General features: G+C 49.6%; 1 protein-coding gene across 2 annotated transcripts; it reads left to right on the top strand.

Moving 5' to 3' along the window:
- Positions 1-47,589: 47,589 nt before the first annotated feature.
- On the top strand, positions 47,590-140,673 carry FBXL16 (F-box and leucine rich repeat protein 16). 2 transcript variants are annotated; one of them, XM_030545663.1, is made up of 6 exons: positions 47,590-47,935; positions 113,969-114,687; positions 120,157-120,665; positions 131,143-131,227; positions 131,836-131,899; positions 135,255-140,673. In XM_030545663.1, exons 2-6 carry the CDS (start codon positions 113,983-113,985, stop codon positions 135,401-135,403), a joined length of 1,512 nt encoding a protein of 503 aa, XP_030401523.1. In that variant the 5' UTR covers positions 47,590-47,935; positions 113,969-113,982; the 3' UTR covers positions 135,404-140,673. The 2 variants fall into 2 exon arrangements, with proteins under 2 accessions (XP_030401523.1, XP_030401524.1); XM_030545664.1 differs by having other exon boundaries at positions 113,908-114,687.
- Positions 140,674-143,732: the final 3,059 nt, after the last annotated feature.

Here is a 143,732-nt window from a genome sequence, read left to right as displayed (position 1 = left end):
AAGCAAGTACAATGTGACAAGCAATTACAGCAACACCAACAGCAAATACATACAAAGGTAACTGTACCAATGGCAAAAAGAAGCCATACATACCAAGGGTGTTTTTGGGGCGACTGAAAACTTTTTGTGAGCTGACACAGAACATCACCTTTAATACAAAGGGTGGAGACCAAATGAACCGTTTGAAGAGCGTTTAAAGCTTCTTGGTAAACAGTTTCTAAGTAGTGAATTTGGGTTTGCAAATGTGAAATAGATTGAATGTCTGGTAGGAGGGATAACAATGAATGGAATCGGTCAGGAACAACAGAGGTCCAATCAAAAGGAACCTGAAATTCCAAATAAACCTGATAATCCTTTTCTGCGGGCCAGTAAATGTTGTGAGTGCCTGAGCTGGTGTGGAGGTTAAAAGCCACATCGTGTATGATTGAGGAATTAACATGAACGCAACTGCTGTTAGCAGATAATAGATCATGGGAGGTTAGGTCTTGTAAAGTACCAAGACCTTCCCAACATACTCGGTGATGAACAGTCACTACCTCTCCTGGGCGTAATTTTCTAAAACATTGCAGTTGTGGGGGTTGCAAAGGCCAATAGGTCCAAAGATCACCTAGACCTATCCAAAGGTCAGGGGTTATAGCTGGGGCACCGATTAAGAAGCGGTTAGGACCGCCAGGGGGTTTAATTTCCCAAACATCTCGATGAATTACCCAGTCCCATAAGCAACCCCCCCAAGGGCCTGGAAGGATACGGTAAGTGGGGGCCCAAAATCCTTTCACGGGTCCATAAGCCCGGAAGGAACACTGTGAGCGCCAACACCTCCATTTAGAGAATTTCCACGTAAGTCTCCAAGGCCACAAATCGAGGGGTATACCCGATGTATTAGTAAGGGCAGTGGGCCAGCGCTGCTGTTCAAGGTCCTTACATAAGGAAAAAAGGATAGTGTTAAGATAATCCTGTACTTCTGAACACGCTTGGTCCCACTGCAATGCCTTTCCTGATGTGGCAACCTGGTGAACCATTTGCTTAAGTAGGTCCTGGGTAACAATACTTAGTGCCGAAATAGTATGGAGTGCGCCTATACCGGCCTTCTCCTCAGTTATTTGAGCCCCGGAAATAAACCCCTGAGCTTGGTCTAGTTGTCCCAGATGACTGTCATGTTCCTGCGTTTTATATAGAGTCCAGGCTGACGCTGCAGTGTTGGCACCATGCAGTAGAGTGTCAACAATATCTCTCTTTTTTCTCGTTTCTGCAAGTCTAGCCTGCTGCTCTAGTAGGCGTATAGCCGCACCCTTAGAGCAATTGGAATAAGTACTAGTAATTTGGAAGTGAGTGAGAGGTATGGAGAAATGGACAGTTCCCAAGGTAGCATTTAGTATTGTCCATCTGAATCCTGATAAATGGGGGTTTTCAGTGGGCTCATACCAGAATTGTTGGCTTTGCACCTGAATGCCCTCTTTGGCCAGTGTGATGTTGATTGAGTGTGAAGGGGTGTATTGAAGTAATGTGCAAGTCAGGTTTTCAGTGATGGGAATGTCCTGAGCACAAACAAACCCTACAGCCGCTAAACATATTCTGTTAACAGTAACATTAGTTCTTGTGGCATGAGTGGCTACAAAACATTCGGGACCCTCATCCGTGAGGGGCCAACATGTGCCTGGGATTAACATAAGGTCTATATCATGGTCAGTGTCCCACGTGTCTATAAAATTTTCGGCTTGGTCAGATTCTCCTGTGTATGTTAAATATGAGGTTATATTACGATAACTAAGGTATACCATACCAAACGCATTCCATTTAACATACCGTTGGTATACTTGACCCTGCAAGGAGAAAATTAACTTAGTTAGACAGTAGGAAAACAAATTAGTGGAAGAGGGCCTAGGCCATTGCCTAATGGTTGAGGTTTTGGGTAAGTATGGATTTGCATGGGGCTCAAGGTGGGTACTAATAGATGGGGTTATTATGGGAGGATTACTTAGAGGAGGGACCGTGGGGGGAACAGTGGAAGTGTGGTCTAGTAATTCTGGAATGACGTAGCATGGCCAGGGGACCTGTGGTGGGTTGCAATCAGCTGTACCGGGGAGAAATCCCAAATACCAATGTACCCCACATGACCAAGCCTGTCGGCCACAAGAGCCTCCCTGATACCACATCACGTAACGTCTTTTATACCATGGCCAATTTTTCACGTCCTCTATAGTAAGAGTTTTGGGTTTAGCAGTGGAGGCTTCTCGAGACCTTCTTACTTTCTTCCTTTGTTCGGCAGCAAGGTTTTGTTCGTCACACGGAGTGGAACGGGGAGTGATTTTTCCCTTTTCTTTAACTGCTATCCCGCACATTGGGTAGGGTGGGGTGGTTGTTTTGGCTTTTGGTTTTCCTGTTGACAGGAGACGTAGCGAAGTAGTCTTTCGGGCAGCAACTGAGAGTAAGTAAGAGTCATAAATGTTTAAAAGAAACATAAAAAACATTAGAATGGTAATAATCCAGATAGAGGGCATTAGCCACTTTCGCACTCGAGCAGTCTGTTTGATCTTAGTCTGTGGATCGGTCATGATGCCTTATATAACCTGCCGACCTCGAAGGTGATACTTGGGTTTTTGTTCAGGTTCACCTGCTGACGTTGTCAGCCGAGGTTGTAGAACAGCCGGGGTACTGATGGGATCCAAAGGAGGCGTTACCTTCTTGCAGTGAGATGCGTGTACCCAATTTGGGAGTCCGTGGCACAGTAAGACCTGGAACGGACCTTTCCACCTGGGCTCCAAGGCAGACTTTCGTTGGAACACCTTACAGCAAACCCAGTCACCAGGCTCCAAGGGATGGCATGCGGTCTCAGCTGGATCTGGTAGGGCACTTTGGACCTGTGAATGAATAAATTTGACATGTCTAGTTAGCGTCTTGCAATATTCTAGTACATTTTCATCACTGAGTTGCAAATGCTGGGAGTTTGGGGATAGGGGCGGAGACACTGGCATTCTCATTGGTCTAGCCATGAGAACTTCATGGGGAGACAACCCATGTTTACGCATGGGGGTGTTCCTCATTTGCATTAGTGCCAGAGGGAGTGCGTCCGGCCATTTAAGGCCTGTCTCTGCACACAGCTTTGCTAGCTTATTTTTTTAGATCCCCATTTTTGCGTTCCACTGCTCCTGCGCTTTGAGGATGGTGAGCACAGTGCAAGCGTTGGTCCACATGAAGGGCCTTATAGATTTGTTAAGTGATTTGACCTGTAAAATGGGTTCCTCTGTCACTGTTAATTGAGACAGGGATACCAAAGCGAGGAATAAATTCCTTGAGCAACTTCTTTGCTACAGTGGTTGAGTCTGCCTTGGCGCATGGGTAAGCTTCCACCCATCCAGAATACATGCACACACACACAAGTACATACTCATGTGAACAACACTTAGGCATACTTATAAAGTCTATTTGGATGTTTACAAACGGTCCCCAGGGCGGTGAGTGTGCTGCCTGGGTGGTTCGAACCGGTCGCCCAGGCACGTCCTGGATGGGCTAAGGGGAGTCTCGTTTATTAAAGAGGGATGGGGTTCTTTTTTGAATTTTTTTCGTGCAGTAAGCTGAGTTTTTAACTTTTCTTGGGTACTTTTTTGATTCCTTGCTTGGGATTCATCACACCATTCAAAATAAGCATTAAACTGCCCTCGTCCCACAGAATTGGCAAGAAGGGCACCCCTGAGGTGCACGATCCTGTCAAGATCAAAACTGCCCTCTACAGGGAATTGCAGCTTTGGGCTATCTCTGGTATACCAGCTCCACTTTTGCAAATATTTACATGTCGACGGGCCACGGTGCACATACATATAAGCAGCAGGAGTGCCTGTTGGACCAGACTCCATCTTCACTTCAGCCCTTTTTTCATACAAGCCTTTCACACCAGGGAAGCGCTAATCAGGATTACCACGGTTCTAACACCAGTGGTGTCTTTACCTGCCCTGGGCAGGGGAACTAGGTGGAGTAGGCTTTCTCTGACCCGCCAAACAGCAGGTACCTACAAGGAAGGAGGTAAAGGATAGGACGGGCTCCTTTCCGGAGAACCCGCGGTCCCCGCACGCTTGTCGTCAGCCCAGAGCACCAGCCTTAAGCCAACGATGCTTCTGAAGCTACGGACCCAGCGGTACGGTTTTCCTGGGGGCTTCCCTCCTCTCCGAGAAGGGAAGGGAGCTTATGGCTCTAGTGGGCAAAATAGGGACTCTGCGGTCCTGTAAGGACAGTGCTCGAGGAGCGGTCACAGGGTCATAGGTCGTGGAAGGGAAGGGAAGAGGGACGGGGAAACACACAAGCACCCAACAGGCTAGCCACTTACCAAGGCCTGCCAGCTGGGAAGCTTCACAATCTCTGCACATACAGAAGCTCAGCTGTGGGGCTTGCTTTCGAGACACTCCCGGTCACGAGCGTTCGCTTCGCAGGAGGCTCGGGGCGTCTTCCCACAGCTGCATTCACTCTAGCCGCTTGGCCCTCACACACACAGACACAGGCACTTTGTTGACACAGACGTCAAGGCGAAACCACGGAACACTGGAACATTAAACCCGGATCCCCATCAGACCTGGTAGGAAGGGGACCCCTGATCCACACCTGGATCAGGACTCTCCGGACCAAAAGGAGCGTGGTCCGTGGGTTGTTAGCGGTACCTTTGAAACCACGGGAGCCTCTGGAAAGGCTAAAACCTTGGAATCTTAGAAACCTTAGAGAAAGGGCATCTGGTCTGTCTGATAGCTAAAAGTTCGAACCCAGCTTGTGACTTACCCAAACCGGAGCCTACAGACTAGTCCTCTGCCAAACCCCATAGAGATTTCAAAAGGTCTCTTACCTTTTAATTGGGCCCGGGGGTTGGAAGGAGACTGCCTGCGGTCCTCCGATCCAGGAGAAGCCCTCTTGTGGGTTCCCGGCCAATGCACCAAATTGTCGTGGAAATTGACCACCAGTCAGTTGAGTTGATCAGACAGCCTGAGGCTCCTTTATTGATTAATCATAGATTACAAGCATATATGCAGGGAGAGACGACAGGACCTCTAGCAAGAGAGCCTCAGGAGGGTTAGTATGAAATCAATGTTTTTACTTTGCTATGTATGTTAGTGTGATTGAGGCCTAAGGCCTTGATATGATTATTAACTTGATTAAGACCCGGTCTTTGGGCCTGGGGTCGGCTTTCTTTATCATGGGTTATAGTCCTGTCTCTGCCACATGCTCACTATGTGTCCTTGGAAGTGGCACCCCATCCTTCTGTGCTTCAATTTCCTATCTATACAATGGGGATACTGTAATAATCTTTCCTTTGTCTATTTAAATTGAAACCTTCAGGGTAGGGACTGTCTCTTACTATACGTATATACAGTGCCCAGAACAGAGGGCACCTGATCTTGGTTGGAGCATTTAGATACTATCACAATAATTACAATTCTGCCTACTAGATGACCTACTTCCATTCCTCCTGGAGTGGCTCCCTCAACCCCCCATCAAAGCTCTGCTGCAGTATGGAACTACACCTAGCCAGCATGGATTGAACATTGGTGAGGGGTTGTTCCAGAGAGCTGTGGGGTGCTGTGGACTCTGCTGCTACAGGGACACTGTAGTGGAACGGATTGGCCACACACAGACCCAGAGTGAGAGGAGCCCCTCATTGAACCCTGGTAGGTGGAGCCACGGCATACTGAACCCTCCCATCGGAAGTTAGTTGGCGGGACTGAAAGTACAAAAGGCAGACTGGAGAACTCAGCTGGAAGGCAGCCGCTGGAGGAGCCAGATGCCTTCCGTGAGTTCCTGAGCTGGGAGATTGCTGCAGACCCCGAGGGAGCCAAGGACTGGCCAGTACCGCCAGGGCCATTTATAGACCCAAGCACGGGGGAGCTGCAAGCACTGACAGAGGCCTTCTTCCCAGATGACCAGGACGACCCTCTGCAGAGACAGGTACACCCTGAGGAGGAGTTAGGAAGTGGCCCCGGGGTAGCCGACCCCTGTCTGGCTGCAGCGCTGACAGCGAGTGACTCAGCGTGTTGCAGTCAGGATCCCAGCTGACCTAGTGACTTACCACTCTGCCACTACTAGGGCCCTGGGCTGGGACGCAGTGGAGTGGATGAGCCTGCATTCCCCCTTGCAACCCCAAAGCATGGGTGGCAGTCTCACATTCTCTTAGGCAAGGAGCCTGCACTTGTCGGCTCTCCGCCAGAGCTAGGAGGCCCAACTGTTAGCTACTCAGCCTGAATACAGGCCTTAGCCAGAGACTCCTTGCTGCCCCGCCCCAACCAGGGATCTCCGTAAGTGTTTGTGGTGTTCAGCCCTTAATGCAGGCCCAAGCTCATGTCTCCCGTCACCCTGCTGATTCCCCATGTCAAGCAACATACAGGGGCGGATTAGCAGCCCACAGACCCGGAGGAAGAGGAGGAGCTTCTCTCCCTCTCCCCGCCTCCCCCCACGGACTACACTTGGTGGAGAATGCAGGCATTGACCTGACCCTGCTGCCCTGATCCCATCCAACCCCGTCTGAGGCTGTGGAGAATCCCCCTCAATCCTTCAGTGCTCATAAGGCTCTCCAAGATGGGACCCGAGGATGACCCGGAGGCATTCCTTGTCACCTTTGAGCAGGCCGCCGTAGTGGCAAGGTGTCCCCAGGAGCAGTGGGCCACTCTCCTGGCCCCCTACTTGACCAGGATGGTGCAGATTGCCTATCAGGGGCTACCTCTGGAAAAGGCACAAGACTATGGGCAGGTGAAGTCAGCCATCTTTTATGCCCTCAACAGCATGCCAGAGACCTTCTGTCAGCAGTTCCGGATGATGACCTACCCACCCGGCGCCCAGCCCCAGGTCATAGCCCAGGAAATTAAAGACCTGTCTGGTGATGGCATCTTCCAGAGCGCCGCTCAATGAGCAAACTCGCCGAACAGGTCTCCCTAGAGCAGTTCATCCAGGTGCTTCCAACCCACGGTAGGGCTTGGGTACTCTGCCACTGCCTGATAACCTTGAGTGCGGTGGTCACCTTGATGGAAGACTTCCTGGCCGCAGAGACCCCCATCGGTACAGGAACTTTGGCCATGGGCCCAGCACCTGGCTGACAGGTCTCCGGGTCGGCACGGGGCCCGAACCCAAGACCAGATGCCGACTGAGCATCTGCAACCCCAACGGCCAGCCCCGGGACATTAGTCAGCAATCCAGACCTATGTTTCACAGTCACCTAGCGCACCCCAGCAAGGCAGGCTGGGACTCTCACCAAATCCCTCCCCTAGAGATGCCACCTCGGCCAGGACGTCCAGAAGTGGGACCCTGCTTCTCCTGCAGCCATTTGGGGCATTTACAATGGGAATGTCCTGAGATGGACTGCAGCTTTGGCCAGGTATGTACTGAAGAGTCCCTTGCCCGCAAGCAGTCCGCCCCGAAGCTGACAACGCCTGTGGGAGTGGGGCCGAGATGAGTCGTGGCCCTCCTGGACTTGGGGTGTGGGCAAACCCTCATCCATCAGGGGATCATCCCCAACCCTAGAGTGTTGGAGGGGGAGATCAGACGCCTGTGTCCATGGGGATGAGAGAGCATACCCACGCATCAAGGTATTCCTGATGATAAATGGTGTCACAGAGGAAATGACAGTGGGGTTGGCCCCCACTCCCGTCTATCCCATCATCCTTGGTTGAGACTGGCCAGGCTTTAATGACTTGTTGCTGGAGGCCAGCCTTGGGGTACCTCCTACCTGGCTGGTCCTAGAGGGAGACCCCATTGAAGATGGGGACACAGAGGCCGAAGAAGGGGGATCCCTTGAAAATGCAGAGGGGAGGCTGGGAGGAGAGGACCCCAATGAGTCTGGGATCCCAACTCTGCTTCCAGATCCCCCGGGGAAAGGCCCCTCGACAACTCCCCTATCTGACTTCCCTCAAGACCAACAGGATGACCCTACACTCTGTCATGCTTATGACCAGGTGGCACACATTAACGGGGCCGTGATGAACACCCAAAGAGCAGTACAATGGCCCCTATTTGAACTCATAGCAGATTGCCTCTATTGGGTGGAGCGGGACCCACAAACCCAGGAGGTTCGGACCCAGCTGGTCGTTCCCCAGTGTCATCGGAAAGGCATTTTGAAGCTTGCACACGACATCCCTGCAGCTGGCCATTTGGGACAAGAAAAGACCATGGCCCAAGTCCTATCCCACTTCTACTGGCCGGGAGTCAATCAGGAGATAAGAGACTATTGCTGCTCATGCCCCAAATGCCAGTGGGCCACTGGCCCGGGGTGCCAAAGTGCCCTTGGTCCCCTTGGTAGGTGTTCCCTTTGAGCGAATCGCAATGGACCTGGTGGGATCCCTCCCAAAAAGCAAGGCTGGGTCCAGAATATCCTCACCCTAATGTATCAGAGGGGTAGCTGTGTTAGTCTGGATCTTTTAAAAGCAGCAAAGAATCCTGTGGCACCTTATAGACTAACAGACATTTTGGAGCATGAGCTTTCATGGGTGAATACCCACTTCATCAGATGAATGACTACATGACTTTCTGATTGAAAACCGGACACCTGGCAACCCTAGCAGCACTGAGGAAGGGCAGGTAAATGTCGTCACTCATTCCTTCCTCCCTTTTTCCCTGGATTGCCCTGGCAGACGCTATAGCATGGCAACCATGGAACCCATTTTGCCTTTTGTCACTGTCACTGTATGTGTACTGGATACTGTTGACAAAGGTGGTACTGCAGTGCTACACAGCAGCATTCATTTGCCTTTGCAAGGTGGCAGAGACAGTTATCATCCCTATTGTACCGTCTGCCATGCCATTGTAAATTGGTCATGAGATGATGGTTATCAGTTATTCTGTACCGTCTGCTGCTGTCATGGGTGCTCCTGGCTGACCTTCACTGAGGTCAGCCGGGGGTGCAAAGACAAAAATGGGAATGACTCCCTGGATCATTCCCTCCTTTATGTTTTATCTAAAAATAGAGTCAGTCCTGCCTAGAATATGGGGCAAATGTACTAGAGAACCAGTGTACCAGAGAACCAGAGAGCACAGCCGCTCCGTGTCAGATACCGCAGAAATGCAACAACAACACCTGTTGCTTCCCTCTTCCCCCAAACCTCCTGGGTTACCATTGCAGTGTCCCCCCATTTGTGTGATAAAGTAATAAAGAATGCAGGAATAAGAAACACTGACTTTTTAGTAAGATTAAATGAGGGGGAGGCAGCCTCCAGCTGCTATGATAGTCCAGGCAGGTCATTAAACTGTGGCGAGGGAGAGGAGCCCAGCCTCCCACTGCTATGATAGTCCAGGCAGTACAGAATCTTTTCTTTAGACATAAAAGTGGGGGGGGGGCTGATGGAGCTCAGCCCCCAGTTGCTATGATGAAGACAGTTACCAGCCGTTCTGTATCATCTTCCGGGAATGACCGGGAGTCATTCCTATTTTTACCCAGGGGCCCCTGGCCGACCTCAGCCAGCCAGGAGCACTCACAGGATGATGAGGACGGCTATCAGTCATTTTGTACTGTACCGTCTGCCACCAGGGACAGGAGGGGAGAGGATGCTGCTGTTCAGTGCCACAGCACCGCATCTACCAGCAGCATGCAGTAGACATATGGCAACATTGAAAAAAGTCAATAAACTATTTTTTTCCCTTTTCTTTCATGGGGGGGAGGGAGGGTAAATTGATGAGATATACCCTGAATCACCCTGGACAGTGTGTTTGACCCTACAGGCACTGGGAGCTCAGCCAAGAATGCAAATGCTTTTCGGAGACTGCGGGGACTGTGGGATAGCTGGAGTCTCAGTACCCCCTCCCTCCCTCGCTCCATGAGTGTCCATTTGATTCTTTGGCTTTCCGTTACGCTTGTCACGCAGCACTGTGTTGAGTCCCTGCTGTGGCCTCTGTCTATCATAGCCTGGAGATTTTTTCAAATGCTTTGTCATTTCATCTTCTGTAATGGAGCTGTGATAGAACAGATTTGTCTCCTCATGCAGCGATCAGATTCAGTATCTACCGTATGGTCCATGCTGGAGCTCTTTTTGGATTTGGGACTGCATCCCCACCTGTGCTGATCAGAGCTCCACACTGGGCAAACAGGAAATGAAATTCAAAAGTTCGCGGGGCTTTTCCTGTCTACCTGGCCACTGCATCCAAGTTCAGATTGCTTTCCAGAGCGGTCACAATGGTGCACTGTGGGATACTGCCCGGAGGCCAATACCGTCGATTTGCGGCCACACTAACCCTAATCCGACATAGCAATATCGATTTCAGCGCTACTCTCATCGGGGAGGAGTACAGAAACCGGTTTAAAGAGCCCTTTATATCGATATAAAGGGCCTCATTGTGTGGACGGGTGCAGGGTTAAATCGATTTAATGCTGCTAAATTCGGTTGAAACGCATAGTGTAGACCAGGCCTTTTGTCACCATAGCTACAGCATTCGACCCAAGATTTAAGAATCTGAAGTGCCTCCCAAAATCTGAGAGGGATGGGGTGTGGAGCATGCTTTCAGAAGTCTTAAAAGAGCAACAGTCTGATACAACTACAGAACCCAAACCACCAGAAAAGAAAATCAATCTTCTGCTGGTGGCATCTGACTCAGATGATGAAAGTGAACATGCATTGGTCTGCACTGCTTTGGAGTGTTATTGAGCAGAACCCATCGTCAGCATGGACACATATCCTCTGGAATGGTGGTTGAAGCATCAAGGGACATATGAATCTTTAGGACATCTGGCATGTAAATATCTTGCGACACAGGCTACAACAGTGCCATGCAAATGTCTGTTCTCACTTTCAGGTGAAGTAAACAAGAAGCAGGTAGCACCATCTTCAGCAAATGTAAACAAACTTGTTTGTCTGAGCGATTGGCTGAACAAGAAGCAGGAGTGATTGGACTTGTAGGCTCCAAAGTTTTATATTGTTTTATTTTTGAATGCAGGTTTTTTTGTACATAATTCTACGTTTGTAAGTTCAACTTTGATGACAAAGAGATTGCACTTCAGTACTTGTATTAGGTGAATTGAAAAATACTATTTATTGTTTTTTACAGTGCAAATATTTGTAATAAAAAATAAATATAAAGTGAGCACTGTACACTTTGTATTCTGTGTTGTAATTGAAATCAATATATTTGAAAATGTAGAAAACATCCAAAAATATTTAAATAAATGGTATTCTATTATTGTTTAACAGTGTGATTAAGCACAATAATTTTTTTAATTGCTTGACAGTCCTAATTGCTGCAGATTTTTGCCAAAAACATCAGGGAATATGTTCTTTCTCCAGTAAGATTTGCCCATAACAGTCCAAATGTTAAGGGTGGTGTTTAAGTTAGAGATGGAGCTGAGATGCTTCCTGAATGAATTGCTGTACAGTGACACCATCGAGTGCATTCATCTCTCTGTATTAGCATTTCAACTGCTGGCCCAGATCAGCCCCCTCCCAACAACAAGAACATATGGGAGGACCAAGGTTAAACAGGGAATTCCACTGCCTTGAAATTGCATTCATACAATGTGAGTGGGTGGTGGCTCCATGTGATCCCTGGGGAAATCGTATGGCTCTAGAGGCAGCCACAGAATACCAGGGCTTCACCCACCAGGCATTGGCCTCTGTTCTTGTGGGCCTCCCCTCCTGCATGCCAACATATCAGGTAATTATATGCCCCCCCCAGTGCTGTAGTATCTGAGCACCCAATAATCCTTACTGCATTTAGCTTCCAGACACTCTAGAACTAAGGCAGTGCTGTTATCCCCATTAGAGATGAGTGTGACGGGGTCCCAGCGTGCAACCTGGACTGTAGGACCACTGACCCCTTTGTCCCACCAACCTGGGGTATCCCTCTCTAAGTGTGATGCTGTTATTAAGCCACAGACCTCTGGCAGGTACTGCACTTACACACCCAACTGAGTTACATGAATGCTTTGCACTCATGAACCAACAATAGAGAGGCTCCAGACAATTCTCCCCCAGCTTCCCAGCCTCATACCCCAGGACTGTACTGACTTGCTCTGGTCAGAAGCTTGACCACTGTAAGTTGATTACCCAGTCTGCCCCTCCCCTAGAGTGGAAAGGATACACACTATCTTTTGAGCTAAGATTTCCCAAGCACTTCAACCAAAACACACTGTTTTAGGTAAAATATAAAACAGATTTATTAACTACAGAAAGATAGATTTTAAGTGATTATAAATAACAGGCATGGAAATCAGAGTTGGTTAATTAAGAAACAAAAATTAATTCTCAGTCTGAGTTCTATAAACTAAATAGGATCTGAATCAAGTAGTATCTCACCCTGAGAGATGGTACAAATGGGTCACAGATCCTCAATCCACAGTTTAGGACTCTTCCAGCCTGGAACCACCCTCCTCAGTTCAAAGTCTTTGTCCTCAGACGTGTTTCCAGATGTTGAGTTGGGGAGAGGGGAAGAATGGGAGAGGCCAAGTGATGTTGTCATTTCCCCTCTTTTATACTTTCTTCCAGCTTGTTTGAAAGTTTGTGATATGGAAGCCTGCTCCCATCGATCAAGCAGTGTCCATTGTCTATTTGCCCTCTCTGAGAAGTCTTCTGGAATGGCTGCTGGGAGAGTGGATTTGTTTTAATGGACCATCAGCATGTCTAGATACTCCATTATTGTACCTGAAAGGCTGGTTGTGAGTGGTCCCAACTTCACAACATATTTCAGTACCATATACAGCAATGTTTCATAGCTTCATGTACAATGATAGCACATACAATATACTAGGATACCAATGTTTAACAAATTAAGATTTTTAAAATGATACCTCACAAGGCATGCATTGTAAAACACATATAATTATATGACAGTGGGGAATATGGGGGTTGTAGGCTGTTCCTTTGAGGTACAGAGTACCACAATGGGGAGCTTAGGCACAGCCCCAGAATGACTTGGCCAGAATCATCCAAGAAGTCTGTGGTAGAACAGGGGCTTGTGTCATGGTATAATTCCCCACTCTGAACCTTAGCGTCCAAAAGATAGGGTACTAGCATGAATTCCTCTAAGCTCAATTACCAGCTTAGAACCTGTAGCGCTGCCACCAACCAGGAATTCCAGTGCCTGGTACACTCTGGTCCCCCCAAAACCTTGCCCGGGGACCCCCAAGACCCAGTCCCTCTGGATCTTAACACAAGGAAAGTAAACCCTTTCCCTCACCATTGCCTCTCCCAGGCTTCCCCTCTCTGGGTTACCCTGGAAGATCACTGTGATTCAAACTCCTTGAATCCTGAAACAGAGAGGAAAATGCACCTTCCCCCGTCCTTCTCTCTCCCCCTCCCAGACTCTCCCTGAGAGAGACAGTAATCCTAACACAGAGAGAAATTAGCCTCTCTCTCCCCCTTCCCTCCTTTCTCCCCACCAATTCCCTGGTGAATCCAGACCCCCGCCCCCTGGGGTCTCACCAGAATAAAAAAAAAAATCAGGTTCTTAAACAAGAAACTTTTAATTAAAGAAAGAAAACAGTAAAAATTATATTTGTAAATTTAAAATGGAATATGTTACAGGGTCTTTCAGCGATAGACACTGGGAATACCCTCCCAGCCTAAGTATACAGGTACAAATTAAAATCCTTTCAGCAAAATACAAATTTGAACTCCTTCCAGCCAAATACACATTTGCAAATAAAGAAAACAAACATAAGCCTAACTCACTTTATCTACCTAGTACTCACTATTCTGACCTTATAAGAGCCTGTATTGGAGAGATTGGAGAGAAACCTGGTTGCACGTCTGGTCCCTCTGAGCCCCCAAAGTGAACAACAACCAAATTGTAACAGCACACACATAAACTTCCCTCCCTCAAGATTTGAAAGTATCCTGTCCTCTGATTGGTCCTCTGTTCAGGTGACAGCCAGGCTCACTGTTCTTGTTAACCCTTTCCAGGCAAAAGAGCTATGAAGCACTTTTGTTCTATTAACTCTTACTTATCTGTTTATGACAACTTGAACCTAGGTTTTATGAGCACTGGGTTTGCAGCCTACCCAGTGGGTCATGCTTCCTGGCTGGAAGTATAGCTCCATCGGGAACCTCACCCCGGCACAAAGCACCGAACTCAAGGAGATGGTGGAGAGAATGGGCCAGGATCTAAGAATGGGTGTGGATGGATTAATAGATTCTGGGCCATTGTGATCATCTAGCCTCATCTTCTGGATACAGAGGTCATTCTTACATCTAGCCCAATGCCTCGTGGTGGATCTAAAACGTATCTATTAGAGATAAATGGATGATGGAGGATTTACCACAACCCTTGGGAATCTGACCCACAGGGCCGGCTCTAGGCATCAGCCCTCCAAGCATGTGCTTGGGGCTGCACTTTCTAAGGGGCGGCACTCCGTCCCCCCTTTTTTTATTTTTATTTTTTTTTCCTGGGGCAGCATTGCCAGGAGCCAGCCCTGGCGCAGCCACTTGCCCTCTCAGCGCGCGAGCCGTGATCCACTCCCCCTGCCCAGCCCAGCGGTGCCCTGCACAGCCCACTCGGGGAAACATCGCACTGCCCTGGGGAGACTCGGAGCAGCAGCGGCAGCAGGACCCCTCCTCTCTCCCTACATCCTGGGCCCAGCCTCCCTCCCTCCCTGGCTCCTCACACATTCCAGGAGCCCCTCTTGCTGCCACTGCTGGAGGGCTCCCAGAGTATGTGAGGTGCCAGGGAGGGAGGGAGGGAGGCGGGGTCCCCTGGAGCCGAGCCCGGGCTGCAGCAGCAGCGAGAAGGGCTCCCAGAGTCAGGGCCGCCCGGTGGGAGGGAAGCAAGTGGGGCAATTTTCCCCAGGCCCCGGGCCTCGCAGGGGCCCCCACGAGTGTTTCGGAAGCTCCCCCCGCCTCCGTCTTCCCCCATCCCCCAGTGTCTCAGCTGGTAAGGGAGTGGGGCTGCGAGCTGCAGCTGAGCAGCGGGAACTCAGGCCCCGCTGGAGACACTATGCTGCTGCAGCGCTGTCTGGGAGAGGGGGTAAGTGGCATGGTAAGGGGCCAGAACTGGGCACCCCCCGACTCCATCCCCCCCAGCCCTGACCCCCAGCTCTGAGCCCAGCCCCTCTGAGCCAAGCACCCCCCAACCCCATCCCCCCTCAGCCCTGACCCCCAGCTCTGAGCTCAGTCCCTCTGAGCCGGGCCCCCCCTGACCCCAGCCCCCCCAGCCCTGACCCCCAGCTCCGAGCCCAGCCCCTCTGAGCCAGGCACCGCCCAACCCCATCCCCATCCCCCCCAGCCCTGACCCCCAGCTCCGAGCCCAGCCCCTCTGAGCTGGGCACCCCCCGACCCCATCCCCCCCAGCCCTGACACCAAGCTCCAAGCCCAGCTTCTCTGAGCTGGGCACCCCCCTGACCCCATCCCCCCCACAGCCCTGACCCCCAGTTCTGAGACCAGCCGCTCTCAGCTGGGCACCCCTCCGACCCCATCCCTAGCCCCAGCCCCAGCCCTGACCTCCAGCCCCTCTGAGCCGGACACCCCCCGACCTCATCTCCCCACAGCCCTGAGCCCAGCCCTGTGAGCCGGGCACTCCCCAACCCAGAGTCCAGCTCCCCACTCAGCCCTGGGCAGCAGCAGCACCACCCCCAGGCAGCGACACCCTATTGGCACCAACCATCACCATCACCCAGCAACAGCCCATTATGTAACTGCAAATGTATACATACCAGTAAAGCATTTAATGTTTTTAAATAATGTATTTAGTGTATTTTCAAATTATTACAAATTAATTTTTGAATGTATTTCACTAGTTATTTTTTACATTTCCAAATACATGTTACTATAGTATTGCAACTTTTTTTTTATGAAATTGCTTTGCCCCAGGCCTCCTGAATCCTCTGGGCGACCCTGCTCAGAGTGTGTGAGGAGCCTGGGAGGGAGAGAAGCGTGGTCCCCTGGAGCCAAGCCCAGGCTGCGGCGGCGGCGAGAGGGGCTCCCAGAGTGTGTGAGGAGGTGAGCGGCCAGCTGAGCTCATCGGTGCTGAGCAGGTAGCCCCACAGCCGGAGATCCTTGCCCTCCCACCAGCCGGGGCTAGGCCAGGGCACCGTGAGGCTGAAGAGCAGCAGGTCCAGGGAGCTCTCTAGGTCCTCGGCAGCCAGCATGTCAGGGGTGAGGGTGGTGAGCACAAACTGATCTGCCTCGGCCACCAGCAGCGCCGTGAAGCCCATGGAGGGGGCCATGTTCTCCACGCCGCCCCGCAGCCGCACTGCCACCTGGAAGTACTCCCACTCCGTGCTGCCTAGCAGCTCCACCCGCATGGGGACAGAGTCGCAGTTGGGCCAGGGCTCGGCTGCCATGTGCTGGTAGTGGGAGCCCAGTGCTGGGGCGGCAGGGGGGCGGGAAGAGAGAGCCCAGTGCTGGGGTGGCAGGGGTTGTGGGTGGGGGGGCACTGGTAGGCGGAAGGGGAGCTCAGGGCTGGGGGGCAGGGGGTAACCTAAATTTTTTTGGCTTGGGGCGGCAAAAAAACCTAGAGCCAGCCCTGCTGACCCAATGATCAATTACCCTCCTTGTTAACAATACAGTCTTATCTCCAGTTTGAGCTGGATGATGCTTTGTTGCCTCAGGCTCTCCTCCCTTGGACATATCATGGACTGAAGAAACATGTTTTCCACTGCTTTCATGGCCCCTGTGTCAGAGAGTGGAGGGGCCACATCACCACCCCACTGGTATTGTTTCGCCCCATCTCATGACTAACACATTCATATTCATAGCACACATCAGTATGTATTTTAGTAAGAAAGCACTCTGAATGAAACTGCATCCTTTAAAACCAGAGATAATGTATTTCCAAGTTAGCATTTCTTATAACAATCATCTCCTTCAGAGAGATGTGCCATCTAATAGCTGCTGTGCCACATGCATTTTTATTTTAATCATGAAATCAATTTATGAGCAAAATTGCAACAAACACTACAAAATTTTACCCATTATGATGCCACAGAGTCTTCTGATTGTTTGTCTTCCGTATCGAGGAAAGCTTATGAGCTGCTTCTTGGATTTGACACAGCTCTACTTACTTCACTCTTCAGCAGCTCATGCTGATACATAAAATGTCTCAAGAAAGTCCTGATTCTTAGGGCCCAATTCTCCTCTTTCATCAAATCTTGAACTTGGTGTAGAGCTGCACGGTATTGCCCAGGCTGGGTTCCAGGAAGGCAGAAACGACCTGGGATCACTGTCCCATGGGAAGATGCAGTGTGATCACCCCATTCTGGAATGGATTGTACCCCCGGGGGGCACTAGCAGGGACTGTAATTGCACCTGGTCCCTGAACTGGGATGTAGGTGAAGGAGGTTCCTGGTGCCATCTCCTCTCATGGGGCCTCACCATGATCTAGCCCTCAGGTTTCACTCCAGCAAACTCCCATTGACTGACTCCTGGACATGGTCTGTTTATACAATGGCCCAAATCAATGCCAGCCCAATATGCTGAGGTATTTGAAATTGGTCCTGTCTCTCCATGGCTGTGCTGGTGTGCATGACATGGTACATAGGAGAGGTAGAGAGTCATTGCCCCATGGCAGTTACTATGAAAATGAAATCTGTCTTTGTAGCCTGGTTCCAGCCCCTGCTGTCCTCAAGGTGCACAGCCCCCTGCTCTCTCCATTCAAATTCTGTTTGGCAGCAGACCACTGAATGCAGCTGAATAACATAGTGAGGATGGACCACAGGTCCTGAGGAGAGACAGCATATACAGTGTGGGCTGGATCCTTAGCTGGTATAAATCATTCTCTTGACTGCAATGGAACTATGCTGCTTTATACATGCTAGTCCTGTGTAAGGAACCAGCTTCCCTGACTCAATTATAGCTGAAAAGCTGGGGGAAATTAAGTGCTTGTTTGAATCCATCCTCAGCAGCAGTGTGTTCTTCTCCCTGTGGAAGGGCCTGCTGTGCTCCAGGCATTGTCCTCGGAGCACACTAGTCCTCCATCTCCTCCATTAGATCTCTGACTGGAGGTCCATGTTCCCCATTCCCAGCCCCTGGCATTTGTCTCATCTGTCCTGTAAGCGCTCTGCTGGAGATGAAAGCTCAGCTAGTGTTCGTATTAGCATTTCTGAGCCAGATTGCCAATTTCACCTGATGTTGCCATTTATTCTGAGCTGAAAATAATTAGGCCCTTTCTTAAAATCATGGCTTGAACTGCAAGGAAATAGGAGCTGGGCAGAACACCGGGGGGCATTGTGAGTTACCCGCATTGGGATGTAGCTGCTTCCTTTTCAAAAGCGATCCATGCTCCCAGCTTCCTTCCTCAAACCCATCAGCTGAATGCTCTCAGTGCTCTTAATCCCATCTGTGTGACTTGCTGCAGCAGGAACCCATGGCCTCAGTAATGTGCCGCCTTTCACATGAAAATGTGACATTTCCATCTGCTTCCTCCTTTCATGCACTTCACACAGTGCTCTGAATATATTAGAGTTAGAGCAAATCCAGACAAGTATCTTGCACGCTGAAGGAAATGCAAAGCTGGTGACATGAGGTGGATGGACGGTTGCTGCAAAGGATCATTCTTGGAGCACTGAGACTCCCCTATTTTCTTCTGCTTTACAACTTCCTCCCCAGACCCTCTAACTCTCAGGCCTGCTACCACTGTACTCTGGGCTCAGAAAGACAAGGTGATCTAAGGTAGATCCCCTCCAACCAGCTTGGATTCCATTATGCTCAGTTAGATTCCCTTAGACAGGCTGTCACAGGGTGACTGGCCCCTTAAGAGAGAGCAGGGGGGTCCAGTGCTCCTAGACTGGTTATCTGCTGCTCAGCTAGTTGTAAGGGGGGCCCCTGGGACTCATAAAGAGGGAGGTGGCTGCAGACACTGCAGAGAGCAGCAAGGCTCCTACAGGGCCCTGACTCGGCTGGGGGAAGACCTCCAGCAGGGGAGGCCTGTGGAGAAGGCCAAACTCCAGGCAAGAGGTGCAGGGAGAGCAGAAAGACAGACCCTCAGGGAGGAGGGTCTGGGCTCAGCTGAAACTGGGATGAACGCTTTGTAGATCAAACTTTGTGAAGGTCATAATAAATTGGACTTCAGAAGGGGAAATGTTCTGAATATCTGGCTTGTGTGGACTTCTTAAGAGAGTCTGAGTTAAAAGGAAGCTGAGGCAGGCCTTCGCAGAACCACAATTGGTGAGAAGGGGGTGGTATAGAGCAAGCATGCCCTTTGATATCTGCCCACACCTACTCTGCTGACTGGGCAAGGGAGATTGTGTAACTTGCCTGCCAAGGAGCCAGAAGAAGGTGACACTTTAAATCAGGATGACGGTTACTGTAACTTGCAGCTTCGTTGGGGTTTGTTCTTCTCAGGAGTGGAATTATAGCAGGGTGGAAGGGGTGCAAGAAGAGAATCAGGCCTTTGTGTGTAAAGTACAACAGTTTAGGCCTGGTCTCCACTAGGAAATTAGGTTGATTATAAATGTGTTGCTCAGGGCTGTGAAAATCCACCCCTCCTGAGCAACACAGTTAAACCGATCTGACCCTTGGTGTAGAGAGCACTAGGATGACGGGGAAAATTCTCCTGGTGACCTGGCTACCGCCTCTTGGGGAGGTGAATTACCTACGCCAATGGGAGAACCCCTTCCGTTGGCATAGGTAGTGCCCACACTGAAGCACTGCAAGAGTGGGCATAAGTAGGTCTAAGGGAGTATAATTGTGGCCTGATTTCCCCCCCCATTCCAGTTCTATACCACTGTAGCTCCACTGACTTCAGTGGTGTTACTCCTGATGTATATCAGTGTACATGAGAGGAGAATCAGGCCTTGTCTATGTTAGCACGGGGTATGTGTATGTGTGTGTGTGCTAAATTTCATGGGTTTACAGATCCCCTCTGAATTTCTAATTCCCACTAGGCACCACTTTGGGTACCTAAATACCTTTGTAAAGCTGGCCCAACACCTTTATAGACATTAGCCAGTTTATTAGACATATGTGATATGTCTACACTGTGGCTGGGAAGTGTGACTCCCCGCATGGTTAGACAGACTTGTGCTAGCTCAGCTTCAGCGACTATGCTGAAAATAGCAGGGTCGACATTGCTGCTTGGACAATGGTTTGAGCTAGCTGCTTGATTCCAACCCCGCTTGATCGTCTGGATGGCTAGCCCAAGCCACTGCCCATGCTGCAACATCCACACTGCTGTTTTCAGTGTGTTAGCTTAAGCAGAGCTAGCGTGAGTTTGTCTCCCTGTGCTGGGAAATACACCCCAGCTGCAGTGTAGACATATCTCTGGAGTCCTGCATCATAGCCACCATCCTTCAGTGGAACTATGCTGATTTATTTGAACTGAGAAACTAATAGGACAAATCAAAGACAAAATCAGAGAGGATTCTACACTCAACCTGGTGGAAATCAGGAGTAACTTGATGACACCAAGTGAGTTATAGCCATATGAAATTGACAAGAGAGGAGAGTCAAACTCAGCATTTTGTTCATCTTATTAGCGTCATTGTAGTATGAGCATCTCTCAGAAGTTAACAACCACATTTGTAACTACCTAGTGCTCTGTTTTTAAGATTATTTTACTTTAAGAATATCACCCTTAATTTTGAATTTTATGGCTCTAGTCAGATTGAGTTGAAACTATACCATCCTCTGATTATAGGGTTTTTTTTTTGCATTTCCTTTCTTTTCATTAGTTTAAATTTGTATTTCTCAAAGATCAAAAGAATTCCCCCATGTACCCATTAGAAGACTCTGAACTAGCTCCTGGCATTCCAATGAATGACCGCATTCCATAACTAGTTATTGTGGGATTCTTAAAAATGTCTGTTGTTCAGCAGATGGCCCATAATGGTTTCCCTTTAATGCAAACCCATACTTTGATTCATGTCAGGCCATCAACCAGAACATGATGATGATGATATATTTGGTTCTGTGCAGATTTAAAAAGCTGTGACAAATAACTGTGCAGAACAGGGTTTTTAAAGATTAACAACCCAGCCATTCAAAAAAAATGCCCAAATTGTTTGAGCTAATAATCTGGACTTCAACAGAAAACCATGACTCAAAATAGCTTGTGGCCAATTCCAGCCAAAGTTGCAATGGAGTTGGACAGGTGGGGGAGAAAAAGTGAGAGGAATTTGTGACATTCTATACCTTGGGGGAGCGTGCTGTAACCCCCATATTCCTCATTTTCATATAACCATGATTTTACAAATAAAGCATGCATTGTAAGGTATCAAGAGAAAAGTTATGATCTGCTGAAAGTAATTTCTCTATCCATATTTGTACATCTTTAATGCATATAAAGTTATGAGAATTGTGTAGTATGGTTGTCACTAAAACATGCTGTAAGTTGGGGAATCAGCCAGTTATTAGCTCCTCAGAGGCAACAGCAAGGAAAGTAACCAATGCCCGGGTGGAGTGTCAAACAATCCATCAACAGCCATTGTCCAGCAAGGGAGCTACAATGCAATGACTCACCTGCATGAAGCACCACCAGGGGAATTGCTCAACCTTGCTGGGAGAGACTCTGCAATGCCCCCCAGACATGCCTGGATTTGTGCTCCCCAAGCACGTGGACTGGGAGTATAAAACAGACAGAGTGGACACATACTGGGCCTTTCTTCTGCCCCCACCTTCACTGCAAGCAACTAAGACACTGAGAAGAAGACAAGACTCCAACAGAGGAGATTGGCCCAGGTTTAAGGAACAAACCTGTATATTAAGGCCTGCAATATCCAGTGGGTTGAGAAAAACTGCTTAATCTAGATGTTGCCCAGTCTAATAGGGTTGAGAATTTAGACTGCATGCTTATATTTTATTTTCTTTTGGTAACCACTCTACTTTTTGTCTATAACTTAGAATCTATCTTTGTAGTTAATAAATGTGTTTGTTTATTCTACCTGAAGCAGTGCGTTTGGTTTGAAACATGTCAGAAACTCCCTTTGGGATAACAAGCCTCGTGCATATCAATTTCTTTGTTAAATTGACAAACTTGTATAAGTATTCAGGTTCCAGGGAGTGTAACTGGACATTGCAAGATGGAGGTTCCTAGAGTGGTGTCTGGGATTGGAGATATTAGCTAGTGTCATTCGGTTGCACAATCCAAGGAGCAGCTTACATGCCAGAGGCTGTGCGTGAACAGCCCAGGAGTGGGGGTTCTCACAGCAAAGTAGGGTAAGGCTGGCTCCTAGAGTCGAGGACTGGAGTGACCTAGTAGATCACTGGTCCAAATAACACCAGGGGAATGTCACAGAGTTGCACTGTATGTAAGAGAGCAGTATGATTGTTCAGAGCTCCAATATGAAACTGGAGAAAAGCCTGCTGATAGTTTAGAGGTGAGAGCAACAAGGGTGGTGTCATGGTGGGCATCTGCTATAGGCCACCAGACTAGGAGGATGAGGTAGACAAGGCTTTCTTTGGACAACTAACAGAAGTTTCCAGATCACAGACCCTGGTTCTCATGGGGGACTTCAAGCACCCTGACATCTGCTGGGAGAACAATAGAGCAGTGCGCGAACAATCCAGGAAGTTTTTAGAGAATGTTGGGAACAACTTCCTGGTGCAAGTGATGGAGAAACCAGCTAGGGGCCAAGCTCCTTTAGACTTGCTGCTCACAAACAGGGAAGAACTGGTAGGGGAAGTAGAAGTGGGGGGCAACTTGGGCAGCAGTGACCATGAGATGGTCGAGTTTGGGATCCTGACAAAAGGAAGAAAGGAGAGCAGCAGAAGACAGACCCTGACTTCAGAAAAGCGGATTTGACTCTCTCGGGGAACTGATGGCAGGATCCCCTGGGAGGCTAATATGAGGGGGAAAGGAGTCCAGGAGAGCTGGCTGTAGTTAAAGCCTTATTGAGGGCACAAAAACAAACCATCCTGATGTTCAGAAAGAATAGCAAATATGCCAGGCACCCAGTTTGGCTTAACAGAGAAATATTCGGTGAGCTTAATCACAAAAAGGACACTTACATGAAGTGGAAACTTGGACAGATGACTAGGGAGGAGTATAAAAATATTGCTCGAGCATGCAGGGATGTAATCAGGAAGACCAAAGCACAATTGGAGTTGCAGCTAGTAAGGGATGTGAAGGGTAACAAGAAGGGTTTCTACAGATATGTTAGCAACAAGAAGATGGTCAGGGAAAGAGTGGGACACTTACTGAATGGGGGAGGCAACTTAGTGACAGATGATGTGGAAAAAGCTGAAGTACTCAATGCTTTTTTTGCTTCGGTCTTCACAGACGAGGTCAGCTCTCAGACTGCTGCACTGGGCAGCACAGTATGGGGAAGAGGTGAGCAGCCCTTAGTGATGAAAGAACAGCTTAAGGACTATTTAGAAAAGCTGGACATACACAAGTCCATGGGACCGGATGCAATGCATTCGAGGGTGCTTAGGGAGTTGACTGATGTGGTTGCAGAGCCATTGGCCATTATCTTTGAAAACTCATGGTGATTCATTTTGAAGCACTTGGAGGAGAGGAAGATGATCAGGAACAGTCAACATGGATTCACCAAGGGCAAGTCATGCCTGACCAACCTGATTGCCTTCTACGATGAGATAACGGGCTCTGTGGATATGGAGAAAGCGACAGACGTGATATACCTTGACTTTAGCAAAGCTTTTGATACGGTCTCCCACAGTATTCTTGCCAGCAAGTTAAAAAAAGTACGGATTGGATGAATGGACTATTAGGTGGATAGAAAGCTGTCCAGATTAGCAGGCTCAGTGGGTAGTGATTAACAGCTCGATGTCTAGTTGGCAGCCGGTATCAAGCAGAGTGTCCCGGGGTTGATCCTGGGACCAGTTTTCTTCAAAATCTTCATTAATGATCTGGATGATGGGATGGATTGCACCCTCAGCAAGTTCGCAGATGGTGGGAAAGGTAGATAGGCTGGAGGGTAGGGATAGGGTCCAGAGTGACCTACACAAATTATAGGACTGGGCCAAATGAAATCTGATGAGGTTCAACAAGAACAAGTGCAGAATCCTGCACTTAGGATGGAAGAATCCCATGCACTGTTACAGGGACCAACTGGCTAAGCTGCAGTTCTGCAGAAAAGGATCTGGGGATTACAGTGGAGGAGAAGCTGGATATGAGTCAACAGTGTGCTCTTATTGCCAAGAAGGCTAATGGCATATTGGGCTGCATTAGTAGGAGCATTGCCAGCAGATAGAGGAAAGTGATTATTCCCCTCTATTCAGCACTGGTGAGGCCACATCTGGAGTATTGCATCCAGTCTTGGGGCCCCCACTACAGAAAGGATGTGGACAAATTGGAAAGAGTCTAGTGGAGGGCAACGAAAATGATTAGGGGTCTGGGGCACATGACTTATGAGGAGAAGCTGAGGGAAATGGGATTATTTAGTCTGCAGAAGAGAAGAGTGAGGGGGGATTTGATAGCAGCCTTCAACTATCTGAATGGGGGTTCCAAAGAGGATGGAGCTCGGCTGTTCTCAGTGGTGGCAGATGACAGAACAAGGAGTAATGGTCTCAAATTGCAGTGGGGGAGGTCTAGGTTGGATATTAGGAAAAACTATTTCACTAGGAGTGTGGTGAAGCTCTGGAATGGATTACCTAGGGAGGTGGTGAAATCTCCCTCCTTACAGGTTTTTAAGGCTTGGCTTGTCAAAGCCCTGGCTGGGATGATTTAGTTGGTGTTGGTCCTGCTTTGAGCAGGGAGTTGGACTAGATGACCTTCTGAGGTCTTTTCCAACCCTAATCTTCTGTGATTCATTGTTTCTACACAGCACACCACTGGCAAAAATGAGTTGTTTCTGCTAAGGAAAAGTGTGGCACTGGAAGAATAGGAGTGGCTGCAAGTCAGCCTAGAGAGACATTGTCAGAGCTGCATGTGGGGAACCCAGGACTGTAACAGTATAGGATACTGCAGGTCAGGACAGAGAGCTATGTGTAGAGAAAAGCAGGGATGTTGTAGGGCTTAATTTGGAGGGTTAGCAGAGACTTAGACCAGATCAGAATAGTAGCATTTTATACAGCTGTAAGTGACTACACCATGTAGTGGAATGGACAGTCTGTCTCTGTATATTTGTTCTTTCCTGATTTGTTGGTTGGTTTCTATAATCTGAAATAAATCAACCAGCCAGAGAAATGCACACTTTGCTCTTTGTGTTTGAGGAAACATAACATTTCCCACTCTTTGGGCCAGATTGTCAGTGGAGCGACACTGATTTATACCAGATGAGGATCTGGCCCTATATGCTGTGAATTCCTTAGTTTATCTTTCCCGACCCACTGAAGCCAATGGGAGCATTGCCATTGACTTCAGTAGGTGTAGAATCAATCCTTAAACAATGAATTAAGTTTCACTTTCATTTCTAGTTAATTTCACTTCTGGTTCTTAGTGTTGCAGTGATTGGGTTGTAAACACTATTTGTTTGACATTATTATTATTATTAATCACCTGTTTGTACAGCACCTAGCACCATGCAGTTATGGTCCTTGCCTTGCCTGCCATGTGCTACTGCAATACAAATAATATCGTATAACAATATCATGAATTAAAAATCAATGGAAAACATTTCTATTGGTTTTAGTTGTTGTAAATACTTGTTTTAACTAAATCTACACTTTTTTGCCATTTTGTTTGATGAGAGTCCCTTAATATTAATGGGTCTTTAAAACAAATTGCTGTTGTTTCACACGTGCAAAAGACCTCCACAGAATCCAGATGCTGGTACTATATATAAGCATGTGCATAGCATTCTTTTTAAAATGTTATCCTAGAGCACCACTCACATTGTCAGAGTGAGGCACTGCCAGCCCCTCTGTATGTTGGGATGGCAAAGCTGAACCATTCTGACTGCCAATGCCCTCAGAAATTCCAGCTCAGACAGTAGACCTTCTCCATATTAACTTTACTGAGCAACAGGGGCTCAATTCAGATATCTCACATCGGTATTCCAACAAGTCCCACAGTGACTCCTAATTTACATTGGTGTCAGTGAGAGGAGAGTTGGGCTAACGATTGCCACATTGTACAATCACAGCCTTGTCCCTACCACTGGGCCTGATTCTGCTCTTACTTCAGATTTACACCAGTGTAAGCAGGGGCGGTTCTAGACATTTCGCCACCCCAAGCACGGCGGCATGCCGCGGGAGGCACTCTGCCGGTCGCAGGTCCCGCAGCTTCGGTGGATGTCCCACAGGCGTGCCTGAGGAGGGTCCACTGGTCCCGCGGTCCGCTGGTCCTGCAGCTTCAATGGACCTCCCACAGGCATGCCTGCGGAAGGTCCACTGGTCCCGTGGCTTCAGTGGACCTTCCGCAGGCACTCCTGCGTGAGATCCACTGGAGCCGCCAGCCGACGACTGGTACAGCACCCCCTCAGCATGCCGCCCCAAGCACGCGCTTGGTGTGCTGGGGCCTGGAGCCACCCCTGAGTGTAAGTCAATTGAACTCAGTGGAGTTGCACCAGGTTCTATAGCAATGTACCATCAAATAAGATCAGAATCAGGCCTTCTGCCTTTATCACTTCCTATTCAATCCCTCCAGTCAGCTGGCTCTGGACAGCTCCCTCCACCCATCTCCTCACTGGTGGGGGCAGAACCTTGTTTTGTCCTGAATCCAGATCTCACTTGATACTATTGTTGATCTGTTTGAATCCTGGCTAAAAAATTGACTCCTCTCACTTGCTTGTGCTCAATGCTATCAGCTCCCTCTTCACCCCCATCTTATCTAACCAGTGTTCCAAGCATAGCCCTGCTATCTGAGCTCTCATTGAGATTATTGGGGGATAGCTCAGTGGTGTGAATATTAGCCTGCTATACTCAGGTTGTGAGTTCAATCCTTGAGGGTGCTATTTAGAGAACTAGGGCAGAAATCTGTCTGGGGATTGGTCCTACTTTGAGCAGGGGATTGGACTAGATAACCTCCTGAGGTCCCTTCTAATCCTGAGATTCTATGGTTTAGTTCTCATCTCAGATCATACTGCATTTTCTGTTAAATCCTCTCTTGTGCAGGTGATCACATGCACACTCCCATTGGGCCAAGCTCTGCTCTGTTACCATGGTGTAAATTCAACACAACACACTGACTGCAGAAGGCTTCAGCCCTTTTGCTGGATATATTACACTGTAAGTTTGTGTCAAATGTGCTGTCCATTCTCCTCCCCACAGCCTTGTCCATTCTGGCATTTTTGTTAAAATTTCCTGCTGTGGGCCCATCCCCCCAGTGCAGAGTTACAGATGTTGGGGGCTCCTGCCTTGAATGGGATAAGATCACAGGAGGCCAGATCTTTGGGTCTGGGTTTGTAAGCTGCCAGAAAGTGGGCAGCCTGCCTAGTGGAAGGAGCAGGACCTTGTCTGGTGGTTGTGGTGGCAATTCAGGGTAGTGGTGAGCATAGATCAAGGAATCAGGCACCAGACTGAGGGTGAAGCTGCAGTCAGAGTGGAGGAGCCAAGCCAAAGGTCAAAACCAGAGCCCGGAGCAGGCCAGGGAGGAAAGACCAGACTGGAGTGGACAGGAGTCAAGGCTATAAAGGGGCTGGAACAAGGGCTGGAGGCAGGAGCAGGGCAAGCATAGCTGTGGGCATGGTATGCATTGAGTGGCTGCTGTGCCACTGCAAGGCTCAAAAAGCAGCCTACAGACTCTCCTGTCCATGCAAGAAGTATTGCAGTTTGGAGAAGGCTCATTGGACCCAGCTAATCTTGCTGGGTTGCCTATCAAGTAGGCTGAGAGACAGATGTGCTCCTGACATGGGTAAACTCCCTTGTCATCATATAGCTCTGCCAGTGGACCTCACTCCTGCCTTTCAGTCCCACTGTTATTCCAGTCCTGCCTCCAGCCCCATCCATAGGTCTGCTGATCACCTCAGTCCTGACCTGCCGCTCCTGTTATTGGAACAGGGCCACATGGAGTGGGTGAGCAGCAACTCAGGCTGCCCTTCCCCTCCATAGCAGGTAGATAGTGGTTTCACTTCCACTCCTTGACCTGGGGAGAAGGTCTGGCTCAGTCATGGTGGCAGGGCCACCTGTGGAGAGGGGGGAAAGTGGGGTAATTTGCTCCAGGCCCCAAGCCCCGCAGGGGCCCCGTGAGCCCTGGCCCGGAATCCTTTCCCTGGCTAGAGGTACCTTTTTAATCTTTACTCACCAGGCAGTGGCAGGCCCTTCAGACGCAGAGCAAGTGAAGGACCCACCGCCACCACCACCAAAGACTCAGAGCGCCACCCGGTGAGTACAAGCACCACAGCGGGTGGCGCCTATTTTTATGTCCACTCCTCTGCTTTGCCCCAAGCCCCCTGAATCCTCTGGGTGGCCCTGCATGGTGGGAATTCCCAGCAGGCTGCTCAGCTACTCACGCTGTGTTTTGGGTGAGCTACCTAAAGTCCAATGCCTGGGTTTTTTCCATCATTTGTGGAGCAAGCTTGCAAAGCAAGATGAGTCTTACGTTTCACGTGGTCTACCAGATGATAGACTAGAGTGAATTCCATAGCTCAGGGCTTCCCCTTCCCACTCCAGAGTGTTCAAAGCTGGCCCCCCTCAGCTGCAGCACTCCTATAGAAGGCAGCTATGGCTATGGGTGGCAAGTTTGTAGAAATTTTGGTGGTGCCCAGAACCTGCCCCCCAACTCTGCCCCCCAAACTCTGCCCCCACCTGCCTAAGGCTCTGGGAGGGGGTTTTGGGGGGAAGGTCTGGGGTGCAGATCCTGGGCTGGGGATTAGGGTGCAGGAGGGGTGCAGGGTGCAGGCTTTGGGGTGGAGTTTGGCTGCAGGTTCCGGGCTGGGGCAGGGTGTGCAGGAGGGGGTGAGGGGTGCAGGCTTTGGAAGGGAGTTTGGGTGCAGGCTGTGGGCTGGGGGTGGGGGCATAGGAAGGGGTGAGAGTTGCAGGCTCTGGGAAGGAGTTTGGGGGTGGGAAGGGATGTGTGGGAAAGGGAGGGGCTGCACCCTCTGGGAGGGAGTTTGAGGATAGGAGGGAGTGCAGGGGTGAGGGCTGTGGGACTGAAGATGAGGGATTCATGATGCAGGAGGGGGCTCAGTGCTGGGGCTGAGGATTAGGGTGTGGGGGGATGAGAGCTCTGGCTGGTGCTGAGGGGTTCATAATGCAGGAGGGGGGTTAGGGTGCAGGGGTGAGGGCTGTGGGGCTGAGGATGAGGGGTTCATGCTGCGGGGGTGGGGTTCAGGGCTGGGGCAGAGGATCAGGGTGCAGAGGGGATGAGGGGTTCATGATGTGGGGGCACTCAGGACTGGGGCTGAGGATTAGGGTGTGGGGGTATGAGGGCTCTGCTTGAGGATGAGGATTAGGGTGCGGGGGGATAAGGGCTCTGGCTGGGGCTGAGGATTAGGGTGTGGGGGGATGAGGGCTCTGGCTGGGGCTGAGGGTTTGGGGCATTGGAGAGGCTCATGTCATAAACAGATAGCTAAGGGTTAATGTCTCTTTCACCTGGAAAGAAGTAACCTGAAACACCTGACCAGAGGACCAATCAGGAAACAAGACTTTTTCAAATCTGGGTGGAGGGAAGTTTGTGTGCGAGTCCTTTGTTCTTGTCTTGTGCCTGTCTCTCTCTCGGCTATGAGAGGATTTCTGGTTCCTGCCTTTCTAATCTCCTGTTTCCCAGTTGTAAGTACAAAAAGATAGGTTTGGGGGTCTTTTTGTATTTACCTGTGTGTAGTTGCTGGAGTGCTTTGAATTGTATTCTTTTTTAATAAGGCTGTTTATTCATATTTCTTTTGAGCAATTGACCCTGTATTTGTCATCTTAATACAGAAAGATCTGTCTGTGGCTTTACTTGGGTTGTAGGTGGGGTTTTTGGCTGCCCTCGGTTGTAGGGTTTTGTGTGCCCTCTGGGGTATTCGTTCCCCTTGACAGTAGCTTTCTTGCTTTTTGCCACTTCCATCCATCTGGCTCCAATCTCCCCCGCCTCGGTGAGATTTTTGGGTTTTCCATCTTGTATATACCGTGTTATGTCCTCAGGAACACCATCCAAGAACTGCTCCATTTGTATGAGGAGGTGCAGTTCTTCCAAGGATTTAACATTGTGTCCTGATATCCAGGCCTCATAATTTTTCCCAACGTAGTAGGTGTGTTTGGGAAATGACACATCTGGTTTCCACTTTTGGGTTCTGAAACGCCGACGGGCATGATCCAGGGTTATCCCCATTCTGTATCTGGCCTTGGTTTGAAAAAGTTTATAGTCATTCATTTGCTGCTTAGGCATTTCAGCTGCCACCTCTGCTAAAAGTCCACTGAGCTGTGGCCTCAATACTACCATGTACTGGTCTTCAGGGATGCTGTACCCAAGACAGGCTCTTTCAAAATTTTCTAAGAAGGCCTCGGTGTCATCACCTGCCCTGTAGGTGGGAAATTTCCTGTGCTGTGGAAGAAGTACTGGCGAAGGGTTGTTAGGATTGGCTGGAGTCTGTTGCTTAGCCTTTTCTAATTCCATGGCCTGTCGGTCGGTCTCCCTCTGGAGTTCTATCTGTCTTCTGTAGGCTGCCTCTTCTTCTTCTTGTTTCCTTCTGTGGGCCACCTCTTCTTCTTCTAGTTTCCTTTTGTGGGCTGCCTCTTTGGCTGCTTGTTCTCTTTTGTAGGCTGCCAATTTGATGCTTTCTTCCTTTTCTTTCAGCTCCACCTCTTTTTGTCTTTTTTCCAGTTGTCCCCCTGAAAAACCTTCCCTGGGGACCCGCAAGACCCAAATCCCTTGAGTCTCACAACAAAGGGAAATAATCCTTTTTCCCTTCTCCCCTCCAGCTGCTCCTGGAGAGATACACAGACACAAGCTCTGTGAATCCAAACAGAGTGACTCCCTCTCTCCGTTCCCAGTCCTGGAAACAAAAGCACTTTCCTCTTCACCCAGAGGGAATGCAAAATCAGGCTAGCAAATCCAACACACACAGATCTCCCCCTGATTTCTTCCTCCCACCAATTCCCTGGTGAGTACAGACTCAATTTCCCTGAAATTTCCCAGTAAAGAAAACTTTAACAGGTTTTAAAAAGAAAGTTTTATATAAAAAAGAAAGAAAAATACATACAAATGGTCTCTCTGTATTAAGATGACAAATACAGGGTTAATTGCTTAAAAGAAATATGAATAAACAGCCTTTTTCAAAAAGAATACAAATCAAAGCACTCCAGCACTTATATTCATGCAAATACCAAAGAAAAGAAACCATATAACTTACTATCTGATCTCTTTGTCCTTACACTTAGAAACAGAAGATTAGAAAGCAGAAACTACTTCTCCAAAGCTCAGAGAAAGCAGGCAGACAGACAAAAACCTCAGACACAAAATTCCCTCCACCCAAAGTTAAAAAAATCCGGTTTCCTGATTGGTCCTCTGGTCAGGTGCTTTGGGTGAAAGAGACATTAACCCTTAGCTATCTGTTTATGACAGCCCAAACACTCTAATTTTTTGGGTGGTGGCAGCTTTACCAGGTCCAAGCTGGTAACTAAGCTTGGAGGTTTTCATGCTAACCCCCATATTTTGGACGCTAAGGTCCAAATCTGGGACTAGAGTTATGACATGGTGTGCAGCATTGTGGGATAGAATCCAGAAGCCAGTAAGAATATTATATTTTTCTTTTCTCTGCTAGGGGCTTTTTAGCAGAGAGAAACAGTTTGGTTTTAAAATGGAACCAGAGAGAATTTTTTTTTCTGCTCTCTCTGGCAAGTTTCTGGCTTGCATATTAAGCAAGGAGCCATTAAGCTGTGACAAAAGAGTCTTTTGTGACACAATAGCACTCCCATTAGGAGGCAAATACCAGCACTATATACATGCAAATAAAGTGGTTTTTCTGGTTTACTTAACATTGAAAAGATTAGCTAAAGAAAAAAAAGGGAAAAGGCACTGTTGCTAGGCAGACCCCAGCAGGCAACAGAGCCTGCAGTTCAGAAGATAAACACCGGAGGGCACCCCAACACAAGAAAACAGGAATCATGCCTACCACAAAAAAAATGGAGGCCGAAGAACAAATCAAAGAAGCTGAACACAGGCGAGAATTGGAAAAAAGACTACAAGACATGGAGCTGAGGGAAAGAGAAAAAGAGGCTACTCACAGGAGAGAGTTGGAACTCCTAAGAGAAACCCACCGACAGGCCATGGAATTAGAAAAGGCTAAGCAAAACACAGCCAACCCTAGCAACCCTGCGCCAATGATTGTTCCACAGCACAGAAAATTTCCCACCTACAAGGCAGGTGATGACACCGAGGCCTTCTTGGAAAATTTTGAAAGAGCCTGTCTTGGGTACAGCATCCCTGAAGACCAGTACATGGTAGAATTGAGGCCACAGCTCAGTGGACCTTTAGCAGAGGTGGCAGCTGAAATGCCTAAGCAGCAAATGAATGACTATAAACTTTTTCAAACCAAGGCCAGATACAGAATGGGGATCACCTCGGATCATGCCCGTCGGCGCTTCAGAACCCAAAAGTGGAAACCAGATGTGTCATTTCCCAAACACGCCTACTACGTTGGGAAAAATTATGAGGCCTGGATATCAGGACACAATGTTAAAACCTTGGAAGAACTGCACCTCCTCATACAAATGGAGCAGTTCTTGGATGGTGTTCCTGAGGACATAACACGGTACATACAAGATGGAAAACCCAAAAATCTCGCTGAGGCGGGGGAGATTGGAGCCAGATGGATGGAAGTGGCAGAAAGCAAGAAAGCTACGGTCAAGGGGAACGAATACCCCAGGGGGCACACCGACCATAAACCCTACAACCGAGGACAGCCAAAGACCCCACATACAGCCCAAGTAAAGCCACAGACGCCCTATTCTTCCACCTCACCAGTCTCCAGTAACTCACCTCGGCCCACTGACCCATCAGATGGAAGATGCTTTAAGTGTAATGAACTGGGACATATCAAGGCCAACTGTCCAAAGAACACCATGCGAGTGCAATTCATTACACCACCATCACACCAAAGATCCCCAGGCCCAGATGCCTCTCAAATACCCTTGGAGCGAAGGGAAAATTTGAGAGTGGGCGGAAAGAAGGTTACTGCGTGGAGAGACATGGGGGCACAAGTGTCAGCTATCCACCAATCCTTCGTTGACCCCAAATTCATCAACCCAAAGGCCAAAGTTACAATTTACCCCTTCATGTCACAATCTGTAGACTTGCCTACAGCTGAACTGCCTGTCCAGTACAAAGGCTGGTCAGGAATGTGGACTTTTGCAGTCTATGACAATTATCCTATCCCCATGCTACTGGGGGAAGACTTGGCCAACCAGGTGAAGCGGGTCAAGAGAGTGGGAATGGTTACACGTAGCCAAACCAGGCAAGCTTCCAGACCCATTCCTGTTCCTGAGCCATCCACAGAGGCCCCGTCTGTGTTACCAGAGACCCAGACAGAGGTAGTGGACCCAGATTCCATGCCTACCACTGAAACAGCCACAGCACCTCCAGTCCCAGGCCCGGAACTGGAACAGCAACCAGCACCAGCAAGTGCAACCACATCTTCAAACTCAACGCCAGAGGGCACCAGCGAGCCAAAACTGGCAGAAGCAAAAGACAACCATACCCAAAAGGCTCAGCCAGAGCCTGAAATACCCTCAGGTGCACCAGCGGAGAGCGGTTCACCAGCAACGGAAGCAAACCCCTCATCTACATCGCTTCCAGGGAGACCAAGCCCAAGTCCACAGTCTGAGGAAGAACTGGTGACCCCAGCCTCAAGGGAACAGTTCCAGACTGAGCAGGAAGCAGATGACAGCCTTCAAAAAGCATGGGCGGCGGCACGGAGCACCCCACCGCCTCTCAGCTCTTCTAATCGATCCCGGTTTGTTATAGACCAAGGACTTTTATACAAGGAAATTCTTTCTGGTGGACACCGGGAAGAATGGCAGCCGCAAAAACAGTTGGTGGTTCCAACTAAGTACCGGGGGAAGCTCTTAAGCTTAGCCCATGATCATCCCAGTGGCCATGCTGGAGTGAACAGAACCAAGGACCGGTTGGGGAAGTCCTTCCACTGGGAGGGGATGGGCAAGGACATTGCCAAGTATGTCCGGTCTTGTGAGGTATGCCAAAGAGTGGGAAAGCCTCAAGACCAGGTCAAGGCCCCTCTCCAGCCACTCCCCATAATTGAGGTCCCATTTCAGCGAGTACCTGTGGATATTCTGGGTCCTTTCCCAAAAAAGACGCCCAGAGGAAAGCAGTATGTACTGACTTTAGTGGACTTTGCTACCTGATGGCCGGAAGCAGTAGCTCTAGGCAACACCAGGGCTAACACTGTGTGCCTGGCCCTAACAGACATCTTTGCCAGGGTAGGTTGGCCCTCCGACATCCTTACAGATTCAGGGTCTAATTTCCTGGCAGGGACCATGGAAAAACTGTGGGAAACGCATGGGGTGAATCACTTGGTTGCCACCCCGTACCACCATCAAACCAATGGCCTGGTGGAAAGGTTCAATGGAACTTTGGGGGCCATGATACGAAAATTCATATTTGCCCTGAAAAAAATAGAGTGTTTTGGGGCACTCTGGTACCCCCAAAAACCTTCCCTGGGGACCCCAAGACCCAAATTCCTTGAGTCTCACAACAAAGGGAAATAAACCATTTCCCTTCCCCTCTCCAGGTGTTTCCTCCCTGGGTTCCTGGAGAGATACACAGAAGCAAGCTCCGTGAATCTAAACAGAGGGATTCCACCCTCTCTATTTCCAGTCCTGGAAACAGAAGTACTTCCCTCTTCACCCAGAGGGTATGCAAAGTCAGGCTAGTAAATCTAACACACACAGATTTCCCCCTGACTTCTTCCTCCCACCAATTCCCTGGTGAGCACAGACTCAATTCCCTGGAGTTCCCCACTAAAGAAAAACTCCAACAGGTCTTAAAGAGAAAGCTATATGTAAAAAGAAAGAAAAAATACATAAAAATGGTCTTTCTGTATTAAGGTGACAAATACAGGGTCAATTGCTTAAAAGAAATATGAATAAACAGCCTTATTCAAAAAGAATACAATTCAAAACACTCCAGCAACTACACACATGTAAATACAAAAAAAACCAAACCTATTTTTTGTACTTACAACTGGGAAACAGGAGATTAGAAAGGCAGGAACCAGAAATCCTCTCATAGCCAAGAGAGAGACAGGCACAAGACAAGAACAAAGGACTCGCACACAAACTTCCCTCCACCCAGATTTGAAAAAGTCTTGTTTCCTGATTGGTCCTCTGGTCAGGTGTTTCAGGTTACTTCTTTCCAGGTGAAAGAGACATTAACCCTTAGCTATCTGTTTATGACAGCTCAGGGCTAGGGCAGGGTAAGGGCAGCCTGCCTTGCCATTAGTGGAGGGCAGGCACTAGGACACTGGGGCAGCAGACAGCAGTTCTGATGGGAATTGCTCTGCTCTGGCAGGAGGAGCAGGCAGGGCAGAGGCGCCATGCAGCTTTTTGTCAGGCAGGGACGCAGCGCAGCGGGGGGACACGCAAGGGGAGGGGTGGCAGGCGGGGGCTGGGACCTGCTCCAGGCAGGGACGTGGTGGGGGAGGTCTGCGGGGGCTGGGGCCCAATCTAGGCAGGGCCGGGGCAGAGACCCAGCTCCAAATATTGCTGGAGAAGGGCACCCGGCCCTGAATATTGCTGGAGCCCGAGCACTGCAAATGTATATAACCTGCTGCCTATGGCCAGGGCCGGCGCTACCATTTTGGTGAACTAGGCAATGGCCTAGGGTGCCAGAATTTGGGGGGGCGCTATTTTGCTGGGGGGGGCGGCACGTGGGTCCAGTGGACCTACCACAGTCATGCCGGCGGACGGTCCACTGCTGGAAAGGCTCCGGTGGAGCTGCTGTCATTTCGGCGGATGGGGCACTGGTCTAAAGGCTCCGGTGGACCTACTGCAGTCATGCCTGCGGCAGGTCCACCGGAGCCTTTAGACCAGCGGACCACCCGCTGGCATCACTGTGGCAGCTCCACCGGAGCCTTTTCAGCAGCGGACCGTCCACCGGCATGACTGCGGTAGGTCCACCGGGGGCGGCGAAATGGCCGTCCGCCTAGGGCGTCAGAAACCCTGGCGCCGCTCCTGCCTATGGCTATGACAGAGGCCTGAAGAACTGCAAATAGAATAGCATAGCCCCGCTCATGCAATGTGGACTCTGCCCACAGACCCCTTTACCTGGGGGGACAGGCATCCTCTGGTGTGTGAAGTCTGTTCTCTTCTAGCCCAAAGCTTAAACAGTCCAGGTCACCCACTCTGTGCTCTCTGCTCTTACAACCTACATTACCACATTCACAGAGCTTAGTGAATGATAGGGAATTGGCTTAGTCATGTACCACTGCTTTCTACTGGATGCAATCGGAACTGCTCAACTGTGTGTAATGAGCCCTTTATTGCCAACAATTAAAGGCAATCCCTCCTTCAAGGGCTTTTGGAGCAGGAGGGTCTGGATTGTATCCACTTGGCTACCTCAAAGCTCCAAGTGGCCACTGTTTCCAGTGTAGTGACACTGGCCATCAATTTGTTACTCCCTCTTTCTACTAACCCTGATTAATTTTCTTTTCTTAACGTGAATTGTAAGCATCATCAGTCTAGAGAAAGAGAGAGATCCTGCTGTGAGCTGTGCAGATTCACACAACCAAACTGAGAGTTAGCAAGAGAGTTTGTCATCCAAACATTTATTTTTACCTGGCCTGACAAAAAAAACCAAATAAATGACCAAACACAAACCAAAACAAACAGCCCCCAAACAAGCATCCTCTCCAATGGCAAATGGAGCTGCCTATTGATTTGCAGCAGGGCTAAAAATAACTTTAAACTCTTCATCCAGAGCTGTGAAAAATATTCTATTGCTAGGAGACCATGGTTACCGGGAGACAGACATTGCTAGGTTACACTGGTTGCCTTGGTGACAGCTGGGGGCCTGAGTCATCTGCAGTGCAGTCTATCTTTGGCCAAGGCTGGTCAAATAGTGATGGGGTTCCAGCTGACAGCTCAGCTCCATGTTCTATTGATATTTGTTGCTGGTTGAGAAGGGGGGTGGGGGAGAGAGCTCCAGGGAGAATAAGTACAAATAAATGTACCAAATAAAGCAGTCACTAAGGAGAGAAATGAGGCTGCTTTTGCTTTCAAATGCTCCAAGCATGCTTGTGACTGCTGGGAGGAGAGTATTGCAAGGGTCAATTAAATGCCAGTAATTATAAAGTAGATTTGTGTGTCCTCCAAGATCCAAGCACATTGATGAGAGGAAGAGACTCACCCATTCGCTGGCGTGTTAAATCCTCTTTCTTCCCTCTTCCACTCTGGAATTACAGCTATTGTAGATGTAGTACCTAGACAGACAGCTAGCCCTAGTGTCAATATTACAGGACCCAGTCAGGATTTGGCCTACAGACTCAGTTCTGCATAAGTTAATGGGATCATTACCACTGACTGGGAGAAGGATGAAGCCCTAAATGAGTTGTTGTGCTGCATTTGAAGCTGCTCAGGGGGGTTAAAATCTCCATTATGATGCATTAGTCCTGAAAGTGACTTCATTTAGCAGTAGATAGAAATTACCCATGCTCACTCAATCTTAGCAGGGCTCCCTCCTGAAGTGAACAATTCAGTCTCTGCCTCAGATTTGCTGGCCTCTATTTTCAGGGCTCTACACACCATGCCCCAATTCACTAGTGATATTGGTGGGCCTTGGGGGGAAAGGGGGCTTTATGGTTAAAGTAATGTAAGCAGAGCCAGCTTTAGGAAGTGCGGGGCCCAATTTGAACATTTTCAGCGGGGCCCCGGCAGGGATGACTTAAAAAAAAAACATGTAAAAAAAAGCCTTTCATTTCTTAGCAACCAGTTCCCTATAAAAAGTTCTGATTTAAGGGATGTGCCATAGTATGTTTTTTTCGTACCAACAGCGTTACCATACGTCCATATTTTCTTCCTGGATGGCAATTTAAAACCAAAAAGACTGACATGTCCAGGAAAATACAGTTGTATGTTAACCCTACCTAAAGTTCTTCTTTAAAAAGATGGGCCTGAACTAGAAATGAGCTCTGTTTCACATGTGTGGGTCCCCACCACTCCCTGGGGGTGTTCTAGGGTGACCAGATGTCCCAATTTATAGGGACAGTCCCAATTTTGGGGTCTTTTTCTTATATAGGATCCTATTACCCCCCACCCCCTATCCTGATTTTTCACACTTGCTGTCTGGTCACCCTAGGGTGTGCACATGTGTGGGTCCCAGCTGCTCCCTGCCCCCCTCATTGAAGCAGGTGTGCAGGGTTACTGCCCTGGGAACTGCAGGGCACCAGTGGACATGGGGACATGGGGCTGGCTGGAGGCAGGGCAGGGGCTGACTGGAGGTAGGGTCTGGCTGCAGCCAGGGCAAGGGGTGCGGGACTGGCTAGAGACAGGGGTGTGTGGGGTGGGCTGGTTGGCTTCAGGCAGGGCCACAGGGAGGTGCGGCATGGGTTGGCAGGGCTGGAGACAGAGGAGTGCGGGACTGGCTGGCTTCAGGCAGGTGAGTGTGGCAGGGGTTGGATGGAGACAGGGCACGGGGTGCGGGGTTGGTGTGGGCAGGGCAGGGGGTGCGGCAGGGGTGGGCTGGAGACGGGCTGGCTGCAGGAAGGATAGGGAGTGCGGGGCTGGAGGCAGGGCAGGGGGTGCGGGGCTGGATGGAGACGGGCTGGAGACAAGGCAGGGGGTGCGGGGCTGGTTGGAGATGGGCAGGCTGCAGGCAGAGGGTGCAGGACTGGCTGCAGACAAGGGCTGGTGCAGGCAGGGGGTATGGGTACAGGGGGTACAGCCCACCCTGTACGGTGAGTGCTCCCTCCTCCTCCCTCCCCCACCAGGGTAGCAGCAGCAGCCCAGGGCTCGGGGGCTATTTAAAGGGCCCGGGGCTCCCTTGCTTCCACCGCCCCGGCCCTGTAAATAGCCAAGGGAGCCCTGGAGAAGCGGCGTGGCTCTGGGGGCTATTTAAAGGACCGGGGCGGCAGAGGCAGCTGGAGCCCCCCCGCTACCCCAGGGCTCTGGGGGCTATTTAAAGGGCCCAAGGATCCTCTGCTTCTACTGTTCTGGCCCTTTAAATAGCAGCGGGAGCTCTGGGGAAGCGGCAGGGCTCCAGCAGCTATTTAAAGGGCTGGGGCAGTAGAAGCAATGGGAGCCCCAGGCCCTTTAAATAGCCCCCAGAGCCCCACAGCCCTACCTCAGGGCTCCAGCTGTCCCTGCTGGGAGCCCTGGGCCCTTTAAATTGCCCCCTGGGGAAGCCAGACCACCCCAGTACAGCTCACTGGCTCTTGCCGGTACACTGTACTGGGGCTTGGGCACGGGGCCCTCTTAGGGGTGGGGCCCAATTCAGGGGAATTGGTTGAATTGGCCTAAAACTGGCCCTGAAAGTAAGGGGCTGGCAGGCACTGAGAGATCATGGTTCTAATTCTGGCACTGTGGGACAGGCAGATAAATCACTTCCCTTTGCTGTGCCTCAGTTCCCCTATATGCAAAGTGGTAATGAGAGGTTTGTAAAGGTGAGTTCAAAAGCACAGCAAAGAACACTAACCTGTAGCCTTTTTTTATTTGCTTCTTTATGATATATGAAGAAAGGGCCTTATTCTCCTTTCACTTACACCGTGTATATCTCCACCATGAGCTCAGACTCCGGGCTTGCGGTGTCCCTTCAGCAGTGGGACATATCCTCTCCTACAGCCCTCACCATGTGGTCTCTTCTATGGTGCACTCCCATCGGCCAAGGCGAGGAGACTTGGCTGCAGGAAATCAGGGGTGGGATTTCCTGCCAGATCTCTAAACCAACCAAGACTATGGAGGAGTGGGGAGGCCAGCTCCTCCTTTCTGCCCATCAGGGCTCTGGGAGCTGGCCTTCACAGCACTGCTGTTGATCTGTGGAGTTGGAGAATGCCTTCAGCAACACAGAAATCCCATCACTGCCTTAGAGTGCTATCCTGGAGGGAAGAGTGCTGCCAACTGGTTCATCAACACTGCTCTTGCTCCTCTGAGCTGCCTCAAGTGAGCAGCGAAGGTAGTGGAGCCTGTTTATTTTGTGCTGCAAACCGCTAGGTGGTAGGGCATTAGGGTGATCAGAATGTAAGAAGGACTATAGAAGAGCAAGATCTCAAAATACTCTTGGAGCCCAATCTACCGCTCTTTTCTTTGACTTCAGTGCAGGCTGGATGGGCCATTGCTAATTAGCAAACACAATTATTATCAGCAGTTAAGGTAGAAATGCCTATAGATGAGGTTGCCTGACTTTCCACTGTAAAACCCTGTTTTCATTTGCTTTCACTTGTCCATGCTAGATATTGGCCTAAAGTTGAATTGGTTTGGAAAGTTTCAGCAAAAATGGTCTAGCCATGGCCAAGAACAAGATTAGAGAAAATTTGATTGTGTTACCAAAGTTACAAATTGTAAGAATTTTTTAAAGAAGCTTTAGTACCTCCATGCTGTGGAGCAGGGACTTGACATCTGAAAGGAGGCTGCTGTAAAAAAAAGAGTTTGTGATCGTGTAATTAAAGACTATCATAATCCACATGAGCAAAGTGGGATGAATTAAAGTTGCACAAGCAACCTTAGTTCTGGCATTTCCTAACTTTTGAGGGCCTGACTTTGCAACCATAATGTTTTTTTAATGCAGGTTTCTGGAGACTCGTGTGTGTGTGTGTGTGTGTGTGTGTGTGTGTGTGTGTGAGAGAGAGAGAGAGAGAGAGAGAGAGAGAGAGAGAGAGAGAGAGAGAAAGAAATGGCTTTCTCTTTGATGGATTTGGAAGTTCACTCAAGTGTATGATTCCCCTTTTAAAAGCTAGTGAATTTGCAAACTTTTCAGACATTCTCATCTGATAATGATGATACACCTTGTCCGTAGCAGAGATTACATCATACTGACTTCATGCAAAGTGTTGCAGCTTGGAAGTATCCAGTGCATTACAGGGCCCCTGAGACTATGATAGCATAAAACTGGCAGTGTCATTTTTTGATGCTAACTAGCTAAAGCAAAGGAAGAAAGGCTAATACCTTGGGATAACCAGTGACATGATCCAGTCAGATGCACCGTAAATGTTGTGTATTAACTGTTTCCACTGCAGAAGTTGAGGGGAGATTAAATGGAGGCGATGAGAAATCCTGGGCTGTCCCAGGTTGGGAGAGATGTTGGAGCCTGATAGAATTAAAAAGGGTTATGAAGATCTGTAACTCTGTATGACGGGAAGAACTCACAGCCTCCTTCAGCCCCTTCCCTCCTCTCTCTCATCAGGAATATGGGCTTGATTCTAATCACGGCTGGGGCAGATGCATCCCAACGCTGGTCAGAGACAGAGGAAGTAGTTTTGCTTCCCCTTATATGAGGCCTGCTCAAGCTCAGGGAGCCTGAGGGCTGCACTGACTTGCACTCCTTGCTGCCATAGCAATGATGGGGCTTGCAAGAGCAGAGAATCACCAGGGCACAGGACTGTCCCTGCCGCACCTCTCCCCTTTTCCAGCCAACCCCTAACACTCCACCATCCTCGAGTGCCCCCTGCACCAGGGGTTCCTGAGGGGATAGTATAAAGCTGGCTCAGTGCCTAGTGAAGACCCCCTATACCAGCCTGGGGGCTGCCTGCTGTGCCAGTGCAGCTGGGGCTAAGTAGCTGGGCAGGGATGGTGTCCCTAGCTTCTGTTTGCCAGAAGCTAGAAATGGGCAACAGGAGATGGATCACTTGATGATTAACTGTTCTGTTCTTTCCCTCTGAAGCACCTGGCATTGGCCACTGTTGGAAGACAGTATATTGGGCTAGATGGACCTTTGGTCTGATCCAGTATGGCTATTCTTATGCAGGGCAATATTGAATCTGGCCTAGTCACCTTGCTGCAGTTAGTCCAGATTTACACCAGTGGGGGTGGAAGCAGAATCTGCCCCCAGGGAGTGATTTCTCTTCTTTCCTCCTGCAAATTGTTCATTTCATGCATCCTTCATTGTTGTCCAGAAGGGGGTGCTGTCTGGGCTGATAGGGAGCTTCAGGCAAGTTTCCAGGCCTGATTGGCTTCTATTTTCCCTTCTGCACATTTGCACTCCTCGCTGGCTTGGAAGAAACTTTGGGCCATATGAAACACTGGGGTTCGAAGGATTAGAAGGAGTGAGGGGAATGCGTCTGAGTAAGTGATGTCCATTTCCAGGATGCAAATGTGAATGCTCACAGGACAGCTGAGCCAAGCTGGCTGAGAAAGGAGTAGCAGCACTGATATATATGAATGAAGGATATTCAGAAGGATTAAAAAAGACAGGAACAAAAGCACTGTGCCGCTCAGAAGCATTTTTAAAACGATGGCTCCCAACATTTCAGGGAGTTTTGCATGGGCTCAAGGGCCCATCCACACAGAGCTCCTTATAGGATTGTAGCTTATGCAGAGGAATCACTTCACTCACCACTGAAATGCAGCCACCTGTAGTGTGGGTGCAGCAGCTGATCAGCAATGCACAGCAGCACTGCGCAACAGTTGAAGGCAAGGAGTGAAGACTGCTGTATCCACCTGAAACTTCAGGGTAGAATTTAGGGAGCAGAATGTAATTACCCTGATTTCAAATTGGACACTGGACAGCATTTGAACAAAGTGCAGTGGAATCTGTAATAGTCACAGAGGGATGAGGAGCTCATAAGAGATGGCACGTCTAACTCTACAGAGCTGCCTAATGTCCTGGATACCTCAAGTTACTGCTCGCACAGCAGGTCACTTTCCATGAGGCCTGACCTTTGTGACCATTAGAACACTGTGTGCCTCCTACATCTTCACCTTTAAAAGATTGGTGTGTGTTGATTCCAACACTACTGATAATGACTGTTTTTCCAAAGAACGGACAGCTGATGTTCTTTGGAGCTAAGGGGCAAATCTTATCCTTTGGAATCCAATGGGAATTTTTCAGCTGGCATAATTTATACCAGGCTTTTTGCACAGGGTGGTTGAAATAGAATTATTTCATGGAAGGGGGCTTTGCAATGATCTCTTATCCCTACCTCCTAGAATATTTTGACTATGACTTTGTAAGTGCATTATTTCTCACTGGATAATAGTGATACAGGTTGGAACGATTGGCAAACTCTGCCCACAACTGCAAAGGAGCCCTTATCCTGTTTTTGGATCCATGTGTATGGACCCTTGCACCTCTGTGGGGCCCTGTTGACTTCACTGTCTGCATGAATCTGATTATAGGATTGGGACTGTAGATGCTGTGCGAGGTAATGGTCTGATTTTACCCACCATGAGCAATCTCATTGGCTTCAGCACTGTGCCACTAGTGTTTGTAGGACTGGACCCTAACGCTGTGTTGTACACACCACTCACACCAGAGAATTAGACAGTGAGGATAAAATTCAGTGCTCAGCTGCACTGATGCAACTCTGCTGAGCCAGCTGCTGATCTCAGTGTTCTTTGTTTTTATGTTCCGTGTTTTTGTACCTGACATCAGTAGAGCTCTTCTGGATTTACACCTGGATTTACACTGAGATTGAGTCCCGAGAATTCCCGAATACTCACACCAGAGTTCAGGCACAGTCCTAGCAGGTCTTTCCCCTTGTTCTTAGTCATGTATATCAATAAAACAGGACCAGTGGTTTCATAGCCCTAAACTCTCTTGGTAAGGTGGGAGGTAATTTTCTGTGAATTTGCTAGTCCCTCAGACCAGCATTGCCATCTTGCAATATTACGAGGCTCTTTAGCTCTTCTCCAGTTCTTGACAGTTAATCTATTTACAATCATGCTGGATTTCCGTTAGAACCTCTCATGTGGCTCATTAACATTTCATAGCTCTTCCTTTTAATGGGAATGCATCACATATACTAAATATTGCTACAGTGGAATTGTTTGTCTTTCAAATGGCCTATTCAATTGCCTATTGAAGGCCAGCTTGCAAAGCTGACCTGCTGCCACATGTCTGTTTCATCTGGCTCTGTGCCAACAGGCTTCTCAGATAGGGAAAAATGATTAAGGGAAGAAATCTCAGGCCTTAGATAGCACGGGATCTGTGCTGCATGTATGTTCCCCGATATAGACACATCCCTGCATCACAGTGACCGGTCGTTATTTAATTACAGGCATTTCTGTGGTGGTCCTCACTGTAGTGTCTAAGCATTTCACAGGAATGAGTGACTGAATCTCCACAATGTCCCTGCCACATAGGGCAGTATTATTCTCCCTTCCGTGTCCCTACAGCTGGGAAAGCTGAGGCATTAAGCAGTTAAACAACATGTTCGTAGCTTGTGCCAGCGCTGTGACTAGAACCCAGATCTCTTCAGTCTCAGTCTGCTGCCTTAATCACAAAAGCAAACCAAAATCCTCTCTTACTGAGCATAGACCCAAACTGCCTTTTGAGACTGCTTAAGGCCAATTAGCCAGTAAGGTTCATTGTGGAGGAACACAAGGCTGATCCTTGGATGAACTTCATCAATTCTTCTCAGTTCAGTCAACTCCGAAAAGAAAGACAGAGGGTTTGGTTTTCCTCCTTGGCCTGCTCCTGTGAGGTGCTGAGTATTGCCTGCAATGACATGTGGGTGCTCAGCACCTCTCAAGCTGAGCAAATAGTCACACACCTGCAGCCAGATCAGTGTTGGTGCAGCTGCACAAGTAGCAGAGAACAGAGGCCAGAATTTCACATCAACCATGCTGATTGGCAAGACATGGTGCTGTCTTTGGGCAATCAGAACCGCCTTACAGCCACCATTAAGAATGATTTGCCCTGGCCATCCTGTGTGGTTTCTTTGCCACCTCCCCAGCCTTGGGGTTTCATGTAGGATAGTGGTTTCCTTTGTGAGATTGTCAGGGAAGTGAGCAGTTTTGCAGCAATGATGCAGCGAGCATAAACAAGAGGCAAATCTATGCTCTGCCAGGTGTGTAAAACCTGAGTCAGGAAGCAGAAAAGTGATGCTTCTGTAGTGCTACTGCTCCACTGTGGTTCAGACTCTGGACACCGAGGGCTGTGTCTGTGTATCTGTGTTTCAGGGCTGCATGCTATTTTCCCCTGGGGTGCTCCTCTGGAAATCTGTCGCACCTCCCCTATTGTACTTCCTTTTGAGGAAGATTTAGGTCAGACCCTTTAACCAAGTCACTGCTGAGCAGAGCAAGACACTTTCTTTCTTGCCACAGGCTCTGTGTGTTACCAGGACAGTGTCCCTATCCCAGCCCCAAAACTGGCATGCCAGGAACTGAACTTGGCTCTCCCACTTTGCTGCTGAAGTATGATTGCTAAGCTGACCATATGTCTGTGTGCACCTATGTGCCCAATCCTGCAGACTCTGACTTGCGTGCTTAGCCCAACATGTGGGAGTCGGTGCTACATGCAGGAGGAAGGGTTTGCAGGATTGGGATCCTTATGGGTCTGTCATAATGAGTGTTTGTGTTTGGGTGTTCCTGTACATTTATGTGTGTACAAAAAGCACTGGTTCTGAATGGTGCAGAAATCTGGCAGGAGCAGCTGTTCCCATGAGACTACAGCCAAGATGATAGAAATCTCTGCAGGTGAGCTAACCTAGTGAGATCTCCATCAGACAAGAGGCTGGAAACTGCCAACAGCAGTGCTTTTATTATGATTAGTGTATCACCTATAGGTCCCAACCAAGATCAGGACCCCATTGTGCTGGGCACTGTACAGACATACCTAGTAAGAGAGAGTCCCTGCCCCAAACAACTGACAGCCTAAACAGAAAAAACAGACAAAGTGTGGGAGGGGAAATTGAGGCACAAGTAGGTAAAATGACTTGCCCAAGGTCACCAGCAAGTCAGCAGCAGATCTGGGTTACTCTCGAGAGATCATTTCTGCCATTCAGGGCCAAAATCTGCAGCTTGTGGGAGTTCATGGCTACTATCCTGAACTTTGCTTTAACCTCAGGCCTGAAACCTGACCCCAGCTAGCCTGATCCTGATTTGAACAGCAACTCCAAAGCCCCTCTTCAGAGGGTGAAGGGGCACTTGTCTGCCTGTATCATAAACCTTGTTTGCCTCAGTTGTGGTGTTGTGAATGCTTCTGTGTATGGGTGTGGTCTCTGGGCCAGTGCCCCCTGTCGGTGAACATTGGAATAATCCCATTGGCTTCAATGGGGAGACCTCAATTTACACTAGCTGAGTATCTGGCCCATTGATTTCAATGAAGCTATGCTGATTCACACCAGCTGAGGATCTGGCCCCCTCTCTGGATTTGCCCAGGCAGTTATGTTTATATGATCTGAATGTGGAACTCATTCCTGATGCAGGGAAGGAGTGCAAACAATCAGCACAATGGGCTGAATGCATCCTGACCCTAGTGTATCTCCAGCTGCATCTGGGATGAGTGTGGCCCACTGTGACCACACTTCCTGCTGGAGCAGAATCTGTGGAGCCCTAGGAGCTTGCTGTGTCTATCTCCAGGAAGCCTCCCAGGTCTACAAGGGCCCGTTGTACTGGAAAGTATGGTACCAGGGAAACCAGGTCATCTTTAAGCAAAGCACAATAGGGAGAGAAGGGGACAGAAGTGGGGAATGGAGAGTCTGGGGGGACCGTATAGACAGAGAGAGAAAGTCGGGGGGGGGAGTGAGAGAGAGAGAGGGATGTTTCTATTTTAAGACCTCTGGTCTATTCTCCACCCCTCCCCCACACAACACATTACACTCCTGCCAGATTGAGAAACCTGACCTGCCTTTTAAATAATCAAGAAGGGAGCAAGGCAGCCAGGCTTCTGCAGGGCTAGGGAAGGCGGAGGAGGCAGGTTTCAGTGGCAGCTGGGGTGGGGAACCTTTAATGAATGTCCCTGGCTTGAGTGTGAGGGAGGGTTGCCCCCATGCTTGCTGACCGTTCCCTTCCCCCAGGTTTAGTAGGGTCACTGGCTGAGTGGCACATGTGCCCAAGAAAGCTTGTGGGGTGAGGGAGTTGGCATGCTCAGTGTGGTAAGGGACAGCTAGTGGGGTTCAGAGCTCCAGCTCTGGCCTTGCTAATCCTCTGAGTCTGGGGAAGTTTGCTGTCCCTTGGGCAACAGATCAGAAGAGTGGTACATGCAGGCACCCAGCCTATGAGCACAGACGACCACTGGAGCATGTGGGAATGAGGGCATTTGCTTCCCTTCCCAATGCCCGGGGTAGGAATTCAGCTGGTTCTCCCATCTCCCTGACTTGAAAGCTCATCTGTAGCTGGACCCAGATGGCCTGGAAAGCTAGCTAGCAGGTGTGTTACTCAGCCTGATGGTCACATCCACTGGCTCGGTGGCAAGAATGTGGATCGAGGATGAAAGGCACAGCTGGGCATGTCATGCCAGTGACAACCCGGAAGGACTCATCGGGAGCAGCAATATCTCATACATTTCATGTGAGTCACAACAGCTCAGCTACTCGCCACTAACACTGCTTTGTACGGGAGCTCGTGACAAGCTGCCTGTTTCATTACCCAGGGAAGGGTTACAGTGAAACGACAGCGCTGGTGAACACTACAGCACTAGTGAACACTGGTGCCCCAAAAGGAGAGAGGGGAGTACCAGGTGCTTTGTGTCCAAAACCAAATATTCAGAGTTAAAATAACTATCTATCTATCTATCTGTCTATCATCTTAGTATTCTCCTATCTAGCTGTTTTGTCCTTTTGCAAATGTAAGGCCGTATGATTGACCTCAAGAGGGCAATAAGGGAAGTTGGGGGGAAGCCAATAAAAATCCTAATCATGGATGTTTCCTACAGTGAATGGTTGTAATCTCTGAGGATCCTAGCCAGGAGGTGCGGAGACTAGCAGCCTGCAGTCAAGCATTAATGATAATAATGGCTGTGTCTCTTTAACTGGGTTTGGTCTACGACACTGTGTGTGTGTGTATGCACGCATGCCAGCATGTGCGTGTGAGACAGCTTGCATCTTTCAGATCCTGCTCTCTGGATACCAGCTCCCAGTTTGTTAGGGAGGAGGGGAAGTATATTTCAGTCCCCTGAGATTGCTGTCTTGCTTGCTTTTTCTTTTTCTTTTTTTTTTTTTTTTGGTGAGACAAATTCTCTCCCACCCTTATTTTACAAAACATCAGAGTGATGGATTCTTCTCTGAAAGACTTGATCTAACAACGCTGTGTGGGAGGATCTAGCTCCCCAGTCCTGTGTCTGACCCCGGCTGGGGGCTGGTGTAGATCAGAGTGGGTGATTTGTTCTGTTTCTTTTCCTGATGCTGTTCTGCACATAAAAGGAGGAGAAGCTCCCGAAGAGGCATGGCATGAACTGGAAGCAGCCGCTGGAGGTAAGGGCTGTATCTCGCTGCAGATCCTTTGGCGTACAAAGCTCCTTATGTCAGTTTGTATTGATGTCCCTAGGAAAACATCCCACCCAGACGGATGCAGCTCGGTGCTACAATGAGAACCAGGGAAGATACAAGGGCTGTAATTATAGCCTGCCTTGATGATCATTGCCTAGTAGAGCTTGGGTTCTATAATGGCAGGCAAGCATCACCTTTCTGGTAGAACTAGGCTCCATTCATTTCCATCCAGTACAGTGCTCTTTGCTCTGCCCCGTGCTGCTTCTCTGACTGGCTGGGGGAAATGCTCTGGTGTCAGCCTCTTTTTTCTCTGCATTGAATAGAAATGGTGGAAGCTGAGTTCCCAGATGCCAGTGGTTTGCGGTTGATTTATTTATTTATTTATTCACTCCACAGACCTGAGGTCAATGCTGTGATTCATGTGGTTGGCAATGTGCTGAATGCTTTGCTTTCTCAGCCCCCCAAAAGCATTTGGGTTAGCATCCTTTGGGGTGGAGTAGCTGGCTGGGCCAGTGGCTCAGAGCATGCTAGCGGGAGGGGGTTTCTCTTGCTCCTCCGCACTGTTCAGGATCATTGTCCATTGTGCTGGTCCCTTCAACCATGCTCTGGCTCTGAATTGATGTGGCAACCCCTCAAGTGGGAGGGGCAGGCGGCATAGCTTGCTGGTTTGAGCATTGGCCTGCTAAACTCAGGGTTGTGAGTTCAATCCCTGAGGGGGCCACTTAGGGATCTGGGGGGAAAAAATGGTCCTGCTAGTGAAGGAAGGGGCCTAGACTTGATGAAGGTCCCTTCCAGTTCTAGGAGATTGGTACATCTCCAGTTATTGTTGTTGTTGTTTTTATTATTATTATTAAAGCCAGTGAACCAGAGAGAGTGGCAGCAAATCAACCTCCTGGCTGGCTGTTATGGACCCCACTACCTCACCCTGCCCACTGGTGTCAGGGAGGAGGAGTGGGAGGTGTGATGGCCGAAGAGAAAGCTGGGCCCAGTGGGAAGGCTGGGGCATTGCTGCTGGCTTTAGACTGGAAGCCAGCTGACTTGTGTAACTTCTGTAGGTGGAACAGGCTTGTCAGGCCATAGAAATTTTGGGAAATCGGTGTCTGTGCAGCTGGCCCATTGAAGCACCAGAAAATTTTGATTGTGGGGAGGGGGCACTGAAACAAACTCTGCGGAGGAGTGTAAGAGCAGAGAGATTGCTCAGGGACTCAGCCCCCTGCCTGGCTGTAGCACACTGAGTCAGAGGCTCACCAACTGGCAGCATGGGAAGATGGAACCTTTCCTTCCTCTACTGCCAGCTGCAGCAGGAGCTTTTATGCCACTGGCCTGGGCATAACTTTTCACACTGAAAGGGTGGTGGAGAGAGGGAGAGAGAAAGAGAAAAACATAAGAATGGCTATATTGGATCAGACCAAAGGTCCATCTAGCCCAGTATCCTGTCTACCAACAGTGGCCAATGCCAAGTGATTCAGAGGGAATGAACACAACATGTAATCATCAAGTGATCCATCCCCTGTCACCCATTCCCAACGTCTGGCCAACAGAAGCAGGGCTGGCTCTAGGATTTTTGCCACCCCAAGCAAAACATTTTTTGCCCCCCTCTTTTTTTGTGCCCCCCTGTCCCCGGCCCTATCCCAACTCCACCCCTTCTGAACCCCTTCCCCAAATCCGCAGCCCCTCTTTCTCCCTGGGCATGCCACATTTCCCCCCCACATTGCTTCCTGAGGGCCCCCCGCGACCTCCTGCCCTAGCTCACCTCTGCTCCACCTGCTCCCCCCAGTGCGCCGCTGCTCTGTTTCTTCCCCTCCCTCTCAGGTGAGGGAGGATGGAGAAGCAGAGCAGCAGCGCATTCAGGGGAGCAGGCAGAGCGGAGGCGAGCTAGGGTGGTGGGGTGCAGGAAGTAACAGAGGGTAGAGGAACCACTCCCTTCTCCAACTCACCTCTGCTCCACCACTGCCGCCTCCCCCAAGCGCCCCACTGCTTGGCTTCTCCTCCCTCCCAAACTTGCTGTGTGAAACAGGTGTTTCACGCGCAGCAAGCCTGAGAGGGAGGGGGGAGAAGCGAAGCGGTGGCGGCGCGCTCAGGGGATCAAGCGGAGGTGGAGCAGAGGTGAGCTGGGGCACTTTTTTCCCATGCCCCAGAGTTGGCATGATTACCGGCACCAGAATGCCACCCCTAGAAATGTGCCACCCCAAGCACCTGCTTGTTTTGCTGGTGCCTGGAGCCAGTCCTGAACAGAGGCCAGGGACAGCATCCTGGCTAATAGCCATTGATGGACCTATCCTCCGTTAATTTATTTAGTTCTTTTTTTGAACCCTGTTATAGTCTTAGCCTTCACAACATCCTCTGGCAAAGAATTCTACAGGTTGACCTTCATCCCCATGGCTGAAAGCCTGAGCCAACCTTTCTTGCTAATTCATCTCTGGACCCTTCCTGTGAGTGCAGCTGGTTACTGCAGATTCATCCCGTTCAAGGTGCTGGGTTTAACCCCCACAGGGATCCCAGTAGCTTGGCCTTTCCACCCATCTCCCCTGTACTCCCTGCTCTTGGAGAGCACATTGCTTTAGATGCATAATTGCAGGTTAGGTGTAGGACAACTCCGCTCTCGGTAACCTCTGGGCAAGCCCAGTCAAACCCAAGTAGTTGCAATTGGTGTAACTAGGTCACTGTGTATGGAGGGGTGTAGTGGGGAGAGCAGAAGTGATTGATAAAGCAGTGGCCTTTTCTGTAACCATCCTACTTCCATAGATCCAGGGCTGCTTAAATTCGATGTCGTGTCTGCTGTGTCTATTTGCTTGAGGCCATCATCCAGGACCATGACATCAGGGACCCTTTCTTCTGGTCCTGACCTAAAGGGAAATCCACCTTCTGGGAGCTCAGGACAGATGCTGAATAGAGCAGGAGCAGCTGAGGCAGGGGGAAGGTAAAAGAGAGGGAAAGATGGAGGGAAGGTGACAGGAAGAGAGAGAATTCTGCTCTCTGGGATGATGTTCACATTGTCCCCACCTGCCCTGTGTCCATGGTGTTTTCAGCCCTGTTATGCCCAGCTCTGCTGTCCCCACTGGAGCCCAACCCTGGACAGCAAAGGTGCAAACCCATTGAAAGGGTCAGGGCTGGAGAAGGAGGCAGGAGACCTGCAGGCACATCGAAAGCAATGTCAGCAGAATGATTGGCAGTGCCAGCAGTGCTATTATAGGGGCATAGGAAAGTCCCTAACAAAAATCAAATGATATGCTGGGAGGTCAGGCAAAACAGCAACATTCTGTTAGGCCCAGGACTGGCTTGTGAGGTTGGGCATGTCTTTCTCAAGCAGGAGCACCAAGACATTTATTCTTCAGTTTGTGCCTCTGATTCCCCTACTCCCTGTATATACCTGATGTAATTGCAGGTTACTCCACTTGGCTCTGATGCTAGAGGCAGGAAATTTGGGTGTGTTGGGCTTGTCTTCACTGCAGTTTGAGTTATAACTCAAGTGTTGCTCCTACCTCCAGTCCTGTCCACACACTAAACCCCTTCACTCAAGTGTGGTTGTCATGGTATAATTCCCCACTCTGACCCTTAGCATCCAAAAGATGGGGTACCAGCATGAATTCCTCTAAGCTTGATTACCAGCTTAGAACCTGTAGCACTGCCACCAACCAGGAATTCCAGTGCCTGGTACACTCTGGTCCCCCCAAAACCTTGCCCGGGGACCCCAAGACCCAGTCCCTCTGAATCTTAGCACAAGGAAAGTAAACCCTTTCCCCCACTGTTGCTTGTCCCAGGCTTCCCCTCCCTGGGTTACCCTGGAAGATTACTGTGATTCAAACTCCTTGAATCTTTAAACAGAGAGGAAAATTCACCTTTCCCCCTCCTTCTCTCTCCCTCTCCCAGACTCTCCCTGAGAGAGAAAGTAATCCTAACACAGAGAGAAATTAACCTTTCTCTCCCCCTTCCCTCCTTTCTCCCCACCAAGTCCCTGGTGAATCCAGACCCCGTCCCCTGGGGTCTCGCACCAGAATAAAAAAACCAGTCAGGTTCTTAAACAAGAAAAGCTTTTAATTAAAAAGAGAAAAACAGTAAAAATTATCTTTGTAAATTTAAGATGGAATATTTTACAGGGTCTTTCAGCTATAGACACTGGGAATACCCTCCCAGCCCAACTATACAAGTACAAATTAAAATCCTTTCAGCAAAATACACATTTGCACTCCTTCCAGCCAAATACACATTTGCAAATAAAGAAAACAAACATAAGCCTAACTCACCTTATCTACCTAGTACTCACTATTCTGAACTTATAAGAGCCTGTATTGGAGAGATTGGAGAGAAACCTAGTTGCACGTCTGGTCCCTCTGAGAAACCAGAGAGAACAACAACCAAAAACTAAGAGCACACCCAAAAACTTCCCTCTCTCAAGATTTGAAAGTATCCTGTCCCCTGATTGGTCCTCTGGTCAGGTGACAGCCAGGCTCACTGAACTTGTTAACCCTTTACAGGCAAAAGAGACATGAAGTAACTCCTGTTCTATTAACCCTTAACTCACTGTTTATGACAGTGGTGATGGCTGGCCCGTCAGGGGCTGTAGCTAAAGCTCATCAGCAGCTAACACAACCACTTTGCAATGTGGCTGCATGATAGTGCCCCTCGAGGAGTGCATGCCCTCCAGTGCCTTCCCAAAGCTCCCCTTCATGTGCCCAGAATGGACACGATTCCACAGAGCAAAGAACTAGGAGGCATGCCCCCAAACTCTTAGCACCACGCGTGTGAGTGCAGGGCCAGGGTGGAGAGTTAGTTTGCACTCGAGCTAGGGTAACTGAAGAGGGTAACTCCAGTGAGCTCGGCAGTGTGACGTGCTCTTTGGGAAGGTCCCGCTAGGAAGGTTGTTGGACTGATACAGTGCTTTGCCCACATGGTTTGCACTCACTTTGATAAGTCCACATGTCTCTAGCCCTCTGTATGATAGTGTATAAGTGCCCCACTCCTTCCCTGCTCTGACATGCACCTGACACAGTCCAGCTCCACAGCTGGTGTACATCAGCCCACAGACTTCCACTGAGTGACACCAGTTTACACTAGTTGAGGACTGGGCCCAGAGAGTTTTAGCGTGTAGGGCCTCACACTTCATCTCAGGCAAATCATGCAAGGGACGAGCCACTTTGCTAGGCTAAGTAAGAGCCAGGATGGAAGCTCTAGTCACACCAGCCTCTCATTGTCATGAACTTGGAAAGTCACTTCTCTCCCACGGCTGGCTATGCTTGGAGCAGTAGAAAGAGCCAGAGTTGGGGCAGTGGGCTGAGAATAGTGCTGGGGTCCAGGAAATCATGAGTTTGAGTTCTAGGCCAGCCACTGATTTGGTGTGGGACATCAGGCAAGTCACTTCATAATAATAATACCGTGCCCATTTGAGGATCTCAGAGCACTTTACAAACAGCAGCAAATCCACCTTCCTGTGATGCTGGTGAGTGGCAGTGAGAAGGGGGGTGACTTGGCCCAAGCACCAATGACAGAATCAGGAACTCAGATCATTTCTTCTGTGCTTTAGCAGATTCCGAACTGTGGAATTGGGGTGATGCTAGCTCCTTTCCACCATGGGTGAGGATTAATCAGTTCATGCTTGTAAAGTCTTTGGATAACCTGAGAGCCAAGTACTATTATTATTTGACTCTAATTGTTATCAGCAGCATCCTGGGTTGTCCCCCACACCCACACACACAGCCATGGGTGCACAGCTAGCTGTACAACATTCTGGTGAAATGTGCATGCAGGTGAGTGAGTGTCTCCCAGACCCATCTCCCAACCACACCCCAGCCCCTGGGGGCACAGTGCATCTACCCAGCGAGAAGTGGAGTGAGCCTGAGGGCTTCTCAAATCAACAGGCAGCTCCAGCAGAGACAGCCTGATCTTTCCGTGCCATCCCAGGGACACACAAACACCCATGTGCTCTGCTGCACTTGGAGCCTGCCAGTGGAAAGCCAGTAATTTTTGGGTCCTGCTCCCCTCAGAGAGGGTGGCACTGAGAGGTGGATTCTGCTGGACTCCAGTGCTGGCATCTGAGTCCCAGGGACGTTTTTCCCTGCTGTGTAGAACCTGGGTTATGAATCCTGGTATTCTAATCCCCACCTTTGTGGGCTCTGCGCTAGCAGATCCCTTGCTTTCCATCTCTACACTGGTGATATTGCATTGTGCTCAAGGCTGGGCAGTTGAGGTCTGGCAGTTGAGTTTCCCAGGGCTTACATGCAGGAATGTGGTGTGTTGGAGAGGATGAGGCAGTATTTCTTTTGGAACCAATGCAGACTCTGCCAGGGCACTGCTGGGACAGGAGGAAATCTTAGAAACTGCAGCAGGGCACTTTCTGCTGGCAAGAGGTGGCAGACCCTGACTGGAGGCTGATTTGAGAGGTCAGCTGATGCTCTTGTCATAGCTCAGACTGCTGGCATTCTAGTTGCCATTGCAAGGCACTGGTGCTGCTGTGGGGAAGCTCTTGCTGCATCCCAGGACCAGACACTGCTGTGTGGAATCTCCTGCTCCTGGCTTCCCAGCTGGGCACACAATGAGCTCTGCTGTGTAGCACTCAGAAGGACTAGCCAAGCTCCCATTCTGGACTGTTGTTGTAAATCTTTGCTCACCCTCAAGGAGGGTGAGGGACATTGCTTTATAGTAGGTGGGAATTTTGTTAGCATCAATTTTTCATTATTTTCTCTCTGACAGCTGGTCCCTTAGTAGTTTGATGGGCTGAAATTTACCCCAACAGTAACTGAAGTCAGAGAAGTTACATCAGGGATGAATTTGGCCTTCTATCTCGAGATTGGCTGTGCTTTCCTTCAGCATCTTGGCCCTCTCACCTCTGACTATAATCCCTGTCGTCTGACTTAGTTGTGGGAAACAATTCATCTTAGTGGGATTCTGTGCCAAGAGAAGAAAAGGGTCTGTGTGAGGGATAGGGTGGACAGGCTGATTCTGCATGGTGATGGTAAATTTGGGGCTAGAATGGCCAGTCCTCCTGTAAGACAGAGAGCTGATTTATGCCAGTGTATCTCTGTTGTTCACATAGGGGGATGCAAGCCCTCGGTGCCTCAATTTCCCCACCAGTAGAATTGGGACAGGGGCTCTGGAACAGTTAACAAATTAATCTTGGCAAAGATATTATCATTATCTATACTGCCATTGCACCTAAATGGTCCCATCCACCAGTGACATGCTGACGTATCTGCAATAGAGAGAGACACATCAAAAAGGAGAGACTTGTCCAGTTGAGCCTGGACTAGAACCCAAGTCTCTGAGATGCCAGTCTAGTGCTTAGCCTCTGGCCCACATGTCTCCTCTTATAGTCTTATTACTGATCCAACTCTTGGCACAGTTCAGTTAATCTACCATGTTCCTCCAATACTCTGAAATGTGTCACCTGTCTGAAGTCATTCACTGCAGACTATCTAGAAATGTCAGCAATATGACAGCTGTGCTCCCCGTTATATTTTGTGAATGTTGCTGTCTTGCTAGAGTACCTGTGGGTGGGCCCCAGTCTGCTGACTTCAGTGCTGGAATCTGTAGCACGGCTGGACTTCTGAATGACTACAGTGAAGAGGTAAACTAGCTTTTTCTCTGGAGATCCACAGCAGATTGGAACTGTTTGAGATATTTGAAGTGGAGGCATAAGAAGGACACAGTTCAAAGAATATCAGGGTTGGAAGACACCTCAGGAGGTCATCTAGTCCAATCCCCTGCTCAGTCTAGGACCAACACCAACTAAATCATCCTAGCCAAGGCTTTGTCAAGCTGGACCTTAAAAACCTCTAAGGATAGAGATTCTACCACCTCCCTAGGTAACCCATTCCGGTACTTCACCACCCTCCTAGTGAAATAGTGTTTCCTAATATCCAGCCTAGACCTCTCCCACTGCAACTTGAGACCATTGCCTTGTTCTGTCATCTGCCACCACTGAGAATAGCCTGGCTCCATCCTCTTTGTTCAGAAATACTGGTATCATTCTGTCCTTTCCACTCCCACTTGGGGGAGGGTGAACATTTTGGGAGCTTGAAATTGGATTCAATTTCCAAATGCAAGGCCAGCACCGCAGCTAGTGTAAATCAGTGTAGCTGGATTGACTTCACAAACATGGACTTCAGTGGAGCTACGCCTCTTTAGGTCAGCTGAGGATCTGGCCTAGAATGTTGTTTCCTCTGTCAAATACAAACATGTTGATTCACTGCAGGTTTCCTCATGAGTTCAAGGCTCCTGGAACTGCTCTCTCTCACGCACACTCTCTGTAGTAGGAAAAAAGCATTGGTTTTGATTTAAAAAGGTCAGGGAAGAAGGATGATTTTGTGGTGACAGGAGACATTAATTCTATTCCTGGTTCTGATATGGATTCCCTGCTCAGTCACTTAACTGAGTTTTTTGCCTTGTTTTTCCCATCTGTAGTATGGGAATAATCCTGCTTCCCCATCTCACAGGAGTGCATGTCTTTGTTCATTAGTGCCTGGGAAAGTTTGTCGAGGTCCACTAGAGGCAGGTGCTGTGTATGTGAAAAGTATTATTATAAAAGGCAAATATAAATTATTGCATGGAATCCACAAGGAGACAGAGAGGTATGTTATACTTTGGTCCAATCAGCCTTGTCAGTGTCCCTCTGATAGGCTAATAAGCCATTTGCTTGCCTTATCCAAAGAAGTAATAGTAGAGGAAAAGGCTGGTGCTGCAGCACTTAGAGGAATGTCAGAGGAAGGGAAAGCCATGGGCATGGGTGTATGTGACTCCCCAAGGCGTGAAGCAGTGGAGGATCAGGCTATGAAGATGCAGTGATTCCCATTAATCTCCAGAAGTTTTATTTACCCATCTGTGGTTTGGGTATTTTGCTGAGCTAAACCAAATCAAGCCACATGGAGTAGCATATTGTAAGGCTTCAAAGAGTGCTTGTAGCTGCCTGCTCTGACTCCGTCCTTTGATCAGGAGACCAGCTTGCGTCTGCCTATGGTAATGGAGCTTTTTGGTTCTAGTGCTGTCTGTGGATTTATTTATTGCTCCCCCTGCCCTGGTGGGAGAAGAAATTGTTTGATCTCCATGGGAAGTGAAAGCGGCAGCCCCTGCTCTGCAAGTAGGCTCCAAGGAACTGGGAAATGCAGAATGTGCTATTTCCGAGGTGACAGGCAGTTCCTATTGAGGCATTCAGAAACCTCAATGATGGGCACAGTAGAAAATGCACTGGTTGGTTGGAAGGTAGGTAGATAGATAGGAAGCAGATGAGAAGACGGCTGGATCTGTACAAAGTGCTGTCTGGCTAGTTTAGACTGACAGTCTGATCAGTTAGCAGTGGAGCGACTCTTTGCAGGTTCTCCTAAAGCCTTTTTAATCACGTGACTTTTATGGCTGCGACGAGGACCAGAAGCAAAGAAGTACTTATTCATGTAAATAATGCCAGGGCCAGAGAATTTCCTCCTAACACCCATGTGTGCATGCACCTTCCTCCCACAGCATGTATGCACACACACACACACAGTGCCTGTACCCGCTGCATGCATACATATACACATCCATCCCTACCCCTTATGCATGCATCCACCTGCATGCAAACACATAGAAACCATGCCCTATCCCATCTTGCTTCTCCCCATGTACACACACTTCCATGGTGCAGAAACCCTTCCACAATCTGTGCCTACACCCACCTCTATGCACACAGACACACCAACCCATACTTCCCTGTGTATATACACACACACTAGAGATGGAGCAGACCGGCAAAGTTCAGATCTGGATCTCCATTTACACAGTGCTTAGGGGTCTGAGTTCACTGACAGACAGACTGAAAACCATACAGGCAGATCAGGAGTGAGAATGAAGGACCAAGTGAACGAGCAACAGGGAGTCAAGTGGAGTGAGGGTGGAGATGGGATAAGGGGATTTTGGGGGCTAGTTTCATACCCTGTGGGAGTGGTTGTGATTTCACTGAAGTCAGTCTCATTCCACACATAGACACCAGGTCTACATTAGAGCTGGCAGAATTATTCACTTCAAGTACATTATCTGTCAAACATCACCTCTTTTTTCCCTGGGTCTTTGCAAATCATCAGCTAGATTTTCTTCTTCATTCTTCAATAGCATTTGCCAACCATTTTGCATGGATGATTTCTGAGCCTACAAAACTGTTTGCTACTCTCATTGTGCTGTTAGAGTCAAGTGGTATCATCTCTGCAACTGGACTGGACATGTGGAATCTTTTTAAATAGGAGAGTGAAGGATCTGAATCATGACTAATGGATAGCGATTACTAATAGCAAATACTTTTGTTTGCCCATGTATGCCCCTGACCCATGTGAATCCCTTTGCTCATATGAGCCATTCCTCAAGAGGCAAGTGAGCCAGAACCCAGCTGGGCAGATCCACATGAACTTGGCTGGTGTTTCTGCAGCACCCCACCAGCACTGGCCAGCCTGATCTAATTGCCGGAGATTTCTCTCTTGATGCTCTGTCCTTTCATAACAACCACTATGGAGAGGGCTCCTAGGGTAGACCTGGGAAGCTGAGTTTTGACTTTACCACTGGGCTGCAGATTAAACCCTTGCTAGTTCCTGGAGTTACCAGTCCCTCCTGGAGCCCTGGGGATTTGCAGAGGATTCTTCTCCATCATGGAGGAGTACAAGGTACCTCTAATGAGCTGGTATCCAGGAGGGAAGAGGATGGACTGAGAAGATCTAGATGGCAGTCACTTGTCCGGTGAAACTATAAAAAAAATCCCCACGAATACAGATGGGGGAGAAGAAAGAGGCGGCTGAATGAATGGACCACTGGGCTTCCTTCTGGAGAGAACAGGACTGTTTGGAATTACCTCCAGTGGGGCACATCGGAAGCCAACTGCCTGTGCCAAATTCTCTGCTGGTGCAAATGGGTGAAGCTCCCATTGTGTTCCCTCCCCTGTGTTCAATAGGCAAAACCCTTGTAGGAGGGTTTTTTAAACTGGAAAGAGAAGGTACTGGGGAAGGTCTTGAAAGGGGGATTACACCAGTCATGGGAACAGGGAGGATGGGACAGAATGGTTTATGGGCAGAAGATAAAGGGAAGGAACTGGACAATCAGTGTAGTCTCACTCTTGAAGGTAGGATATCACATGATCCGAAGTGTCCTCATCACAACACGAGAAGCATGGCAGACTTGAAGGGTGAGCAAGAGGTTTTGGTTAATATGGAAGATCACAGCCTAATGCAAGTGTGACTGGCTGGCTGAGTGGTTACGGGGATGGGGCTAGCTGGTTAATGTGGATGGCTATAATGATAGTGCATTTACAGATCCAAAGGATCTGAGAGTGAGAGAGACACTACCCATGGAGCTCATTTCTTCCACCAGCTATGTGCGGCCCATCTGCAATGAAGCACAACTGTTTAACAGCACATGGCAGTCCCATACAACAGTTTAGGACAGGAAGTGAAGTGGGGTTCCTTGTGGAGTTGAGGGAGATTTTGTAGTCTGGACCTCATTTTTCTATACAGAGGACTGCACTGCTGTCAGCATAGCGCCCCAGCATCACACTGGCATCACCCTTGTTATGCCTATTTTACTAATAGGTAAACAGAGGCACTAAGTTGGTAAGTGACTTGTGCTGGGTCACCTAGTGAGTCAGTTACTTAGAACCTAGGATTTCTGAGTCACACTTCCTTGATCTAACTACTAGACCATGCTATCTCACACTGTAAGCTTAAGGCAGAAAATAGGGTAAGACTGTGGGGAACAAGAAACATGGATTATCTTTTTAAAAAAACTCCCCTCAAATGAGCCATTTGATCTAGTTCGTCTGTGCATTGGGCAAGTGAGGGCTGGTCTACACTGCGGGGGTGGGGTCGATGTAAGATACACAACTTCAGCTACGGGAATAGCGTAGCTGAAGTTGACCTATCTTATTTCAACTTACCTCCCATCCTCATGGTGTGGGATTGATGGCCACAGCTCCCCCGTCGACTCCGCTTCTGCTTCTCACCCTGGTGGAGTTCCAGAGTCGATGGGAGCACGTTCGGGGATCGATTTATTGCATCTAGACGAGATCCCCTGAGTAGTTTGGACGTACCCTTATTTGTGAATGAGGGCGGAGTAGGAACTGCCTTATTTCCAAGGGATGGATTGAGTTTGGAAAATTTGATTTTTTGGCCAGCCAAATTTCTGCAACTAGCTGTATGAGCTACCAGACGTTTTCTGGCCATCGTGCTTTGTCTGGGTATTGTCTACTTTTTATACCCAGCACTCTGAGTCTTGTCAGCTGCCTCTATTACAGTCAGGGGTCCATCTCGCTGTGCCGTTCCTATGATGGTCTGCAGGGTGCCAAGTGCAAAGCAAGCTAAATAGTCCCCAGTGCAACAATCAGTATGTCTCTAGGAGCTCTCCAGACAGCTGGTTAGCAGATGGCTTTGCAGCAGTGGATGCTGAGCCCCAGTACCAGAATAGAGACCCCTGAACTCATAGGACATTCCACTCTGGATTTGGCAGCTTGCTATTATTTGTGCAATAGGCCCAACCCGGACCTTTGTATCCAGAATGCTCTGGAACATTGGGAAGAAGGATCAGATTCAGACCTGATTCTGATTTCAAACTTGGCATCTCAGCTCCACCATCCACTGAAAATATTGGATGTGTTAAAGACTTGGGCCCAGATCCTCAGCTGATGTAAAATCAATACAGCTGTACTAAAGTCAATGGAACTATGTGATTAGCACCAGTGGAGGAGCTAGCCCTTTAGTGAGTCTTTGATATTGTGATTCTTACTAAAGTTTTAAATAGGGTGACTATGCTAGTGGGTGGGGGAAGCTGTACACATGATCTGCCTTGATTTTAGGAAGGTTTTTGACACAGTCCCACATGACATCTCATAAACAAACTAGGGAAATGTGGGCTAGATTAAATTACTATAAGGTGGGTGCACAACTAGTTGAAAGACTGTACTCAAGGAGTAATTACACTGCTCTACAGCCAAAATGCTTCTGAAATAAATGTAGTCCAACTTTACTAATTCTGGGTCACTGAGAATGAAAATGATGCTTAAAATTGTTGATTGGCTCTAGTTTTTAAGATATGCTATTGGGTCAGTATATACAACCCTTGACTTGGGAATGGCGGAGGATAAGTGAGTTATAAAGGGAAGGGATCTCAATTTAAACCAGAAATGATAAAATACATCTTTGACTGGATCTATGAATAAATCTATGACTGGGTTTGGACAGTACTTGCTTTTTAGGCAAAACAATGAATGATGCAATCTGAAGCTGGTATTGCGTCATACATGATATTAATTGCATCATGTTATTCCTAGAAGTCATGGATAATGCAATCATAATGAAGCTTACATCACTCTGCTGAACAAATTGCCCTACATCAGCTCTAGAAATCATACAGTGTCGTGCTCTCTTATTTGTCAGTGTTTGATTTTGAAAAGGAACACATTTCTGTTTAGCCAAAGTGAGCAGAGATGCCTCGTACTTGCATGAACAGTGCAGATAACTTCTGCTATGTTTGTGGTGAAGTGACTTTTGCATCACAAAAGCGCAATATAACCACTATGGTTAAGAAAGCCTATCACCTTTATTTTGGCTGCAAACTTGGAGATCAGGACAAGAGGTGGGCCCCACACATATGCTGCAACACTTGTGCAACAAATCTTGGCCAGTGGTTGAACAGGAAAAGGAAATCTATGCCTTTTGCAGAGCCAATGATTTGGAGAGAGCCAACAGATCATACCAGCAATTGTTACTTCTGCATGGTGCCTCCAGTTGGGAAAGGTGTATCAAAGAAGAAAAAGTGGACTGTGCATTATCCAAACATTCCATCAGCTATACGCCCAGTATCCCACAGAGAAGGACTGCCGGTTCCTGAGGCACCAGAATCATTCTCACTTGAGTCAGACGAGGAAGAGGAAGAGGATGAAACTTCTGGTCCTGAACCATCAATGTCACAGGACCCACATTTTCTCCCATCCTCCTCCTCTGAACCACACCTCATAACACAAGGTGGACTGAATGACCTTGTCAGGGATTTGGAACTACCCAAGAGTATGGCAGAGCTGTTGGGCTCCAGACTACAGCAGTGGAATCTCCTGGCAGGCTATCAGGGCAAATGGAGCCCATCAATGCTTGCAGACTATTGCTGGACAGTGACAAGAGATGCTCCATTTAATGAATACAAGAGACAAGCCAAGAAGCGCCGAGTAGACACTGAATAGGACTAAACTATGTACATAATAGTTTTTTGCCTTTTTGTTTCATAATAAATTTTATTTATATAACCCTTTTGCTGATTTTTAAAGTGTTACATAAACAGGACAGGTGAAATATTATCATGTAAAGCAACCATAAACACATGAAAAGACCTAGGTTTACAATTTATGATTAAAACTCTATCTACACAATATACATAGACATAAAATGTAAAAACTTAAATATCTTAGAAACAGTAGCCAATCAGTTGTTTTAATTGTCATATTTGAATTCAGCACATCAAAATACATAATAAATATCACATTTTATCTCTGAATCAGATGACTTCTCAAAAATTGTAGACCAGTGTTATCCATGCTTTGCTCTCAAACTAGGGGGATGTATCTAGTGGGGTCCCACACAGGTCAGTCCTGGGTCTGCTACTATTCAATATTTTCATAAATGATTTGGGTAATGGAGTGGAGAGTAGGCTTATAAAATTTCCAGATGACACCAGGCTGGGAGAGGTTGCAAGCACTTTGAAGGACAGGATTAGAATTCAAAATGAGCTTGACAATTGGAGGCCTGAAATCAACAAAGAAATTCAGAAAAACAAATGCAAAGTACTATACTTCGGATGGAAAAATCAAATAAATGTACAAATACACAAATGGGAAATAACTGTGCAGATGGTAGTACTGCTGAAAAAAGTCTGGGAGTTATAATGGATCACAAATTGAATATGAGTCAACAGTGTGATGCAGTTGTGAAAAAGGCTAATATTCTGGGGGTTATTAATAAGAGTGTCGTATGCAAATCAAAAAAGGTAATTGTTCTACTCTACTCAGTCCTAGTGAGTCCTCAGTTGGAATGTGTCCAGTTTTTGGTAACGTACTTTAGGAAAGATGTGAACAAATTGGAGACAGTCCAGAGGAGAGCAACAAAAATGATAAAAGCTTTAGAAAACCTGGTCTATGAGGAAAGGTCATGTTTAGTCTTGAGAAAAGAAGGCTGAGGTGGAACCTGATAACAGTTTTCAAATATGTTCAGGGCTGTTATAAAGAAAATGTTGTGACCAATCGTTCTTTTTGGCCACTGGAGGTAGGACAAGAAGTAATCAGCTTAATCAGTACCAAGGGAGATTTAGATTAAATAGTAGGAAAATATTTCTAACTCTAAGGGTAGTTAAGCTCTGGACTAGGCTTCCAAGGGAGGTTGTGGAATCCCAGTCATTAGAGGTGTTTAAGAACAGGCTGGACAAACACCTGTTAGGGATGGTCCAGTTTACTTGATCTTGCCTCAGCACAAGACTGGACTAGATGACCTCTCAAGGTCCCTTCCAACTCTACATTTCTATGATCTTTCTCTCCTGTACACTGGCTTTACATCCATGTTGCCCATTGGCTTCAGTAGAGTCACTGCTCATATACATGACCATAACAGATCAGAAAGAAACCCAAGATTTCAGCTTGGCTAGTGTAAACAGATCCTGTACAACCCATACAAACACATGTCCACCAATCAGGCTGTCTGTTATGGGTAGCAGATTGTGGGAATACTACTCAAATACCTAAAAGCATGACATGTTAAATGAAGTCTTCATTTGTATTTAAGGAGAAGAATGATTGTCATCTCTGGATGTGCATCTCTTTGCAGGTAAGCTAGTTAACCAGAGAGGATCATGATATAGGACTATAACAGGGTTTAAAAGAGAACTAGATAAATTCATGGAGGTTAAGTCCATTAATGGCTATTACCCAGGATGAGTAAGGAATGGTGTCTCTAGCCTCCGTTTGTCAGAGGGTGGAGATGGTTGGCAGGATTACCTGTTAGGTTCACTCCCTCTGGGGCACCTAGTATTGGCCACTGTCAGCAGACAGGATACTGCGCTGGATGGACCTTTTGTCCGACCCAGGATGGCCATACTTATGTTCTGTTCTTAGAGATTTTGTTTTTGCTCTGTGTTTGTACAACACCTAGCACAAAAACAACGAGGAGTTTGGTGGCACCTTAAAGACTAACAGATTTATTTGAGCATAATCTTTCATGGGTAAAAAACCCACTTCTTCAGATACATGGAATGAAAATTACAGATACATGCATAAATACATATTGGCACAGGAGGAGAAGAGAGTTACCTTACAAGTGGAGAACCAATGTTGAAGGCCAATTTAGTCAGGGTGGGTGTTGTCCACTCCCAATAATTGATGAGGAGGTGTCAATACCAAGAGAGGGAAAATTGCTTTTGTAGTGAGCCAGCCACTCCTACTCCCTATTCAAGCCCATATTGATGGTGTTAAGTTTGCAAATGAATTATAGCTCAGCAGTTTCTCTTTGAAGTTTGTTTTTGAAGTTTTTTTGCTGAAGAATGGCTACTTTTAGATCTGTTATTGAGTGTCCAGGGAGATTGAAGTGTTCTCCTACTGGTCTTTAAATGTTATAATTCCTGATGTCAGATTTGTGTCCATTTATCCTTTTATGTAGAGACTGTCCGGTTTGGCCAATGTGGGGTATTTGGCAGAGGGGCATTGCTGGCACATGATGGCATATATCACATTAAATGTGCACATGAAAGAGCCTTAGATGCTGTGGCTGGGTCCTATAATGGTGTCGCTAGAATAGATATGGGGACAAAGAAGGCAACAGGGTTTGTTACAGGGATTGGTTAGTGCTTCTGTGGTGTGGGTTGTAGTTGCTAGTGAGTATTTGCTTCAGGTTGGGGGGCTGTCTGTAAGTGAGGATTGGCCTGCCTCCCAAGGCCTGTGAGAGTTGGGGGATTGTTTTCCAGGATAGGTTGTAGATTGTTGGTGATGCGCTGGAGGGGTTTTAGCTGGAGGCTATACATGATGGCCATTGGTGTTCTGTTGTTTTCCCTCTTGGGCCTGTCCTGTAGTAGGTGACTTCTGGGTACCTGTCTCACTTTGTCAATCTCTTTCCTCACTTCTCCAAGTGGGTTCTCTAGTTTTAAGAATGCTTAATAGAGGTCTTGTAGGTGATTGTCTCTGTCTGAGGGATTGGAGCAAATGTGGTTGTATCTCAGGGCTTGACTGTAGCCAAGGGATTGTGTGATGTGTCCTGGATGGAAGCTGGAGGAATGTAGGTAAGTGTAGCGGTCAGAAAGTTTTCGATATAAGGTGGTGTTTATGTGACCATCACTTATTTGCATTGTAGTGTCCAGGAAATGGATCTCTTGAGTGGACTGATCCAGACTGAGGTTGATGGTGGGGTGGAAATTGTTGAAATCCACATGGAATTCTTCAAGCACCTGCTTCCCCTGAGTCCATATGATGAAGATGTCATCAATGTAGCGTAAGTAGAGAAGGGGCACTAGGGGGTGAGAGGTGAGGAAGTGTTGTTCTAAGTCAGCCATAAAAATGTTGGCATACTGTGAGGCCATGTGAGTACCCATAGAAGTGCTGCTGACTTGAAGTTATAAGTTGTTCCCAAATCTGAAATGTTTGTGGGTGAGGATAAAGACACAAAGCTCAGCCACCAGGTGTGCTGTGGCCTTATCAGGGATACTGTTCCTGACAGCTTGTAGTCCATCCTCATGTGGAATATTGGTGTAAAGAGCTTCTACATCCATGGTGGCTTGCATGATGCTTTCAGGAAGATCATCAATGCATTGTAGTTTCCTCAGGAAGTTAGTGGTGTCTCAAAGATAGCTAGGAGTGCTGGTAGTGTGGGGTCTGAGGAGAGAGTCCAAACAGTCAGATAATCCTGCTGTAAGAGTGCCAATGCCTGAGATGATGGGGCATCTAGGATTTCTGGGTTTATGGATCTTGGGTAGCAGATAGAATACCCGTGGTCAGGACTCTAGGAGTGTGTCTGTGTAGATTTGTTCCTATGCTGTAGCAGAGAGTTTCTTGAGCAGATGGTGTAGTTCTTTTGGTACTCCTCAGTGGGATCAGAGGATAGTGGCCTGTAGAATGTGGTGTTGGAGAATTGTCTGGCAGCCTCCTGTTCATAATCTGACCTGTTCATGATGACTACAGCACTTCCTTTGTCAGCCCATTTGATTATAATGTCAGAGTTGTTTCTGAGGTTGTGGATGGTGTTGTGTTATGTGCAGCTGAGCTTATGGGGCAAGTGATGCTGTTTGTTCACAATTTCAGCCCGTGCACATCTGCGGAAGCACTCTATGTAGAAGTCTAGTCTGTCATTTTGACTGTCAGGAGGAGTCCACGCAGAATTCTTCTTCTTGTAGTGTTGGTAGGAGGGTTCCTGTAGGTCAGTGCTCTGTTCAGTGGTGTGTTGAAAATATGCCTTGATTCAGAGACGGCGAAGATCACCACAGAACTATATCATCTGTGTGGGGGTGGTGGAGCAGAAAGAGAGTCCCCAAGATAGGACAAGTATCAGAGGGTAGCCGTGTTAGTCTGGATCTGTAAAAGCAGCAAAGAATCCTGTGGCACCTTATAGACTAACAGACGTTTTGGAGCATGAGCTTTCGTGGGTGAATACCCACTTCCTCAGATGCATGTAATGGAAATATCCAGGGGCAGGTATATATATGTGTGCTAGCAAGCAAGCTAGAGATAACGAGGTCAGTTCAATCAGGGAGGATGAGGCCCTGTTCTAGCAGTTGAGGTGTGAAAACCAAGAGAGGAGAAACTGGTTCTGTAATTGGCAAGCCATTCACAGTCTTTGTTCAATCCTGAGCTTCAGTTCATCTGCAAATTTGACACCATCAGCTCAGGATTGAACAAAGACTGTGAATGGCTTGCCAATTACAGAACCAGTTTCTCCTCTCTTGGTTTTCACACCTCAACTGCTAGAACAGGGCCTCATCCTCCCTGATTGAACTGACCTCGTTATCTCTAGCTTGCTTGCTAGCACACATATATATACCTGCCCCTGGATATTTCCATTACATGCATCTGAGGAAGTGGGTATTCACCCACGAAAGCTCATGCTCCAAAACGTCTGTTAGTCTATAAGGTGCCACAGGATTCTTTGCTGCTTTTACAAGATAGGACAGACTCTTCTGCTGAGCTAAGTATGTGGTTGGATAGATTAACAATGTTGTTGGATGAGTTAAGGGTACCACTGTTGTAGTCCTCTGTGGCATGTAGAAGTTTAGATAGTTTACTGTCCTTTTTCCTCGGTAGAGAAGTAAAGTGTGCAATGTAAACGGCTTGTCTTCTTTTTGTAAAGTCCAGCCACGTGGAAGTTTGTGTGGAAGGTTGGTTTTGTATGAGAGTCTCCAGTTTTGTATGAGTCTCCAGAAACTGAGGAACCACCTGATCATCATCCTGTACAGCAAACAGGAGAAGATTAAGAATGAGCTCTCAAAACTGGAGACTCTCATACAAAATAGCTTGCCTGAGGCATTCTAGGACTGCATTAGCCTTTTTCACAGCCACATTACATTGGCGGGTCATGGTCATCTTGTGAACAATGAACAATGAATACACCCTGGTCTTTCTCCTCCTCTTTCAAGTGATATATCTCCAGCTTAGAGCAGAGATTGTAACTGAGAGCAGAAGTTGGCCCATCTCCTGGCTTTTCCATCAAGGCTGATTCAGTTACAATAAATGTTGTCCTGTCTGTAGAGCAGGCAGTGCTCTCTATACAGGATATGTAACTCCTACCCCTTGCAAAATGAGTAAGAGTACATGAGGGGCTACCCTACAGAGCAAATGGGCCAGATCCTCAGCTGGTGTAAATTGCATTGGAGGCAATGAAGCTAATGCTGAATTACACCAGCTGGAGATCTGAGATCTGGCCCCAAATGCATCTACTTATGCAAAGCACCAAATGGTACATTGCTCGCCAGATTGTTCCTTGGCAAGGTTCAGTCTGAAGTATCTCCTGTAACCCTTTGGGATTCGTACCCCAGTGAGCTCTGATGTGAGAATGGGGAAGATCTTAATTCTTCCAACCCACCATCTGGGAGCATGTATAAGTAGCTCTGTGGAGTAATTAGGGTCACGTCTGCTGTCATTGGTAGCATTATTGGGACTTCCCTTGTCTTAGCTCTGGGTTTCTGAAGTTGCCCCTTAAAAATGTCATTTGCCTGACTGTGTTCATTGGGCCAAATCCTTTCTCCTGCTGTGGGGAAGTAGGCACCAGGCAGGGCATGAGTCCAACATACCATTCAAGAGTGTGCAAGGAGGGAGCCCTGCTGGGTTCTCTAGTACAACATAGCCCCATGGAGGCTGTAGCCAGGCTTGTGCCAGGACAGGGTAATAGAAGGGAGAGCAAAGATGTTCAAGATGTAGTGGACAAATATTAATGGCAGCAAGCAGAGAGGAACGATCCTTGATATAACTTTATTAAATGACAAGGAAACATTAAGATGGGTGAAAGCAGGGGGACCCCTGGGGGCCAGTGACCATAAGGCATAATGAGAAGAGGGGAAAGGAACTAGTGATGAGCATCCTTTGGAAAGAACTATGGCTGACAGGGTGAGAAAAACAAGAGGAGCTGGTAACCACATGCCTCAGGAGATGATCTATGGAAAGGGGTGGTCTGGGAGGTAGCACCTAATGTCCAGCACATCCGCATCCCTGTTGGAGGTAAGTGCCAGAAGAAAGGATGTGGGGAGAGCAGCAGGAAGCTGAGGTGGCGGAGTGAAGTGGATCTCAAGGGGGAGGGCAAGTGGAGTGCTATACAGAAACATATGGTAGAGGAGGGGGAAAAACAAGGGCTGACGTTTCCTCTGGCACAGCAAGAAGTGGTTTAGATGTTGCACTGCCCAAGGACTAGCCCTGGGAACATTGTCCCTCCCCTGCTTCCTCCTGACTCAGTTGGGGCAGGCTTAGTAATGTGCTGTGGCTCTATACCAGCAGGGAATTATAACACACCCATGCACCAGCTGTGAGGCCAGCAAAAAAGGGGTGGAATCAAGGCTCTGTCTGTTTGGAGCCCAAAGTGCAGGTCTGGGATCTTGGCTCAGAACTGCCAAGGGGGAAGAGGAGAAACAACAGGTTGATTTAAGGCTGAAACTGGCCCTGGCAAAGAGGATGATAAAATAGTTGTAGAGGGGACTCTGTCAAGGCTTTGTGGATGTATGTATGGCATGAGGCAACATTCAAATATGTCATGCTGAGGTCTGGGAAGTCAGGGTACAATCTGGGTCATAGTAGACGTGGAACTAGCCAGCACTAAAAGCACCATACTCATGGACCCATTCCAGAATTCTCTGGGAATTGAGCAGCTTTAAGACTTGGTCACAAACCTGGGGCTGTCAGAGCTCTGCGCGAGCCATTAGCCAATGTTGTTTTGTTTGGCTCTTTGCAAGCAGCCTGACTGGGCTGGGAGAATGTGAGGTTATGTAATATCCTGGTCAAACGTGTGTCTTCCCATCCGACTGACAGGGATGAGCTGCCTGCTACCTCTCCGAGCAAATGGTACTTGTCTACATGCAATGGGGCAACCTGAGGGGTGATTTCAAATTGATTTAGTTAAACTGATGCAAGAGGCTGTGTGGATGCTTTTATTTTGATTTAGCCCAAGTCAGTTGGGAAAAGGGTCAAGCTAAACTGAAGCAAGCCACTCTTGAACCACAAGAGGTTTGCCCAGGGAGAACAAAATCACTGCAAGTTTGTGCCTAGTGAAAGACCTTTAGCTAAGTGTATTTTGTAGCTAGCCATTTCAGATTCAACCCCTGCTGCTGACACAGCCAGGGGCTTGTTACAGCTGGGGTCTGTCTGTGAGTCTGGCCTGGGTCTTCCATTACTGCTGTTGGATTTTGGATGGATGTGAGTATCTATTGTGGCACCGGGCATTGCAGATCTGAAATGTCCCTCCTCTACTTTAGAGGCTGCACTTGTAATGTTGTGAAGCACAAGAATCCCTGGATGGATCCCTATATATGGGGCTGGGCAGCAGAAAGGCCAAAGAGACCCTTACAGCCAGTGCTAGTGCAAACCTAGGGCAGGAAGATTATTTTTTATTAGTATCTTTATTTTTTATTGGCTTTTTCTTACCAGGGGGCTCAATTCCACAGCCAGCAAACTGAGCCCAGAATGAATGGAGACCACGTCCTGGTCTGCTGGCTGAGTCTTTAACTGGCTGCAAAATGATCCCTGGATTTTCAAATGTGCCTTCTGTGATCTGTATATCCTTCTACTTTAAAACCACATTGCTTAAAGATGATGAGCAAGTCTGTCTTTGAGGGATAAGATAGAAGAACTCTGCCTGCCTTGCTTAACTCCACTGCAGATCAATGGCTCATCAGTCTCCCGGAGGAACAGGCAGAACAAGTTATCAAGGATCAAAGCACTAAGGCCTGGTCTACACTAGGGGGCAGAGTCGATGTAAGATATGCAACTTCAGCTACGTGAATAGCGTAGCTGAAGTCGAAGTATCTTATTTCGACTTACCTCCCATCCTCACGGCGTGGGATCGACAGCTGCAGCTTCCCCGTCAACTCCGCTACCGCTGCTCGCCCTGGTGGAGTTCCAGAGTCGAAGGGAGTGCGTTTGGGGATCGATATACCGCATCTAGATGAGACGCGATATATCGATCCCCGATAAACCGATTGCTACCCGCCGATCCAGCGGGTAGTGTAGACATACCCTAAGAGTTCTGACTCCCTGCCTCCCCTAGTGTTTCTGGACTATCTTCCTCTTTTCTTCCTCACTGGAAGCCTGAGAATGGGTCTGAGATAACAGAGGGCTAATCATTCTGAATGCTGGCACACATTTCTCATCTTGCTCTTGGGGGACTGGATGGCTCAAGAGATTTTTACCATGGAGCCTTTCACCTCTAGATCACTGATTTGGAGCCCACCCCAAATGGTAACAACAAGAATATGAGGATGGATTCATTGAAAAAAATGCCTGTCCAGTGAATGTTGCATTTTTTCCTGTCTATGAGCAGATCACAGTTGGCCAAGACATATTGGATATTTGCATTGATTCACAGAATAAGCCTCAGTGTGCAGCTCAAATAGAGCAGGACATTGTTTAGGAAGTACAGTGTCCATAGAAATCTCCACCTAGCCTACTCTGCAGAGCCACCACTCTCCCCACATGCAAATCCCTCCTCAAGTCTCACTTCTTCTATGATGCCAACCAGGGTGAAATCCAGGCCTCACTGAAATCAGTGGGAGCTTTCAACCCAGAGGTGAACCCTGCCAAATTAAACAAATGCCTCCCAGTGATTCTTTCTCTTTGGCCTTCCCCGTGCAGCTCCTGCCATCTCTGCTTCTCACTCTGAGACAGGCACTTAGCAAATAGTAACAATTAGTAAATAACCCACTGGGGCAGCTGTAAATGCAAATGGGTAATAAGGTGCACACCAGCCTGATCAGTGCATGCAGATGCAGAGGTTAGCACCCTGCAGTGAGTGCTCCCTTTTTTTGGAAATTTGTCCCATCTACTTTGCAATCTAAGCTCTTTTCAAAGCAGCTGGTCAATAAGGGACGCATCTTCCAAGGGAAAAAGGGGGCATGGTTGGGGTTCCACTGCATCCAGGGATCATTAGCTGCTTCTGGCAGCTGATGTAGGTGTAATGTATGCCAGGGGGACTGGATTGGTGTAGAGTTGTCCAGGACCAAGGGAGGGCAAAGGGCAGCTATGGGCACCCTTTTTCTTCACCTGTATCAATGATTGATCAGTTGCAGCTGAGCTCTGGTCTCTCAGCTTTGCCTTGCCTTTTCTTATTCCAATGCTCTACCAGTTTTGTAGAGCAGGAGACAATTATCCTGTGACTAAGTTCTAGCCCATTAATATTCTCCTCCCTAAGTAGGAGCCATCCATCAGGCTCAGCTGGGAACTATGCAATGCTTTTTTTTTTACATCAAATTATTGTGAAACTAATTGTTCCTGTTGGGGGCACTGAGCTTGAATCAGGTGGGTTATCCAACATGTTGCAGGTGGATGATGGGACACTGGAATGCAATAATCCTTGTGTATGACCTCTTAGAGAACCAGTGTGGTCTACTGGCTAGAACACAAACCTGGGAGTCCAGAAACCTCTGCTTCTAATCCTGATTTACAACCTTAGACAACTCACTTCCCCTTCTGCTTCCCTTTGTCTGAAAGCTCTTTGGGGTGAGGATTTGTCTCTCAGTATGTGTCTGTGCAGTGCCTAATACTGGAGTGCTCTGACCTCAGGTGGGACTCCCAGGTGCTCCTGCAGTACAAATAAATCGTATAAATTACCAAATATTTTAGACCTCAAATCAGAGCTAACCTTTCTGTCCCAGCTCCAGCAGCCAGATAATCTGTTTCACCCCTTATGCACCCTTCCCTAGAACTCTAGCTGGTGGACCCCTGCTGAGATCCATTCTCTGACTCTTAGAGCAGGCCTACAGAGCCCTGGACCAAAGCTATGCCAGGAAGCTATGCAAATAATGGAAATGGTGTTGAAATCAGTTGTTTCTCCTCACTTTTATAGTGGCTTGGTTATATTTATTGAATGCAAAGCAAGAAGCCGATACTGAGCTGGGAAATAAGGGCAGGATGACACTAATGCTGCTGATCCCTGTAATCTGTTGGCATCTCAATGAATGGTGGAGATGGTAGCACCTAAGAAATGGGTTTCCTTGCCACCCATATCTCTGATTACTAAAATGATTCCATCATCCAAATGATGGGCAAACCTCAGCTGGTGCTGTCATTTGCAGTTGGGATTAATGATTTAGCGTGCTCTGGGGAGATACACCACAGAGAATTTTAGTGGCTGAGCTTTTAGGTTCTTAATCATTTGAGTTTTGTGTGTATGTGGATAGACGAATAGATGGATGGCTAAATGTTGTGAACACACGTGTCTACACACACCTGCCCCAATATATAGTGTGTTCAAAACATCTTTCTTGTTTTATCTAATCTAATCTAATCTAATATAATCTAATCTAATCACTGTCTGTATAAACACACACACACAAATTGATCTATCTGTCCATCCAGATATTTTATACATCTCTTATCATCGCCATAATATCTGATGTGGGCTTTGTCATTTAAATTGACAATAATGTGTTGATCTGGCTAAATACACACACAAGCAGAGGTTAGCCTGATGAAATCAAGATGTGGACCCAGTTTTCAGAATACTAAGTGCTGTCTGCAGAAGGAATACTCCATTATTTATTGTGGAGTGTCTTTATTATTACCATATGCCTAGTTATAAAAGTTCAACTCTCAAAGCAAGCTGAATGTGTATTCTATGAAATCCATAGAATATAAACCAAGAAATTCAATGGACCCTTTATCCCCAGGACTTTAGGAGAAAGCCTTTGTTTATTCCCTATTACACAGGGGCTCTTCTAGGTTCCCTCTCCCCCATTTAAAGCAACTTGATTTGCTTATATTAGCAAAAATGGCTTGTATGATGAATTTGGTGGATGTGACTCTGTGGGGGTGGAGTGTGTTTCAGTGCATAGACACATTAATGTATGTGGCAGCTGAAATAGATCCAAAGGACTGATATTGGGTATGTGTATGCATCAAGTAATAAGGACCAGTTTTTTATTTACACGAAGCCCTTTTTATACCAATCTGATGGTGTAAAGGGGCTTTAAAGTGAATGTAAATGTATGCGTACAGTGTAAAGGAGCCTTAATATAAGGGAGAATCTGGTTCTCAGTGTCCAGAGACAGCTCCTGGTGCTTTCCAAGCAATAGATCTTTCCTGTGCACCCCAGACAGAGTTTATCCTCTCTGATCCTGCTGATTTCTTTCCCGGAATCGGAGACTACTGAGCTGTAATTGAGTCTGAAGTTGTTTCTGACCCACTGCGCCGATGTGGAGCCTGCAGCAACTTCCTGGGTTGCTCTCCAAGGTGCTGATTCTCTCTGTGTTGTTCAGTGTGCCAAAGCCACGTCTGGGGTGTTGAATCTTTGCCTTCCTCACGTTGCTTGAAATTCATGTGCATGTGAACACAAGAACTGTCAGATTGTATCATCCCAGGGGTCCATCCAGGATCCTGTCTTGATCAGTGGCCAGTACCAGATGCTTCAAGGAAAGGTATAAGAAACCCTTCAGGAAGCAGCTGTGGGATAAAGATCAAGTAATCATGCATTAGCTAGATGAAGTTCCTGGGATTTGGGACGGTGAAATTCAGTCCCTAACTCAAGGCCAGGGCCTGTACTACATCCCACTATGGCTCCTATTCTAGCCTATGGGATGACCGGATCTAAATAATAATAGATCCCTTGAACCTGCCCTTGGCCTATCCCCATTGTTACCTTCCGTGAGACTAGCAGAGAGCCTCCTTCTAGAGTACAGTTGTGGGGACCTGCATGAAACCCCCCTAAGCTTATTTCTAGCAGCTTAGCTTAAAACCTGGTATGCTGCCACTACCAAGGGATTTAACAAGAAACAAGGAAAGGACCACTTGGAGTTCCTCTTCCCCCAAAATATCCCCCCAAGCCCTTAGACCCCCTTCCCTGGGGAGGCTTGAGAATAATATCCTAACCAATTGGTTACAAAGTGATCGAAGACCCAAACCCCTAGGTCTTTGGACAATGGAAAAATCAGTCAGATTCTTAAAAGAAGGATTTTATTAAAAAGAAAATGTAAAAATCATCTCTGTAAAATCAGGATGGAAAATAACTTTACAGGGTAATCAGATTCAGAGAGCCCAGAGGAACCCCCTCTAGCCTTAGTTTGAAAGTTACAACAAAACAGGGATACACTTCCCTCTAGCAAAGGTAAAATTAACAAGTTGAGAAAACAAAAATAAACTAATATGCCTTGCCTGGCTGTTACTTACAAGTTTGAAATATGAGAGGCTTGTTCAGAAAGATTTGGAGAACATGATTGATGTCCGATCACTCTTAGTGCCAAGAGCAAACAGGACCAAAACAAAGAGCACAAACAAAAGCCTGCCCTTCCCCCCCAAGATTTGAAAGTATCTTGTCCCCTTATTGGTCCTTTGGGTCAGGTGTCAGCCAGGTTACCTGAGCTTCTTAACCCTTTACAGGTAAAAGGATTTTGATGCCTCTGGCCAGGAGGGATTTAATAGTATTGTATACAGGAGGGTTGTTACCCTTCCCTTTATAGTTATGACAAAGGGGCTATTAGTCTAAAGCTGTACAGATCCCAGAGGAGGGAACTACACTTTAAACCAGAGGTGGGCCTAAGGGCCACATCTGGGTATGCAAATTGTATGGTGGGCCATGAATGCTCACAGTTCCCAGCCAATGGGAGCGGTGCTTGGGGCAGGGGCAACATGTGAAGTCCCCTGGCTCCCTTATACGTAGGAGCCAGAGAGGGGACATGCTGCTGCTTCCGGAAGCCATGCAGAGCCACAGCACATGCGGAGCAGGGCAAGCCCAAGACCCCGCTCCCAGTTGGGAGCTCAAGGGCCAAATTAAAATGTCTGATGGGCCAGATGCGGCTCCTAGGCCGTAGTTTGCCCACCCTTGCTTTAAACACTGTGTGGAATGGGCATCGTTGAGAGGATTAGGGAACTATATCAGTTCAGAATTGAGCATGCATATGTGTTAGTGAAAACTAACACTCAGACCACAGTGGTGAACCTAGAACACTCCTCTGGGCTGCTTCCACCTGCACTGGATAATAAGCAGCAATTGTGGCATTCATGTCTGTCCAGTGAGCTACGAATGTAGCACCCTCTGAGTCTCACCATTTTCTGTATCTCAAAGTGCTCCCCAAAATGCCAGCCAGCATCTCGCCCAGCATCTGCTTTGCTTCATAACCCTTTCAGCCAGAAACAGGAGCAACTTGTCCAACAGAATCAGGCTCATCCCCTGGTTGTACCAAATGAATGGAGAAGTGTGCAGAGCTGGAAATGGCTCTGTAAAAACATGGTGGGCTGAAAACACCCCCAGAGGGGCATAGAAAGGACTGACAAGGTCTGCCACAGTGCATCCTAAACCAATGACTCAAGTGGCTCCAAGTAGCTAGGCGCTGAGGACCCAAGGGTATGCACCCCAAAATCCTAGCACAAAAGACCAAGCTCCAGGGCTAATGTGGCTGCAGCTCCACTAGCTGTGGTATATGGGTTCTCAGTGCTGGGCTCAGCTAACGTGTGACCTAGCACACAGGAACACACTAGGCGTAGACATATCCAAAGCGGGACTTGACTGATGCCAAGGCCTCTTGCTGGGTGAAGTTCATTCAGACTGTTTTGTTGCATGCGTCTCCTCTGTACTCATCCCCCTTTTCCAGAAACAAACCCCTTGCCTTACTTCCCTGCTAGCTTCTGATGCTCTCTCAGCCAAACTGCTCTCCACTGTGCCTTATCCAAATGCTTGGCCTTTCCTTGTGAAGTGGCAGCAGCAATTAATTGTGTGCATAGCGCTCTTGGTCCCGGGGCACCATCCTTCAGTTCTTGTATTGTAATTCTTTGTTGTGACTTGTGTTGATCTCTCTTTAGACATCCCAATGTGTGTTCTGCTTGCTTCCCTAACAGCTACCAGGCATTGTGCTGATGGTTTTAAGTTAGTTCCTCTTGTTTATTTTCTCCTTCTTTAAAGCAATTTTAGCACATGTCCAAGGAGCCAGACTGATAGCACCAGAGCCTCAGGTTCTCTGTGTATTTGTGGAGCAGGTGCAACATGGGTAGGAGCAGAGCCGGCTCCCTTGCACTGCCCTTCCAGCGTGCCTTAACCTTGACATGGAGCAGGGTAGTCTGCATGGGGTCTGGACCATCCTTGTGGGTGTGCAGCACCCTGCATAATGGGGGTCTTCTCCCAGACATAGGCTCCCAGGCACTACCACAGTACAAATGACACTGATAAACCCCAGTCGCATAGCTGAGTGTCTGCTGAGACTGCGAGTTCCAGTATGTCTACACTGCAATCTGTAATGTGATTGCAGCTTGTGTAGACATTCCTTCACAGCATGGCTACACATGGCAATGAAGATGTGGCCATACAGGCTTCAGCGTGGTCTGTACAAGCATGCTGGAGACTCTGAGGACCTACCTGTGTTACTGAAGCCATGCCACCACATCTACGCTACAGTTAAGTGGGTTTGGCTGCCTCACTGAGTCAGATGGCTTTCTCCCTGGATTGAAGGAAGATGGATTTCTGAGGAAGAGAGGATCTAGGGTGTGGGCTGAGCTGTCCTGGGGGGAGAGCCATGGGAGCAGCTAACCCCAGGCAGAAGGCTTGAGCTGAGCTCTGCTACCTTATTTTTGTTTTTCTTTGCTAACAAAGCCAAACTCCAGGAAAGGTGAGTTTGGATTTTATATAGTGGATGGGCTGTGTTTGCAAAGCAGGTAGGTAAAGATGCCAGCAATTGTGGCTGTTTAGTGATGTGTCCACTTGTATGCTGAGGAAAGAAAGGACTGAGAGCACCAAATGATTCCCTAAAGGGTGCTGAACAGTTGGCAGCTGATAATGACTATTCTGGACTATACCAGTTTGGTCCAATTAAAACTTAAGATGGAAACTCTGAATCTTGTTCATTAAAAGTCTCTGGAAATGCCAATTCCCGCAATTTGTGAATGTATAGTGTCCATTCTGTTTTCTCCTGTTCACTTTCTTGCAACAAATGCACATTAAAGGTGTAATTACATTTGCCATTTTCTGACCCAGTCCCTCATTGTTTCAGAGTTTTACCTAGAGCTGGACCCCTAGCCCAAACACCCTCCAACTTCAGGGGAATGTTCAGAATCTGTGTCTGGAACTACATCCACATTTTGTGAATTCCTCTGACCTTTATAATGGACTGAAACAAAAACCAAGATCTAATCTCTCTCTCAAATTTAGGGTGTTTGAAATCTGGATCCAGAGCTGAATGTTGTGCCTTGAGCCCATCTCTGCCATTAGAAATGGTGTAGGAGGCACATCAGCCAGGCTCCTCCATATTGAAGTCTTTTGGGATTCCATCATTCTCTTATATACTGACCAGCCTTCATCTTTTCATGTTATCTGCAAAAGTGCACAGCAGGCAGCTCACTCTTTACCGTACATCACTGAAGTATTATATAGCATGAGCAAGATTGGACCTCAGAATGATCTTGTAGCTGCCTGCCTGCCTCTTCTGTTCTACCTGATCTATAACTATTTCCTACTGTACTCTGGCCTAGATTACTAATGGCTAGACCCTTCCCCCCTTAGGTGGACATGCAAGGCTCAAAGAGAAGCAGAACAGCTGCAGATCCACAAGATGGCCAAGCTGTGGAGAGGACATCTCACCCCCTATCTGCTGTAGGGAAGTTTAGGAGAGGCATAGACACTGGATGAGGCATAGCAGGCCTTGGCTGTTGCTGCCTGGAGGTTGCTGGGTGGCTGTGTTTCTGCTACATGCCCAGGTTCCAGGTTCGGTGAGAGGATCCCCACTTACTTGGGTTTTGAGAAGATTGTCCCTACACCAGTAATTTTTAACCCAATTTGGAACTTCTCCATCAACCCTCCCCTTATTAATGGCAGAGTTGGCACCATCTCACTTATCTCATCTAGCAGCCATTCCTCTGGTATCTGGGTACTAATATCTCAAAGGGCATCTCTGTCCATGCTTCAAAGACCTCTCTGGGCTAACAGTCCTTTTGAACTCTTGCCAGTCTCAAGGCCATGGTGCTGAAGAAATCCTTGGTGTCACAAAACTGCCAGGTTGGCTTTTACCCAACACTGCCTCATGGTCTTACCCTGGTAGCAGGGGGAATAGGGAGTGGCCAAGGCATCCTTATGCCCTGGAAGCCTCCAATTGCCAGAACAGCCTCTAGGGGCCATACACAGATGAGTATAAATTAGAACAGCCCTGAGGCTACTCTGACCTACCCCAGGAATCAGCCTGGCCCTAGGTTGGAATGTAAAGGTGGCTTGAAACTATGGGTACATCTATACTTAGAGTTAGAGCTGTAATTTTCAGCTTGGCTAGACATAATCACCCCACTTTGTGTGAGCTGGAACACTAAAAATCACAGGGTAGTGTGATACAGCATGGCCAGAGGGCAGCAGGAGAGGGTTAGAAGGGAACCTTATTCCCTGTAAGGGGAAGAAAGTTTGCTATAGATTAATTAGAGCACCTGATGCCAATTAGAGTACCTGCAGTCAGTCACATGATAAAAACCCATGCTTCAATCAGACAGTGTGGGAGTAGGAGCAGAGGGCAGTTTGGAGAAGTGCTGCAATGGGCTAAGAAGTCCTAGACCCTAGGTAAGGGGCACCTGGCTTGTGCAGAGGGAGGGCAGGAAGCTCCCCACAAGCTGAAGGGCAGGAGAGGGAAGTAGCCCAGGGGAAGGAACCATCAGTTCAAGTGGTTTACCACTATCCTCAGGGCCCCTGGAGTAGAGGGCGAGCCCAGGTCCTCCCACTCCACTCTCCTCCTCTAGGATACTAGTGGGGCAATTAATATTCCAATTCAGGGGCAAGAAATGGTGCCTTGAACCCCCCCCCCCCCAAAAAGAAGAGAAAATGTGAGACCCATCATAATAGTGCCAGCAATTTGCCACAGTAGCATGATGGTGTGGGTGGTGGGACAGGCTAGCTGGGTAAATACCTTGAGTCCCAGGTGTGCTCATACTCAAGGCAGCTAGCCACTTCCAGCTCCAAGTGTAGATGTTCTCATCCCCTCTGCACTTGTGTCAAGCCTACCTTGGTTGGGGGCCCAAGATGATTTTGCCATCATAGCAACTGGGTCTTGATCCCAACTCCTAAACTGAGGGAAAGGAGTATAGACACTGGGGGTTTGATTCAGGACCTATTGCTAAGAAACCTCACTGAGAGCTGTAGTGAAAGCATGGGGTGAAGAGTCTGTGAAACAGAAAGAGGCAGAGAATTTAAGGCACCAGCAATGTGAGATAAAAAGAAACACATGCTCCAGCTAGCTCCACCTGCTCTTCATAGCTAAGCTCGTGTGCTCATGTGCTCAGTATGTGCTGTGCTATTGTAGGTCAGCTAAGGTGCTGCACTCTCATGTGGGCTGTGTGTCTGTTAGGAGGAATACAGAGCTCAGCCCTGTGATCCAAGCAGTACAGATGTGCTTGGTGTACTCCCTTCAGAGGCGAAACTCCCATTGAAGTCAGTAGGAGTTTGGCCTGCAAGCTTGGGTCATAACTCTTTACTAACAGTATTAAAAATGGATGTATGTACTGTGTTCAGTGCCATGATTTCTCAGAGCTATAACATCTGCAACATAGCCATATATGACTGTATTTATAGTTATGAACCCATTGCCATCTCAGTCTGCATAGCTGTCACTTAGATCTGCAAAGGAAATAGACATTAAAGCAATAACTCTCACAACAGTCATCAGAGGTAGGTGTTGTTTTCCCCAGTCTGCAGAGGGGTACAACTGAGGCACAGAGCTTAAGAGCCCAGTGTCAAGTCCATGGCAGAAGTAGGAATAGAACTAATAGTAGAACTAGCCCTCAGTCCTTAGTCTAACCATTAGTCAGCATTGCCTCACTAGGTTGGCAAGACATTAGACCTGGGTTTTGGGGGATACATGTGTACAATGCAGATATAAAAAGTGTGCGTGTTATTTGTGTGCCTGCTGTGAGTGTGCAATTAAAAAGATTATGCATGCAACTGTGACAGATGCCTGAGCTAGCGGCTAGCTATTGTTGTGATGATTATTTGTCTAGTGGTTGCTGGTCATGTGTTCTCCACTCTAGAACACACAACAACACACACAGTCTCTATCCAAAAGAGCTTGCTACTGAAGTGCCTGGTTTGGCCTTCCTTCCTCATGTGATTTCCCTGGGGCTACTGAACCTGAACGATGACGGCAGGATTGGGCCCTAAAGAGATGAGCTATCCATACCAGTGTATTTCCCAGTATGTCCCATCTCTGGGTGTTGGCCCCTGAGATCATAAGAGGGGACAAGCATGCCTTATATTTGCTGGTACCTATATGGCAGAGCACAGGATCGATGAAAAACCAATGGTAATGAAGTCTATTATAAACACAGTGCCAGATCCTCAGCTGATGTGAATCATCAGTGGTGCCACTCGTTTTAGTGGAGCTGTGCCATTTTATACCAGCTGAGGATCTTGGCCCTTGGTCTTCAAGCAAGCTGGGTTATATATTAAATTCCATGCTAGGTGGCCACAGCTGCAAGCAAGCTGGGTTATATATTAAATATGATGCTAGGTGGCCACAGCTGCATAGATCAGAGCTGCTGATTTTAATAAACATTTGCATTTCAGATGCACTGTGTAGCTCATACATCCCAAGATGTGTATCTCTCCTGCCATCCTGCAGGAGACCATGCTGAACAAGTCCTTTAAAAGCTTAAACAGAGCAGCTAGCAGAGGGGAAGGCATGGGAACCATTGTGAAAGCATGGAGCATGCATCCCCATGGCACAGGAAGCTCCTTTCTCTAGTGAAGGTTTTAGAGAGGCTGGGCTGAGTCACTATTAGTTCACCTTTGTCCTAGAATAGCTGGGCAAGAGCCATTCTAGCCCCCTGAGCTGAGGACTGCTGCTGAGTAATCAAAGGACACAGCAGGCAGTTTTCTCCTGACACACAGTCCCAGGGTGCCTGGGGCCAGGTCAAGCTGGTAAATGGCTGAGAGCAGGGAGGGTTTCTGTGGGGAAGCATCATGGAGCGAGTACAGCAAGTGCTACCAGGGAGGAAAAAGGAAGCCAAGCTCAGTGGAACAGTTGAGGGATGTGCAGCCGATTAAAGGATCAGTCTCAGCCAGATTCAGGGCTTTGGGGCAGAGGGCACTCAGGAGTACCAGGATGTTGTTGGCTGATATTACCCCTTACATTTGAGGAAGCTGTAGATCCCTGGAATCTATCTAAGCTCTGCATGATTTATATCCCACTCATAACCATGGACCTTATCCAAAGTCCATCAGAATCACTGAGAATCTGTCCACAGATTTTAGTGGGCTGCCCATGCACATATGCTTTTAATGTCACACAGGTAAGGTCCATGGAACTCCAGCCCTATGCTGGTGTTTCAGTGATGTCCACTACCAGTGCAGCTAGGGCTTAATTAGCACTTTCCCTTTGAAGTGGGAGCCTAAAGCTTTCACCCAGATAGTGCAAATCCTGGTGATTATCTGCCTTGCGGTCCCCAGAGGAGACACTAGGACTTGTTCTTTTGGCGCACCAGGAAATTTAAGGCTGGCCATGGTGGAAATTAATTGAGACCTGGACATCTTGGATCAAGATGGGAGCTTGCATGTGTAGGTCATTGATTAGAGGTGTTTTCTGAATCCTGCTCTGAGCCTGAGCCATAGAGGATGGCAATCTGGTACAGCTCCCTGAGCTTGGCTCTTTAGCTCAAGCTGTAGCAGCTCATGCTTTTAGCTCTTGGTTGTCCCTGTTTCAGTGCCTGGTGTGCTGGCCAAGATGGCAGTCATCACACACACTAAGACCTGTAGGTGCTTCAGACCACACAGATGTAATGAAGATGAGGGGAACTGAAATCAACTGCATTTTCGATGCTGCCATAAGGGCTCCTGCAAGCTGCCAGTATGGCCCTGGGTTGGGCATGCTGTGGGTGTTCTAAATCATTTGCAGGACTGATGACTGATGACTGCTCTTCTTTCAAATAAGACAAAATCCTGTATCCAGGAAAGTTCTGAGCCAGATCCATCTCCATAGCACATCGCTTGAGCCCATTTGTATTGCTGTGCCAATGAGCTATCACGCCACCATTGGGTACCGTGCCTGAGCAGAGAGGGCAGAGTCAGCATGTGGACAAGTTCTGCAACCATCTGATAGAGCATAAAGACCTAGGAAGCTGATTTGTGTTGATTGTCTATGGATGAGGGAAACTCCAATGGCTGGGAGGTTGGGACCCAAAGCTCAGATGGCTGGCTGAAGCAGGGGAGTTGCCTATTAGCCCCCCAGGGGCATCTCACTCAGAGTGTTAATGGCCAGTGTGCAAGGCAGAGACACTAGAGGAGTGTTTCCAGGTCCTACTGCAGAAGACAGGCGAGTGAGGGAATGGGCTAGCCTCATGCTCCCCAGGAGATGCTTAAGATGGGATTTAGGAGGAGTTGGTCCATCAGCCCTTTCCCAGGCAGAATAGAGGGAGATTGAACCAGCCAGAAGTTGGTGGAAGGCTGTTGCCTGCCCAGGCCCCTCAAAAAGTCAGCAGAAGGAAAGACCACCTGGGTCTGCTGGGAAGAAGGGTTCCTGTGGGTGATTGTGGGAGTGCGGGGGCAGCAGGTCACTTACACTCTTGCACTGCTTCTGGGACAGCTGAGAGATTAGAAGCACCCTGGGCATTCAGGATCCTGGGAAAGGTTCTGGCCAGGTGCAGATCCTGGGCTCTGGATGAGAGAGGGATATTTTCTTGGAATCTGCTTTGCTATGGAATGGATCAGTACTGTTGGGCAGGAGCAAGTTGATGAATGAAGACCTGACAGAGCTATAGTCTGGTGTCTGCTAAGGTGACTCTGCCCCATTCACATGGCTATAATGACTCTCTGCCAGCCACTCAGGTAGCTGGAGTTCACAAGGCCAATCTGGAAACCTTGCAGCTGCAGGATTTGCTGAGGTGAGAAGCACGCTGCTCAGGGAGGGACAAAGCTGTGAGTGTTTCAGTCAAGCAATGTAAGCACAGGGATGGGAGTGAGGAATCTTGGGTTTGATCCCTGATTCACTGTCCCAAGGAACTGACACACTAAGTTGAGAAGACAGACAAAGGGTGGGAGGGGAAACGGAGCATGGAGTGAGGAAGTCACTTCCCCAAGGTCATTCAGCAAGTCCATGTCAGAGCTGAGGAAAGAAACCAGGTCTCCTGATTCCAGCCCAATGCCGCCCCCCCATTAGAATGCTGACCCAGTACAGCAATGAGCTAGCCTGGTCCTGAATTCCTTTGGAAGAAGGACATTGAGCCTTGTTTTAGCCCCAACCAGCTAATCTCCATGTGAGTGAGGTGTGGAGGCTTCATGGGGCCCATCCCACTCCCCATGAGGCTTCAGGATAACACAGAGTAAGCCCCATGGGAAGCAGCCATTTACACCAGACTCCTCCTTCCATTAGGGACTCGGACATCTCCATCACAAATCAAGTGGATAAAATGTTTGACTCGACTCACTCCCTGCTTTTATCTCCAGCCCAGGGGAATTAGGCTGCTGAAAGCATGCTCAGGGCCCAATATATGCTGCTGCTCCCAAATTAACAGGCCAGCTAGATGCACGCTGACTTATTTATTTACTGTCTGTAGTTGCCCTGGACCGCCTAGGGGGATGATGTACCATGCCCCCATCTGCTCTAGCCCAAGCTGACTTCCTCTTGAGCACTCCTTTAATCATGGGAAGTCCCCAGTTGTGCCCCTTGTGGAGATTGAATTGTCCAAATTGCCAGCTGAAGCTTGTGTACAGCTGATACCCCCTCTCCCCTTCTCCTGCTCCAGCACTCCCTGTGCCACTGAAATCTCACTGCAAGCAGCACAGTGGACTGGGTCACCCAGCTGCCTGGGTCCTTTGCAGATTGGTTTCAGTCAGGAGAAGAAACAGGGCCCATCTCGTTCCTCACATGCTGGCTCCCACTGAAACCGGTCAGAAGGCTGCAGTCACCAGGACAATATGTTCTGATGGCAGAGAGTGGTGCCATTAGCCTATACAGCTGAGAGAGATCCTTCCCTTTCCTGCACCATGCCAGCTAGAGAGCCGGCCACAATTCCCGCTGCCTGGCCATTTCTGACTCAGGCACCAGTAGGCCTAATGGAGAGCGATTAACTGTCCCCCTGTTGCTTTCCTTTCCTGGCCTCCCCACCATGAGTGTGGTCACCACTGGCCTCCTGAGCAGCTGAGGGAGGAGGAGTGGCTCAGTTGGAGGGAGGTCAGAGACAAGTGGGGTGGCTGGTTGGGAGAGATGGGGTTCCGAAAAGGTGAAAAGGGAGCTAGCTGGGACTCCCACACGTGACTGCAGAACCCAGGGCTGCGCCTTGCCTGACAGCTTCCTGCATCTCAGACTGCAATCCTAGCTGCTCCGTTTTCAATACAAAGGAAAGGGGAGTGCAGGGGTATAGGAGGCTCAAGTCAAGCTGAGGGGCATAGGCAGAGCTGTGTGGCAGCCTGATAGTGAACTAGCAGGTTTACTCGTAGATTTGGCTCCTGTTCCCGTGAACCCAGGGCCCATTCTGCTGCTGCTCTCTGGATTTAGACAGAGGTGCTGTACCCTGGCCATTCTGAGTGGCCAGCTTGCAGGGCCCCTGTCACTCACCTTCTCTCTTGTAAAGCTTCCCCCACCCCACTCCAAACAGCCTGTGTATGTGTGCCCCAAGGACGTACTGTTTCCCTGCCAGAGGTCCTTTTGTGGCTGGGTAACGAAGGCTCTTCAGACAAGTGTGTTTTCTGGCAAGGAGGAGAAGCCACTGCTGGGTGCATGGTGTTCAGGCATGGCTCTAGGTATTTTGCCACCCCAAGCACTGCAGGCAGGCTGCCTTCGGTGGCTTGCCTGCGGGAGGTCCCCAGTCCTGCGGATTCGGTGGCATGCCTGCAGGAGGTCCGCCGAAGCCGCAGGACCAGTGGACCCTCCGCAGGCAGAGCGCCCCCCCATGGCTTGCCGCCACAGGCACGCGCTTGGTGTGCTGGTGCCTGGAGCCGCCCTGAAGGTGTTTCTCCCAGCCAGCTGGCACTGTGGAACCAGTCATCTGTGCTGGCAAGTGACCCTCCTCAGCACTAGCCCAGAAATCAGATGGAAGCTCCCTAGTCTCCACCTCATTTCAACATGTCTGAGTGTGTGGATTTCCTGGGATACAGCTCTCTGTGCATTCAGGAGGCTGCCTGCCACACAGGAGATGGCTCGCAGGTGACATGGAGCCTACAGGCTGCACTGCAGCAGGGAGGAGTCTAAGGAGAGACAGAGGCTCAAGCAGTTTAGGGGCTCAAAACAGGCTATCAATTATTCATGGCCATATTTATAGAAGAAAATGCACTTAAATAATACATCTCAGAAAGGGAGGGGGATAGGAGCATGGGTCTCTGAAACATGGAATATTTATTGGCCTGTTTCATTTTCACTCCTTGCTGTCACTTCTCATCAGCGTGCTCTGGGCTTTTGGGTGATTCTAAGGCAGGCCCAGGCCTCATGCCTGGCATGAGGGTCTGCTTTCTATTGCTATATAAATCTGTATATCCCATATATACAGCTCTTTCTCTCTCTTTGTTCTTCATCTTTCTATCATCTGTCTCTTTATCTCCATGCTTTATCTAGCTCTGTATCTCTCTCCCATGCATACCCTATCTCCCTCTTTCATCTCGTTATCATCACATATACAGGTACCTATACAGGGGAGAAATTTCTGAAAGCAGGTGGTTCTTCTTCGAGTGATTGTTCATGTCCATTCCAAGCAGGTGTGTGCGCACTGCGTGCATGCTAGCCAGAAGATTTTCTCCTAGCAGCACCATAGAGTCAGCCTATGGTGCCTCATATAGGGGCCCGCCAACCCTCCAGCCCCTCAGTTCCTTCTTACCGCCAGTGACAGCTAGCTGGAACTTTGCTCGCTCTTACAGCAAGCCTAGCAGTGTCTCTATTAAGTGTATATAGTTTGTTTTTTCTTATAGTTTAGAGTTAGTGTTAGTTGTAAGATAGTTAATAGCTGTTGGGGGGCTTCACCCCCACCATAATTGTTGCCCCATCTGGGGCATGCCTGGGTCCCCAGGGTTTAAACTCTGCGCAGACTGTGGGAAGTTTATCCTGAAGAGTGACCCCTACTCTTCCTGCTTGAGTGTTACCAAAGAGACCGGTGAAGTATCTGCAAGAGGTTTCATCCCAGGACTCTTAAGGACAGAGAGCAGAGACTTAGAGTGCTCCTTATGGAGGTGGCCTTATGGCCACACTTGGACCCTGAGCCTGCCTACCTGGCGCCCAGCACCTCATCCTCGGTGCTTAGCGTTCCGGCACCATTAGCAAGAGAGGAGGCCCGGTCTAAGAAAACTAAGTCCCAGCACCAGAGAAAATCAGGACATAGAAAATTGGCCTCCATGTGGCACTGATCACCATCACCGGTGCCTGTGAAAAAAAGGAGGCCGGTGAGGGGCCCCCTAGGGTGACCAGACGTCCTGATAAAATCAGGATCATCCCGATATTTGGGTGGTTGTCCCAATATTTTGCTCCGCTGGCTGCACTTGGCTTTTTTTTTTTTCCTCCACCGGAAGACCCTCCTCCCCCATGTGTCCCGATATTTTCTTCATCTCATCTGGTCACCCTAATCACCCCACCAGGACCTTAAAAGGCCGGTGGCATCCACAAGTGTAGTGGGACAAGCCATGCCACAGCTGCATCCTCCCAAGGTCCCGTTGACTCCTGCCCTTGTGGGGCTGCAGTCAAGTCTGGACTGGTTTAGGTTCCCAGACCTCAGCAAGGAGGTGCACCTCCCATCGATGCCTGACTTAAGCCACGTCCAGACTAGGAATTAAAATCGATTTTAGATACGCAACTTCAGCTACGAGAATAACGTAGCTGAAGTCGAATTTCTAAAATCGAGGTACTCACCAGTCTGGACGGGGCTCCATCGATGTCCGCGGCTCTCCGTGTCGATTCCGGAACTCCGTTCGGATTGATGGAGTTCCGGAATCGATGTAAGCGCGCTCGGGGATCGATACACCGCGTCCAGACTAGACGCGATATATCGATCCCCGAGCAATCGATTTTAACCCGCCGATGCCGCGGGTTAGTCTGGACGAGGGCTTATTAAGCCTCCTATGCCGGAGGGAAGAGTCACCAGGGATGGCCCGACCCCTGATCCAAGGGGCAAGCTGGCCATGATAATGCCACAGTCCCTGCCCCGCTCCGCTCCAGTAGTACCGATGCAAAGAGAGCATTCCCTGGCCTCGCAGCACCACTTGCTGGTGACAGTGGGTACGGCCCCTTGTCGATCCTCATATTCGGAAACCTCGGAGGCAGAGGCGGAATCCTACTGCTCCAGTAGATCAAGGAGCTTGAGGTCAGCTTCACAGGCAAGCCAATGACCTTACCCGTGTCGTGTCGTGCCATGGCAGCAGCAGTGGCAACCGCCCTACACGTGGCCGTTCTGGACTCCCTGGGCTTACCATCAGACCCTGGGACAGGTGCACAGTCCGCGCTCCAGGAGTGTGCCACCACAGAATCCAGCACCACCTAGTCAGACACCAGCACCGATGGGGGCCATGTTTTCAATGCCGCAGGCACCACCCAGTGCACCTCGTCGTTCGGCGTCAACCCTGGTACTGGTTGCGGTGCCACATCCTACATCCACATTGGCCACACAACCAGAGTACCATGTGCCACAGGACCCTGCAGAGGCTGATGGTAGCAAGGAAGGTCCCATGCAAGTGATGTCCTCCTCTTCCTCGTTGGATGAGGCGATCACGGGAACTTCAGCGGCACCGGTTCTAGAGGACAACCAGGTGCTTCAGCAGCTACTTAAACATGCTGCATAAAGCTGGTGATCCAGGCGGAAAAGGTTGAGGTGGATGTAGATCCGGTAGTGGACATCCTTGCTCCCTCAGGTCCTTCTAGGATCACCCTACCATTGATCAAAACAATAGTGACACGTCCCTTACCCTTTGGCAGACACCAGCTTCTTTGGCCCCTACAGCCAAAAGGACAGAGAGGCGCTACTTTGTACCTTCCAAGGGCCATGAGCACCTATATGCTCACCCTCCTCCAGACTCTCTGGTTGTGGATGCAGTCAACCAAAGGGAGCATCAGGCGTTTCAAGGGTCTACACCAAAGAACAGGGAAGCCAAGAAGTTGAACCTCTTTGGTAGAAAGGTGTACTCAACAGGTGATCTGAAACTACGCATAGCCAACCAACAGGCTATAGTGAGCCAGTGTGGCCATAACACGTGCTCGGCCTTATCCAAGTTCTCTGAACTCCCTCCCCAGGAATCACAAATGGAATTCTCCGCTGTGGTGGAGGAGGGGAAGCTGATTTAGTGTGCATCCCTCCAAGCAGCCCTGGATGTGGGGGATGCAGCCTCCCGCACGCTGGCCACTGGGCTGGTGATGCGGTGAGGGTCCTGGCTTCAGGTCTTGGGCCTTCCACATGAGGTCCAGCAGACCATCCAGGACCTCTTCTTTGAGGGGCTCACGCTGTTTTCCGAGAAACTGGACAAGAGGCTCCATAGCCTAAAGGACTCAAGGGCTACCTTACGCTCGCTGGGCCTGCACACTACAGCCACCCAGCTCAGGCAATTCAGGCTGAAGCCGGCCCTGCAGCCGTACCAGCCCCAGAACCTCCCGGAGCCCTCACATAGGCGGAGCAGAAGTGGCAGGAGGAGGCAACAACAGCCCTCTGGACAGCCGTCTGGCCAGCCGCGGCCTCCGTTGGGGCCTAGACCCCAAATCTGATGGTGCAGTCAAGGACGACCTACCTGTCAGGACTTTGGATCCTACCAATCCCACCTTTTTATCACGTCTGTCCCCCTTCTATCATGCCTGGTCCCGAATCACATCAGACAGTTGGGTGCTCCGCACGATAGAGAGGGGATATTCTATCCAATTCTCCTCCCTCCTGCCCCACCAGCCCCCCTCCCCATCCCTCTTCAGGGACCCTTCTCATGAGCAACTTCTAATTCAGGAAGTGCAGTCCCTCCTTGTTGTAGGGGCAGTGGAGGAAGTTCCTCAGGAACTCAGGGGGTTCTACTCCCAGTATTTCCTAATACTGAAGGGGAAAGGGACCTCAGACCTATTTTGGACTTGTGGTGTCTGAACAAGTTTGTGAAGAAGCTCAAGTTCTGTATGGTCTCCCTGTCCTTCATCATTCCCTCCATGGATCCAGGAGACTGGTATTTCCATATAGCGATATTCCCTCAACACAGACATTACCTCCGATTCATAGTGGGCAACACTCATCTCCAGTTCGCAGTCCTGCCTTCAGCCTGTCAACAGCCCCGAGGGTCTTCACAAAGTGCATAGCAGTCATAGCAGCCTTCCTGTGCAAGCATGAAATTCAAGTGTTTCCCTACCTGGACGATTGGCTCATCAAGGGCCGCTCCCAGGCACAGGTGGAGGCTCAGGTGGCTTTTATCAGACAGACCTTCCTCGAGCTCGGCATCCTGCTGAACAAGGCCAAGTCCACCCTGTCTCCCATCCAGCGGATAGAGTTCATAGGGGCAGTTCTGGACTCGACGCAAGCCAGAGCATACCTACCGGAGTCCAGGTTTCGGTCCATGTCTGACATAATTCTCGGTCTCCAACGTTTCCTGACCACCACAGCAAGGAACTGCCTCAAGTTGCTGGGGCATATTGCTGCGTGCATCTATGTGGTGAGCCACGCCAGGCTCAGGCTGCACCGTCTTCAGTCCTGGTTAGTGACTGTGTACCGACCAGCCAGGCTTGGTGGTGATGCTTCCCCAAATGGTGCTAGATTCCCTCCAATGGTGGCTCGACCTGCGGGAGGTCGGCATGGGAGTATGTTCGCCAGCCCCCAAACAACCCTATCCTTGGTAACAGATGTGTCTGATCTGGGGTAGGGAGGCACACCTGGGGAATCTCAGGACCCAAGGCCTTTGGTCCCCCAGGGACCTCACTTTGCACATCAATGTCAGGGAGATACAGGTGGTGCATCTCACTTGCCTGACCTTCAAATCTCGCTTGGCAGGCAGGCGTTTTGCTGTCCTCACGGACAATACTTCACCAGTGTTCTATATCAACAAACAGGGGGGTGCACACTCCTCTCCCCTGTGCCGGGAAGCCCTCGCGTTATGGGATTTTTGCGTACAGAATGCAATTCACCTAATGGCATCCTACCTCCCGGGGCTGCAGAACAGCCTAGCAGACACCCTCAACCGCTCGTTCCATGGTCAGAAGTGCTCCCTTCGCTGGGATGTGGCACATTCAATCTTCTGTCTCTGGGGCTATCCCCAGATAGACCTGTTTGCCTTGCGAGACAACAGGAAGCGTCAACGGTTCTGCTCCCTCATGGGGCACAGTCCAGGGTCTCTCACAGATGCCTTCCTCCTCTTGTGGGAAGGTGGCCTGCTTTATGCCTTCCCTTCAATTTCAGTGGTCCACAGGGTACTCCTCAAGATTCACAGGGATCACGCTTGAGTCATATTGATAGCTCCGGCGTGGCCGCACCAGCATTAGTTCACGTCACTACTGCAGATGTCTGTACAGGCGCCCCTTGCGTTGCCCCTGCTCCTGGACCTGATCACACAGGATCGAGGCCACCTCCATCACCCGAACCTGGAGCTGCTCCACCTCACAGCCTGGATACTCCATGGCTAAACCTGGTAGAAATGCAGTGCTCACAGCAGGTTAGACAAGTCCTCCTTGGTAGCAGGAAACCCTCCACCAGGGCCACGTACACGGCCCAGTGGAAACGGTTTTCCATCTGGGAAGAATAGCAGGGACAGGCTCCATTGCTCGCCCTGATTCCACTCATCGTTGACTACTTACTTCATCTGAAACAGCAGGGTCTTTCCGTCTCTTTGGTTCGGGTCCATTTGGCGGCCAACTCCACGTTCCACTTAGGAGCTAACAGTAGTTCAGTCTTTGCAAACCCATAGAATCATAGAATATCAGGGTTGGAAGGGACCTCTGGAGATTATCTAATCCAATTCCCTGCTCAAAGCAGGACTAATTCCCAACTAAATCATCCCAGCCAGGGCTTTGTCAAGCTTGACCTTAAAAACCTCTAAGGAAGGAGATTCCACCACCTCCCTAGGTAACCCATTCCAGTGTTTCACCACTCTCTGAGTGAAAAAGTTTTTCCTAATATCCAACCTAAACCTCCCCCACTGCAACTTGAGACCATTACTCCTTGTTCTGTCATCGGTTACCACTGAGAACAGTCTAGATCCATCCTCTTTGGAACCCCCTTTCAGGTAGTTGAAAGCAGCTATCAAATCCCCCCTCATTCTTCTCTTCTGCAGACTAAACAATCCCAGTTCCCTCAGCCTCTCCACATAAATCATGTGCTCCAGCCCCCTAATCATTTTTGTTGCCCTCCGCTGGACTCTCTCCAATTTTTCCACATCCTTCTTGTGGTGTGGGGCCCAAAACTGGACACAGTACTCCAGATGAGGCCTCACCAATGTCGAATAGAAGGGAATGATCACATCCCTCGATCTGCTGGCAATGCCCCTACTTATGCAGCCCAAAATGCCATTAGCCTTCTTGGCAACAAGGGCACACTGTTGACTCATATCCAGCTTCTCATCCACTGTAACCCCTAGGTCCTTTTCTGCAAAACTGCTTCCTAGCCATTCAGTCCCTAGTCTATAACAGTGAATGTGATTCTTCTGTCCTAAGTGCAGGACTCTGCACTTGTCCTTGTTGAACCTCATCAAGTTTCTTTTGGCCCAGTCCTCTAATTTGTCTAGGTCCCTCTGTATCCTATCCCTACCCTCCAGCATATCTACCACTCCTCCAAATTTAGTGTCTTCTGCAAACTTGCTGAGAGTGCAGTCCACGCCATCCTCCAGATCATTAATGAAGATATTGAACAAAACCGGCCCCAGGACTGACCCTTGGGGCACTCCACTTGAAACCAGCTGCCAACTAGACATGGAGTTGTTGATCACTACCCGTTGAGCCCGACAATCTAGCCAGCTTTCTAATCACCTTATAGTCCAATCATCCAATCTTTAACTTGCTGGCAAGAATACTGTGGGAGACCGTAACAAAAGCTTTGCTAAAATCAAGGAATAACACATCCACTGCTTTCCCCTCATCCACAGAGCCAGTTATCTCCTCATAGAAGGCAATTAGGTTAGTGAGGTATGACTTGCCCTTGGTGAATCCATGCTGACTGTTCCTGATCACTTTCCTCTCCCTTAAGTGCTTCAGAATTGATTCCTTGAGGACCTGCTCCACGATTTTTCCAGGGACTGAGGTGAGGCTGACTGGCCTGTAGTTCCCCGAATCCTCCTTCTTCCCTTTTTCAAAGATGGACACTACAGTAGCCTTTTCCCAGTCATCTGGGACCTCCCCCGTTCACCATGAGTTTTCAAAGATAATGGCCAATGGCTCTGCAATCACATCCGCCAACTCCTTTAGCACCCTCGGATGCAGCGCATCCTGGCCCATGGACCTGTGTTCGTCCAGTTTTTCTAAATAGTCCCAAACCACTTCTTTCTCCACAGAGGGCTGGTCACCTTCTCCCCATACTGTGCTGCCCAGTGTAGCAGTCTGGGAGCTGACCTTGTTTGTGAAGACAGAGGCAAAAAAATCATTGAGTACATTAGCTTTTTCTACATCCTCTGTCACTAGGTTGCCTCCCTCATTCAGTAAGGGGCCCACACTTTCCTTGACTTTCTTCTTGTTGAAGACAACCTACTGGTTGGTAGAACCCTCAAGGGCCTGGATAGGCTTTTCCCGCATACTCAACAACCTGTCCTGTCCTGGGACCTTAATTTGGTCCTTTCTGCCCTCACAGGGCCCCACTTCGAGCCCCTGGCTACGTGCTCATTACTGTATCTCTCCTATAAGGTTCCATTCCTCGTGGTTTTCACCTCGGCCAGGAGGGTATCAGAGCTCAGAGCCCTGACGTCCAAGCCTCCGTACACTGTTTTTCACAAAGACAAAGTCCAACTCAGGCCACACCCAGCGTTCCTTCCTAAGGTGGTCTCCCAATTCCACAGGGGTCAGGACATTTTTCTCCCTGTGTTCTATCCTAAGCCACACTCCTCCAGCATGTAGGCTGCATTCCCTAGACGTTCGCAGGGCCCTGGCATTCTATATTGAAAGAACCAAACTGTTCAGGAAATCAATCCAACTCTTTGTTGCTGTGGCCGACAGGATGAAAGGGCTCCCCATCTCATCACAGCATATCTCCTCGTATATCACAGCCTGCAACCGCGAATGCTACGATCAGGCTAAGGAGCCTGCCCCGCCGATCACAGCCCACTCCACAAGGGCACAGGCCTCCTCCGTGGCATTCCTGGCTCAGGTCCTGACACAGGAAATATGCAGAGCTACTACATGGCCTTCAATCCATACATTTATGTCACACTATGCCATCACGCAACAGGCCAGAGACGATGCAGCCTTTGGCCATGCAGTGCTCCAATCTGCAGTGAACTCCGACCCCACCGCCTAAACTCAGGCTTGTGAGTCACCTACTTGAATGGACACGAACAATCACTCAAAGAAGAAAAAACAGTTACTCGCCTTTTTGTAACTTGTTCTTCAAGATGTGTTGTTCATGTCCATTCCAATACCCACACTCCTGCCCCTCTGTCGGAGTGCCAGCAAGAAGGAACTGAGGGGGTGGAGGGTTGGCGGGCCCCCATATAGGGCACCATGGCGGCACCACTCCCAGGGGGCGCACAGGCCAATCCTACAGCGCTGCTAGGGGAAAATCTTTCGGCTGCTGTGCATGCGGCGCACACACACCTGTTTGGAATGGACGTGAACAACACATCTCGAAGAACAACAGTTACAAAAAGGTGAGTAACCATTTTTTCTTTGATCTAGCAGAAAAAGGCATAATGAGATTCAATGGTTAGATGTTGAAGCTAGATGAATTCGAACTAGAGATAAGGTGCATGTTTTTAACCATGAAGGGAACTAACTATTGCAACATCTTGCCTAAGGATGTGATGGATTCTCCATCATTTGGATTCTCCATCATTTGAAGACTTTAAACCAAAACTAGATATCTTTCTAACAGTTCTGCTATTGCTCAAACAGCAGTTATAGGCTTGATGGGGAAATTACTGGGAGAGTTTCTGTGTTCTGTGTTATGCAAGGGGTCAGACTAGATTATCAGAATGGTATAGTCTGGCCTTAATATCCATCCATCCATCCAAGGCATCTTTATCCTGAGTGTCTTACTGCTCCCCTGAAATGACAAGAGAGATGCTGAATTGGGGGGATGCTGTTGACAATTAGAAAGAGGGTCATAGGACCATCAGCTGAAGTCTTCAAAAGGAGATCTTCTGGGATCAGCCATACAGCTGGCAAGGCCTTACATGAGAGCAAGGTCCAAAGTAACTGGAGTAGGTTTTTGTGGAGGGTTCAGTCCTGAGTTGTGTCCTTCTTTGGTCTTGCTGCTGGAGCAAAGGGCTGGGCTCTGGAGATGAGCTCTTTCCTTCCTCCCTCACCCCCCTTTTTCTCTTCATCATCTGGCTGTGGGACCAGGTGATAGGGAGAGGCTAAAATTAGCAGATCCTGCCTGGGCTGCATGGCTCCGAGAAGAGAAGAGCCCCAAAACAGCCCTTTGTTTTGAAAGCGATTAAAGCAACCCCCATGTCAGGGTTCCTTCCCCACTCTGAACTCTAGGGTACAGATGTGGGGACCCGCATGAAAGTCCCCTAAGCGTATTCCTACCAGTTTAGGTTAATACCTGGTATTCTGCCACCACCTAGTGATTTAACAAGAAATGGGGAAAGGACCACTTGGAGTTCCTCTTTCCCCAGAATATCCCCCCAAGCCCTTACACCCCCTTTCCTGGGGAGGTTTGAGAACAATATCCTAACCAATTGGTTACAAAAGTGATCAAAGACCCAAACCCCTGGATCTTTGGACAACGGAAAAATCAGTCAGGTTCTTAAAAGAAAGGTTTTATTAAAAAGAAAATGTAAAATTCATCTCTGTAAAATCAGGATGGAAAATAACTTTACAGGGTAATCAGATTCAAAGAGCCCAGAGGAACACGCTCTAGCCTTAGTTTCAAAGTTACAGCAAAACAGAGATACCTTCCTCTAGCAAAGGAACATTCACAAGTTGAGAAAAACAAAGATAAACTAATATGCCTTGCTTGGCTGTTACTTACAAGTGTGAAATATGAGAACTTGTTCAGAAAGATTTGGAGAACATGGATTGATGTCCAGTTCCCTCTTAGTCCCAAGAGCGAACAACCCCTAAACAAAGAGCACAAACAAAAGCCTCCCCCCACCACAAGATTTGAAAGTATCTTGTCCCCTTACTGGTCCTTTGGGTCAGGTGTCAGCCAGGTTACGTGAGCTTCTTAACCCTTTACAGGTAAAAGGATTTTGGTGCCTCTGGCCAGGAGGGATTTTATAGTATTGTACACAGGAGGGTTGTTACCCTTCCCTTTATAGTTATGACACCTCACCTGGGATCAACCCACCTGAAAACAGTAATCAGGAATGGGGCAGATCCCCTGGAATGTCCATAGCAATATAGACCTAGTGTTTGTCAAGCCAGCTGCACCATTCATTTTCCTGTTCTGTCTCAGTCTAAACTCTGGTATTTCTGCACTCATTACTCCTGATGGCATTCTGTGCCAAAAATAACAAATTCTGCACCAAAAGATTAAAAATTCTGCAGAATTCTAGGAGTTTTATTTGTCAATAAATAAATATGGAGGCTCCAGCATGGAAGTGGGGAGCACAGGTCACTGGCTGCACAAAGTGGGAGATCGCCCTGCAGCCTCCCCACCACCGGGAGATGGACTCAGCAGTGAGGCTGCACCCAACCCTGACACAGCACAAGGCCGGGGCCTGTCCCAGAAACACCCTGGAGCCCTGCCCCTCTGTGCCAGGTGCACCAGGTGTGGGACAGGCAGGCTGAACCAGGCAGGATCCAAGTGTGGAGGGGCTCAGTGTCAGGGGATCTAGGTGTGAGGTGAGAGGGTTCTGTGTGGGACAATCTGGGTACAGGCAGCTCAGTGGGGGGTCTAGTGGGGGATCTGGATTCACAGAGGCTTGTTGAGAGTGGGGGGTTCCAGCTGCAGGGGCAATGTGATTCTGAATGGGCTTCCAGGTGAAGGTGGTTGGGGCTCAGAGGAGGGATCTGGTTGTCGGGGCTCAGCGAGGGACTCTGGGTGCTGGGGGAGTGGGGCTTGGTGGGATGGGCATCTGGGTGCAGCTAGTTGGGGGTCAATGACTACCTTCTTGTTGCTAACATATCAGCAGAAACTCTTCTTATTACCCTTCACATACTTTGCTAGCTGCAACTCCAATTGTGCTTTGGCCTTCCTGATTACATCTCTGCATGCTTGAGTAATATTTTTATACTTCTCCCTAGTCATCTATCTAAGTTCCCACTTCCAGTAAGCTTCCTTCTTGTGTTTAAGCTCACCAAAGATTTCTCTGTTAAGCCAAGCTGGGCGCCTGCCATATTTATTATTCTTTTTGCACATCAGGATGGTTTGTTCCTGCACCTTCAATGAGGCTTCTTTGAAATACGGCAAGCTCTCCTGGATTCCTTTCCCCCTCATATTGGCCTCCCAGGAGATCCTGCCCATCAGTTCCCTGAGGGAGTCAGCGTCTGCTTTTCTGAAATCCAGGGTCTGTATTCTGTTGCTCTCGTTTCTTTCATCAGGATCCTGAACTCGACCATCTAATTGTCACTGCTGCCCAGGTTGCCACCCACTTCTACTTCCCCTACCAATTCTCCCCTGTTTGTGAGCAGCAGGTCAAGAGGCCCCTAGTTGGTTCCTCCAGCACTTGCATCAGGAACTTGTCCCCAACAGCCTCCAAAAACTTCCTGGATTGTCTGTGCACTGCTTTATTGCTCTCTCAGCAGATGTCAGGGTGATTGAAGTCCCCAATGAGAACCAGGGCCTGTGATCTGGAAATTTCTGTTAGCTGTCTGAAGAAAGCCTCGTTTACCTCATCCTCCTGGTCTAGTGGTCTATAGCAGATGCCCACCATGACATCACCCTTGTTGCTCTCGCTTCTAAACTTAATCCAAAGGCACTCAACAGGCATCCAGGGCCAGCTCTAGACACCAGCCTACCAAGCACGTGCTTGGGGTGGCACCTTGGGACAGGGCAGCGCTGGGGGAGAGGAGTGGGGCTTGGACGGTGTGGTGAGGCACTGGGGGGGCGGGGACTTGGGCGGCGCAGCACTCGGCGGGGGACGGGCTTCAGTGGCACGGGGCTCAGGGGGCGGGGACTTGGGTGGTGCGATGCGACGCTCGAGGGGACGGGGACTTGGGTGGCATGACGCGACGCTCGGGGGGATGGGGACTTGGGCGGCATGATGCGATGCTCGGGGGGGCAGGGACTTGGGCAGCGCGACACGATGCTTGGGGGGGCGGGGACTTGGACGGCGTGATGCAACGCTCGGGGGGGTGGGACTTGGGTGGTGCAATGCTCAGGGGGGTACGGTCTTGGGCAGCGTGACGCTCGGGTGGGCAGGGACTTGGGCAGCGTGACGCTTGGGGGGTGGGGACTTGAGTTGCGCGGCGCTCAGGAGGGGTGGGGGGCTTAGGTGGCATGGTGCTCGGCAGGGGACTTGGGCGACGTGATGCTTGGGGAGGGGTTCAGCGATGCGGTGCTCACGGGGGCGGCGCGGCGCTCATGGGCATGGGCCAGCACTCTTTTTTTTTGCCTGGGGCAGCAAAAATGTTAGAGCCTGCCCTGCAGGCACCTAAGGCACTTCTCCAGTTTCATACTGGAGCTCTGAGCAATCATACTGCTCTCTTACATACATTGCAGCTCATCCACCTTTTCTCCCCTGCCTGTCCTTCCTGAACAGTTTATTCCCATCCATGACAATGCTCCAGTCATGTGAGTTACCCCACCAAGTCTCTGTTATTCCAGTTACATCATAGTTCCTTGACTGTGCCAAGACTTCCAATTCTTCCTGCTTGTTTCCCAGGCTTCTTGCGTTCATGTACAGGCACCTAAGATAACTAGCCAATTGCCCTATTTTCTCAGTATGAATCAGGAGGCCTCCCCTGTTGCATCGTCCTCCTTGTGTTTTCTCCCCACTTCCCCACTTACCTCAAGGCTTAGATATCCATCCCCCAGCGAACCAAGTTTAAAGCCCTCCTCACTAAGTTAGCAAGCCTGCCTGTGAAGATGCTCTTCCCTCTCTTCGTTAGGTGAGTCCCATCTCTTCCTAGCAATCCTTCCTGTAACAACATTTCATGGTGGAAGAATCTAAAGCCCTCTCTCCAACACCACCTGCGTAACCACGCATTTACTTCCACAATTCGATGGTCCCTACATGGGCCTTTTCCTTCAACAGGGAGGATGGATGAGAAGCATCAGAAACATCTCCCTTCCCCCCAGGTTAACCTAACTAATCACTGTCCCACCACTGGGCTGACATGCTCCATTGCACACCTCTTGGATGCAGCTTGCCAGTCTGTTGATAGCACTGTTTCACAGAGACATTGGGACTGAGTGTGATCTCACTCCCACTAGATTTATACAGGTAAGCTCCTTAACTTCAGTGGAGTTACTCCTGATTTTACCCCAACGTAGGTGAGATCAGACTCAGGCCCTGTGTATAAGGCAGTAAAAACCTGAGGATGGCAGGAGCCACTAGGATGCTGCTCAGTCATTTGCCATGCAGCCCCTCTGGTCTTGGACGAACGAACCAGTCCTGTTGGCAACTGGGCAGAACACAAGTGCTGAATCAGATGGAGCCTTTTCCATCAAGTTCAGAAAACAGCAGGTCATGAACCATCAGGGACCATGTCTTAGTGTTCCATTCACAAAGACAGATAACAATATTTACCATGTGCTGAACAGTGTGTGACCCAGGCCATTCCCTTTTCTGTGATGGGCAGTGCCCTCTGTCAATCTATCCCCTACACAAAGAGCAGCCAGACTTTGCTCAGTGGAGGTCCATGGCAGCAGCTTGCCAGGAGCCCAAGAGCCACAGTTAGTGTGTGTGGAATGAAGCAGATCACAGTTGCCCTAAGCTGCATTCTCCCAGGCTCCATCTTGAGCCAAGCTGAGCCCAAATACCAGTGCCTGCAGAGGGGTGGTTTCTGCAGCAGGAGACAGGTCCATACACAAGGATGGGGGCAGCTGGGGGCTGACCTAAGAACTCCATAGTCTGGGGCAAGTCCTACCCTACAGTTTCTCCTCAGCCTCTTCCCTTCAGGAATCATTAAGAAAGGTATAGATAATAAGACATAAAATATCATATTGCCTCTATATAAATCCATGGTACACCTACATCTTGAATACTGCATGCAGATGTGGTCGCTCCATCTCAAAAAAGATATATTGGAATTGGAAAAGGTTCAGAAAAGGGCAACAAAAATTATTAGGGATATGGAACGGGTTCCATATGAGGAACAATTAATAAGACTGGGACTTTTCAGCTTGGAAAAGAGACGACTAAGGGGGGATATGATAGAGGTCTATAAAATCATGACTGGTGTAGAGAAAGTAAATAAGGAAGTGTTATTTACTCCTTCTTATAACACAAGAACTAGGGGTCCAAATGAAATTAATAGGCAGCAGGCTTAAAACAAACAAAAGGAAGTATTTTTTCATACAACACATGGTCAACCTGTGGAACTCCTTGACAGAGGATGTTGTGAAGGCCAAGACTATAATGGGGTTCAGAAAAGAACTAGATAAGTTCATGGAGAATAGATCCATCAATGGCTATTAGCCAGGATGGGCAGGGATGGTGTCCCTAGCCTCTGTTTGCCAGAAGCTGGGAATGGGCAACAGGGGATGGATCACTTGATGATTGCCTATTCTGTTCCTTCTGGGGCACCTGGCATCGGCCACTGTTGGAAGACAGGATACTGAGCTAGATGGACCTTTGGTCTGACCCAGTATGGCCGTTCTTATGAGCCACAGGGAGGAATGACTTACTCAACAATGTATGGAACGCCATGTGGAGCACTGTGCCTTTAAGAGGCTCTGGGAAGAGCTAGTTGAAGCTGGTGATGACTGAACACCACAGGCCAGATTAGGCCTAGGCAGCTCTTGGCTTCCAGATGCCTCCTCCATCACCTGGATCATGCTGCCTAACAAATACAGCCCTACTAATCATTATGGAACAGGAGGTGAAGCCAAGGGATGAAAAGCTGGAGGGAGGCACATCCTGTGAATGGGAAGAGAGATGGGGCCATGCCCAATGCGGGGAGCAGATTACCCTGGCCAATCTCACTATTAAGATGGGGGTCACACAGGAACATGTTGAGAACCTCTGATTTATTCCACAAAGTGTCCATTAGCAGATCCCGATTGTCTTTAGTCTAACCAGTGTCTGGCACTGCTCACTAATAGCTGTTGCCAACTCTTGGTCCATCGTTCATTGGTGAGTGCTTCAGTGCATGTCTGCAATTCCAAGCTGGGTGGAGCTGGAGCTCCCACTGAATGGTCCTGCTCCCTGAATGGATGAGCCTAAAATAGTCTGAGATCACAAATTCTAGATGTGCTCATCTCACAGTGGTGTCAACTCCCCTGCTTCTGTGTTCGTTTATGCTAGTAACCTTAGAATCATAGAAGATTAGGGTTGGAAGAGACCTCAGGAAGTCATCTAGTCCAACCCCCTGCTCAAAGGAGAACCAATCCCAACTAAATCATCCCAGCCAGGGCTTTGTCAAGCCAGGCCTTAAAAACCTCTAAGGATGGAGATTCCACCACCTCCCTAGGTAACCCATTCCAGTGCTTCACCACCCTCCTAGTGAAATAGTGTTTCCTAATATCCAACCTAGACCTCCCACACTGCACTTGAGACCATTGCTCCTTGTTCTGTCGTCTGCCACCACTGAGAACAGCCTTGCTCCATCCTCTTTGAACCTTGTTTACTACAAAATCCATCTGGAGCTAAATGAATTAAAAAGGGGCATGAACACAGCAGGTGGGGTAAGCTACTGAACTTGTTTATCCATATAGGGCCTGATCCTGCTCTCATTTAAGTCAGTAGCAAAATTCCCATTGGCCTGATCCATCTATTGTAAAATATTAGGGGCGAAATCCTGGCTGTATTGAACACAATAGGAGCTTTGTCTTTGGCTTAATGGGGCCAGAATTCCACCCTCTGTCCTGAATTATCATCTGAACCAAGGCCCTTTGTACCACTCTGGACAGTGACCTTAACGTGGGTGTGAATGGAATTAAGTCCACTTTGCCCCTCCAGAATTGTGTCAAGGGGCCTAAGGCCTTGTCTACACTGCAGAGTTTTGTTGGCAAAAGGCAGCTTTTGGTGGCAAAACAGTGGAGGTGTACACACTGCAATGCCAGTTTTGGTGAAAAAAACTCTTTAGTTTTGGCGACAAAATGAAACCACCTGGACGAGAAGCATAGAGCTTTTTGTGCAAAAGTTTGTCAACAAAGAGCCAATGTAGATACTGCTGTTCCTTATGTCAACATAACTGGCCTCCCCCAGTATCCCATGATGCCCATCGTGCCCCCTCTGCTCACTGTTTTCAACTCAGTCGCTCTGCAGGCATGCGCCCTGTGACACTGCACCCCATATTCGTCATAGTAATATTATTATAATATGGTTATGGCAAGTGTAGCTTGAGTTTAAGAATCTGCAGCCCATTTGTATAATCAGTTAGCATGAGAGATTGTTAATTTAAATCCAATCTATCTAATATATTAAGCTTAAATTGCATTTTTGTTTATTTGCTAGGTAATCTGCTTTGATCTCTTTGCTATCACTTATAATCACTTAAAATCTATCTTTCATAGTTAATAAACTTGTTTTTGCTTTTATCTGAAGCAGTGAGCTTGGAGTGAAGTCTGTGGGAATCTTACCTCAGAGGGGCTGTTGCATATTCCTCTCCACATTGAGAGAGAGGAGAACTGGATAATAAATTCATACTGGTTGGGGTTTGGACCAGGGCAGGATGGTATCACTCGAGACAGGGCCAGCTTTAAGAACTGCGGGGCCCAATTCAAATACCTGGTGGCAGTCCGGGTCTTCGGCGGCACTTTGGCGGCGGGGGGATCCTTCACTTGCTCCAGGTCTTCTGCAGCACTGAAGGACCCCCCGCTGCAGAAGACCTGGAGAGAGTGAAGGACCTCCCACTGCTGAAGTGGCACCGAAGACTCGGACCGCCGCTGGGTATGTAAAAATTTTTTAAAAATTAAAAAGGCACCTAAGGCGTGGGCCCTGATTCCGGGGAATCGGGGGAATCAACCTAAAGCCGGCCCTAGCTCCGGGGTCCGAGACTGGAAAGCTGGAGGTTATTTTGGCTGTAACTTCTCTATTGTTGGTTCACTTGCAGTGGCTGGTCAGAGAGCCTGCATGTAACTGCAGCTGGGTGTGTCCCTACCTATGTGTATGCTGGTGAAAGTGTAAGAGACTAGGAATGTGTCTACAGCTTCTCATAGCAGCACAGTGGGAGAGGGAGCCCAGGCTGCTGGATCAGACGGCTCAGCAGTACCCCAGTTCCAGGTGGCACTGGGGTGGGGAGGGAATTGTCACATGTCCCTCTTTTGAAACTCTGGGAATTTTTGACATTCCTCAGCACGGAGGGCTCACAGAGCTGCTGAGGATGCCGCTCCCAGCAGCTGAAGAGGCTGTGGGAGAACTCGGAGGGAATCACAGAACATGGGCAGCGAGTTCCATAGCCACGTGGTGCTCGGGCACCAGCAATATTTAGAGCCCAGGGGCCCAGCTCCACCAATATTTAGGGCCGGGTGTCGTCCACGGCGCCCCTCCCCCCGTGCCTCCTCTGTCCCCCTCTTGCCTTCCCGGGGCTCTGGAGCATGGCTGCTACTCTGAAAATTGACACTGTCTCTTCCCTGCAGCTCCATCTTGCCTCCCTGCAGCAACTGCTGCCTCAAGGTCCTAGTGCCCCCCATCTCCACTGCTATGGCAGATTGACTGAGCCTGCCCTTCCCCCTCAGACCCTTCCCTTTTCCGGCAGGACCCTTCAGCAGCACAGGTGTCATCCGTCCCCCGCCCGCAGTCACTGCTCCTGCCCCATGCTGGGCAAGGAGGCAGCCCCACCCCTCACCCCCCAGTGAAGCTACAGTCAAAGGCAATAGCAGGGGAGGAGGTGTACAAAGCACCCCCCAGACCCTCCATGGGGGAGGCGAGGGACATTCCTGGACCTGAGAGGGGCCCTAGGAGCACATCCAGTGACCGTGTGCTGCTGGGGGGGGGCAGGAACGGGGGGCGCTCCTCCCCCAGAGCTCACTGCTGCCGGCAGGGAAAGGGCTGGGGGGAGTCCTCCTCTCTAGCCCCTGTCCCAGAGCAGCCTGCCTGCACCCCAAACTCATCCCCAGCCCTGCCCCACCCCAGAGCCCAAACCTCAGCCAGAGCTTTCACCCCCACCACACCCTCAACCCTCTGCCCGAGCCCCTCCAGCACCCCAAACACCTGATCCCCAGTCCCAGCCAGAGCCCACATCCTCCTGCACCCCCACCCCCTGCCCGAGCGCTGAGCCCCTTCCACACCCCAAACCCCTCATCTGCAGCCACACCCCACACCTCTGCACCCCATCCCATCCCCAGACTTCCTCCCAGAGCCTGCACCCTGCACCCCAATCCCCTACCTCAGCCTAGGGCCTACACCCCAGACCTCCTCCCCCACCCAAACTCCCTCCCAGAGCCTTGGGCAGGTGGGGGCAGGTTCTGGGCACCACCAAAATTTCTACAAACCTGCCACCCCTGTCACAGAACCATATGCAGGCAGAGTGGGCTGCTGCTGCGGGGGGTGGGGGAGGAAGGAAGGAAGGGAGAGAAACTGCTGTGCTGTGCAGAGCCAGGGGCTGATGTGCGGGGGGTGTCCCCTCCCCCAGAGTTGGTTGCTCAGGCTTCTATCTGAACTTTAAGAGACAGCATGCCGACATGCTCTCCCCAACATACAGACTTCCCCAACACACATTCTTCCCCAACACACATTCTGTTTCTGTCTCTTCCCCCCCGACACTTCCTGTCACACCCTCCCTCCCCCTCCCCACACACACTTTAGTTGAAAAGTGGCAGACAATTTAGTAGATAGCCCATGGAATGATGGGTTTGAGAAATCTGCATCATGTTACACTGTACTGCCCCATGGCAAACCCTTCCCAAACAACCCTGTGACCAGTTGCACAGTGGGATAGCTACCTACCCACAGTGCACTGCTCTCTGTGTTGATACAAGAACTGCTAGTGTGGATGTGCTCTGCTGACATAAGAAGCATAGTGTGGGCAGGCAGCAGTGGTTTAATTAAAGCAGCATAACTTTTTGTCTACTCTGCAGTGTAGACAAGGCTTTAGTGTAGATGAGAAACGGCCATACTCTTCTAATTTCATAGCATTTTACACCTATCTTCAGGGCCGGCTCCAGGGTTTTTGCTGCCCCAAGCAGCAAAAAGGAAAAAAAAAAAAAAAAGGCCATGATCTCGATCTGCAGCTTTTGCGCCGCCGCTTCAGTGTTCGGCAGCAATTCGGCGGCTGGTCCTTCACTCCAAGAGGGAGTGAGGGACCTGCCGCCGAAGAGCCGGACATGCCACCCTGCTCCGTTGGCCGCCCCAAGCACCTGCTTGCTGGGCTGGTACCTGGAGCTGGCCCTGCCTATCTTACAATGATATCAACGCCTGCCCCAGGTGCATGGCAATGACTATTGACATAGGAATGTTCATAGTTGTATTAACCGCAATGAAAATGTGTATGGGCTATGAACCATCATGATTTAGTGCACCAGCCAACAGCCTGGGGTCAGGAAGGAAATTCCCTCCTGGCCATGTTAATGCACTGGGAACAAATTCATGTAAGATTTTGCCTGGAAACAAGCAACAATTTTTGGTAACAAAAAGACGGTTACTCACCTTGTAACTGGTGTTCTTCGAGATGTGTTGCTCATATCCATTCCAGGTAGGTGTGCGCGCCGGAAACTTTTTTACCCTAGCAACTCCAGTGGGCCGGCTGGTCACCCCCTAGAGTGGCGCCACTATGGCACTTGATATATACCCCTGCCGGCCCGCCCGCTCCTCAGTTCCTTCTTGCCGGCTACTCCGACAGTGGGGAAGGAGGGTGAGTGTGGAATGGATATGAGCAACATATCTCGAAGAATACCAGTTACAAGGTGAGTAACCGTCTTTTCTTCTTCGAGTGATTGCTCATATCCATTCCAGGTAGGTGAATCCCAAGCCTTACTTAGGCGGTGGGGTCGGAGTGAGAAGTCGCGGCCTGGAGCACTGCAGAGCCAAAGACCGCATCATCTCTGGACTGCTGAACCAGGGCGTAATGGGAAGCGAATGTGTGGACCCAGGACCAGGTCGCCGCCCTACAAATGTCTTGGATCGGCACGCGGGCAAGGAAAGCCAGCAATGACGCCTGCGCTCTGGTGAAGTGAGCAGTCACACGGCCTGCCGGAACATGGGCCAGGTCGTAATAGGTCCTGATACAGGAGGTAACCCAGGAAGATATCCTCTGCGAGGAAATTGGTAGTCCCTTGACCCGGTCCGCTACCGCCACGAATAACTGGGGGGACTTGCGGAACGGTTTGGTCCTGTCCACATAAAACGCAAGCGCCCGACGGACATCTAGCGAGTGGAGCTGTTGCTCCCTGCGGAACGAATGGGGCTTTGGGAAAAAGACAGGGAGGAAGATCTCCTGGTTAATGTGGAAAGCTGAGACCACCTTGGGAAGAAAGGCGGGGTGTGGTCTCAGCTGCACTTTGTCTTTATGGAAGACTGTATATGGGGGATCTACTGTGAGGGCCCGTAGTTCTGACACCCGTCTAGCTGAGGTGATGGCCACTAGGAAGGCGGTCTTCCATGAGAGGTAGAGCAGGGATCAAGTAGCTAACGGCTCAAATGGAGGACCCATGAGCCGAGTTAGGACCAGGTTGAGATCCCATGAAGGGGCAGGAGGGCGGATCTGTGGATAGAGATGTTCCAATCCCTTCAGGAATCTCGCCACCATAGGGTGGGAGAAGACGGAACGTCCGTCCCCTCCAGGATGAAACGTGGAGATAGCCGCTAGGTGAACCCGAAGGGACGATAACACCAGACCCTGGGCCTTGAGGGACCAGATGTAGTCCAGAATAGTGGTGATGGGAATCTCCATAGGGAGAAGACCTTTCTCCGAACACCAACAGGAGAAACGCTTCCACTTAGCCGAGTAAGTAGCCCTGGTGGAAGGCTTTCTACTGCCCAGGAGAACCTCCCGAACCGGGGTAGAGCAGCGTAACTCAGAGCCGGTCAACCACGCAGGAGCCATGCCGTAAGGTGCAGAGACCGAAGGTCCGGGTGACAGAGCCTGCCGTGGTCCTGGGTGATCAGGTCTGGATGAAGGGGCAGGGCAACTGGGTTGGCTACTGAGAGGTCCAGCAACATGGGGTACCAATGTTGTCTGGCCCATGCTGGAGCTATCAGAATCACACGAGCTCTGTCTCTGCGCACCTTGAGGAGGACCCTGTGTATCAGCGGAAAGGGAGGGAACGCGTAAAACAGGTGGGTCGCCCATGGGATCAGGAAGGCATCCGCTATAGACCCGGGCTCCCGACCCTGAAAGGAGCAGAATGTTCGACATTTCCTGTTCTCCCTGGACGCGAAGAGGTCCATCCGGGGACGACCCAACCTCTGGAAGAGTGAGAGGCCGACGTCTGGGCGGAGGGACCACTCGTGCGAGCGGAAGGACCTGCTCAGTTGATCCGCTAGAGTGTTTCATACTCCCGGGAGATAGGAGGTGGAAAGGTGAACAGCATGGGCTATACAAAACTCCCAGAGACGCATCGCCTCGAGACATAGGGGATAGGACCTGGTGCCGCCCTGCTTGTTGATGTAGAACACGGTCGTCGTGTTGTCGGTGAACACGCGACACAACGACCTTGAAGGTGATGGACGAACGCTTGACAAGCAAGACGGACCGCTCTCAACTCCCGTCTGTTGATGTGGAGGTCCAGCTCCTGAGGTGTCCACAGGCCCTGAGTTCTTCGGGTGCCGCAGTGCACCCCCCCAGCCCAGATCTGAGGCATCCGTCGTCAGGGATGCCGAGGGCTGGGGCGGATGGAACGGGAGCCCTGCACAGACTACGGACTGGTCCAGCCACCACCGAAGGGAGTCCAGTACCCTTTGGGGAACGGTGACAACTGTGTCCAACAAATGTCTGGCAGGCTGGTACTGCGCGATGAGCCAAGATTGAAGAGGCCTCATGCGGAGTCGGGCATACGCTGTCACGAACGTACAGGCTGCCATATGTCCCAGGAAGGCCAGACATGTTCTTAGAGAGGTCAGCGGGGCCGACAGCGACTGGAACCTGGGCAAGGGTAGCAGGGCCCTGGCCAGGGTAGAGTCCAGAACGGCCCCGATGAACTCTATCCTCTGCGTGGGGAGCAGAGTAGACTTGTCCACCTTGATCACGAGGCCAAGGGCAGCAAAGAGGCTGCTGATCCTGTGGACGTGGTCGTGGACCTGCAGCTCCGATGTGCCCCGGATCAGCCAGTCGTCGAGGTAGGGGAACACGTGAATGCGGCCACGCCGAAGGTATGCGACGACGACTGCCATGCATTTTGTGAACACCCTCAGGGCCGTAGAGAGGCCAAACGGGAGGACCGCAAATTGATAATGTTGGCGGTCGACCACAAAGCGGAGGAAATGCCTGTGCTGGGGGGATATGGCGATATGGAAGTAAGTGTCCTGCATGTCGAGGGTGGCGTACCAGTCTCCGGGATCCAGGGATGGGATGATGGTTCCAAGGGATACCATACGGAACTTCAGCTTCACCATATACTTGTTGAGTTCCCACAGGTTGAGGATAGGCCTGAGGCCCCCCTTGGACTTGGGGATTAGAAAGTAGTGGGAATAAAACCCCTTGCACTTCTCGCTCTCTGGAACCTCCTTTATGGCTCCCTTTACGAGGAGCGTCTGCACCTCCTGACGGAGGAATTGCTCGTGAGAGGGGTCCCTGAAGAGGGATGAGGGTGGTGGGCGGGGGGGGAGAGGGGCAATGAAAACTGCAGGCGATAATTGGCCTGCACAGTGCGCAAGACGCAACGGTCTTATTTGGGTCCATTGCGGGAGGAAAAATGAAAGACTGTTGGAAAACTGCGGGGAAGGATCCAGAGGGGAAACTGGTACTGCGCCCTTGGGCGCACCTTCAAAATGAAGGCTTGGGTCCGGGAGGGGCCTTGGCGGAGCCTTGGTTTTGCCCCGTTTGGCCACCCGACTGTCTGCGTCGGTTTTTCCTGCCGCGGCGCCTCTTGAGGTCCTGCCGCGGACGGAACTGAGCATACGGCCGACGCTGCAGTTGTTGGTTCTGCTGCCGGAATGGCCTGCGCTGTGTTGCAGGTGTATGCATCCCCAAAGACCGTATTATGACCCTCTTGTCTTTAAGGTCCTTTAGTCTGGGGTCTGTCTTAGCAGAAAACAGGCCCTGGCCTTCGAAGGGGAGGTCCTGGATAGTATGCTGGAGCTCTGGCGGAAGGCCAGAGACCTGAAGCCAGGAAATGCGGCGCATCGTAAGCCCCGAGGCAAGGGTCCGAGCGGCCGAGTCCGCAGCATCTAAGGAGGCTTGCAGCAAGGCCCTCGCTACCTTTTTGCCCTCATCCAGAATGGTGGTAAATTCCTGACGGGCGTCCTGCGGTAACAGCTCTGCAAATTTTCCCGCCGCCACCCAAGAGTTAAAGGAGTAGCAGCTAAGGAGGGCCTGCTGGTTCGAGACCCTGAGCTGTAGCTTCCCCGCTGAATAGACCTTGTGGCCCAGGAGGTCCATCCGCCTCGCCTCCTTAGACTTGGGTGCCGGGGCCTCTTGACCGTGGCGCTCCCTGTCGTTCACCGACTGGACCACAAGGGAGCAGGGTGTCGGGTGAACGTGCAAGTATTCATAGCCCTTCGAGGGGGCCATGTACTTCCTTTCCACTCCTCGAGAGGTCGGAGGGATGGAGGCCGGTGACTGCCAGATAGTAGCGACGTTGGCCTGAATAGTCTTGATGAAAGGCAGGGCCACTCTGGTGGGCGCATCGGCGGAGATGATGCTCACCACAGGGTCCTCGATTTCAGAGACCTCCTCTGCTTGAATGTCCAGGTTCTGTGCCACGCGTCGGAGGAGGTCCTGGTGTGCCCTAAGATCTAGAGGGGGAGGGCTGGAGGACGAGGTACCCGCCACTGCCTCATCAGGGGAAGACGACGAGGAAACCCCTGGCAACAGAGCGTCCACGGGGGGTTCTGTCTGGGGCTGCACCTCCGTCACTGGAGGGAGCTCTGGGTCCTGGTGGCTGGACCTGTCTTCTGCTTCCGGGGAGGAAGGGGGTCTGGACACCATTGCCTCTGGTGGCCTGCGTTCCGCCGCAGGGTGGGGAGTGATATGTTGCGGACCCTGGGCTTGACGGTACGCCCATGGGATCCGAAACCCCCACTGTTGAGGCCCTCGTTCCTGAGGCGGAGGGTCCTGAAACAGGGCCGAGTGTCTGTCCTGGCCCAGCGTATAGGCGCTTTCTGCCTGAGAGGACACAGATGGTTCCCTTGAAGGCCAAGGAGGCGCCGATCCAGTTTGATAGACCTCTCTATATGCCGATGCCGACGATCTCCTCGGTGCCGAGGATCGATACCGCGAGTCGTACCGGTGCCGGGATCGGGACCGGGAATGGCGTGGTAGTCAGTGCCGGGATCTGGATCGGGATCTACCTCGAGGTCGGTGCTGAGAGCGGGACCGCGATCTTCGTTCAGCGCAGTGCCGGGATGGCAGTGGGGACCGGGACCTGCCACCGACGCGGTGCTGGGAGGTCGACCGGGATCAGGACCTACCACCAGCTCGGTGCTGGGAGGTCGACCGAGGAGCTGAACGCCGAGGTGAACGGCTCCTAGAGTCTCGGTGCCAGTGGTAAGAGGAGCCAGACCGGGACCGTGCAAATGCTGATCGGCGCCACGAGCGCGACCGGTACCGCCGAGGAGAACGGTTCCGGGACTGCGAGCGGTGCCCAAAGTGCGAGCGTTCACGTCTCCGGGGCGATCGGTGCCTGGACTCCGGAGACAGTGCTCTCAGCATCGGTTTGCCTCTGGAGGTTACCCGTCCCGGGGGTGCCATGGTTTGAGGCTGCGATGGCTCCGTGAGCGCTATCGAGTCCCGTGCCAAGGCAAAGGTCTCCGGCGTAAATGGGACTAACAGCTCGACCCCTGATCTCAAGGGGGAGCTAGGAGGGGCCAGACTCGACGGACCTTCCGGACCCGGAGTCGACAGCAGCCCTGCAGGCGGTGCCGCGGCCAAGGTAGGTGCTGGGCGTTCCACTCGAGCCTGCCTAGATGGTGTTGCAGACGTCGAGGGTCTTGGATCTGCTCCCGGTGCCGGGGATGGACGGTGCCGGGGAGTCTTGCCGGTGCTGGCGCGGTCCGGTGCCGGAGTAGAAGTGGCCGGTTGCACCGCCGGTACCGTATTCAGTGCCACTTCCATTAGGAGAGCGCGGAGTCTTTGATCCCTCTCCTTCTTTGTGCGAGGCTTAAAGGCCTTGCATATACGACACTTCTCAATGATGTGTGATTCCCCCAGGCACTTGAGGCACGCGTCGTGGGGATCGCTAGTCGGCATCGGCTTCTTGCATGCCGAGCACTGCTTGAAGCCCGGCGAACCAGGCATGAGCCCGGTGCCGGGCGCCGGGAAGGGCAATGGCCCACCCGCGAACAAGTTATACAACTATATACAATAAACAACTAACTAATATATTACTTTAAACTGTCTATAAAACTATTTACAACTACAACTATGAACAGTGTACAAGAGAGCTAGGTACGTGGAGGACAGCAAGCCGCACTCCACAGTTCCAGCAACCGACACGGCGGTAAGAAGGAACTGAGGAGCGGGCGGGCCGGCAGGGGTATATATCAAGTGCCATAGTGGCGCCACTCTAGGGGGCGACCTGCCAGCCCACAGGAGTTGCTAGGGTAAAAAAGTTTCCAGCAAACGTGCACGCGCGGCGCGCACACCTACCTGGAATGGATATGAGCAATCACTCGAAGAAGAACTATAGTTGCCATGTTGTCCTTACCCCTCCCCCCACAAGCACTGTCTGGTGCCTTAGCCACGCAATCCCCGTTACAGTGATTTTTAAACAAAATACGTGTTTATTCATTTGTAATGCACACAGGATGATTGGCATGCAGAATAACACTCTGCAAACCTTACAGGCAGCGAACTCCGGGCTCCCCGGCTGCTTTTAGCCACTCACGGCAATGGGCAGACGTGATGCCTCCAGGTGCTAGGAGCACATGCAGCAACAGTCACTCTCATACCTCTTAACAAGGTACAGTTTGCAGTCCTCCCTCACCAGCTGCTACCCACTGGCTGGTTCAGACAAGGAGTCAAGTGTTGACCCTGCCCTTCACCTTACTGAGCTGCCCCATTTGAGAATCCAGCTCTGAGAGCAGCACTATACTGCCCAAGGTTCTTGCTCCTATTCTCCTGCAACAAACACATTCCTACAACGAAGAAGGATGGGATCAGCATCCAGCCCCCCATCCTGCGCCCAGTGAACAAAGGGTTTGTCATAACAGATCAAACCAAATATCCACTGTCTTTGATAGTGGCCAATACCAGCTGCCCCCAGAAAGGTGCAAGAAAGCTCCTGATGGACAGCTATGCATTAACATGGCTGGCACTCAGCTAGTGCCCTGAATCATGATGGTTCATAGCCCATATATATTTTCATTGTAATACAACTATGAACATTCTTATGTCAATGGTCCCAGTTCTCCATCGCCCCACACCTGGGGCAGGCATTTATATCATTTTAAGATAGGTGTAAAATGCTACTAAATTGGAAAGGTAGGGCCAGCATCTCATCTACACTAAAGCCCCTTGACACTGCTCTAGAGGGGCAAAGTGGGGTCAGTTCCATTCACACCCATGTTAAGGTCAATGTCCAGAGTGGCACAAAGAGCCTTGGGTTAAATAATAATTCAGGATAGAGGGTGAAATCCCAGACCATTATGTCAATGGCATAGCTCCTATTGACATCAGTGGGATCAGCATTTCATCTCTAGTGTTTTACACCTAGTGTGTACTGGTATAGATGAATCAGGCCCAATGGAAGTTTTGCCAATGTCTCCAGTTGGAGCAGGATCAGACACCAGTTAAACAGCCCACCCCACAGCCTCCTCAGCATCAAACTGTGCTAACCTTATCCCTATTCCTCTACAGGTTTATTTTGCACCAGGAATGAAGCCTTCAGAACGTTATTATTTATTGTGTGGATTACGGTATCCTTAGCACTGGTATGCAAGGCACTGTACAAACATATAACAAAGAGACGGGGTGCTGTTTTCCAACCCAAGGAGATAAAAGGTCATGTTTAAGTGCTGCCTTCCACTGATTGTAAAAAGGAAGGAAAGACTGTTTGATTTTAGTCCAGATTCTGCCCTGAGCTCCCCCCTTGAGGGATCCCACTGAGCCAGTGAGATTGCATGAGGGTGACAAAGGGAGAAGTGTCCCCCACCAGCATTACACCCCATTGTGCCGTGGTGATGCTGGTGCAGGGCCAAAGAGCCCTGTGGTCTCATCAAGGTGAGTTGAGGATGGAGTGGCAAGCATTCTTTTGAACATCATGGCTTTTGCCAGCAAAAAAAAGGTCTGCTCCTGAGTTTTCAGTATGCAGGTCCCAGATATGACAGTGAGAAGGGGAGAGAGAGAAAGAGAGAGAGAGAGAGAGGCCTTTCAGAGCTCCACACTCCCCTGCCCTAACCCCTTCCACTACAAACACATCAGATTTAGAGAGTCATGCTATTGTCCTATCCTTGCCTTTTGAATTGCACTGGGTCTGCTTATATAGGGAGGAGAATGGTGGCCTCTAGTGTCACATGCTGGGATAACATTTGACACAGGAAAAGGTTGGCTTGTCTGGAGACCCAGGATTGCTGCAATTTGAAAGTAAAACTGCAAGACGGATTGTCCCATTCCCACTCAGCTCCCCTTATCTGTGGAAATAGAACAAGGCATCAGGTTTCCTCCCAGAGTATCCCTACACTGTGCAGTTACAGTCATGGAATCCCAATTCCTTTTGTTGCAGAGTTGTGACTCACATTGTAGGGCTGATGGTCAAGTGAGTGATTCAGCTGGGAAGGGATGGAAAGAAAATGTTCCTTCTTGATGGATGGGCCTCCTGCAATGAGTTTTCAGAATTCCAGACTCTCAGCCATAGCCTTTACCTATAAAACCATTCCCCCTTGGGCATCAGTTGCATGTTCAGGCCGTTTTTTTAACTATGAACTTCAGCCAGGTAACTGCAGTCCTAGAGCATTAATATCCCAACTGCCCTTGAGGGGCAGGTCCACTGAACAACATTGCCCCCTGGGCCAGAGCCCCACAATGTGCAGACCAGGAGGAGCATTTAAGGTCATAGTCAGTGGAAGTCTCTGGAGATGTAACATACACAGGGAAGGGGCAAGATAAGATGAGATTTTTAGAGCACCTCTAGATTCAGTTGGCCTCGCATTTCAGCTTTGCCCTGGGTCTCCATGTACATCTCAGGCTTCTTCCTTTCCCAACAGGTCTCCAGACAGGCACCCGGGAGGGAGAACTGCCCTCTAACCTCTCCCCATTGTGTTCCAGAGTGACCATAGAAGATGTCGAACCAGAGTACTGGTGACACCAAGCCCCCATGTTTACCCCGGAATGGATTGGTGAAGATCCCCAATCAGCCCAATGGACTTGGCTCTGCCAGCATCACCAAAGGGACACCAGCAGTGAAAAACCGGCTGTGCCAGCCTTCTTCTGTGCCTGCTATCATCAGCCCAGCCTTATCCAATCACAGTGACCTTCCCATACCCAGTCTGGCATCACCACTGTCCTTGGCAACTCTGGCAGGGGTGCCGTCCCCTTCCAGCACCTCCATGGTGGGACTGAACTTGAGTGAGGCCTCCCCGACAAATGAGCACCCCTCTCCAGAGAGGCACCCTGGCTCCCCCATGGAAAGGCAGCTTGCTGTGGATGAGAAGATCCTCAACCGCTTATTCTGGTACTTTTCAGCCTGTGAGAAATGTGTCCTGGCCCAGGTGTGTAAGGTGTGGAGGCGGGTCCTGTACCAGTCCAAGTTCTGGGTAGGCCTGACACCAGTGCTGCACACCAAAGAGCTCTACAACACCCTGCCCAGCAGTGAGAAAGAGTTTGTTAACCTCCAGGGCTTTGCTGTACGAGGCTTTGACAGCTTTTGTCTGGTGGGAGTCTCGGACCTGGACATTTGTGAGTTCATTGACAACTACCCTCTGTCCAAGAAAGGGGTGAAGTCCATGAGCCTTAAGAGATCGACCATCACAGACGCAGGGCTCGAGGTAGGTCTCCTCCCCCCAGTCTGGCTACCGGGAACCACCGAGGTGCGGCTGAGTGATGGAAGACTCCTGTTCACTGCAGTCCAGCTCCTGGGAGCAAGGCAGGGTTCTTCCTGGTCACATGTTTTCTAGCCTTCTCTCCAGTCTGGTTTGAAATGTCTCAAATGATGGTACTCCCAGCACTTCCTGGGAAGCCTTTTCCACAGCCCCATAGAACTCACTTAATTTGCCATTGCTGAATTCCATCCCATTATTCCTCATGACTCCGAAACAATCCTGCCTCTCTTTGGGGTCTGAATTCCATCCAATCTCTCTCTCTAGTGAGCCATGCCTGCTATTTCTGGGTCAATCACACCACAGCTGGACTGTTATTACAGAAGTAGCACCTCAGGTCCCAATTGTGAGCAGGGCCCCATTGTGGTAGGTGCTGTATAGACACACAGTCACTGCCCCAAAGATCTCAGAGTCTCAGGCAAGAGACAGGAAGGAAGTGTTGTTATGTCCATTGTATGTATGGTCAGCTGAGGCCCAGAGGGATTTTAAGTTAATTGTCCAAGATCACATAGGAAGGTTGTGGTAGAGCGAGGAATTGAATCCACCAGACCTAAGGATTAGGCCAGTGCTTTAGCCATAAGATCAGCCTAACACCTCTCTAATTGCTGGTGTGAGCCTCTGCCTAAGTGCCCAGACTCTCACTTGCCATAGTGCAGTGCAAGAGAAAACACACTCCTTTAATTCTGTAGCCACAGTCCAGAGAGAATGCTTTGTATCCAAATATATTGGCTACAAATTCCCATGATTCCTCCCTTCCCTGGGAAGCTGGGAGCTAGTTAAACAGATCTGTGTCAGCTAAACAGATTGCTTCCTTCTGACACCCCCCTAGTTCCACCTCACTATCTTCCCTCATAGTTGGAATACAGTAAATCCCCATTTAACATCCTCTCGCTTAACGTTGTTTCGATCTTACAGCCCTGCTCAATTACAGAACATGCTCCATTTAAAGTTGTGCAATGCTTTGCTATAACATTAATTGGCTACCTGCTTTGTCCACAGCTGGCAGCCCCCACATCAGCTCTCCTATGCCCCCCCACAGCGCCTCCTGCCCTCCAGCAGACCCCACGGATCAGCGCCTTCCCCCTCCTCCCCCCACCTCCTGCCCATGGCAATCAGCTGGCTTGCTGTGTTCAGGAGGCAGGGGAGGGAGGGGGAGCCTGCGTGCTGTGTTTGCACTCCTCCCCCTTCCCTCCTGCCTCCTGAACTCTGCAAGCCAGCTGATTGCCTTGGGCAGGAGGCAGGGGAGGGAGGGGGGAGGAGCGAGGACTTGGCGTGCAGAGTAAGGGGGGGAGAAGATGCGTGTTAAGGGTGGGGGCTTGGGGGAAGGGGTGGTGTGCGCGGGCCAAGAGTTGAGCCTCCCCATCCTTGGTGCTTGCAGAATAGAGGAAGCTACCACTGCTGCTACGCAACATGCTTTTCCTAGCCTATAGCACCTTCAGCCTCCTTGCCTGCCTCATTGTCTCCAGTGCCAGTGGGCTGTGCCTGTGTAGGGTAAGGCGGGGGCACCTCCCAACTATAGTACTGTACTATATGGCAAAAAAAAATTTCTCTGGAACCTAACCCTTCCCATTTACATTCATTCTTATGAGGAAATTGGATTCACTTATTTTACTTAAAGTCGCATTTTTCAAGAACATAACCACAACGTTAAGTGACAAGTATCAGAGGGGTCGCCATGTTAGTCTGGATCTGTAAAAAGCAACGAAGAGTCCTATGGCACCTTTTAGACTAACAGACGTATTGGAGCATAAGCTTTCGTGGGTGAATACCCACTTCATCAGATGCATGTCAGATGCAATATTAAGTGAGGAGTTACTGTACTAGATTCATTGCCCCCTGCTGGTACCTGAAGGAGTGAGCACCTGAGGTTTGGGATCAAGCTGAGAAAGCCTGCATGGTATTACATAACACTCCTCTCTAAGCAACTGAGTCAGCCTGAGTGGATCATTATGGACAGGGCACAGTCTCATCACTCATTAGTCTCTGTACTCAGCAGCACTTTTGCATTATGGAGGTGAGCAAGACCCCCATGCTGAGCTCCCCTCATTCTCCCCAGGGGGCAGGACTCAACAGCTCTGGGACTCACTTCTGTTTTTTTGCTTATCTTCCTAAAAGTTAATGCTTCAGGGTTTTAGCCAGGCACCTGCAGGGGCAAGGAAGGATTTTGTTCCCTTCCAACGTATGCTGAGATGGGGAGTTGATCTTCCTCAGAAGAATCATTGATGGCCAAAGCTGGCGATGGGACACTGAGTTGGGTGGCAGGGCTCTGAGATGGCACCAAGAATTATTTCATCAGGTGTGTGGCTGGCTGGTTCTTGTGCATGTGCTCAAGGTCTAGTTGATCACCCTGTATGTGCTTGGGAAGGAATTTCCCACAGGTCAGACTGGCAGTGCCTTCCTCTGGCTTGCCTTCCTTTGCAGCATGTGGGTGAAGGTCGCTTTCTAGGATTATCTGGGTGCATCTCACTTAATCATTTCTCTGCCATTCCATTTGCCTTGGGCATTGGTACACGTCAGTCCCTCCTTTTCTCTGCCTGTGACGCATATTCCTTTAGTCTCCCATGGGCTGTAATCCTTTGGGCTGAGTTCAATCATTGGGTTTAGTGTGCAGGTGCTAGGTGATGTCAGTGGACTTATAGACAGGAGGTCAGATTGTCACGAGATGGTCTGGTGGTTTCTTCTGGCCTTAAATTCTATGATTCCCCATCTTCTCCTCCACTTCCTTGCCGTAGTCCAAGCGAAATCTGTCCCCGGGCACAAACCTTTGATAGGGCAGAATAAAGGCCCTTTACTCCATTGCCCTTTACAACAATCTGGCCATAATAATATTGCTACCTAGCTTTTCCTGACTTTTCCTCCTCAGATCCCACAGCATTGTACAAAGGAGGCAAGTATTAATCTCTCCATTTTATACATGGGGAAACTGAGACACAGAAAGGTTAAGTGACTTGCCCAGGGTTCATCCAAAAGGCCAGGGGCTGACCTGGGAATAGAACCCAGGTCTCCAGAGACTTGGATCAATACCTGCACTACTGGACCAACTTTTCAGTACCCCCAGGATTGTTGTGTCTTTTGCTCTTTACACAACAAGAATAATATAAAGAAATCACAAGATACACAAGCATGCCAGGCCTAACTATGTCCATCCTGCTGCTCTGGCTGGTTTCTGGTGGCATCTAAAATGGAGAGCACAATGAGTGCCACAAGAAGGCTCACAACTATTTAAAGGGATACTAACATCTTCCTATACACTGCTGTTACACGCACAGGAAAGGTGTAGTTACATTTCCAAAGCTAGCCTTAACTCAGCCCCATATTTCCCCTGCTCTTCCAGCAAGGAGACTCCTCATCAATGCTCCATAAGCAGGAAGTCCACCCTGCTGTGTGTATGCATTCCACCAGAGCCCTCCATAGCTGTGTGCTGGTAAAGCCCATTCCCAGTCTTCCAGCCTTCATCAGCTACAGGGCAGGGAATCTCTGCCACTCATCAGGAGTGTTTCAGAGTACTTGGAATGTGAGTGCCATCGCCATGCTGGAAAGAATCCCCAAGATTTGTAAGCTGGTGTCCCCTAGTGCCAGGGTAGCTGCTGCCAGAGCAGTGTGCAGGCCCCAGGCAGAGGAAGCGGAGATGCTTTGGCTGCATCCTGGCTCCCTAAGCCTACATCATGTGGCTTGGTGACTAACCCAAAGGGAGGGGATACAGGAAGAAGGTGGACATTAAAATGACATCTTGCTGGAAGTCCCAAGAAGGGCTTCCCCCTCCCTCAGACACATGGGATTGGTTGCAGAGCAGAGATGGTGGGCCAGGTGGGGCAGGGTGTGACCACTGGGATACATGGTAAGGTCAAGGTGTGACAAGGCTTCACATCTGGTCTGTAGCAGGCTGGAGAGAGATGATGCTGGTCAGAATGTAGTGTCTGGATGGGGATGGTGGTGAGCTAGAGACCACAGGGGAAATGTGAATGAAGAGGACTGTGATGTCTAGGTGGAGTGTGGGCAGGGATCCAGGAGCAGAGTTAATGTTATGTTGGAGGCTCAGCTGTGTACATCAAGCATTTGTGTTTTACGTGTTGTTTTGAAGGCAATACATTCCTGACAGTGTCTCTGCCTTAACAGAGACCTTTAGTCTGGGGCAGTGGTTCTCAACTTATTACACATTGTAGGCAGCATATGTGGCTCACAGTTTGTTACCTGGGCCACAGAGGCTGGGTGGTAGGGCAGCAGCAGGCTGCCTGCTCTGGACCCCCGCTACATGGCTTTCCCGGACTCCAGAGGTTGCAGGGCCAGGTGGCTGTCCCGGATTCCATGGGGTGGACCAGCTGCCCTGACCCTGGACCTCTGCCACATGAGGTGGGCTGGACCCCCATCCTGGAACCCCACTACACAGCTGCCCTGGACTTTCCAGCGGAGCTTAGGTCTCAAGGATTTCACAGGGGTCAGAACCCAGAACTGCTGGCAGGGTCCATTGTGAATCTGCTGTTCCTAATGTCTCCAGCAGAGCAGAGGCTCTGAGAGAGGGTAGCCCCCTGAGTCCTGGGGGAAATATTTGCTTTGGTTCAGTGAGGCTCATTTACACTCAGTTTCACTGTATGTCTGAGACCATGTGAGCCATTTTAATGGAAAAGGACACATAACATGGCAGGCCTGGCTCCATGACCAAACAGCAGGTGATGCAGGAATTGATGATGGAAGGATGGCGGGAGGGAAGAAGGTGGGCTGGAGACTAATCAAGGAGAAGCTAGCTAGAAACTAGAGAGACATCTTCACATTGCAGCATATAACTGAGATTCAGAGGCCGCTCAGGAGAAATCTCATACTTGAGGCCTTCAGCCAGTTACCTGCAGGGCTCAGAAAGGATTTGTAGCTTGATGAACAATTGTCCAGGTGTGTTCTGGGTTTTGGGGGGTGTCTGTCTGTTTTTTTCCTTCCTCTAAAGCAGCAGGGATTGGCCACAGGCGGAGATGGGACAGCCATGTGGCTTGGAAGGGTGCTCTGAGGTGGTACAGAAAATTGTCTCTCTTGGAGGCTGTCTGGTGTATCTCACTCACATTCTCAGGGTTGGGGTCAGGAAGGAATTTTCTCACTTGGGGGTTTTCACCTTCCTCTGCAGCATGGGACATGTGTTGCTTTCTAGTATCATCCAGGCATATCACACCTAATCAGTTCCCTGCCATTACTGGGGCCTTGAGCACTGGTGCACCCGTGGCATACAGTAGTTTAGTCTCCTAAGAACTGAAAAGCTTTAGTCTAACCCCAGGTATTGTTCTGAACACATGGGTAGAATGTAGTAACCTGTGAAGTACGGGAGGTCAGGCTAGATGATGTAATGATCCCTCTGGCCTTAAACTCGATGAATCTATGAAGTGTGTCAGAGGGATTTCCCAGGGCCCATGGGCTTGACAGCATGTCTCTTGGCAGGTTATGCTGGAGCAGATGCAGGGCGTGGTGCGCCTGGAGCTCTCTGGCTGTAATGACTTCACAGAAGCCGGCCTGTGGTCAAGCCTGAACGCTCGCATCACCTCATTGAGTGTCAGCGACTGCATCAATGTGGCTGACGATGCCATAGCTGCCATCTCCCAGCTGCTGCCCAACCTGACTGAGCTCAATCTGCAGGCCTACCATGTGACAGACACAGCCTTGGCCTACTTCACTGCCAAGCAGGGCTACACCACCCACACCCTGCGCCTCAGCTCCTGCTGGGAGATCACCAACCATGGAGTGGTCAACATGGTGCACAGCCTGCCCAACCTGAGTGTGCTGAGCCTCTCTGGCTGTTCCAAGGTGACTGATGATGGGGTGGAGCTCGTGGCTGAGAACCTGCGGAAGCTGAGGAGCTTGGACCTGTCATGGTGCCCTCGGATCACTGACATGGCCCTGGAGTATATCGCCTGTGACCTGCATAAACTGGAGGAGCTCGTGCTTGACAGGTAGGTGGGTAACTAAACCCTCTGCTGGATCCATCCAGGGAGGGGGTATGTGGGAGCTTTGATAACCCCTAGTGTGGTGAGCTGAGACAGGAGCATCTGGGAGTACAACTAGCATTGCTCACTGTTCCTTCCCTGCTGTGAGAGGCTGGGATTAGAATAGCTGTTAGCTCCCCTATAGCACCCCCTTCTGGGAGAAGTACCCCTCAAGATCCTGCTCCATTCCCTACAGCACGTCCTCATGGGAGAGGCTGGGGCTGGAGTGGCAGCGAGCTGCCTCTCACTCACTGCTGAGCAGCAAGAATTGTTGGGAGAAATTGCCAATCAACAGCTTGTGACATATGCCTCTGGTGTTATCTGGACTGGTGATCTGCTATACTCGACTCAGTTGGGTTGGGCATAGAGCCTGAACTTCAAGCCCATGTCTAAGGGGTGTCGGTGACATTCCCCTGGTGTTATCTGGACCAGTGATCTGATGGGTCACTCCAATCCTTGACTCTGGGAGCCAGTCTTACCCTGCTCTGCTGTGAGAACCCCCCGACTCCTGGGCTGTTCATGCACAGCCTCTGGCATGTAAAGCTGCTCCTTGGATTGTGCAATTGAATGACACTAGCCAATATCTCTGGTCCCAGACACAACCCTAAGAACCTCAGTCTTGCAGCGTCCAGTTATGCCCGCTAAACACTGCAAGCTTATATGAGTCTGTCAATTTAACAAAGAAATTTATATATGTGCCAGGTTTGTTATCCCAAGGGTTGTCTGACATGCTTCAAATCAAATACACTACTTCAGGCAGAATAAGCAAACAGATGAACTACAAAGATAGCTTTTAAGTGATTATAAGTCCAAGCATAACAAGTTGGATTTGGTCAAATGAAATACAAGCAAAACGCATTCTAAGCTGATCTTAACACTATTAGTGCCCTTACAAACTTAGAAGCTTCTCACCACAGGCTGGCTGGTTGCTCTTCAGCCAGGCTCTCCCCTTTGATCAGCGCTTCAGTCACTTGGTGTGGTATCTGTAGATGGAGGTGGAAGAGAGAGAAAGAGCAAAACAACAAATGTCTCTCCCTTTTATCATGTCCTTTCTTCCCTCTTGGCTTTGTCCCCCCCTACAGAGTCAGGTGAGCATTCTCATAGTAGTCCCAAACTGACCAAAGGAAGGGGGGTGACTCACTTGAGAGTCCAACAGATCCTTTTTTGTTGCCTAGGCCAGTGTCTTTTGTTCTGTGAGGCTGGACTGGGTTTGTCCTTTACATGCCATGATGAGGTATGAACTGCCCTTCTGCTTCTGGAGAGTTTTTGCCTGAGCTTGCTTTAAGCCATGAGGACATATTTTCAGCCTCAAATATATATATGAAATTACAACCTATACATTAGAAGCAAGAGGAAGACCAAGGACAGGGTAGGCCCACTGCTCAGTGAGGAGGGAGAAACAGTACCAGGAAACTTGGAAATGGCAGAGATGCTTAATGACTTCTTTGTTTCTGTCTTCACCAAGAAGTCTGAAGGAATGTCTAATATAGTGAATGCTAATGGGAATGGGGTAGGTTTAGAAGATAAAACAAAAAAAGAACTAGTTAAAAATCACTTAGAAAAGTTAGATGCCTGCAAGTCACCAGGGCCTGATGAAATGCATCCTAGAATACTCAAGGTGCTAATAGAGAAGGTATCTGAGCCTCTAGCTATTATGTTTGGAAAATCATGGGAGACAGGAGAGATTCTAGAAGACTGGAAAAGGGCAAATATAGTGCCTATAAAAGGGAAATAAAAATAGCCAGGGAAACTACAGACCAGTTAGTTTAACTTCTGTGCCAGGGAAGATAACGGAGCAAGTCATTAAGGAAATCATCTGCAAACACTTGGAAGGTGGTAAGGTGATAGGGAGTAGCCAGCCTGGATTTGTAAAGAACAAATCATGTCAAACCAATCTCATAGCTTTCTTTGACAGGATAATGAGCCTTGTGGATAAGGGAGAAGCAGTGGATGTGGTATACCTAGATTTTAGTAAGGCATTTGGTATGGTCTCGCATGATATTCTTATCAATAAACTAGACAAATACAACTTAGATGGGGCTACTATAAGGTGGGTGCATAACTGGCTGGATAACCATACTAATAGTGTAGTTATTTGGTTCCCAATCCTGCTGGAAAGGTATAACAAGTGGGGTTCCGCAGGGGTCTGTTTTGGGACTGGCTCTGTTCAATATCTTCATCAAAGACTTAGGGTATGTCTACACTACGGGATTTTTCCAATTTTACATAAACTGGTTTTGTAAAACAGATTGTACAAAGTCGAGTGCACGCGGCCACACTAAGCACATTAATTCGGTGGTGTGCGTCCATGGTCCAAGGCTAGCGTAGATTTCTGGAGCATAGCACTGTGGGTAGCTATTCCGTAGCTATCCCATAGTTCCCACAGTCTCCCCCGCCCCTTGGAATTCTGGGTTGAGATCCCAGTACCTGATGGGGCAAAAATCATTGTCGCGGGTGGTTCTAGGTAAATGTCGTCAGTCATTCCTTCCTCTGGGAAAGCAACAGCAGACAATCATTTTGCACCCTTTTTTTCTGGATTGCCCTGGCAGACGCCATAGCACGGCAACCATGGAGCCCATTCAGCTTTTTTTTACTATCACCGTATGTGTACTGGATGCCGCTGATAGAGGCAATACTGCAGCGCTACATAGCAGCATTCATTTGCCTTTGCATGACAGCAGAGATGGTTATCAGTCATTCTGTACCGACTGCTGCACCATTGTAAATTGGTGATGAGATGACGGTTATCTGTCGTTCTGTACCATCTGCTGCTGTCATGGGTGCCCCTAGCTGAGGTCAGCCAGGAGCGCAAAGACAAAAATGGGAATGACTCCCTGAGTCAATCTCTCTTTTATGGTATCTAAAAATAGAGTCAGTCCTGCCTAGAATATGGGGCAAGTGTACTAGAGAACCAGTGTATCAGAGAACCAGAGAGCACAGCCGCTCTGTGTCAGATCCCGCAGAAATAATGAGCTGCATGCTATTCTAGGGGTTGTCCCTGCAACAACCCCACCCATTGCTTCCCTCTTCCCCAAACCTTCCTTGGCTACTGTGGCAGTGTCCCCCCCATTTGTGTGATGAAGTAATAAAGAATGCAGGAATAAGAAACACTGACTTGTTACTGAGATGAAATGAGGGGGAAGCAGCCTCCAGCCGCTATGATAGTCCAGGCAGGACATTAAATGGTGTGGGGGAGAGGAGCCCAGCATCCCGCTGCTATGATCATCCAGGCAGTACAGAATCTTTTCTTTACACATGAAAGGGAGGGGGCTGATAGAGCTCAGCCCCCAGTTGCTTTGATGAGGATGATTACCAGCCTTTCTGTACCATCTACTGGGAATGACCGGGAATTATTCCTATTTTTACTCAGGCGCCCCTGGCCAGCCTCACCTGAGGCCAGCCAGGAGCACTCACGGGCTGATGAGGACAGATAGCAGTCATATTGTACCATCTACCACCGGGGAGGGGAGGGGAGCGGATACTGATCTTCACTGCTGCAACATCGCGTCTACCAGCAGCATTCAGTAGACATAGGGTGACATTGAAAAGAGTCAAGAAACTATTTTTTTCCCCTTTTCTTTCACTGGGGGGAGGGGGTACATTGATGAGCTATACCCTGAACCACACCGGACAATGTGTTTGACCCTACAGGCATTGGGAGCTCAGCCAAGAATGCAAATACTTTTCAGAGACTGCTGGGGACTGTGGGATAGCTGGAGTCCTCAGTACCCCTCCCTCCATGAGCGTCCATTTGATTCTTTGCCTTTCCATTACGCTTGTCATGCAGCACTGTGCTGTGGACTCTGTATCATAGCCTGGAGATTTTTTTCAAATGCTTTGGCATTTCGTCTTCTGTAACGGAGCTCTGATAGAACAGATTTGTCTCCCCATACAGCGATCAGATCCAGTATCTCCCGTACGGTCCATGCTGGAGCTCATATTGGATTTGAGACTGCATCGCCACCCGTGCTGATCAGAGCTCCACGCTGGGCAAACAGGAAATGAAAATCAAAAGTTCACAGGGCTTTTCCTGTCTACTTGGCCACTGCATCCGAGTTCGGATTGCTGTCCAGAGCGGTCACAATGGTGCACTGTGGGATACCGCTTGGAGGCCAAAACCATCGATTTGTGGCCGCACTAACCCTAATCCGATATGGTAATACCGATTTTAGCGCTACTCCTCTCGTTGGGGAGGAGTACAGAAACCGATTTAAAGAGCCCTTTATATCGATATAAAGGGCCTCATTGTGTGGACAGGTACAGCATTAAATCGGTTTAACGTTGCTAAAATCGGTTTAAATGCATAGTGTAGACCAGGCCTTAGATATTGGCATAGAACGTACACTTATTAAGTTTGAAGATGATACCAAACTGGGAGGGATTGCAACTGATTTGGAGGATAGGGTCATAATTCAAAATGATCTGGACAAATTGGAGAAATGGTCTGAGGTAAACATTGTTTAACAAAAACAAATGCAAAGTGCTCCACTTAGAAAGGAACAATCAGTTTCACACATACAGAATGGGAAGAGACTCTCTAGGAAGGAGAATGGCAGAAAGGGATCTAGGGCAGAGGTAGGCAACCTATGGCACGCATGCCGAAGGCGGCACGCAAGCTGATTTTCAGTGGCACTCGCGCTGCCCAGGTCCTGGCCACCGGTCTAGGGGGCTCTGCATTTTAATTTAATTTTAATTGAAGCATCTTAAACTTTTTAAAAACTTTATTTACTTTACATACAAAAATAGTTTAGTTATATATTATAGACTTTTAGAGAGACCTTCTAAAAATGTTAAAATGTGTTACTGGCACACGAAACCTTAAATTAGAGTGAATAGATGAAGACTCAGCACATCACTTCTGAAAGGCTGCCGACCTCTGATGTAGGGTTTATAGTTGACCACAAGCTAAATATGAGTCAACAGTATGATGCTGTTGCAAAAAAAGCAAACATGATTCTGGGATGCATTAATAGATGTGTTGTGAGTAAGACATGAGAAGCCATTCTTCTACTTTACTCTGTGCTGGTTAGGCCCCTACTGGAGTATTGTGTCCAATTCTGGGCACTGCATTTCAAGAAATATGTAGAGAAATTGGAGAGGGTCCAGAAAAGAGCAACAAGAATGATTAAAGGTCTTGAGAACATGATCTATGAAGGAAGGCTGAAAGAAGGTTTGTTTAGTTTGGAAAAGAGAAGACTGAAAGGGGACATGATAGCAGTTTCCAGGTATCTAAAAGGGTGTCATAAGGAGGAGGGAGAAAACTTGTTAACCTTAGCCTCTAAGGATAGAACAAGAAGCAATGGGCTTAAACTGCAGCAAGGGAGGTTTAGGTTGGACATTAGGAAAAAGTTCCTAACTGTCAGGGTGGTTAAACACTGGAATAAATTGCCTCGAGAGGTTGTGGAATCTTCATCTCTGGAGATATTTAAGAGCAGGTTAGATAAATGTCTATCCGGGATGGTCTAGACAGTATTTGGTCCTGCCATGAGGGCAGGGGACTGGACTCAATGACTTCCCAAGGTCCCTTTCAGTCCTTGAATCTATATCTCAGTGCATCATGAGCCTTCTGAAGACACCAGACATGACAAACTTTGCATTAGATACCACACAATCATATTATAAGGATGAACATGGGGGTGCTGGATGTTCCCCCCAAGGTACAGAACATCACACAACTGTGGTCAGAAATGCTACTGTGCTCCTTTCCCGCCCAGAGCACCATGAATAGGGCCCTATGAAATTCATGACTGTGAAAAATGCATCACAGACTGTGAAAGCTGGTCTCCCCTCCATCCCCCCTTTCCCCCGAAATCTGGTGTGCCTTTACCCTATACTATACAGATTTCATGGGGGGAGAGAAGCGTTTCTCAAATTGGGGGTCCTGACCCAAAAGTAAGTTGCCGGGGAATCACAAGGTTATTTTAGGGGGGTTGTGTTATTGTCTCTTGTACTTCTGTGCTGCCTTCAGAGCTGGGCTGCTGGAGAGCAGCAGCTGTTGGACAGATGCCCAGCTCTGAAGGCAGTGCCCCACCAGCAGCACACAAGGGTGGCAATACCATACCATGTCATTCTTTCTTCTGTACTGCTGCTGGCAGTGGCTCTGCCTTCAGAGTTGGGCATCTGCCAGCAGCCACCACTCTCCAGCTGCCCAGGTCTGAAGGCAGCACCACCAGCAGCAGCGCAGAAGTAAGGATAGCAGTACCGCTACCCCCCTACAATAACCTTGTGACCCTCCCTCCCCCACCTCCACACACACAATTCCTTTTTGGGTCAGGATCCCTGCAATTAAACCACCATGAAATTTTAGATTTAAATAGCTGAAATCAGAAACTTACAATTTTTAAAATCCTATGACTGAGAAATTGACCAAGATGGACTGTGAATTTGGTGGGGCCCTAACCATGAGGAAATGTCACTGGTGTGTTTGGATCATGGATACCCCTCAGTCCCCACCAGAGGGCGAGGGTGGCGCATGGAAAAGCATTTGGAAAATTGTGAACTAAAACTGGCATTCAGGGTACGTCTTCACTACCGGCCGTATCGGCAAGTAGCGATCGATTTCTTGGGGATCGTTGTATCGCTTCTCATCTAGACGCGATATATCGATCCCCGAACGCGCTCCTGTCGACTCCAGAACTCCACCAATGCGAATGGCGGTAGCGAAGTTGACAGGGGGAGCTGTGGACATCGATCCTGCGCCTTGAAGACGGTAGGTAACTTGCTCTAAGATACTTCGACTTCAGCTACGTTATTCACGTAGCTGAAGTTATGTATCTTAGATCGATCCCCTCCCCTAGTGTAAACCAGCACTAAGTCTCCAAACATGGTTTCTGCTCATAATGGAACAGCCTTCCCCCTGGGCAATGTATGAAATGGAGAGAAAGGGCAAATAGAGAAGGGTGAGGAAAAGAGAGAGAAGGGAAGGAGGAGTATTCTACCTTCCAGTCTTTGGGGGAAGATACATCCTGCTTCTGGCCCTGAGGCTGGAGATGGGCCTGAACCAAATTCCCAGATCCAAGCTCTTGCACCTCTCCCCCCCCACCTGATTTTGGAAAATCTGGATCAGAACTCTGCTCTTCAGACTCATCTCTACTCATGATGAGAACACCCTCTAGGATTCATTTCAGATGAATCCCACCCCACCCACGTGTGAAGGCTCAACCTCACTTCTCTGAACTGCCTCTGGAGTCAGCAGACCTGGACCAGGAAACTTAAAAAAAGCACAGGCCTCTTCACTAGCTATCTTGCTCTCAGACCAGAAGTATCCAAAGGGCCTTCCTCGTGGTGGTCCTGTGCATCAGCTCATGCCGATGCACAGAGCATGATGAAAAAGCGGTGGGATGGGGAGGGGGAATGAACCAAACTTGTTGAACCTCCTGGGTTTGTTTGGAGTCATGCAGTTTCATGGTTTGCACCCATTGGCCTATCTCTGCTAAACAGATTGTGCATGATGCTGAGAGCACTGTGCAGTGCCTTGCATAATGTCAACCCCATTGATCCTTGGAGCCCCCAGGCCAGATCCACAGCTGCTATAAACTATCAGAGCTCTTCAGTGAAGCCTTGTTGATTTACAGCAGTTGAGGATCTGGACTTAAGGTTGCTAAGGTGAAGGATGGTCCATCCTGGATGGGAGCCAAGTTTACCTGTGCTGGGCAATCTTCTTCCTCCCTTCCTCCTCTTCCATCCTCCCTCTTATGTCATGTCAAAGGCCTCCAGCAGGCACCTTACTGCATGCTCTCTCAAACCACACCTATCCTGCCATCCTCTTCTTCCACATGCAACATCTCCCATGCTCCCTATCCCTCACAGTCTCTGCTGATCTGAGCCACCCATCCCCTGCTGCTCTCTTGTGTGACATAGGGAAAAGGGGGGCAGGTCTCCAAGGCAGGAAGGAGGTCCTTGCTGGGAAGTGAAAGCAGGATGGTTTCATTTTGGCCCCATTCTGGAGGCCCAACCTGACATGATTCCTCCTCCCACTAGCCACAGGACTCCCTTGCATGGGGGTGCTTCCTGGAGACTTCTTCCTAAAGCCAGGAAATGTGCCAGTCCTGGCGGTATAAAGCATCCAGTGCCAGTATCTCAAAGAAAGAAAAGATATCGAATGGAGGGCTCCTGGCAGCTCCTCTCCAAAGGGAGATGCAGGTGACAGTAGGCAGAGAAGAGTGTGGTGACCAATAAGTATAGTGGAAGGAAGTTCAAGTAAAGAATGCCAGAGTATCGTAGAGCATGGCTACTCCAAAATGTCACCTGCTACTGAGTGTGGCACTGCTGGCACTCCTTGCCTCAGTTTCCTTCCCCCAAGATAGGTCTCCTCACCTCTTCATGCATTGGTCTGTGCTGGGGATGTGCCTTAGCTCTCTGGCCAAGTCCCAGACAAACTTAATCCCTGCTAAAATAGCAGAAGTCTAAATGAAAAAACACCAACAAAGAAAAGGTTTTTCTGCCCATTGGGGCTTCTCTTCAACCCACCCTCTGAGTTACCTTTGCGAGTCTTTCTGGCTCTGGGAGAGAGAGCACTAGGCACACAGGCTGGTTCCCTTGGAGTACCATCCTCAGATCCTGGCTCAAGGGGACCTCTGTTCACTCCCTGTGGTTTCAGCTCCCAAACTGATCTCTCTCAGTCCTTTTATAAGGTCTAGGTGTCCCATAAACTGCCATCTAACCCTTCATAGGTCCTGCCCACTCAGGCTGAGAAGCAGCTAGTTAATGACAGCCCTTAAGCCAGCAGTCATCCTGCAACAATGAGCACCTGCTGTGGTTGCCTGATAGGACCTGATTTGGGTCATAGTCTTTCCAACAACTTCTCCAAGCAAGATTCTCAAATGGTGTAAACTGGCATAGCACCAGTGAAGTCAGAGGGCTATACTGACTTTTATACCTCCTGGGGATCTAGCCCTTCCTCTGCAGTCATGGCCGTTCTGTGTGTGTGTGTGTGTGTGTTGCCCAATGGATATGTCACCATAGAATCCTGCTTTTCCCCAGCATTGGAGAAGTAGAATTCAGGTAGTTCCTTATGTGAAGACTATAGAGAGCCAACCAGTCCTGAGGTCGCTATTGACTAGTGGTGTTTTTTTTTTTTTTTAGTGAGCCTAGTGCTGATGAAAGATTTTGGATTAACAGGCCTGGGAATGAATTCTCTGTTTCCCCACAGAGTGGGAAGGGCATGCGCAGCATCACTACAACCTTCCCTGGACACTGCCTGGTCACCACTCTGTAGACACTGTGGCACTCTGTGCCTCAGAGGAACACCTTGCACCCCACCTCCCATGATCATCCTTATAATATGATTGTGTGGTATCCAATGCAAAGTTTATGATGGGTGTCTTTGGAAGGCTCATGATGCACTGAGCATTGTTGTTATAGTAATAGGTTGTAATTTAATGTGTATATAGTTATGGGGCTGAAAATGTGTCCTCATGACTTAAAACAAGCCCAGGCAAAACTCTCCAGGAGCAGAGGGGCAGCTCATACCTCATCAGGGCATGTATGGGACAAATCTAGCCCAGCCTCACAGGAACAAAGCACGCTGGCCAAGGCAGTAACAAAGGATCTGTTGGACTCTTGAGTGAGTCACCCCCTCTTCCTTTGGTCAGTTTGGGACTACAATGAGGTAATGAAGGTGGGAGGTGGGGCAAAGCCAAGAGGGAAGAAAGGAAATGATAAAAGGGAGAGACGTTTGTTATGCTTAGAATGTGTTTTGCTTTTATTTCTTTTGACCAAATCTGACTTACCGTGTTTGACTTATAATCACTTAATAGCTAATATTTTATCATTAATAAATTTATTTGTTTATTCTACCTGAAGCAGTGTGTTTCACTTGAAGCATGTCAGAGACTTCCCTTGGGATAACAAGCCTGATACATATCAATTTGTTAAATTGACGAACACATATAAACTTGCAGCATCCAGCGGACATAACTGGACATTGCAAGACTGAGGTTCCTAGGGTTGTGTCTGGGACCGAAGATACTGGCTAATGTCATTCAGTTGCAAAATCCAAGCAGTGGCTGGCCAAAAGTGCTCACTCACGTAGCTGGGAGCAGCTTACATGCTACAGGCTATGCATGAACAGCCCAGGAATGGGGGGTTCTCACAGCACAGCAGGGTAAGGCTGGCTCCCAAAGTCAAGGATTGGAGTGACCCATCAGATCACTGGTCCAGATAACACCAGGGAAATGTCACCGACATCCCTTAGACATGGGCTTGAAGTTCAGGCTCTATGCCCAGCCCATCTGAGCTACTCTTATGAGACAGCCAAAGAAGCTGACAATTGCAGTGGTGGCTTTTGTGATGTGGACACCTCTGTGTGAGACTCACTTTACCCAGGGCCACCAAACTGTCATCTATGACCGATATTGCAGATGATGTTATCTTTGAGGCAAAAAGGATTCAGCCTTTCTTCCCTACTGGCATCTTTCTTATGACACTGTGCTTCTGTCCACAGGTGTGTGCGGATTACAGACACTGGACTCAGTTACTTATCCACCATGTCATCCCTTAGAAGCCTGTACCTCCGCTGGTGCTGCCAGGTAGGTGAACAGAAAAGGACAATGCAAGCCATGCTCCTTGCTAGGGTTAGATCTCCTTCGATGCATCTCCCCAGTAGGGAGCTACTAACACACTGGAATGGCTACCTCAGCACTGTGCTTTGAGATCAATGGATTGAAAAATGCTGTGTCAGTTATAAGTAACATGATTGTGATAATAATAGCGACTTGCCTGGGGCACTATTATTAAATGTGAATAAAGCTACCCAAAACATCTCCAGGGGATGCATGTGGAGCCTGCAGAATATATGGCATTTGATGCAGAGCAGAATGGCTCATTGCAAGCAGATGCTCAGGAAGTTAGCAAGTAGCAAGCATTGATGTCTATTGATTAGAGCAGTGAACTGGGAGTCAGGGGATGTGGGGTCTGTCTCCACTCTGACTTTGGTCAAGATATACAACCTCTTTGCCTAATTTTCCCCTTCAGTCAAAGGGGAATGATAGCTACATACCAGTGGAGAGGTGAGGCTGAATTTATTGGTGTGTGCTTAGAGATCTTCCAGTTGAAGCTGCTAGTGAAAAGCAGAGTTCATTCTTTTAGTTCTGTATTGACAGTCCAGGATCCCTTCCTCCCTCTTCTGTCCTTTTAGGTACAAGACTTCGGCCTGAAGCATCTCCTGGGCATGAGAAGTTTGCGCCTGTTATCTCTTGCTGGTGAGATCCAAACAGTGGTTTATTCTTGAGATGATAGACTGGTTTCTGGAGAGGGGGAAGCCTCAGCTTAGCGACAGGGCCATGACACAAGGGGTAATCCTAGCCATGTCACAGTCTTGTGAACCGTCACTAGAATGTCATGGGAGAATGTTGCTGGGCCATAATACAATGGTGGGCTGGCAGGATGATCTTCCAGCCTGGAATTACTCTTTGTGAAGGGTAAAATTGGCCAGTGAGAGGCAAATGCAGGAGGCAGGTCAGCTCCTGCAAAAAGCAGAAGGGCAAGGAGAAGACCCGTCCTCCTCCTTTCTGTTGAGGAAGAAAGACAGTGGAGGAACCAGTCCAGACAGCTGGAGGATTTCATTCACCCAGACATTCCATGCTGTCACACACTGGCTGTGTCAATTGCTGTCACCCCACTCACTTTATCTAGTGTCCTGTTTGGGGTATTCCAGCTAGAGCCCATCTCCCACTCTGGACAGCAGCACTCCCAAGTTCTCTCGGAACTCATGGGGCCTGGCTGTCAGAAGTGCTGAGCTTCTGAAAAGTCAGATTGAAGTCAAGTGAAGAAGTGCTCAACACTTCTGAAAATCAGACCCACAGGGCCAAATTCCACCCTCGAGTCTGCAGAGCTCCCAGTCACTACAATTCATGACAGCTCCACACAGGGCAGAGACTGAGCTAGAGAGTTTCATTTCTTGCTACCCACCCAAGTTTCAAGGCATGACTTTTACTGCCACCTTTCCAGCAGTTTGAATCGGAGTCCTGTTTCTTTAAAGGAGTTCTGACTTGCGTGAAAGTGTTTGACTGAAATGGATGTGTGTCACGGAGTCTCCAGGCGATGCTCTGGAACTGCTCCCCACAAAGCCAGTCAGGACTTTGGGGAGACTCCTCTCCCTTGGAGCAGACTGTCTTCAGGACAAGAAGCTCACACTGCTTCACCTTCCTGGGTCTGACCTTGGAGCATTCAGCATATGTCCCTCCGTGCTCTTCCCACAGCTAGTCCACCGAGGGGGGGTCCTGGGGAAGCCAGAGGGTCCTGCATCCCCACTTTGCAGTCAGACATGACTCTTAGCCAGCCAGTAAAACAGAGGTTTATAGATGTCAGGAACACTGTCTAAAACAGATCTTGTAGGTACAGGGAACCGGACCCCTCAGCCAGGTCCATTCTGGGGCCCAGCGAGCCAGACAACCCCATCTGCCCTCACTTCCCGTCCCCAGCCAGCTCCCACTGAAACCCCCTCCAGCCCCTCCTTCTCTGCTGAGTTCCTTTCCCAGGCCAGGCGGTCACCTGACCTCTTTGTTCTCCCACACCTTTAGCATCTCCTTGCAGGGGAGAAGGGCCTGGCCATTAGTTGCCAGGAGACAGTGTCGGCCAGAAACTGAGGCACCTACACAGTATTCAGAGGAAACATTAAGAACAGTCCCACTTTGTCACAATGTGCCAATGTGAATTAATTGTGTTTCCCCTGCTCCTTCACATGACCTTTCCTTCATTCCCAAGGAAAGCCTGATGGAGAAACTTGAGCTTCATTCTCCTCTCTCTGAGACTGGTGCACATGTCAGAGCAGATCCCATGGATTCTAAGGATTCTCATAGGCCACAAGTCAGTGGAGAATCCTAGAAAAGTAAGGCTAGCAGGGCCCCCAAGAGGTCATCTAGTCCATCCCCCTGGTGCTAACCCACTAGTGCAGCCTCATGCAATCTTTTCCCCGACCTCGTGCCCTAGTGAGCATCACATCAATGTAACATTTTGTGTCAACAGCACCCTGCAGTGATCTGCCCTCCCATCTGTTCATGGTTTATGCCACTCAAGCCCATTCACTGGATTTATGTCCTCATTTGCTCTGCTGTGCTAACAGAGTTATTGCTCAACCTGCTCAAGACCCAGATGTGGAGGATGGTATAAATTAAAGACTCATGCTAAGATAATAGTTCTAGGAACAAACTCAGGTCAGTTTTTTTGGCACAACAATAATTGTTGTATTTCACCTTCATGAGTCAGCTTTTCTGACATAAATTACTTACAATAACCATTGTGAGATGAGATCAGCTGTTTAGTTGTGAGATGATGGTAGATTTGGCCTTTGTCAAGAGGGCATTTGCAAGGTATGATCATGGAGCCGTTGCTATGCTCTCAACAGAGCTATTCATACTCCCTGGCTCACCCGACTCCTTCCTCTGCTGGTTTCTGCAAAGAGAAAAATATGTTTCCTTCTGAATCAAAACTGCAGCAGCACTTTTGAGCATCACTCAAAACCTGATGACTGAATAAGACAATAGCACAAAAGGTTTCCTGTTAGTCACTTTAAATTTACTGGCTTTCTGAATGAGGCTTGGGAATAAATGGTCTCTGCGCTACTTACAGTGGTGTAAGTCCGGAGTGATTCCATTAATCTCCACAGAGTTATGCAGCATAAAGGAGATCAGATCCAGTCCTTATGTCCTGTAGTGGATGGATGCAGTGCTGCTGAGGAGGTCTAATTGGGTGGATTGGTCCTGCTACCTGCAGATGGGAGAGCATGCTACAGCAGTCCTCCCTAGCCCCAGAGACTCAGGCGGTCTCCCCACTCACAGACATATCTGCTGTCTTACAGTATGTCTACACCATATTTAAAAAATAAAACCTGCAGCAGCAAGTCTCAGAAGCTGGGTCAGCTGACTTGGGCTCACAGGACTTGTACCGTGGGGCTCAAAATAGCTGTATAGACATTCAGGCTGTAGGGTCTGAAACCCAGAAATAGTGGAGGGTCTTGAAGCCCAGTCTCTATCCCAAGCCCAAATGTCCACACTGCTATTTTTAGCTGTGTAGCACGAGCACTGCAAGCCCGAGTCAGTTGACCCAAGCTCTGAAACTCACTGCTGTGGGGGGGTTTTGCAGTGTAGACGTACTCCCTAAAATTTAAGGCCAGAAGGGACCACCAGATCATTTAGTTCCACCCTCCAGTCTTCACAGGCCACCAACACCCTCCAGCACCTGCACACCAATCTCAGTAACCAGCATTAGATCAAATCATTGGAGCCCTCAGGAGCCTGAACTATTGTGTGCCAAGTCAGAGAATAGGAAGGACTGAGGTTCACCATTGCCCGAAGCCCCTGTGATGGCAGGAAATTAATTTAGTGGGATACACCCAGATGACCCTAACAGAGCTAACATGCAGATGACATGTGATGGAGCTCTGATGGCATTGCTCTCCCTTTTGCAGCTGGTATTTAGAGATGGGCTTGACTGATAGCAATCCAACCCTCCTCCCCCCCACAAAGCAGAGGGATGGCTAAGCTCTTCCATGTCTACCCCAGGTGGTAGTACTTCATAGCTTCTCGCTCACTGGGCATTTCCACCTTCTGGTTTCAGGCTGCCCGTTGCTCACCACCACTGGGCTCTCAGGCCTTGTCCAACTTCAAGACCTGGAGGAGCTGGAGCTGACCAACTGTCCTGGCGCCACACCCGAGCTGTTCAAGTATTTCTCCCAGCACCTGCCACACTGCATGGTCATCGAATAAGCAGCCCTAGGGATTGGCCAACCTTTGGAGCTGTCCCCTTCAATCCCAACCCAACACTGATCAACCAACCAGAGTTATCATTTCGTTTTAATTTTATGTTTTGGGAGAGATGTTGATTTAAACCACCCACCATGTGTACAGCAATCAGGAGTTAGTTAATCACATCAATGCATTGGATGAGGACACTTAGAGAGAGGGATATATGCTGTCTCCATACAGATGGGCATCCACCTGTTCCATAAGACACAATCTCCTGCAAGAATGTCTCTGGAAAGTTTGTAAATTTTCCACACCATCAGTCATCTTCTTTGTAATAGTCTGCCCTGAAAAAAAAATTATTTAAAAATTACAGCTAAACAAAATACCAACGACAAACGAGCAAACAAAACAAAGTGAATAAATGACCATGATTGGAGAGTTGGGGCAGGTTGGCACAGTTTCACGTCCTGTGTAGTGTCCCTCCTCAATGCTGGATCCCATGTGGTTTCTGCCCAATGTCTCATGCCACAGCATTTAGAAGTCCTTTCTGAGACCCCCACATTTCTGTGGGGCTTGGTGGTGAGTCTGGGGGAGGGGCCTAATTGGAGCCCCTCCCCATTCTGGATGGTTGAAACCAGTGTTTCCATCATGGCATATGTTGGCAGGAGCTGAGCCAGAAAGCTAAGAAGAGAAGAGGAGAATCCTGAGGGACAGAGAGACTTGAAGGAGAAAGGATAAAATTCCTGATGCCGTGTGCTTGCTCTGTCTCTTAATTACTTCAGCGGGACACTGCAGGGTCTGCCACGCTGGAGATATTTTAAAAAATAAACTGACCAACGCTGTGAAAGAGAAGCACGGGGCCTGTTCTGAGGCTTTTGGCAGGCCGGGTGCCTTCTGCTTCAGAAGATGGAGCTGATATGTTGACCGTGATTGTATTGTTTTCACTGAAAGTACGGATCCGTGAGCAAATTTCCTGAGACACAAACAAACCCACCTCCCCACCCAATCCTCTGAAAACCCAGTAACCCCAAGGTCACATGATCTTGGGTAGACGGTTGCCTACTGCTGTTTTCATTTTGTTAATAAGATGTTCTTCTCAGAACAGCCTGCAGCCTTTGCATGCTAGCTTGCTTCAGTCTTGTGGTAAGGTAGGTTCTGGAATGTGCAGGGGCTGGGAGGGCCTATAGAGCAGCCCTCTGCCCAGCTCCAGTTCTCTTCCAGTGTGAAGCTGGTGTGGCTTTGTATCCAATCCACATACATTTATTGGAGTACAGGTTTAACTGTGGTAGCTGGGAGCCTAGAGTAGCTCCCCCTCCTCCACCAGCCTGAGCCTCCTTCAACTATCTCTCTTCTAGAGCTGGAGGCTGGAGGCTGTAGAAGGGGTGACAAAGCTATGGCATCCTACTGGGCTTGATTTGTGTGGCAGTATGCCTTATGCCTGGCAGCATCTTTCCCCAGGCCCAGCTTGAGGCCAGCTCACTTCTAGGACAGAGGGAAGGCAGGCAGCATGTCAGTCAGACCAGTCTGGGATCCTACTAGGGCCTTTGGGCCCTAAACTGTGGGGTATGCCCCCCGGAGGGTGCGTAGGAACATCTGGGGGATGCGGCAGGGCCACTTAGCTCTGCTCTGGCCCCAGCTCATCTCTGGCCCTACGCAACCCCAGCCCCAGTTGCAGCCCCCAGCCCTAGCTTAGGGTTGCCAGGGTATTCACAGTAACCAGCCTCTGCCACTGAGGGGGGCAGGAAGAGCAGCAGCTGCTGCTGGAGTCTGGAGGAGCACTCAGCAACTGATCCATCCAAGAGAGGTTCACCCTTGGAGCGTGGCTTCCCCTCCTCTGTCCTGCCCCACTCACCCCTCCAACCCCGGAGCGTGGCTCTCTCTCCCCTGTTCTGCCCCACTCATTCCCCACCCGTGGAACATCGCTCCTCCCATGTCCTGCCTCACTCACCCCATCTCTGGGGGCCCTGCACCGAGTAAGGAGGAGGAGGTACTTTAAAAAAGTTTCGGGACCACTGTACTAGGATCACCACCTTTTCAAAATGCAAAAATGGAACACATGCAGGAGTCATGCCCTCTTCTGTGGCCCCAGCCCCTGCTCCTCCTCTTCCCGCTGAGGTCCAATCCCCTGGGCAGGCCAGAAGCCAGAGCCAGGCAGGGGTCAGAAGAGACACCCAGGGAACCAGGGCTGCTGTGGGGAGCCCTGGGCCTGTGTCACCACCCCCTTGGGGCATGCTGTCCAGGACAGGTAGAAGGTCTGGGGCTCCCTGCAGCAGCTCAGACTCCCTGGCTGGCTCTTACTACTGCCCATTAGTAGAGCCTTGGGGGGGAAGAGGAGGAGCAGGAGCAGGACCTCATGGTGGGATGGGGCTAAGATCCATCTCAGCCCCCTGGGAAGAGGCTGGCACTGCCCCTTGAACCTCAGGCAGGGGCAGAGCAGCCCTGCTGGGAATCCAGGACAAATGTTGTCCTGGAGTCATTCAGCCCAGAACCGAGTCTTGAACTCTGCATTTCACAGCTGTACTGCCCAATTCAGCACAGGAGGGTCACCCTAGGTCCTAGCTTTCCTCTTCTTGCTACTCTGCCCTCCAGACCACTTGTGGTTCCAAAGGAGAGGCTTTCCCATGCTGTTCTCAGGTAGCTACCACTTTGACCAGCTGGGCCTTGGCTCCAAGGAGCCCTTTACATCTCCCTGTAGCCTACTCACCATCATAAGCAGCCAGCAGGATCCCCTGCCCCCGATCCATCAGGAGGTGCCCAGGGCTCCAGTGCCTGAGCAGCATCTGGGTGCTTGGACAGTGTCCCCTGTGCTGCAGTCAGGTCCCAATCCAGGAGGGGCTGGGGGACCTGAGAGAGGAAAGAATGTCTGAGCTGTACTGTCTGCAGCCCAAACCAGCTCTTATCAGCTGGGCTTTTTAGTCTTCTGGGGATGAAATCTCTTTTGTTTGGGGGGAAGTGAGGGCCAAGGAGATCCATCAGCTTGTGGGGAGCCAGGCTCTCTTCCCATCACTGCTCATTCCAGTGCCAGTGCATTTCTGCTCCAGTTGCTGCTTGCAGTGAGGTTAGAGGAAGCCCACTCCCAGCTTCACGTACTTGCACACATCCCATCCTGTGCAAGTCCCCCAACAGATTGAGTTTATGATTTTGGAGGGATGCCCCCTCCTCCTTGATCAGTTACTGTCTGGGCCTCCCCTCTCCTCCAGGAAGGAAATCGATGGCAATGCAGCCAGTTGGGTGGAGCTCCTGGGCTGGAGAGAGGAACAGGTTGTTTTCTAGGGATGGGTGAGGGAGCACGTGATGAAGAGATTGGGATTCTGTAGGGGTGGTGTCAGGAGAGTCACTCATTCATACCCTGTAGCTAACTCACAGTCCATGGGTGCCTTGACAGTCTCCTGTCCCATTGTAATCAAAAGCCAGAGCACATCCATCTCTTGTGGTGTGGAGAAATGGAGTTTGCAATGCAGGAGAAGCAGCCCCAGGACCTAATGCCAGTGTAGCTATTCCAGCATCTAAAGCCATCTCCCAGACACCAGCACAAAAAGGCCAGGCAGTGACTGCTCTGTGTCTCTTCTCCCAAGTCCTCCCAGCATTGTCAGCACTTACTACACTGCTTCATGCCTGACCTCAGCCTGGGGTGGCCTGAAGGAAAAGGTGCTGACCACAGCAGTTGTTTGAAGGTTCCCATGATGAGACACTGTCAATTCCAAGCTCAGTTGCTTCTTCTCAGGCTGGCAGGACCAGGAGCTCTCTAGGAGGCAGCACATACAGCCTAAGAAGGGAAGAAGTGCCTTGCATTGCTCAGCAACAATCTTACCTGTTGCTGTTAGAAGCTCTTGTATTGCACCATAAATGGACATGGCACTTGCAGACTAGATCGGGTTCCTGCCCTAAGGTCCTTACAGTCTAGCAGTTAATAGGTGCCCTGGTTTGAGTATGGGGCAGTAGGTAACAGCTGCTGATTAGATGAAGCCAGGATGTAAGTGGAAGGGGTTGTCATGGAGTCTTTATTACTAGCTGGAATTAGTGCCCCTGGACTCTATGCTGTCTCTGTGACATCCACTGCCACTCCCAACATGCATTTGGTACCAGAAACTGCAGCAGGCAGGGTGGCCTGGATCCCAAACCACTGGGCTTTCCCATGTGCTGAACAAAGCCAGGAAACTCTCTGCAGATGCCACAAAGGTTTGGGGCCCCCTTCCCAATTCTGAAATACTCCCCTTTTCTCTCCCATAGCCTCAATCCAGCCCCTAGCTCCTGACCAGTTCTTTTCCAGCCCAACCCAGCCCCCTACCATACAGCTCCTGCCTAGCTCTCCCTTAACCCCAATCTAGTCCTCCTACCTCCCAACTCCCTCATGGTCCCTTACAGGCCCCCAGCTCCCTCCACAGTCCCCCTCATTCCCCTCCATGCTGATCCAGCCCCACCAGTTCTTCCTCCATCCTCCTTCAATCCAGCCCTCAGTTTCCCCAGCTCTGATCCAATGACTCCTCCAGGCCCTTTTAGCTTCCCTGCTGCCCCCCACTTCTATGATATGCCCCCACAAGCCCCCTCCAGCTCCTCTCTTGGTCCCTTCCAGCTCTGTTCCAACTCCCCTCTATCCCCCAGCTCTGAGCCAGATCCCCTAAGCTCCATTCTGACACCTCCCTTTTCAACATTTGCAATCCAGCCCCCTAGCTCCACCCAGTTCCTACACAGCCCTTTTAGCTCCCCCTTCCCAGTTCCCCCCAACTTTCCAGCCCTGTGCAAAACAGCTGATGCTTTTACCTTGTGCAGCATGAAGAGTAGGGACAGTGCATTACCCATCTCCATCCCCCACACTACAATTCCCTCATGTCTTCTCCACACATCCCTCCTGGCTTCTCCCACCTGGATCCCAGGGTTGTTCTGGTCGGAGGGGCTACCCCCTTTCCCCAGGTAGGAGGCAGCAGCCTCACTCTGCCCCAGCAGCCCCTTTACTTGTGGCCACGTAATCTTTTGGGCCCTGGTGCAACTGCATGACTTGCACCATTGTATTTACTCAACTGTTCTGCAGGTGGCCCTTGAAAAATGTGTTGGAAAACTAAAGAAACACTTGCCTGGTGTGGATGTGATGGTGTGAGGAGTTTGCCACAAAGCTGGACAAGGTACAGCTGGTCCTGAATAGAGCTGAGCAAATGCTGCAAAACTTTTCCATTCCAATTGGCTTTGATTGTATTGGCATCTTTCTCATGATTGCTCCTGGTGTACTCAGTGTCACGGAGTCACCGGGCGATGCTCTGGAACTGCTCCCCACCAAGCCAGCCAGGACTTTGGGGAGCCTCCTCTCCCTTGGAGCAGACTTGTTCAGGGCAAGAAGCTCCCATGGCTTCACCTCCTGGGTCTCTCCTTGGAGCATTCAGCATCCTCTGCCACTCCGTGCGCTTCCCACAGCGAGCCCGCCTCAGTGGGGTCCTGGGGAAGCCACCGGGTCCTGCACCCCCACTTCGCAGTCAGACGTGACTCTCAGCCAGCCAGTAAAACAGAGGTTTATTCGATGACAGGAACAGGGTCTAAAACAGAGCTTGTAGATACAGCGAACCGGACCCCTCGGCCGGGTCCATTTTGGGGGGCAGTGAACCAGACCCCCCACGTCTGCCCTCCCCTCCTCGACCCCAGCCAGCTCCAGACTAACCACCCCTCCCAGCCCCTCCTCTCTGCTCAGCTCCTTTCCCGGGCCAGGAGGTCACCTGATCCCTTTGTCTTCAATACCTTTAGCTGGCACCTTTGAAGGGGAGGGGCCCAGGCCATCAGTTGCTAGGAGACAGAGTGCCAGGCATTTAGGTGCACTGGCCCTTTGTTCTGCCAGATACTTAAGTACTGCCATGGGGACACTAAGGCACCAACACAGTATTCAGAGAAAACATTAAGAACATTCCTAGTTCATCACATCTCTCCCCACTTCGAGGCCGAACTGAGCCAGGTCACTTTAGCCAGTGACCTGGGGAAGTTCGAATCCACCAAGGTTTCCATGGATGCACTAGCATCTCTCCCATTCCTTGGTGTGAGTTACACCAGGACAGTACAGTCTCACGCCCTCCCTTAGGTTGGGTGTGCTTGATGGCACTTGCAGGCTGCATGTGGGAAGGTTTATGCAGCCCACACCCTTTGCCACCCCAGTACCCCTGGAGTTCAAGCTGGGATTGGTTTTTTTCCCAGCCTTCTGGTCTGTGATTTGGGCTCCCTTGGTTAAGAGCCATCAGCTTGGCCTTGGCCAGCTTTGGGCTTGGGCCGCCACTCCCCACCTTGTGGCCCAGATAAAACACCTCTGCTGTCCCCACCTTACACTTTTCAGCTTTTACCATCAGTCCCACCTTCTTGAGGCAGCCCAGCCCCCTTTTTACCTGGGACACCTGTTTCTCCCAGGTCTGGCTAAAGATGCACATGTTATTAGTGTCTGCCAGGGCCAAGTTTTCCATCGCCCTTTGCTTGTTTAGAATTTCCCCAGGCCTAGGCAGGGGGTCAGCATTGGACACTGTGATGGCTTTAAGCTTCCGATAGCCCCCACAAAACCAGATTATTCTGTCTTCCTTGGGGATCAGCCCCACGGGTGAGGCCCATGGGCTGTAAAACGGCTGGATCACATCTAAAGCCAGCAGGTCCTTGACATCTCTCTCCAGGTTTTGGGCTGCTTTCCCAGTGACTTTGAATGGGGAACACCTGATGGGAAGATTGGCTCCCACCTCAGGGAAGAGATCCCCCAGGGGATCTTCCCCCTTCTCCTCCCAATCCTTCCTTTCTGGGTCCAGGGGTCCCCTCACTCTCCTCCCATTAAGCAGCTTGAACAGGAAGAACCCTGTGGATTTCTGGGGCACCACCAGCTGCCTCCCGATTCCCCCCAGTTGTACTTCCCCTTGGGGAGCCCATTCCCGGTACAGGAATCCCTTCTCCTGCAGGACTCTGTCCCTGCAGCCTTCCCCAAGGGGGTCTGCAGCGCTGTGGCCAGCAAGTTTCCTCAGCTTCTCCAAGGAGGGATCCCTTTGCAGCTCAGTTTGGGATTCAGCGGCTGGGGCAGGGAGTGGGACCTGCTCCCTTTCGCTGGCTGGGCCTGGGGTTACAGCCCCCCTGAGCCCTGTCCCTGGTAGCTCCCTCCCTGCTGTGTAATCACTTCCCAGCAGCACGTCTGGACCAGGCAAACCTGTTTGGCAGCTGACCTGCCCTGCCTGGGTGTCCCCCCACTCAGCTGGGGTCTCAGCTCCCCCCGTGCTCAGCGCTGCCCTTGCTGTCCCAGTGGGGGCAGGCAGCGAGCTCTCTGCACTGGTCCCAGCATCAGAGCCAGCGTGAGTCCCATCTCCGCTGTGCAGGGGGCCGGGAATCATCTCTCCCTCCCACTTAGCCCCAGGGGGCTGGTTACCGGTAGGCAGGTATCCTGAGCCCAGCAGCCCCTCCCCCCTGCCAGCCAGGTCATTTGCATTTTCACTGACCATTTCCATCCTAGCCAATTGGTTCCCTGGATTTGAATTCAAACTCTCGGCCGTTACAGGAGCGGGACTTGGATCCTGTCCCAAGGGGAGACAGTCACCCCCCAACAGGGCCTCCGAGCCGATATCCTGGAGAACCCCAACCACCAGCCAGCCTGACCCCTCCTGGGTCTGCACAGGGATCTGGGCCATAGGCAGGGCGAGGGGCTTCACCCCAGGGAACTTCACCCAGGTCCCACCGTCCCTCAGCATCTGGGGCTGCACCACCACAGTTCTCTCTGTCCCAGGGTCTCGCCCCCACAGGCATGTTTCCCCACTGACCCCTGGGAAGCCCCCTATGTCTCTCCGCTCCACCATCGACAGTCCATGCTGCTGCTGCTTCTCCTGCAGTTTTTCCTCAGGCTCTCGCTCTCTTGGGCTCTGCTCCCATCCAATCTGTCTCCGATCCCCTGATGGGGAACCCGCTCATGAAGACCCTCGTCTGGTTGGGGACCAGACTCCCGGGGATGCCTGGCTGATGCTCCAGCTGCTTTCAGATCCTCTTGTAGCCCCATCTGGGCCAGGAATTTGCTCCTCAGAATGGTCCTTCTCCTCCAACTGCACGATTAACTGTGCCTTGGTGAATTTCCCCATGCGTAACCCTCTCTTTGTGCTCAGGATCACAATGTCCTTCTTAAGGAGATGGTGATAGGCCATCACTTCACCGTTCCCAAGTGGCTCTGGACTCACAGGCCTGTGTGCTCTTGGCTCCCCCATGGTTTCCAGGAAGAACCCCTGGTGTGCCAGCCCTTCTCGTGATCACCACCTCTTTGCCAGGGTTGAGCTGCAGACTCCTCTGCCCCTGGGACCTCTCCTGCAATCCCCAGGGGAACCCTGCTACTGCAAAATCTTCTGTCTCCCAGGGTCGAGCGGCAAGC

The sequence above is a fragment of the Gopherus evgoodei genome, unplaced genomic scaffold, assembly GCF_007399415.2.
Source record: "Gopherus evgoodei ecotype Sinaloan lineage unplaced genomic scaffold, rGopEvg1_v1.p scaffold_38_arrow_ctg1, whole genome shotgun sequence".
In the NCBI taxonomy this organism is placed as follows: Eukaryota; Metazoa; Chordata; order Testudines; family Testudinidae; genus Gopherus; species Gopherus evgoodei.
Note: the sequence above shows the minus strand (reverse complement) of the source record. Positions and strands in the feature narration are given on the sequence as shown.

Excerpts from the sequence above, each read along its gene's own strand:
- FBXL16 (XM_030545663.1), top strand. The coding sequence starts at position 113,983 with ATGTCGAACCAGAGTACTGGTGACACCAAGCCCCCATGTTTACCCCGG. Across the intron at positions 131,228-131,835 it reads ACCTCCGCTGGTGCTGCCAG|GTACAAGACTTCGGCCTGAA; the intron begins GTAGGTGAACAG and ends CTGTCCTTTTAG. Across the intron at positions 131,900-135,254 it reads GCGCCTGTTATCTCTTGCTG|GCTGCCCGTTGCTCACCACC; the intron begins GTGAGATCCAAA and ends TTCTGGTTTCAG.